Genomic DNA, 144,179 nt, shown 5'->3' on the forward strand with positions numbered 1-144,179 from the left:
ATGCTGATCCAGTCTAGTCTCTGAACTGTTCTTCTACTGCAGTCAGTACACAATGATGTAAAATGTGTTCATATCCTTCCACATTTGTTTTCTTAAGCACAGTAGGGGGAACCACACCAAAACCATGAAAAAATGCCCTCATACTGTAACAGCACCTCTTTAATACTTCTTTCTGTTGGATTATACTTGGCATGTGATGTTCTCCAGGAACTTACCAAGTCCAAAACCTACCATCCGACTGCCACAGGGTACAGCACATTTCGTCACTCCAAATCACTTGTTTCCATTTATCCACTGTCCAAGGTGTCGCTCTTTGTATCACTGAACATGTCGCCTAGCATTGACTTCAGGAAGGTATGGCTTATGAGGATCTATTCAACCATTGTACCATATTCTTTCCAAATCCCCACATGCAGTCACTTTGCTAGCTGCACTACAGGTAGCTCTGTGGAAATAATGAGTTATTCCTTCTTGTGATTTCAAGCTATTTTTTTACAATCACCCTCCACAATTCTTGATGCTCCTTGTCCAGCAGTACATGAGGTCTGCATGGTCTCAGTTTACCTGTGGTTGTTTGTTCACATTTCTCCTTCACAATCACATCACCAACAGCTGATGTGAGCAGCTTCAGAATAATTAAAATGGTACTGATGGATTTGTTACGCAGGTGACACCCAATGACTAGTCACAGTTGAAGTCAATGAATTCTCTCGACAAATAAAGTCTGCTGTTACTGCTTCTCTACTTAAAACACCACACTCCCTGCCTCCTTTTATACTGGTGGGTCCACTTCTCATGACATATAGTGGTCAATTTCATATTACTTAGGGACGTCCAGATATTTTGATCAGTTGGTGTAAACACAGCAGAGCTTGAGGAGGAGTGTGTAATGTTCACAATCCCCCAAAAACACACAGTTATTTGGCCAGTGCACTATTGTTTAACTTTTTATAAGCCTCATTAATAGTATGCAGGCAAACCTGCAAATACTGCTACAATAGTTTACTATTTAACATCTATGCACAGTAAAAACCTAACCACAAAGTTCACAGTTCTTGAAGAACAGAAAGGTACGTATGGAGCAGACATGGTCAGTGTCTTAACACATGGCCTATTGGTGTAACACTTATTTCACTGTTAAGTTGATGCATTGTTGTCATGCTAAGCAACACAGATTCCTCTACTGAAAATCAGCTGTGGACTGACTGTCTCATGACCAAAAATCAGGCTGTTATAAATCATCACAATAACAGGTACTGAAGCTACACATTGTTCAGAGTTAAATTTACAGAAATTACAATTAAAACTTAACTCATTAAATTAATTGAATACATCAAAAAGGCAAGTCATTTTAACAGTTTCTTCTTCTACAAGAGTTAGGTCAAATTATTTGTTTAAGTCATGAAATTAACAAATATAGTTATACAAGCAATACTTTTGACAAAACTGTTAATTACTTTGGAATTAATTAAGGCCTGGTTTTGCTTACATGTTTTCAAATAAAACCAAATGGATCCATTGTCTCCATTTTGCTCTATCACTGGCTGCATCTGGGTGGATGTTCATGCATTTAGGGTCTTTATGAATTGTATGTTCCCAACGTTGCTTAGGTCGTCCTTTGGGTCTGCTGCCAATGACTTCAACTGTGTAACCCACCTTGGCAATAGTCAGCACCGGCCAGTAAAACATGCCCAAGCCATCGAAGATGAATCTTGTCTTGGATCAGTGCAACACCAAACTGTTTCCTAATGCTGCCATTAGAAATATGATATAACTTAGTGAGGCCCACTGTCCCCTTAGCATCTTCATTTCCATTCTTCAGCATTCTGTCTCAACTGTAGTTGGCCAGCACTCACAACCATACAAGGTGACTGGTCAGATGACTGTGCGATAGATTTTTTATTTTAAATTGTCTTTCATCCTGCGGTTGCAAGTGACTCAGGTTGTTGTTCCCCACTTCATCCAGGCTGCCCGAGTTCTGGTGTTGACCTCTTCAGTGAGTCAGCCGTCAACGGTGATCGTGGAACTGAGATACTTAAACTTACTCACACGAGTCAGATCCTCACCATTAATCCTGATGGTTCCCATTTCCTGTCTGTCTGATGCCATGTACTTGGTTTCCATCAAATTAAGGCACAAACAATGTTGCACCAACCAGTCACTCCACTCTTGAGTTAGGGTCTGCAGATCAAGCTTGTCTTCTGCTGCCAGCATCACATTGTCAGCATAAAGTATGGTCCATGGTAATATCCCATGTAGGTCAGCTGTCACGGTGACCATTACAAGAATGAACAGAAGTGGTAATAATGCAGAACCTTGATGGACACCGACTGTGATGGGGGAAGTCCTTGGGTAGTCCTGAGGTTGTGCAGCCATAATTTGTTGGCTGTGCATAAAGTAACTGGATCCAGTCAATAAGCTGCCCTGGCACATTGTGCAGTCAAATTTCTAGCCAGATGAGACCATCAGGTACCTGATAAAAGGCCTTTTCGAGATCGAGGAATGCTAGATGCAGCGGCTTGGCTTTCTCATGATGTTTCTTGACTAAGAGTCTTGCAACATGAATCGCATCAGTTGTGCTGCAGTTCTTCACAAATCCAGCTTGGTTTCTGGAAGTTTGTGTTATCTCATGGATTCTTTGGTCCAGAACACACTCAGATTTTCATGGCGTGGCATAGAAGTTGAAACGGACAGTAGTTTGAGCACTCAGTGGGATTTCCCTTCTTAAAGACAGGCACGGTGATGCTCTGCTGCCAATCAGTTGGTCTTTGTCCCTTGTCAATGATTTTGTTGAAGAGTTCCATTAACCATTCGCCTGCCTCCCAATGATGGAAACACCACAACTCTGCTGGAAGGTCATCTGGGCTGTTGGCTTTACCAGGCTTCATTTTCTTCAAAGTACAGATGTTGACCTCTTCAACTGCAGTTTCTCTTACGGGCCCTTCAATAGCATAGCCGGTGGGTATTGGTGGATGGGAGAACTCTCCGGCTGAGATCTTCTTGAAGTAGCTGCACCATCGTTCTCTGGCCTCCTTCCAGTCAACTACCAGATTACCGGTCTCATCATTGAATCTGTAGAAGTGATGAAAATCTTTAGGAGTTGCGACGTCTTACTTTAGTGAGTCGATATAAGTCCTGCTCTCATTCATGTGTGTCAAGTTTTGCATATACACTCCTGGAAATGGAAAAAAGAACACACTGACACCGGTGTGTCAGACCCACCATACTTGCTCCGGACACTGCAAGAGAGCTGTACAAGCAATGATCACACGCACGGCACAGCGGACACACCAGGAACCGCGGTGTTGGCCGTCGAATGGCGCTAGCTGCGCAGCATTTGTGCACCGCCGCCGTCAGTGTCAGCCAGTTTGCCGTGGCATACGGAGCTCCATCGCAGTCTTTAACACTGGTAGCATGCCGCGACAGCGTGGACGTGAACCGTATGTGCAGTTGACGGACTTTGAGCGAGGGCGTATAGTGGGCATGCGGGAGGCCGGGTGGACGTACCGCCGAATTGCTCAACACGTGGGGCGTGAGGTCTCCACAGTACATCGATGTTGTCGCCAGTGGTCGGCGGAAGGTGCACGTGCCCGTCGACCTGGGACCGGACCGCAGCGACGCACGGATGCACGCCAAGACCGTAGGATCCTACGCAGTGCCGTAGGGGACCGCACCGCCACTTCCCAGCAAATTAGGGACACTGTTGCTCCTGGGGTATCGGCGAGGACCATTCGCAACCGTCTCCATGAAGCTGGGCTACGGTCCTGCACACCGTTAGGCCGTCTTCCGCTCACGCCCCAACATCGTGCAGCCCGCCTCCAGTGGTGTCGCGACAGGAGTGAATGGAGGGACGAATGGAGAAGTGTCGTCTTCAGCGATGAGAGTCGCTTCTGCCTTGGTGCCAATGATGGTCGTATGCGTGTTTGGCGCCGTGCAGGTGAGCGCCACAATCAGGACTGCATACGACCGAGGCACACAGGGCCAACACCCGGCATCATGGTGTGGGGAGCGATCTCCTACACTGGCCGTACACCACTGGTGATCGTCGAGGGGACACTGAATAGTGCACGGTACATCCAAACCGTCATCGAACCCATCGTTCTACCATTCCTAGACCGGCAAGGGAACTTGCTGTTCCAACAGGACAATGCACGTCCGCATGTATCCCGCGCCACCCAACGTGCTCTAGAAGGTGTAAGTCAACTACCCTGGCCAGCAAGATCTCCAGATCTGTCCCCCATTGAGCATGTTTGGGACTGGATGAAGCGTCGTCTCACACGGTCTGCACGTCCAGCACGAACGCTGGTCCAACTGAGGTGCCAGGTGGAAATGGCATGGCAAGCCGTCCCACAGGACTACATCCAGCATCTCTACGATCATCTCCATGGGAGAATAGCAGCCTGCATTGCTGCGAAAGGTGGATATACACTGTACTAGTGCCGACATTGTGCATGCTCTGTTGCCTGTGTCTATGTGCCTGTGGTTCTGTCAGTGTGATCATGTGATGTATCTGACCCCAGGAATGTGTCAATAAAGTTTCCCCTTCCTGGGACAATGAATTCACGGTGTTCTTATTTCAATTTCCAGGAGTGTAGATCGGCATAACGTGAGGATTACATTGCTGCTATAGCCTGTTTTGAATCTCTGTTTTGAATCTCTTCCGGTTGTTCTGTACGCATACCATCAGTCTGGTGTTTTATCAGCAAGAAATTCGTGATAAAATCATTTCTTTGTGTGTACCGCATCTTTGACGGTGTCATTCCAGAGCCATGTATCTCTATCGATCCTCCGTCATCCCGGTTTGGTTGTCCCAAGAATTGCATGTGCGCCTTCGTGAGCAGACTCTTTCAGTTTCTCCCAGCTTTCTTCAACTGTGGTGACTGGTGGCAAAGTAATTTGGACTATGATGTCGGCTTCCTTATTCTTGGATTTCTACCATTTGATTCTTGCAGGTCCAGTGTGATCTACATTCTTGTTTGTTGGCAACTCGATTCATAGCTTACAGATCAATGGACGGTTTTGTTGCAACTGTTTCATAGGTGATGACCTTTGCGTCAAGCGCATCTTTGAGATCACGGCGTCTGATGAGGATGTTGTCAATCTGCTTGGCATTAGTGCCACTGTAATACATGATTAGATGTGAGTCACGCTTTTTGAACCACGTGTTCGCAATTGCCAGGTTGTGAGCTGTTGAGAAATCGAGGATACGCTGACTATCGTCATTCTTTTCTACAAATCCATGCCCACTGTGAGCAGTATGTACTTCCTTTCTGCACCCTACATGCCCATTCAGATCTACAGCAATGATGATGTAATCTCCTGGGGGCACTTCAGCAGTCTTTGCATTAAGCATTCTCCAAAAGGTGTCCGTGATGGAAGTTGCTTGGCCAGTTTGTGAAGCGTAGGCACCGAAAAAGTGGACTTTTCTGCCATCTGTGATGTACACAGTCTTCATCAGGTGATGATCATATCTTTGCACTTCACAGATATTACTGTCAAACTTAGATGATATTATAATGCCAACACCACTAGGTGTTCTGCATGTGCCCTTATACATCAGCTTGTAACTGCATCCAGTGTCATAAGATTTGCTTCTGCTCCACCATGTTTTTTGGACTGCACAGATGTCTATGTGTTGAGTTTAAAGGGATTTTGATAGTTTGTTGTACCATCCAGTCGTGGTGCCAATGTTGAGTGTTGCAAGATGGGATGTGAGGACTAGCTTGTTTAGCCGTCACCGTCCGTGCAACAGTAACCCTTGCATATTTCTCACACATTGACCAGGCCGTGCCAATATACATCACCTATGGGGGACGCCCTAGCCTTCTTCACCATTGGGCCTCCAGACCTTGTCTCCTGTTGAAGCTGTTGACTAACTTCAAGAGAAATGGAAAGAAAAAAGAGCTCCAATAGTCAAAGAATGAGCTATCAGAAGCACAAGGGCAAGGGCCGTGAAAGGCAGAAAGGGGGAAATGAAAGACTCCCTAGGCGTCAGATGTCCTAATACCGTTGGGGTCAGAAGTGAGCAAGAGCTGACAGAGGGTGGTTGATAGCAAAGAAAACAGGAGGGATCTGGCACAAGTAAGTGGAAGCAACGACAGCCCCAGCTTGAGGCCCCGTGCTCACCATGCAAGTCACGCAAGATGCGTGCCCCTGAGTCAGATAGAGCCAAATAAATACTTTAAGATTACTAATATTTCAGCTTCCAAATGTGTATAATTAGTACAGAATTTATATTTGTTTGTATGTCAACAATAGAATTAAGTTATGAAACAATTACTGATTTCACCCTATAACAAAAGATACTAACTGGAAATAGTCAAAATAAATTAGAAAATCAATTACATACATAAAACTATGCACAATATATCTCCAAACAAAGATGATGTGACTTACCAAACGAAAGCGCTTGCACGTCGATAGACACACAAACAAACAAACACAAATATACACACAAAATTCTAGCTTTCGCAACCAACGGTTGCTTCGTCAGGAAAAAGGGAAGGACAGTGAAGGACAAAAGGATTTGGGTTTTAAGGGAGAGGGTGAGGAGTCATTCCAATCCCGGGAGCGGAAAGACTTACCCTAGGGGGGAAGAAAGGACGGGTATACACTTGCGCGTGCTCACACACACACACACACACACACACACACACACACACACACACACACACACACACACACATACCCATCCACACATATACAGACACAAGCAGACATATACAGAGGCAAAGAGTTTGAGCAGAGATGTCAGTCAGTCGAGGCGGAAGTGCAGAGGCAAAGATGTTGTTGAATGACAGGTGAGGTATGAGTGGCGGCAACTTGAAATTAGCGAAGATGGAGGCCTGGTGAATAACGGGAAGAGAGGATATATTGAAGAGCAAGTTCCCATCTCCGGAGTTCAGATAGGTTGGTGTTAGTGGGAAGTACCAGATAACCCGGACGGTGGAACACTGTGCCAAGATGTGCTGCCCGTGCACCAAGGCATGTTTAGCCACAGGGTGATCCTCATTACCAACAAACACTGTCTGCCTGTGTCCATTCATGCGAATGGACAGTTTGTTGCTGGTCATTCCCACATAGAATGCGTCACAGTGTAGGCAGGTCAGTTGGTAAATCACGTGGGTGCTTTCACACGTGGCTCTGCCTTTGATCATGTACACCTTCTGGGTTACAGGACTGGAGTAGGTGGTGGTGGGAGGGTGCATGGGACAGGTATTACACCGGGGGCGGTTACAAGGGTAGGAGCCAGAGGGTAGGGAAGGTGGTTTGGGGATTTCATAGGGATGAACTTGGAGGTTACGAAGGTTAGGTGGACGGCGGGAAGACAATCTTGGTGGAGTGGGGAGGATTTCATGAAGGATGGATCTCATTTCAGGGCAATCCTCAAATCAGCCACTCATACCTCACCTGTCATTCAACAACATCTTTGCCTCTGCACTTCCGCCTTGACTGACATCTCTGCCAAAACTCTTAGCCTCTGTATACGTCTGCTCGTGTCTGTATACGTGTGGATGGATATGTGTGTGTGTGCGCAAGTGTATACCCGTCCTTTTTCCCCCCTAAGGTAAGTCTTTCCGCTCCAGAGATTGGATGACTCCTCACCCTCTCCCTTAAAACCCAAATCCTTTCATCTTTCCCTGTCCTTCCCTTTTTCCTGACGAAGCTAGAATTTTGTGTGTATGTTTGTGTTTGTTTGTGTGTCTATCGACGTGCCAGCGCTTTCATTTGGTAAGTCACATCATCTTTGTTTTTAGATATATTTTTCCTATGTGGAATGTTTCCCTCTATTATAAACTATGCACAATATTAGATCTGGTGTTATATTCTTTAAAACTGAAGGCCAACCTTTCTCTTTTATTGAAATGCAGATTATTCATGTATGTTAATGGTAATTAGTTAAAATTTAAAAGAAAATGCATTTAATTAGGCAGATGGCAAAACAAGAGGGGAAGTAAAGTTATCACAGCTTGCTTTGTCACAGGATCATTGAAGTTTTACAATATAAAGCATTAGGTGTATGGCATTTTGTGAAGGGAAAACAAAAAACAAAAAAAGCATTGATGTTTGACCAATGCTGTCAGATTATATTAAAGCTGGATTATCCTTAAAATGATTATTTTAAAACAGGATATGAGACTGAAGGCAATAAAGTATGATACCATGTTTCTGACAGAGGTAACAGTGATAGTGATATGTGAACAGTTGTACAGGAAGAAATGAACTTTGTCCAGAATAATGGCAACAGCTTTTAAGGAATAGAATGGAAAACCTGCAAAATGATAGTGAATGTGGAAGCAGGGTACAAAAGAAGGTAATAATCACAAAGTAAAAATTGGATCTGAAAAGAAATTGCAAAGATTTCTTCCCAAATTGAAATGGAAGATGGGCTTCAGTTAAGAAAAATTGTTCCATATCATTCCTGAGTATTAATAAATTAGTTCAAAAGCAGCTAAACACAAAAGCGAGACAGACCATAAATTGTTGTAGGTCTTTCAGTTCTTAAAAGTAGACTGACATTCAGTGTGTCAGATCAAAAAGAGAACCCACCTTAAACACAAATGCCTGATAGTAGGATGTGCACACTTAAACATGTTTTAGAACACTTCTTTGGCATACTATAAAAATTAAGAGAGAATTTTTATGCTTACAGAACTGACAAAATATGTCAGCGGCATACAGTCAGTAATGGTGTAATCCTTTAAAAAGTTAATTACTGAGAAAACAACAAAATTAACTACTAGGAGATACCATGAATAGGGTTTGTTCCATCCTAAAAATATTGAAGCTAAATAAGGGGACAAAATTTTACAAACTACACTGCAACATATAAAATTACTCTATTAACTGTCTGCTATGTTTTGTTTTATTTCAGGGGGAGAAGGCGTGGTATATTCCAAGCACCCTGTGTGCCATTGTATCACTCTTTGCTGGCATGTTATCATTATTACTGCCAGAAACAAAGGGCAAGGAATTGATGGACTCATTGGATGAGATGGACCAGCGAACAGCGCAAGGTGATAGAGTGTCTTGTAAAAACTGTCTGTGCTGCAGGTCATCGCAGAACAGCTAGCAGCAACATACTTGTTTGCATATTGTAAATTATATTGTAAATATATTGTACATTATAAATAGTGAAAAATTTCATCCCATTTCATATTTTATACATGACTGCAGAATTCATTCCAATCCATTTTTGGATAAAATATCCTTGCAGTCATGGTTTCATTCTTGTGAATTTTTCATATTTTCATCACCACCACCACCAATTAGTGAAATAAATTTAAAAATATTTTTCCACAGTTATATTACTGTTAAATATTTTACATTACTTCCCTCGATAATTTATCTGTGAACATTACCCAAAATTAGTATTCTAATTTGTGACCTTTTTTGCTGGGTGTGATAAAGTAATAAACTGACAGGAGCTTCTGGTGAAGAAAGAACTTGATTTACAGAAGTGTCCAGCAAGAATTCTGTGGAGCCAAACACCATGCAGAAGTCTTTTCAGGGACCATGGAATTCCTACATGTAGGTGTTAATACATATACTCCCTAATGGTATTTGTGGCTACAAAACAGAACTCTACAGTTCACAACCAAAAAATTAGGAGTAAAAATAATTTGCATATGTACTATGTAGCCCCTCTCTAGGTATCAAAATGGACTATTCTACACTGATGCAAAAATCAGACAGGTTGCCAGTAAACATCAGGCAGGAAATTGAAAATCATCAAATACTCAAAAACAAAGTAAAGCAACACTTCAGTAGCAACTTGTATAATTTATTAGGATGTTGAAGTCGGGAATGAAAATTCCATGTAGCTCAAATATTTGTATTAAATCAAACAACGGAAAATCCAGGATGTAATGTAACAATACCATAGAAGGAAAGTTGCTACTCACCATATAGCGGAGATACTGAGTCACGATAGGCACAACAAAAAGATTATAGCTTTCAGTCATAAAGGTCTTTGTCAGCACTAGAGACACACACGCACACGCACACGCACACGCACACGCGCGCACACACACACACACACACACACACACACACACACACACACACACGCGTGCGCGTCTGCAGTCTCAGAGAGAGAGAGAGAGAGAGAGAGAGAGAGAGAGAGAGAGAGAGAGAGAGTGTGTGTGTGTGTGTGTGTGTGTGTGTGTGTGTGTGTGTGTGTGTGTGTGTGTGTGTGTGTGTACTGCTGACAAAGGCCTATTATCGCGACCCAGAATCTCCACTATATGGTGAGCAGCAACTTCCCTTCTCAAATATTTGTATTAGATAGATCTTGACTCTGTTAGTATATAGGCAGCTGATAGTGGTCTGTGTAAAATTACATAAATGCTTTGTTTGAAGCATTGTATGAAAACAACAGCTAATGAGTATATGAGGAGGAGCAGTGATTGTTTTCAAAGTGGCTGTTTTTCACCTAATATATGTGTATAAGGTAATCGAGAACAAATTACCACATGCATTAAACAATGGAAACTTCAGGTTTGAATATCACCAATGTGAGGAAAAGACAGACTATTACTTACCATAAAGATGACATGTTAAGTTTGAGACAGGCACAGTTAAGGGACACTCAAAAATTAACTTTCGGCCACAGCCAAATTGCCAGTGTCGGCGGTCATGTGAGCCTGAGGTGTGCTTGTTTGTGTGAACAAATGATGTGTTTTTCGCTTTCTTTTGTGCCTGTTTGCAATATAATGGGCCATCTTTATGGTAAGTAGCAATCTATCTTTTCCTTGCATTGCCATACATATCAGTATGAATAGATTAGCATTAGTCATCATTTGTTGCTAATACTGTATTTGCTCATTTATAATATGAGTTTTTTCCCAAATTCATCATCTGATAAATACAGGGTCATCTTAGATTTGCAGATTAAATTTTTGGTGCCGAGGTAAACATTTTTACATTCTTTAGTAGTGTGTGTAGGCGTACCGTATTTACTCGAATCTAAGCCACACTCGAATCTAAGCCGCACCTGAAAAATGAGACTCAAAATAAAGGAAAAAAAATTTCCCGAATCTAAGCCGCACCTGAAATTTGAGACTCGAAATTCAAGGGGGGAGAAAAAGTTTTCGACTGCATCTCCAAATCGAAACAAAGTTGGTCCATTGTAATAGGAGACACAATTTAGGTCGAATGAATGACGATACAGCTACAGTAGTTCGGTTCGAGTCGTAAGCTTAGCAGTAAAGCTTTACCAGGTAGCCCTTGCTATGCGTCAGGTGCTCCGTCCGTTTTTATGCGGGTACCCTCCCTTTTTCATGTGCTTCGTCTCGTTTGAATTGATTGCTTATTTTTCTTTGATCTGATAAGTGCCGTTTTCTTTGTTATAGGTGTTTACATCACTTTAAGCTGAAAATGCATTACTGTACTGCACTACCGCCGCTTAAAATTAAAAGAGAGAGAGAGAGAGGAAGGAATCGTCTCACTAGCAAAACAATGGCAAGAGACAGCTATTTGTTGTTACTTACACTGCTGCTTTCTTTGATAATGTTCAACAAGAACCAAATAATACACTGCGTATTATAGAAGATGTTATGAACGAGAGTTTAGCGAAAATTTTTCTCCGTTTGAAAATATTTGCAGGCGCCTCTTTAGTACATTACATTCTGCACAGAAATTAGTCATCTTAGATTTAAAAATCTAGTCAATTGCTGTGCTTCATTTCTGACTGTATCACTATTAGGCATAGAATAATATGAATATAAACATGACATGATATGTATATTCTTCCGCATTTGCTGTTGTCTCACTCTAGTTTCGTAGTTTATTAGGCAGACAGGATTTAAATGAGATAGCAGCAAACACAAAACAATACATGGCAAAATGTTTATATTCGTATTATTCTTATGGTGAAGAGAATACTGCGTCTGATTTACAATTCATAGAAGTTCGTATTAGCAACCATCTCTTCTCACAGATAGAAAAAAATTCAAAACGTAGAGTTGGCCATATTGACAAACATCCCAAACAGTCTTGCCAGTTGGATTTTCGTAGTACATTGAAATGCTGCTACATTCGAAGATGAACAATACGGAATTTGTATTTACCTCATTGGATAATGTATGAAAATGCAGTGGTCTAAACTCGGGGCAGGGAAAAAAAAGCTCGTCTTCCACCTTCCCCCCCCCCCCCCACCCCCAATACAAAGCATGCCTGTGTAGCACTACATATATTCATATATCCGACGGCAGAAGTTAGCTGTGGCGGCACCCACCAACATGTTTCAGAACTTCCGCTTGCTTTTCAGTCAATTCTAAGCCGCAAGCGGATTTTTGGATAACAAAAACCAGAAAAAAAGTGTGGCTTAGATTTGAGTAAATATGGTAGTCTTACATTTAAAGGGCTTGTTTTACATGTAGAGATGAAGCTGTGGCTATTGAGGTCACATGCAGAGTTATTTTGAAAATTTCAGAAGGGCAGGGCATGGCAAATGATACTCGCACTCCAACAGGCTCAAGATTTCCTGATATGCTGAAGGGTTTGATACAGCATCGAAGTTGCCTGAACAATTATGTGACACTGGCTCGTACACACTAGTGAAAGAGATATGCTATAAGCTATGAACTAGCCACTACATCAGTCTGTTGCTATTATTAAAATTTGACAATTTTGTGAAACACAGGAGGAAATATCATTAAATTCTATTATCTTACAAACTTTTGTTGTATTTTAACATTTTTACTATAAACATTCTCACACATGTAGGGATACCATGGACAACCCTTAATGCTGCTTTTTAAATTAAAGATGATATTCAAAAATGGAAATGTTTTCCTTCAAAAAAGATTAGTTGATTCAGAAGCCAGACCGATACTTTATTTGGTTATGAGAGACTGTAGTGATGTACTAAGTGGATTGAAAAAGAGAAATTCGATCGCTGTTCATGTACTTGAATACTGTGCAAAAATGTAAAATATTACCAGCTTTTAATAAGCTTCAGAATGAAAGTCTAACAAAGGGAAATAAATCACTGCAACTGTCATTATGAGAACAAATTAAAGTGGCAAGACCCATTGTGGAGATAGTATCAACAGATATCACTAGATCATGGGGCCAGCAAAAGTTAAAGACTGAGACAGAATTGTAATTGTGATATTTTATTTATGTATTCACTGAAGTTTCTACAGATGACCTGCACACTATAAGATATTTCAGTTTCTTTTTTCTAAGCTCAACATTATGGAATGGTTGGAGGAGAACAGTGACACTAGCTTGGCTGAAAGCTAGGATGATTGCAGGGAGGGGAGCAGCGAGCAACCAGCAGATTTCATCGTGTTGCCTGCCACGGGAATCTGTACCGTGTACTTTAGCTTTTTATGGACATCTACAACGTTTAAATTGCAGTTTGGCTGAATTCATTTGCAGTCAAAATCAAACTGACTTTAAAACTGGACAAATACTCAATAGTAATATTCCTTTCTGCAGGATACAGTAAGTCTAGGCAAGGGCCAGTAGTGTATTTATGTGTTTCTTGCTGCAGTGTTGTCAATGCTCTCGCTGATGCCTGATGGGAATGAAATGGGGTGTCTCAGCTGCTTCTACACAGCCAATCAGTGGGCACTGGGCAAATGATATGTTTGGAAGTGACAGACATTGTAATTTTCTCATGTCATTATAGAAACAAAATCCAATATGTATTCAGAAAAAAAGGGCTGTGTTCTACTGTAACAACCACCTCATAAATAGCAACATATTCAGAAGAAACAGCCAAATATTTATGACAATGAAGATATAGGCTAAATTTCATGGTTGTGCTATTAGGATGATGATGACTAAAATAGTGATACAGGGATAGTGAACAAGAAACGTAGTGTAGCACCACAGTTTAAGATAGTGAAGTTAGATTTGGTGCAGTATTTCAGAGCGCAAAAGTTACAGACGGGTGCAGGCTGGATTGCAGTAAGTTACACTGACCAGCGGTTGCGAAGTGGAATGGAGGCCACAGGGGCCATCGAACAGCTGAAAAGTGTGAACACAGCGGTTCATATGTCACAAGCTATAGGAAGGAGGGGCCTACTGGCGCAACCGTGGTGTGGGGCGTACATGACTCGGAGCGATGCGTTAGCGAAACAGAGCTGCGACGCCGAGTAAAAATAGGTGTGGTTTTCTAGCGAGATTCATTCAAGTGTGGCAGCTCTCCTGGATGGCGTGGCATGTCACGCTACCGGTGACACACTGCAACAGATAGGGCGACAGCGTCCCAGTCCACGGCGGGTCGTCGGTTCGACCCTCTGAGGCCGACGCGGGGTCCGCAGCCAGCCAGGGTGGGCCACTCTTTGGCTCGCTATCACGGGCAGTTATCTCAGCTTCCGACACACACTGGAGACTTCCTGAGGCGCGGACCGCAAAATTCGGACACCGGAACTGGAGTGGTCATTGCCGCCGCATTCCCAGCTACGTCAGCTGAGGAAGAAGCAGCAGCGCGGCCGGCCTACGGCTCCCAGCAAAGCAGCACGGAGTCGACAGGGACGGTGGCTGCTGAGTCAGCCACTAGTGCAGCCATCCTGACGTAATTGGAACTCTGCAGCTGGCGTACAAGGCCGGCTCGACACAGTGTGTTGCACAGGCTGCTGGAGTACTACCTTAGTAATGTGGGGCCTGTGACACGGACTGAGGTCAACAAAGCTCTGTAGTGGAAAAAATAAATCATTTGAAAAGCTCGGACGAGTTTTAATACGGTGCCTCCTGGCACCCAGCCACTACAGTACAAAATGAAAGGTCTGGAAATTAATACAAACCGTTTCTTTTTGTTTATTTTATTTCTTCTGATAGTATCAAAATGTAGACAATCAATAAATGGCAGAAGTTTAGAATAGGTATAATGCTAACTTTTTGGCAGATACCTTGTCAGTAAAACAGTCTTTAATTTTGATTAGGCAGAATATGTTAAAAATAAATTTTTCTCAAGGTGCCTCTTATACAAAGGGGCATCCTATACTCAGGTAAATAGCATATATTTGTTATCCTTACCATCAGATATATGTGTGGACACAGATGAGGTGGCACGGTTCTTGTAAAAGAGTAGTGTAGAAAGCTGTCACAGTTGGTGTTCACGAAATATGATATGGGAAAAACCACTGACACGCATGTTCACTTAGCAACAGCAATATGCTGGGCCAGTTAATTTTTACATTAAGACTGGCTAACCTGGACCTGGCTTTCGTACTGTACAGTGCTGTCAATTCAGTGTGCTAGCTGTTTGTCATCCCCATTTCATATTTTTTGTTTTTTCTCAATGCTAGTTTCTATATACTGTTTCTATATACTGTTTAGGTACTCTGGTTCCCTATAGATTGACTCTCACATAGTTTTTCCTATTCTGGAACCCAGTTCCCCAGCTTCCCAGTTGAGCACTCACTGTTGGCTAGAGAAGTGACATTTGTGCTGACAGGGCTGTTTTGTGGTGGTGTCGTGCCTGTGCAGATACAAAAGAGGCAATGGAGAATGTTCTTACACGGGTGACGCTTCTTTGCACATGCAACCACCATGGGCCCAACATTTTTGGTATGCTGGTAGGAACATTTGTGCCTCCACAAAAAGCAGCAGCAGCACCAGCAGCATCAGCTGCAGCAGGAGCAGCTGCAGGAGATTCTCAGAATGCAGAGTTGCTCTCCTCTCATGCTGTGCTGGTGGCAGGCTGTGCGCCTGCAGGAAGTCTTCTTGACAGTTCCATTGAGGCTAAGGAAAGGTGGGAGAATTACCTTCAGCATTATTGCTGTATTGCCAGGTAAGACACCAGTGCAGCTTATAAGACCACCTTATTATTCTGCAGTAATGCAGGGCTGTACAAAATCGTGCAAAATTTGAATCCCCCTGCTGAATCAAAGAAACTTCACGATGTGGAACTCTGACAGTTTCTCGTGCAGTATTTTAGACATCAAAACAATGTGGTTGTGGCACAGTTGCAGTTTAACCAGCAACACGAGCATCCTGGGCAGTCAGCCGTGTGCAGCTCGGATCGCTGACCTGCAAGGTCTGTCATGTAATTTCAGTTTGAATATCCCCACTGTGCTATCTTGTATGCAGACTTGCTGATTAGGGACTTGATCCTCTGATTAGCACCTGACCGTAAGGTCCCAACTGAGGCATTGGACTTGTCAGGCCCATCTTTAGATGAAGTTGCTCAGATTTCTGACTCGCATCAAAGTCATGTCAAAGCAAGGGATGTACTTTAACAATTTGCAGTTGGTAAAGTTAGACAGTTTGTGACTGTTGGCAAGACACAGGATGGTCATCAGATGCCCCTGTTTTTCCCCTGGACTCACTGACTGTCTCAGACATCCACAGGCATTGTCCATTTTACTAAGGTGTATGACCATCTGTTTGAGAATACCTTGGGTCAATCAGAGAATTTCAAGACCTCTGCTCCATTCAGCTGTCAGTATTACCTAAATTTTGTCACACCTAGTGAGGTGTGCATTGATACAAACTTGGAATCATTTCTCCTATTTCATCTAGTTTGTGAGCTCCGCTTTGGAGGTTATTCGGAAGACAAGCAGTGACTTAAAACACTAAACACACGATGTGTCGTAGACTCACATTCCATTCCATGTCCAGAACAGATGTTGCAAAATTGTCAAGGGCCAGTATTTTTCTCACATCGACCTGCACAATGCATACCTACAGTTGCCATTGCATGCTGTTCCTCAGTGCTGCTTCAGGCTCAACAGCTTCTTTGGACTTCACCAGTTTAGTCATTTGCCCTTTGGAGTATCAGCTGCCCCAGGAATTTATCAAAGACATTTGGAGCCTTTGTTTGAGAATGTTCCCTATACCATCAACCGCCTTGATAATCTCTGGGTCCAGGGCTCCTCACAAGAGGAGCATGTACCAAATTGGCAGACATTTTCCCAATGCCTTCATTGCAAATTAGAAAAATGCCGTTTTTTTCCCCAAAATTGCATTTTTTGGGACATGTGCTTAACAAAGTTGGCCTCATACCTAAGGACAAATGCACAGAAGCCATTGTCAACCCCTGGCACCCACGAACTTGAAGGAGCTCTTGTCCTTTTTGGGCAGGATTTCTTATTATGCTAAGCTTATTCCTCAGGTCATGCACATCCGCCATCCTCTTAACCAGCTTGACAAAAGGGCATCATATTTGTGAGTTCCGCTGAATGTCGCCGGGCTTTCCAGTCTTTCAAAAGTGTTCGCGCTCCCTGTTTGGCTTCTTTTACATTTGGTAAGACATTAACCCTGGCCTCTGATGTGTCCCATTATGGCATTGGTGTGCTCCTGTTGTGTTGGAACCCAGGTGGCACCAATTAGCCCATTGCTTACACATCAAATGCACTTTCAGCATGCAAAGTAATTATTCGCAAGTGGGAGAGGTGTTGCTAGCTACCACCATTTTCAGCATTAAAAAAATTGTTGCAAAGTTTCCCTCCTCCTAAGGTACTGCACAGGACCATGCCCAGATTGCAGAAGTGAGCATTTTTTTAAAATTATTGCTATTACATACATTCACCGCCCTGCATGCTAATGCAGATGCACTACTGTGGTTGCCATCAGGACCCCATCCAGAGTTTGGTAAACAGGTTGCTCTCACTTTCACATTGCACAATACCTTGCAGCAGACAATGCTGGATTTTCCTTTGATGGTGAGGAGTTCACAGCTGCTGACCCAGTATTGTGGAAAATAATCTCTACAGTCCAGATGGTATGGTTCAAGCACACCCCTTCGGGAGCACATTTGGTACGGCGTACATTTTTCCTACTGCCTGATCAACTTGATGTTGCCTAGGGATCCTCATGACTGCCATGGAGTAGCAAAACTGTCTAGTTGTTGTCCCTCTAGCGTGCATTCTCACATAACCAAGCTGCTGTATGCTTTGTGCTGCGGTATCTATCATGTGAAGGCTTTGGCACAGGGACACACCTACTGGCCAGTGCCTGATCATGACATTGAACTTGCATGGCCTGTGCACAGAACCAGGCTGTGCTGATACATCAATTTTACTCTCGGCTAGACCTAAAGTGCCTTTCTGACAGCAACTATCCATGCATTATCAGTCATCTTCATTATTTTGGGCTCTTCCTAGGCACTTAAGTTGGCAATTTGGCACTGTGGAAGTTTGAGGACTTTTGCGCTCAGTGGTATCCAGCATCTGGCTACTCCCGTGTTTCAAGAAGCTTCTAACTCAGAGGTGGAATGATTCGTGTGTACTTTAAAGACCAAAAGGAAGTACTCAGTGTCTGCCTCATTCTGTAAAAATGTCCTGTCTAGCTTTCTTCTAACGTACCAACTGATGCTAATTATCAGGTGTCCCCTGTTCATCAGTTTAGGGAGTAAAAAATTTAAAAAATATGGTATACTTTTCCTACAATTATTTATAGAGGCAATGACATCCTCTCAATTAAGAGACACTTTACAGGTGAAACATTCTAGTGAGTCTGCTCTTCCGTGATGTTCTTCAATGTCCTGTCTGGAGCTAAATGAAAATCACCTTATTTCTACTTGTGTAGTGGCAGTGTGTGAACATAGGCAAAGACATCAGTTTCACAAATTCACTTTTAACCATCAATTCTAACACTATCTCATCCTAAAGACAAACTAACAATGAAGTAAACACTTACATAATTACCAGTCTATGTCAACGTAACACCTGACAAGTGTCCGGCAATTTTACCTTGAATTCAAACATAGTTTGATAACTAGTCACTCACACTGAGGAAGTGTTTTGCAGAACAACTGCATCATTGGAAGTACTGAGTCCATTGATTGAACTGTTTAAATGTCCAAACCAAGCAATGTGGTGCAGGTGTGAAGACGTAGATGAATGTTTATGAGATCAAGGTTCACAGATTTGTCAATCTTGTGAGAATTTTTGTTTTCCTAAATCATTTCAGATAAATACAGGAATAGTTTCTTTACGCTTTTGCACTCAAACGTGCAGACACGGGGTGTCTGTGCGCTCTTATTTAAATCAGTAGAGCGCACCACAGAAAATTGCGCAAGTCTCTTTGTGTAAACAATATGGCCACTGACCAATGATTAGAGTATACATTGAAACAAAAAGTGCACTTCCATCCAAATATATTTACATAAGCACTGCAGTGCATAATTTTTCACTGTATGATTTTTCTGAAACACACTCTTTAGGATGGAGAGCTGGTTTTCAGGGCGTTTCATAGTAATACAGTTTCATGCCTGCCACCTTTTTCTCTGTCTTAACATGGTGCACAACCCTTATTCTTGTTCCTGGAAAGCTTGTAGATAATGTGCAACATTCCATTTAAGATTTCCTCACCATCAGAAGTTGAACAACGTCTTCATATTTTTCATCTAGTTTCTTCACCAACTAAGTCCTTAAAATACTTTAACAGAATGCTTTGTAAGACAGTACTAGCATGTTGTTTCTTCCCACAGTTTCCAGAAAATTTGCATCAATTGCCTGCAACTAAAGCAGTCTGAAAAGAAGGCACAACTAAAGCAGTGTGAAAAGAAGGCAGATGATTGTAACCATTCTCTTAAAAAAATTGCAAGTTTTGACACTTTTGTAATGCCATATACACCTGCACCTGCATTTCATTTATTCTGTGAAAACATTTCTCCAGTTCCACCACACAGAACATAGTGGCAGTGGTGTCACTTTCTGTACTTTTACTGTAGGATATATCTGTTCATTTCATCAGCTCTTTCTTGAAATAGGTCATCTGTAAAAATTAAGTTTAAGAAATGAACTGGTGATAATGGATCATTACTAGTTTCAGTGATAATATCACACTTTGAAGAGTCAAAAAGGAAAATCTGTAAATTCATAATGATTGTCACTTCACATTCACCATGAATGTTCTGCTGAATAATAAGAAACATTAACATTTTCATTGTTTTCATTATTATTTTCACTTGTATTGTTTACAAATGAACCACTGTCACCATCAAAATCATTGTCACTCATTTTGACTTAGAGATTCCTATAAAAGCTTTATAACCTCTTCCTCAGAAAGGACTGTGTGAAGAACTAGCCATTTTACTACTATTAACTTGAATGTAATAATTAAAATATTTCTCTCAACATGACAGTTTGACACTAAGTTAATACAGGTTTCCTTAGACGGCAGTACTATGCTGCATTGATGCCTAGTACTGTCAACTTTGAGAATGGAACATGTGAGAGCTATGAAAAATCATGTCTAACATGGCTTGACAGCAAAATGGAAAACAAAATTTGCAATGTCGATCACACTTGTCATTGTAGTGGAAAGGGTTAGTAAGAATGCAACTGGTTTCTTCAACAACTGAACTAATGCTCTCTTTTTCTCATGACCTTATTGTTAACAGTATGTTAAACTCTTAAACTTTCACCCTTTATTTCATTCTTCCTTCTTCATTGTACAATATAGAAATGAGAGTTAAGAGAGCTGGAGCACTTACGAGCATTCCATCTAATTCTGCCTCTGTGCTTTGAGGTCAATGACTGGTATGTTTTGTGATGTACAGGGAACTTCAACTTTATCTTATTTAATAATATCTTTGATTTTCAGCACTGATGTTTTATTTGTCTGATTTCGAAATACTGAAAGGCATGATCCTTGTTTTAAAGATCACAGTAGTTCACGGATGTCACATTTGGTGAAAAGTTCATTCAAGAGACATTTCTGAATGCAAACAAGGTATGAAATAATTTCTCATTACCCAGTCAGTAACAGGATTTCATTTCATTTAATTGCCCATACGTACATTATAGATTTTAAAAATGGACTTTCACGTATTGTGCATATCCTTCCAAATACTCATTCAAATTATTTCCTACACATTCGTTTTTTACCACTAAATAATTTGGAATGTGATACTGATGAACAAATTACAAAGAGAGTTCCCTTCACAAGGAGATACTTAAACTATAATTAATAATTGAATAGGTAAAAATTATTTTAAAAAAATGTAAGTTTTGTTTTTAAGCTTGAGGAAAAATAAAACACTTTCAAAACTTTTTATTTAATTACATTGTTTAATATTTTACAATTATTTTTGCATATCATTAGGGTGTAACATTTTTCCCTTCTCAGGGTTAGTGTTCATATTAGATGGAAAAATGGCTCATTGTTCTGTATTGTATGAGAGTGATTTTTTCTTTCTGACTTCTTTTACAGCAAATAAAATACTAAGGCTGGTTCTTGTATTGTTTTAATATCCTTATAATACTAATACCTGCAGATAAAAATTAAAATAAAAACATTCAAACAGATTATCTCTCTTCCCTAACCATGTGAGTATCATTTTTGCAACATGCAAGCTGATTCTATTATCTGAAATTTTATATTATTCCTGAAAATTTTTGGGATATTTATAAGTAATTTACGCTTCCAGTGTGTAAAGGAAATGAATTTATTGACTTTTATGTGCAATATTGGTACAAACTGGGTGTTAAAAGTAAAATAATGGTACAATGGCTGTTTTTAAGATTGGTTCTGGCAGCAACAGGGGTAACAAAGGAAATGTAGAGGCAGTCACAAAAAAATAAAATGTTTTCTTACAACTGACATGATATCATCATTACTTCACTTCCTTTAGGATGTTACTAAGGCAGAAAAACCAGAGAAAATAGGGAACCTGTAGCAGTTATCCTTGATATAAGTATCTGAATTTGGTCAGTTGATTATTACATTATTTGATATATTCTGGTGAAGCAATTTATAACAACTGATGCAACAGTCATTTAAATACTCACAGGAAATGACCATGAACATGAGTTATGTTACCAACACCGATGCCTAAGATAACATCCTAAAATAAATGAAAATCTTCAATGTTATCATCTAGCTTAAGTGCCTTGTCCCCCTACTGCAATACATGTGGCATAGGTGTTATTTTTCAAGTATTCCTCCTTTGTCTTTGAATGCAGGTAAGCACAAAAGCAACTGTTGTACCAGTTTTCAGCATTGCTCCAAAGGAAAAAGTTTCTGCAGATGTCAGTTGGCCTGCAACAAGTAAAATAATTATACACGGATTTGTTATTACCTTTTTTGTTTTAAAATTTACCATTTATTTTTAACAAACTGAAAACAGTTTTTTCTGTCAGGGAAGAAAATTTATTCATAAATTTCCCAAGGAGAGTAAAGAGTTATCTAAAATCAACATATCTGAAAAAGCAGTTAAAACATACCTCTTACATAATATATACTGCAAAATCAAGGAAGTTGGCAAACTATCATCTAACCAAAACATGACCACCTGCTCAATAGTATGTTAGTGTACCTGTGGAACACAACACAGCAATGATTCTGCATGGTGTGGATTCAACAAGCCTTGGTTCATTTCCAGAGGCATGTGGCAACAAATGTTTGCACACAGGTCATGCAGTTCTCACAAAGTATGGTCCACTGTTCAAGAACCTGACACTCGATATCATCCCTGATGAGTTCCATTGGGTTTAGATCAGGTGAATTGGTGGTCAAGATAGAAATGTGAGTTCACTATCATACTCCTCAAATCACTGTAGCATGATTCTAGCCTTGTGACAGAAACAGCCTACGAGAAGATGCCATCACCATCAAGGAAGATGTCAAACATGAAGATATGCAAATGGTGTAAATTAATGTTTGTGTAGTTTGTAGCTATCATGATGTTCTTAATTACTGCCACAGGCTGCATGGAATCGATGATGATGATGATGATGATGATGATGATGATGATGATGATGATGATGATGATGATGATGATGATGATGTATCTGCACTGAGTCGTTGACCTGATGTAAGAAGAAATGTAATTCATTTGACCAGGTGACACATTTGCATTGACCCATTATCTAATCTTGATGATCCCACATCCACTGCAGTTGTAACTGATGATACTGTTGAGTCAGAATGGGAAGATATAGGGGTCACCTGTCTGAGCCTCATGTTCAACACTCTGCATTGAACTGGGTGCTCTGAAACACTTGTGCCTAAACCAGTAAAGTAATCTGTCCTCAGATCTACCACAGACATCTGCTTTAATGGGCCAACTTCTGACCTGCACCTTCTGTGATGGGGCATGGACTACTGACAGCTTGTTGCCTACTCAAGATTTCACTGCCCTTCAACCTCTTTCCACAGATGCTCAAGAAGTAGCACATGGACTTCACTGTTTCCAAGATGCTGGTTTCAAGGCATCAAGACAGAACAATATGCCATTTGGCCTATTTCTGGGTATTTCCACATGTTTGGCCCGTATTGTTTGCTAGAATGATTCCCCATTCACCTCTGCTCCATTCATATACTTTTCTTGTCATGTCATGTCATGTCATGTGCCTGCAATGTCACCCAGCAGCAGTCGGTCTCAGTGCAGGCAGTGGTCATAATGTTCAGACACATCAGTGTATGCAAGTGTTGTTTTTCCCAGTGTTGATATTCTCTCCTTTTTATGATCAGTCTCATGTTCCCTAATCCTATACCTCAATACTTATGCCCCTTCTACAAACATGACCTTGCCATATTCTAGCCTATCATCTAATATACTTTTCCTTCATTCCTGCTTTATATTTGGTACTGCTCCTGAGTACCTCATTTTAAAAGTTCCTGTCTTCAGATTCCTGAAATATCCTTTAAATTCCAGTCTTCAACCTGTATCAACCTTATCCTTGACTTACACGTTGCCTGTGGTAATTACAAATGACAATAACTCCCGTCTCCATTCAGCTTCTCTATCATTCAGACACTGGGTCTGAGAGAACACTAGATATCCTCCTCCTTCAAGCCAGTCATAAACTTGAAGGAGATGCCACATACCATCTGAAAAGCTATCCACCATGATTGTCAAATATGACAAGCTCCTGATTATCCAGATTAATGTGCACCTGAGACAGCACAGGTAACCAAAAAGCATGGATGACACTAAATACACATGTTTGTACCATAAACTGCTATTAATTATATTTACAAAACATGTTACATTTCAAAGCCCACTGCACTGCTTGTGCATTATTCACTCGACACTGACAATTTGTTTACAAAATTACTCGTAAACTATACTGCATTTTGGATTGCTTGCTTTCAGTTTCACGTTTAGTGAATAACTGTCCAAATTTTCTGTTTCTGTTTTTCATTTATTTTTTAATGACTATGGTTCTTGTTATCCAGAAAATCAAAACATTGGCATAGCCAAACAAATTTTTTCATGCGTTCTCTGACATATCAATTTATTTCAAAGCCTTGATGTGTGTTATAATGAGCCCCCCTTGATCTCTTCCTCTAACAATCACACTTTGTCCACTCCATCCAAGTCATTCAGCTGCTCAAATTCTACTTCATAGGCATTGTTGATGTTAACTGGAATACTCTCTTTCAGATTCTAAAGGTGGCAAGGGTAAAATACAGGGAGCGAAAGACTATTTACAATTTGTATAGAAACCAGATGGCAGTTATAAGAGTCGAGGGGCATGAAAGAGAAGCAGTGGTCGGGAAGGGAGTAAGACAGGGTTGTAGCCTCTCCCCGATGCTATTCAATCTGTATATTGAGCAAGCAGTAAAGGAAACAAAAGAAAAATTTGGAGTAGGTATTAAAATCCATGGAGAAGAAATAAAAACGTTGAGGTTCGCCGATGACATTGTAATTCTGTCAGAGACAGCAAAGGACTTGGAAGAGCAGTTGAATGGAATGGATAGTGTCTTGAAGGGAGGATAGAAGATGAACATCAACAAAAGCAAAACGAGGATAATGGAATGTAGTCGAATTAAGTCTGGTGATGTTGAGGGTATTAGATTAGGAAATGAGACACTTAAAGTAGTAAAGGAGTTTTGCTATTTGGGGAGCAAAATAACTGATGATGGTCAAAGTAGAGAGGATATATAATGTAGACTGGCAATGGCAAGGAAAGCATTTCTGAAGAAGAGAAATTTGTTAACATTGAGTATAGATTTAAGTGTCAGGAAGTCGTTTCTGAAAGTATTTGTATGGAGTGTAGCCATGTATGGAAGTGAAACATGGATGATAAATAGTTTGGACAAGAAGAGAATAGAAGCTTTCGAAATGTGGTGCTACAGAAGAATGCTGAAGATTAGATGGGTAGATCACATAACCAATGAGGAAGTATTGAATAGGATTGGGGAGAAGAGAAGTTTGTGGCACAACTTGACCAGAAGAAGGGATCGGTTGGTAGGACATGTTCTGAGGCATCAAGGGATCACCAATTTAGTATTGGAGGGCAGCGTGGAGGGTAAAAATCATAGGGGGAGACCAAGAGATGAATACACTAAGCAGATTCAGAAAGATGTAGGTTGCAGTAGGTACTGGGAGATGAAGAAGCTTGCACAGGATAGAGTAGCATGGAGAGCTGCATCAAACCAGTCTCAGGACTGAAGACCACAACAACAACAGGCATTGTTGCTTAACCAGTTGTGGAAGTTTTTGCCCCACACATCTTCACAACCACAAAGCCACCTTCCACGATTAGTGCACTACTCGGCTCTGTGAAAGATGATTTGGGGCTTAGGAAGCTTGGTATATACAAAATTCCATGCCAAAGCCTTACATCAGCCTTTTAATTTGCACAGTTCATGACAGGTGTGTGGAGCATCGCCATTGTATGAGATTACAACAACTGGAAAAATTGGTGGTGGCAGAACATTGCTTAAACAAGGGATATAGTATGAAATTTGACAAAACTGTGATAGTTGCCAACACTTATGGTTTTTGGAACAGTGTCTATAAGGCGGCAGTTGAAATTATGTTGGCAGATGATTTAAGTACCAGAGACAATGGGTTTCCTCTTAGCAAGACGTGGGATCCTGTACTATCTCACATCAAACCAGAACGTTCTTCGGTGCAGCCAGTCAAAATGTTTGAAAATTATCTTTGAGTGGGATACACTGTTGCAGCCAGTGTTCTACTAAGGGTGGCACCATCTGCACAGTCTTGGAGGGCAGCAACTGTGATGAGCAGTGCATGCACTGTGTACAGTGCAGAAGCCTATACAGGACGTCGATTTGCAGCTTGGCATCAGTTCTGAGCAGGACTCGGCAGCAGAAGCAGCATTATCCTGAAGATGGTGAAAAGTTGGATCACTGAAATATTCAATTGAGTTGATTTTAGAATCTGGCAGCAACCCCAAAGAGACTTTAAAGACATTATGCCGGGAAAGCCTATGAAGTCACTTCAAGTACCCCTAAAAAGTCAAACCACTAAGCTGTTTCACAAGATCAGTCAGACAAGTAGTAGAATCATATTACTCACTACTAAAGCCTTCAAAGTCACTGACAGTTGAGAACATTGCCATTTTCTTTCATGAGCTTGTAGTTGAATAAGCATCAGTTGATCCCTGACAGTTGCAATGTGTTGGGTGCAGCAGCTTCACAGGCCTACCTCAACCAGTAACATAACCTTATTTTGTAAACATATATGTGGCAACGACTTATTGTTGTCACACCTCTGAGGTAGCTACTGTTTCACCTACATTCGTTAGTGCTTTGCAGTTGATAGCTAGCAACAGTGTTATGAGCTGTTGGGCATCTTCTTGCACCATCTCAACTATAGATAACATTATCTTCACATTGTCCCAAGCATTACAGATACCGTGGATTGCATCACAGCTTTCAGAAATTGATGATGTCTGAATCTTCTCAGAAAAGATGTTTCATAAAATTCAACCAAGTTTCACAGCCACAAACATACCTTGGTCCATTGGCTGTAAAAGTGATGCAATACAAGGTGGTAGGTACTTCACAAATACAGTTCGATCATTCAAAGCAAGCAAATCTTCCGTAGGATGGCAAGGTGCATTGTCCAGCAAAAGAACTGCTCTTTCAGGTAAACATTTCCCTTCAAAATATGTGCACACAACAGGAATGAGCATAGAATTCAGTGTCTCCTTTCTGAAGCCTGTAAGAAAGTAGTGCGTTAACTTGTCCTTAGACTAGTTTTTTTCCAATTTTTGTGATTAACAAGTGGTTTCCATTTGAATTCATGTTTTAAATTTGCACAGCAAATAACAGTTCACTTTTCTTTGCTAGGCTTATTTCTGATAGCATACACTTCAGTCCAAGATGCTGTCTGTTCCAAGATACAAGGAGAAAACTGTTCAGTTAGGTGTGACCGCAGAAATCGCAAAAAATCATCAGCTGTTTATTTTCTTGGTGCTAAGTTTCTTACCCTGATCAGCCCTTTCTCAAGTTCTGTAGCAGTGTTTGGAGTGAATCAGTCATTGTGATGATGAAATATTGACAAGAGACATTTCACAGAACTCAAAGAAATTCTGGTCATATGTAAAGGCTGTTAGCAGCACCAAAGTTAGTGTTCAGTCCCTAGTGAATGACTGCATTTTCGAATGTTCCTTTAAAAAGAAAAACCAGGAGAATTGCTCCAATTTAATCCTTGTACCACTGAATATATGAATGGAATAAGTATTAGTGTCAGTGGTGTTGGGAAAAAGCTGAAATCATAAAAACCAAAAAAGCTCCAGGCACCAGTGGAATCCGTCACATTCTAAACTGAATTTGTGGCTGAGTTAGCCCTTCTTCTAACTGTAATCTCTTGCCGATCCCTTGAACAAATACCTGTGCCCAGGCCTTGGAAGAAGGCACAGGTCACACCCATGTACAAGAAGGGTAGTAGAAGTGATCCACAAAACTACCATCCAGTGTCCTTGTCATTGATTTCTTGTAGAACCTTAAAACATATTCTAAGCTCAAACACAATAAGGTATCTTGAGCAGAATGATGTCCTCAGTGCCAACCAGCATGGATTCTGAAGACATGGATAACGTGAAACCCAACTTGTTTTTTTCTCACATGGCATACTGAAATCTTTGGCTCAGGCAAATGGGTAGATGCAGCATTTCTTTAGTTCTGAAAAGCATATAACTCAGTACCACACCTATGCTTATTGTCAATGGTATGGTCATATATGGTATCAAGTGATTTTTTATTGGATTGAGGACTTTTTGGTAGAGAGGATGCAGCATGTTATCTTGGAAGGAGAGTCATTGTCAGATGCAGAAGTAACTTTTGGTGTACCTCAGGAAGGTGTGTTGGGACTCTTGCTGTTCATGTGGTTTGTTAATTACCTTGCAGACAATATTAATAGTAAAATCAGGCTTTTAGCAGATGATGCAGTTATCTATAATGAGTACTATCTGAAAGAAACTGAATAAATATTCAGTTAGATCTTGATAAGATCTCAAAATGGAGCAGAGATTGACAACTCGCTCTAAATGTTCAGAAATGTAAAATTTTCCACTTAGCAAAATAAAAACATGTAGTATCCTATGACTATAATGTCAGTGAGTCACTGTTGGAATTGGCCAACTCGTACAAATACCTGGGTGTAACATTTTGTAGAAACAGCTGTTATTCACACATTCTGTATGTGAATGGAACAGGAAGAAACCCTAATAACTGGTTCACTGTGATGTACCCACACAGTGGGTTGCAGACTATAGATGTAGGAGCATTAAATTTTTCTACAGTCTTCAGAGTTTCATGGGACTCTCCCACTTTCTCCATGAACATTGGACCTGATATAGGAGCAACTCCTGCTCTCTTCTGTTTGGAGCAAAAGTGTAGTGCTTCATTTAGTTCCATGTAAGTTGAAGTTGTCAGGCACTTGTACACTGACTGTCTTGTGTGGCTGTCAGCCTCGGTTGCAGAATTTTAACGCAGTTTCTTTATTTCCGACTCACTGTTTTTATGTGCCTGTTCCACAATCCTGACAAAGTTTGCTGCAGATTTTTCCTTTCTTACATCACCAATAACTTATAATTTCTTTTAGCTCATTAGAAAAAACATTTCTGCATGTATCTATCATCTTCATAGCATTGTACAGGGAGACAGATATTGAACTATATGAAATAAAATTGTCATAACTTCTGAACAGTTTGCATTAGGACATTCAAACTGCACGGTTGGATGTGGAGCACGTTAGGAATTAGGATGGGCATGCACAGTTTGGTTTAGCGACAAAGCCCACTTTCGTTTGGACGGATTTGTTAATAAGCAAAATTGGTGCATTTGGGGGACTGAGAATCCACATTTCACGATCTAGAAGTCCCTTCACCCTCAGTGGGTGACTGTGTGGTGTGCAATGTCCAGTCATGGAATAATCAGTGCAATATTCCTTAACAGCGTGGTGACTACCAAACGGTTTGTGAAGGTTTTTGAAGATGATTTCATCCCCATTATCCAAGGTGATCCTGATTTCAACAAGATGTGGTTCATGAAAGATGGAGATTGGCCCCATTGAGGCAGGAGAGTGTTTGATGTGCTGGAGGAGCAATTTGGGGATCACTTTCTGGCTCTGGGGTACCCAGAGACCACTGGCCTGGGCCTCAATGTCACATGGTTCAGTAACTGTCGTCCTGTAAACTGCTCATAACTCCAGCAACAACAATAAGAAATGTGGTTTAGATTAACACTTTGTCTCTTAAAGGAAGTAAACACAGGAAAAAAAAATCCTGTTAACATGAGGCTTGTATGTCTAGTAAGCAGCACCTGTCAGTTACTTAATAGTTTAACAATATCCATCTAAACACAAATTTAAATCATTAATTGAATATATAGTGGTCTCGTAATGATGCCATTTTTTAAAGATCAGTATATAAATGAGAAACATTATATGTAACCTTAAATTAATGTTGATTTACAGCCTCCAACACACACCATACATATTATCCTCACAAAATATTAAAATCATAATTCCCAAAAGGTCTGTTAGAAATACTATCATTAATTGTGTTACTCGAAGCTTGTAAGGTCTAATTTCAATCAGTTTAGATCAAATTAGTATTCTACATTGGACTCTCTCTCTCTCTCTCTCTCTCTCTCTCTCTCTCTCTCTCTCTCTCTCTCTCTCTCTCACACTCACACACACACACACACACACACACACACACACACACACACACACACACACGTGACCAATGTTTCCAGTTGCCAAGGCTAGACTGTCTTATTCCATGGTGTTTAAATGAAAACGAGTCATTTTATTTGTATAATCATCACTGCACATGTAATCATAAGAAATTGCCTTCCCCAACTGTCTCACAATATCTCGTACCGGTACCTGTTTTCTTTTCATAAATTTACTTAGTTTGTGCTACGGTGCCCCTTTTTTCCACAATAAATATCAATCAGATCCTTGCAGGAATGAGTTAGTAAAATAATTAGAATTATGATCAGGAAACTCACCATCGATGTACTACTAAACTGAGCAGGAATCTGGACTCCAAAAAATATGTACATTAAAATTGAATTCAGCATGTTGTTGCATGGAAATAAGTACTTAGTAGGCAGGAGGAAATACAAAACTCGTCTTTGAAGCTGCTAGTGACTTGATGGATCCAGGAACATATTTCCCTTGACTAGCTAGACTGTTGGCCTGTAGAAGGATAAAAATTTTAGAGTGTAAGACGACTTCAGCAGTGGTACACTACATTGTGTCATATATATATATATATATATATCAGTACACTACTTTACAAAACACAATTTCACAGTAACAACACAGAATTAAATTTCCTTGATATTAAAATAAAGAAACACAGTAATGGTTCTGAAATTTTGGCAATAATAGGTCCACATCAAGTGGCAAGTGACTATTGTTGATCATTCATCTTTGTTCATCACTGATCGTATGTACAATGGAATAGGTTTAATCTCGTATACATCATATCAATATACTTAATTACATACAAAATTAGACATTTAGGCTAACATTTTGAGTTTTAAGATATGTTCACAATTTTCTCATCAAAAAATTATGTTGTTACAAAATAGATTTTCAGCCAGTCAGCTATATATTTTTGCTTAAAATGATTTCCAAGACATGGACCATGCTGGGGTAAAGATTTGCAGGGAGCTGATGCTGTACGAGTGGCTTGCTTTTTTCGGGCTTTATCTCAGAATATAAATTTTGATTCTTCCCCTTCTGTTGTGCTGGTGAATATCTCCTCTTGTATGAAATTCTTTTACATTCAGTTTAATGTAGAATGCTGAAACATATGTATTCAGGTTTACTATTATGAGTGTATTAAGTTTTTTAAACAGAGGTTAATACTGATCTCTTGGCCCAGCCTTGCACATTTCTATTGTGAACTTGTTTGTATCTTTAGTATGTGTCTTATGTTAAGAATGCCTTCACACTAGCAGTCTATAAGAAAAGTGAGACTGGAACAGCCCAAATATGTTGTCAGCCTTAGATATTCATAAGCAACTATGTCTCTTCTGATTTCCACATCAGGTATGTTACTCTTGAAAAGCTTTTGCAAATATGACTTATGTATTCTTCCCAGGTCAACTTGGAGTCAATAAGAAATTGTAATTTAACCACTCTATTTTCTACATTATTAGACAGTAATAACAGGAACTTGTTTCGGTTACAGAAGTTTGTTAGAGTAGGAGGAGAACCATTTCACTGCAGCATCTAGTGATTCCAGTGGCATTTGTTGTACTACTAATGTGTCTTGATGGGTGGTAATTATAGTTGTATCATCAGCACAGCAGATCACAGAATGGGGAACATGACGTAGCAAATCATTGATTGCAATTATGAAAAAGAAAGGCCCAAGAACTGATGCCTGTGAGACCCCTGTCTCAATTTTTATCAGAGAATGGCTGTCTCTCACAGAGACATACTGTCACTTAAGTATAAAGCAATTACTTTCACTGGTATATTATGTAAACCATAAAATTCATACTTCTCAAGCAAATTTTCATAAGGAATACAATCAAAGACATTACGTAAGTCCTATAACACAAGTGATACCTTATTCTTCTTTTCAAAAGCAGTAATTATCTGGTTTCTGATGTCAAGAACTGCTGAACTGGTATTTTTTCCTCATCTGTACTGAAACTGATCCTTTGAAAGGAGGATAGTTCCTTCAAAATAATCACTTAGTTGATTGTATATGAGTTTGAAGTATTTTGGAAATTACGGGCGCAATTGAGACTCAATAATTTTTGGGAATATTTTTCTCTCTATTTTTATAAATTCATTCAGGAAAAATTCCAAATTGAACACATTCATTAAAAATAAAAGCTAAAGTTTCACAGATCAAATGAACGTTCTTGATAATATTGTTGAACAGCCAGTAATTATAAGTTTTAGACTTCAGATATGTTCTATAATCTATATCAGCCTGGTTAAAGTCCATCTAACAGTTACATTATACCTCACAGTAACAATGTTATCACAAAGCGGAGATGTTGACTTAGGCACAACAAAAGACACACTCTCACTACTCCCCCTCCCCCCCCCCCTCTCCCCCTCTCACTCTCTCACTCTCTCTCTCTCTCTCTCTCTCTCTCTCTCTCTCTCTCTCTCTCTCTCTCTCTCTCTCTCTCACACACACACACACACACACACACACACACACACACACACACGACCAATATTTTTGACTCTGACTCAGCATCTCCACATATATGGTGAGTAGTAACTATTCTTAATATTGTTACATTCCAGCCAGGATTGTTGTTTAACTTCACAATTTGTTCCCCGAATGCTTTCCAGTTCTTTAGTATATGAGTTTTGATGTTAGTCTTTCTTAGAGTTGAAAATGTGTACCACACATCAATATTTTTGCTGAAGAATCTATCGGACATAGTTTTAACATTAGTTTGTACAGTCCATGTTTTATACAAAAACAATCCCATTTTATACAACTTAGTCCATCAGCAAACAAGTTCACAAATTTATCTTTCTGACCTCTCACCCACATCACATTCATGGATAGTATTACTGGTGTGACATGACTGTTGTTGTAGAGTGAGAAATGTTATCATTCTGCATTGAACATTCACTATTACAAAGCTTTCTGTCAAATTAAAGCTATAAGCCAGACTAGGACTCAAACTTGAGGCCTTTGCCTTTTACAGGAAAGTGCTCTACCAACTGAGCTATCAAAGCGCAACTCACAGCCCACCATCCCTGTTCTACTTCTGCTGGGTGATGAAGTGTACCCTGATAGCTCAGAAGGTAGATCACTCGCCCACAAAAGGCAAAGCCCACAGAGTCGAGTTCTGATCCAGCACACAGTTTTCATCTGCCACACCATTTCATATCAATGTACTCTCCAGTGCAGAGTGAAAATTAATTAATGATCATCAGCATCATTGTCTCCATAAAAATGAACAAGGAACATAAAAAAGATCACAATTCTTAACTCTTGAATCAGCGTGTTGTTCTCCCTGAAATACAAGACAAAATAGGAGTTTCTCCTTCCACTAAACAAAACAAAATCAACAGGGCAAGAGAGTGAGAATACTGATGCCTGTAGACAAGAAGTGAGAAAAAACTGAGAGAAAACATAAGGTTAAATATATGGAAAACTGATAAAAATTATAGAAGGAAATTACAGTTTAAAATCTCAATGCCAACCAGGTCATTAGACACAGGACACAACCTCAGATTTGGAAGAAACAGGGAAGTATATATGCCATGCCCTTTCAAATAACTTCATATTTCACTTATGTTATTTAGACTTTTGATGCTTAAAAGTAGCAGCAGGTGTATCCAAAACAAAAGGCAGTACAAATGATTCATTTTGGAACACAAACTGTCATCATCCATATGAAGAGAGACTATTCAGAGGCTAAACAGTTATGTGATACACAATCCTAGATCAATGTAAGTGCCACAGGATTGGATAAAGAGAAATCAATGAAATGCTATCAAAATGTATGATTTTAAAACTTGTGATTGCAATTGTCAGAGAAAACAGTACATGAACTGCAGGTAAGGGAAGAAAATAAAAGCACAAGTGAGATGAATGAAGAATCAAATGGTAGAGAAGTAGCAGGGGGGAAAATGAGATGATCAGATGTGATGAAGAAAAATGCAGTAAATAAATGTCATGGTGACAGACGAAGAAATGGATTCCACCACACTTAGAGAGTCCTTTCTTCCAAGTAGTTTTAGTTTGCATATAAATGATTTATGGCAATAGGGACTGTCAGTAATAACTACCTACAATGCTTATATGAAAATGTCATAATTAAAATGAACAATGAGCTGCAAATATTTATAACTAATATGAATGGTTAGTGTCTTCAAAAGAGATTAGAAGATGAACATCAACTAAAGTAAAACAAGGGTAATGGATTTAAATCAGGTGATGTTGAGAGAATTAGATTATGAAATGAGACACAAAAAGTAATAGATGAGTCTTATTATTTGGGCAGTAAAATAACAGATGATGTCCAAAGTTAAGAGAATATAAAATACAGACTGGTTAAAGTACAAAAAGCATTTTACAAAAAGATAAAATTTATTCACATCAAATATAAATTTAAGCATCAGGAAGACTTGTCTGAATGTATTTGTGTGAAGTGTAGCCTTGTACAGAACTGAAACATGGACATAATCAGTTCAGATGAGAAGAGAAGAAAAGCTTTTGAAATTTGGTGCTACAGAAGAATGTTGAAGATTCGATGGGTAGAGTGAGGAAGACCACAACACAAACACATAGAAACATGTAAAATTACTGGCTTACTGAACCAGGAGGTCTTTCCCCTAACAGTTGAGAGGGGAAAGAGTTGGAAAAGAGGTATCCTTAATCCCTGTCATTCCTGTCCTATGGCCTCTTCCTCTCTCCAGGAATCCTGGATCCAAAAGTCAGCCAAGACATTGTATTTAAATAACCAGAATATAAAGAAATAAAATGGTTAATTTCTTGAATTTCCTATAATCTGTAGATATTGAAAACAAAATAGCATTAAGGTGTTTGGTTATCAACTTTGATAATATTCTTACTACTGATTTCCATAAAAATAAGTACTTTTTCTACACTTTGCATTTCCCCAGAAGATTATGATACGGGCAGCATTAAGTGAAAGGGTGCGAAGTACACTATCAATCACACCTGCATGTCAACACAGTGAGAGAAAGTTATAAGTACAAAGTTAACTGAACTGAGCTTTTGGTTAACTTATCCATATTCTGGTGCCATCTGAGGGTTTACCTCAATAATACTAATATATTATTAAACAATATTTCACTAATCTACATTGTCTCACCACTACTTCACCAGGGCTGTGATTTTAAAAGATCATGCCTCAGAATGTAACCTACCATACTTTTACTAGCCGAAACAGTCCACCATCTCTGTACCAACCATGTCAAATTTCATACCTGCATGAAACTAATTGCCTTGCCATGTGGTTCGTATTATTGTGACATTTACTACATTAAAACTAGTCCTATGCACCCCCATTTCTGACATGTCATCATTGTTAAGATTCAGTACAGTAAAAGGATGTATCCTGTGACACATGTCATGTGACAATGAAAGAACACAATCAAATGAAACCAAATAAGGCACTGAAAAATAAGAGAAACAAAGGGATCTTTAATGCTTTTATTGTTGTTCAATTCATTAGATTGTTTGTACTACTTCCTTATCTGCTTTTTATCTGTTTTACCCTTTATCTCATACATGTCTTTATTTTAAGCTTGCCCTTCACATATCTCTGAGATGTAGATTGCTCCCTCAGTAATTTCTAGATTCCTAAATTTTTAAAAATAATTTGTTGCTAGAATTTCATTTTCATATCCTGTGTGCACGATCCTGGATGGCTTTCTTAAATAACATCAGAGCAGTGATGTAGTTTCATTCCGTTGACCTATTTCCTCTCTTATGCTAGTTGGAGGAACCCCATGGTTTGAAGAAGTTTAATAAAACCTGAGTAGTGACGTAGTTTCATTCTCTCCACCCATTTGCCCTTTTATGCAATGTGGAGAACCCATGGTTTGTAGAGGTTTCATTTCCATTACATCTTGTTTGTATGTAGGTACGCTCAGAACTCCACATGACAAGAAATTACTACTGTACCTTCTTCATTTTGTCCGAAGTTTTACACCTTTCCTAACTGCCTTCATCACTTCAATCTCATTTCTTTCCTTAGATGTTGCAATGTGTGTATTTGTCAGTCTCAGTTCAAAGCACCTGTTTCTCCTTCACATAACTCAATGTGTGATCATTAGTGCTCCACTTTGATTCTCCCCATACTGATTTGTAGTCATCATTGTATTACCATTATATTTCCAGCTGAGTTCATTTGAGGAAATAATGTGAGAGTCATATTTTAACAAAGTCTTCCTGGGCTTTGAAGCATATTGAGCCTGAAAATATTTTATTAATCATGTAACTAAAAGAGTACTCATCCCTACATTACATGTAGCCTCGCATCTCACTGAAATTATAAATGAATCTTTTAAGACAGGGGTGTTTCCATCAAAACTCAAAATGTCTACTATAAAGTCACTTTACAAGAATGGTGATAAATATGATGTTAGTAACTTTAGGCCTTTATCAATGTTGTCAGGTTTCTCAAAAATAATAGAAAAGATAATGTATCAGAGACTATACAAATTTCTTATTAAGAATAGAATATTGGTTAATGCGCAAAATGGTTTCCGTAAAAATAAATCAACTGAAACAGCTATCTTCAATTTTTTGCAACTAGTTCTAAATTCCATAAACAGAAAGGAATTAAATTGTGGATTGTTTTTAGACTTATCAAAGGCCTTTGATGTCATCGACCATAAGTTACTGCTTAGGAAGTTATATGCCTATGGGATACGTGGAGTTGCCCACAAATGGTTTGAATCATATCTGTCAGACAGGTATCAGAAGGTGGAGATAAGCCAGGCAGATAGGACATATTCATCAAGATTCGAGAGAGTTTTGTATGGAGTACCCCAGGGATCTGTATTAGGGCCATTACTGTTTTTAATATTTATCAATGACCTACCAAGTCAACTATCTGAAGCAGAGGCAGTACTGTTCGCTGATGATACAAGTTTGTTTGTTAAAGCAAATAGTGAAGCTGACTTACAGGAAAAAGTCACATTAGCAACAGACGAAGCAGACAGATGGTTTAACGAAAACAGACTCATTGTGAATGCCAAAAAAACAACGTGGATCAACTTCAGACATATTACAAATAAAATAAAAACTAACCTTACAGTAGAACTGGGTAAGTGTAAGATTGAACAAGCATCATACACTAAATTCTTGGGAGTATGGTTTGATGAACACTTAAGATGGGAAAAGCATGTAATATCATTGAACAAAAAATGAAGTCAAACATGTTATATACTTAGAATGCTTAAAAGCTCATGTAATATTAAAACAGTGTTATGTGTTTATTTCTCATTCATGCACAGTTTATTAAGATACGGCGTACAGTTTTGGGGGAACATCAGTCTAACAAAACACTCATTTAGACTACAAAAGAAGGCAGTCAGAATAATAAAAGGTATAGGATATAGAGACTCTTGTAGGCAAGCTTTCAAAGAATTAAAAATCATGACACTACCATCTTTATACATATATGAAAGCATATGTTTCTTAAAAGAACACGAGGAATTTTCTACATTAAACAGAGAATTTCACAACTACTAAACAAGGAATAGGAATGATTTCCACAGAGAAATTCATAAAACAGCTATGTATCACAAAAGTGTACTATACCAACCCAAAATCCTCTACAGTGCTCTCCCCAAAGAACTAAAAATAATACCAAAACTGTACATATTTAAAAGAGAATTAAAAAACATGTTATTGAGCAATAGTTTTTACAGTATTGAAGAGTTTATGAATCGTTGACAATAAAAGCGCAGTTAATATTTCCCTGACATAATAAATATGTGTAATTGCTCACATTTAAATACTTGCTGTTTCTATGAAATTGTGAAACGGTGTTAATGTAAGAATGTAAATAATCTTTGATGTGAGAATCACTAGCTTTTTTTTTTTTTTTTTTTTTTTTTTTTTTTTTTTTTTTTTTTTTTTTTTTTTTTTTTTTTACGTTGTTATCCTACTTGTATATTTTTATGTTAATGTTCTAAAAGTTCTCCTAAAATTGTAATGTCTAAGTGACAAGTAAATTCAATTACAAATTTTCATGTATATGTATTTTAAATTGTAATGTTTATTGACAAGTCCTATGTCATTTCGATGATGTACTACAAGGACACTAATAAATTGAATTGAATTGAATTGTTGTGTGTTTATGCTTTCAAAATATGTTCAAAGTATAGTACAGGTAGTATATTAACTGAAGAAAATTATAAAATAATATCCCAGTAAAAAGAAAAGAAAAGAAAAAACCTTGGAGCTATTTATATTTGAAACCAGCTGAATAGGTACCAGCCTTGAAAACTATACTTAAGAAGAGAGACTACATGAATCTATTGAAATCATGTGTCATAAATGACAGACAATACTGAATATCTTAATGGCTTCACATACAACATTTCTATCCATTTGTTTATTAATATACACACTTACCTTTGCTCGCTTCTTGAATTCCTCTTGGGCAGCAGCAACATTCTCAGACTTTCCACTCCATGCACGCATAGCAGAGGTCTGAAAATGCATTTAATGATTAAAATTATCCTACTTTTTGTCCACTAGATTATTTATCTCACTGTGTAATCTTCAAAAAATTATGTTTTATGATGCCATTGGCATTGGAAAGTACTGAAGTCATAATCAAGAATCATATAAGGCAGAAATATCATGATAATAGAAATTCTAGATTCTATGGGGGAGGGGGGAGGGGGGGGGACCAAGGACAAGAAAACACTCACCTGCAGAATAAATATGGATGGCACACTGTTCAGAAGAAATGTGGGTGGTACATAGACTTACATAACACTAGGTCTGTTTTCAACTTTGGAAAATAAAAACGTCCAGAGGGGCCAGGTCTGGAGAGGAAGGAGCATGAGGCAACACAGTGATTTAATTTTTGTTTGACAGTCACGCACCAACAGGGATGAATGTGCAGGTGTGTTTTCATGATGCAAGAGCCATGAATTGTCTTACCACATTTCAGGTCATTTCCTTCTCACATTTTTTCACAGGCATTGTTATACATCTTGATAGTACCATCAATTAACAGTTTGTCCCTGTGGCATGAATTCATGATGGACTAATCCTTCAAAGTCAAAGAAAACAATCAGCATGGCTTTCATATTTGACCTGACCTGACGAGCTTTTTTTTTGGTCTTAGAGAACCCAACCTGACCCGTTGTGAAGAACCTTGGTCTCAACATTGTAACCATAGATCCATGCCTCATCAGCAGTTCTCTTAAGGAATATCTTGTTCTCATTTGTGTAATCCAAAAGCTCGTCACAGTTGCAAGATGAAGGTCTTTCTGGTCTTGACTCATGAGCCACAGGACAAACTTGGCAACAACATGATGCATTCCAAGATGCTGTGTCAGAATTTCATGACACGATCCAACTGAAATGTTACACTCTTCTACAATCTCTTGGACAGTCAGTCTTCCATTGGCAAGCACAATTTCATTGACATTCCTGAGATGAGCGTGTCACCAGTAGACGTCAGAGGGCGTCCTAAATGAGAGTTATATTGAACTTCCATCTGGCCATTTTTAAACTGTGTGAACCATTTATAACACCAAGTATGGCTTAAGAACTCATCACCGTAGGTTTCCTGCATCATTTGGTATGTCTCTGTAGAAGTTTTCTTGAGTTTCACGTAAAATTTAATCCAGAAGCATTGCTGCTCCAGCTCTGCCACCTTGAAATTCGCAGACTGTGTGATACAATTTTCTACTCAATACAGCACTGAACAATAAATAACAGACACACCACAATGAAACTTCTGGAGGTTACAGATCAAATACAGGCATGTGCAGGGATGCCAACCAGTTTTGCACCAACACACCATTGGCACAAAATTATGAATATTCTGGAATTTTTTGAACAGACCTTGTATGATAGTGGGTGAGGCGGTAAGTAGGGAAGCATTGAGAGAGAGAGAGAGAGAGAGAGAGAGAGAGAGAGAGAGAGAGAGAGAGAGATTAGGATTTCAGGATTTCAGACATAAGTACACAGTGACAAGGTAAGAATAAACGTGAGTATGGATGTTCTGAAAAGAAAGAATACTCCTCCAAATTAAAGAGGAGCTTGCACTTGAGGGTACGCCCCAAATGACACAGCAAATATAGCAACAATGTAAATCACTAGTGTCCTTGTAGTAGCACAGGTAACAAATGTATGGTCGAGGTTGCAGTTAGTCCCAGTTTGTCAGTTGCCATTATAACACTTTGGGCTATGTATCAGATATTATAGTACTGAATCGGGGTGTGTTTCAGATACTAGAAGACACTTTGCTGCTTACTTGATTCTTTATTACAAGTTTGCATGCTCACTTGTTCAAGGTATAAACTCAGACAAAGAAATAAATGTCAGGATACTAACTTTGTTATGAGAAGGATACTTGCTACTCACCGTATAGTGGAGATGCCGAGTCACAGAAAGGCGCATCAAAAAGACTGACACAAAGTTAGCTTTCAGCCAACAAGGCCTTTGTCCAAAAAAAAAAAAAAAGGTGGGGAAGGGGTGGGGCGGGGTAGTAGTAGCAGCAACTATCCTTTCCATGATATTTTTACATTTCATCCTGGATTTTCCATTGTTTGAGGATACTGTCTTTGACATTTATACTTACATAATTTTATAATATATTCTCATGAGTTAATAAAGAAAAGAAAAGTTTCTGATGAATTGTAACTACGACCATGTTTGTGTCATGTAAACATCCTAAGATCACATTTTGAGAAGCAATTTAATAGTGCCCACAACTTATTTACTTCAATAATGACCACAGCTTGTATAAGAAATCAAAAAGCCATCCAAACTAGTACAGAAAGCAGATTGATACATGATCTGATAAACTGCTTAGCTTCAGTATTTTCATATTTATAAAGTCATTACTTTTTGATGCTTTATAGCTCATTAGATAGCTTAGAGGAGGGAGTATTCATAATGCACTGTAAATAATGTCAAAACTGTTGTGTTGGGTAACAATCTCGAATCAAAATTCTAAAACAGAGTTAATTCATAAATACTGATACTACCAACATATTCAGATTTTTGTAATATCAAAGCCATATATAAAACATGGAAAGCCATTCTTAGAGAAAAGTACACATTAAACTGTAATTCGGTTTTAATAGTATCAAAACAACTCCTGAGGTCAAGTCCCTTACACTATTAAAACTAGGAATGCTAAACTATATTTTCATAATTACTGATCATTCCAAAGAAGTGGAAATGTTATCTGAAAATTGCCGATATCTCTTTTACACTTGACATAAATCTGACCATTTATTAATGACCCATGTAAAGATATTAAATGCTCCTGTATGGTACCACACAATATTAATACTTATGTTGCAATGTTCATGATTTTGAGGTATATGTGGAACAAGAAGCTTGAAAGAACTGGGAAGATCATTGAAACTGATAGCTGGCTTTATATTTCTGGCAATTGGCTCCAGTATAATAGGTACTGCAAAGCTGAGATTTTGAGTGTGTCTAAACTATGAGATTCAGACACCTACAATACTGTCGAGAACAAATATAAGTAACAAGTGAACAAGTACTCATTTTCCCCCCTAATACTTGAATTGGTAGTGCACTAATGTCAAGCATGACAGAACACACCAATTCTAGTCAAGAACTCGAAGAGTAAAGGTACACCATTCACCCTGTTAGCTTGTCAGTCATTGTAGAATGCTGCTGAGTAGTTACAACATAACTCACAGATGATGTAGCTGCTTTCATATGTAGGCCTATCTTTGACACTATAGAAAATACCCATGACAGGATGACAATAGGATGAGATAGGTGGGGGCATGAAATAAATTTTGTGTATTACTCATCCCCAGGAAAATTCAGTATAGTACGAGCGATTGTAAGTATGACTATCAAATGGATGGACTAAGATGCGAGTATTTGTATTTGGTGAGGAATGTAATAGCATATTACGAGGAGGGGGGGGGGGGGGGGGGGAGTAGATGAGGAAAGGATTAAGCTAGCATTTCACTCACCTCTGACCCCTGCAACAGACAGTGGGAGCCATAGGAAGACTTTTTTGAGGCATGATTGGTAGTGGATCATAAGTGGGAAGGATTGTGCAGTGGCTGGTTTGCAGCGGCTTAAGTTTGTAATAGTAGGTGTTTCCTTTTTTAATCATCATTTTCATCAGCCATTTGACATACACTGCTGAATAAAACACTTTCCTGATCTTTTTCATGCATTGTAGTCACCACTTATACATATACAGGTTGCCCAGTATGTTTTCTAATATCATTTACTAACCTTCAATTAAGTTGCTATCTTGGTCATTTATTATGTCTTTGAATACAGAATGGAATTTTCTACACCCAGCAGTCATCCATTCACTTGGCTACAAGTCCAGCCAATCTCCATTTCATTTTCATTATAGTCATAATTATGTCTTCCATTCCAGTCCGTTCCCTGTTCCATTTACGAGAGCACACCCAGGATCAAAGTACAGGCTGGGGCAAGGTGGGGTAACTCATCTGAATTTCATGGGAATGGGGAGGGAGATGTGAAGAAAACAAAGCACAATTTCTTAAAAAATAAAACTCAAAAATATTAAAAAGACATTTTATTAGTAACCAAACATATGGTAAATGTAACCACCACTCAAGGATTAGACCTCAGGAACATTCCGACTTGCTGCCTACAAGGCAGAACATGGAGCAATCTATGATTGTGGGACATGCAGTCAGCTTGTCATGAATCTCTCCATCCATTAGCGCCAGTAGATGAATGCTGATGATGCTGTCGCTTCTTTATTCAAACTGCTGCTCACCTGGCTTCATGAGGCTAAGTAGATCCTGTTACAGACCTCCCTACCTTTGAAAAATCTTAGTAGGTAATGGGAATTTAATGTGGGTGCTTCCATGTCAAAGACAAAGACAGAGACAGAGACACTAACCATTTGGCTGTGGAGGCAGTTACCAAAAATACTGACGATACCAATTCAAAACGGGTACCTACTAACTACAGTGTACTTATGAGGGAATATAGTTTGTATGAGATTTGAAATACTGTCTTACTGTCAGACAAGTAACATTCAGAAACACGTGAATACTTTATATGTTAAAAGTTTTGATGAAAGGGTACTGAAACGAAATTACGAGAAAAGGTGTATGGCACAACTTGACTAAAAGAAGGGATCAGCTGATAGGACACCTCCTGAGACATAAAGGAATAGTCAATTTGGCTGTAGAGGAATAGTAGGGTGGAGTAAAAATTATATAGGGAGTTTAAGGCTTGGCTGCAATTAGGAGGTTTATTTGATTGTAGGTTGCAGTAGTTCTGCAGAAATGAAAAGGCTTGCACTGGATACATGAGCACATAGGGCAGAATCAAATCATTCCTCCAATTGAAGACCTTAACAACAACAATTATCACTTCTTCAGTTATATTCTAAGGTTTCTCAACAACACAGCCATAGTTTCAACATTGTATTCTATGTTTCAAAATTTCTAACAACTTACAAACACATATCACTTCAGACTTACTCCATCAAGAAGTGAGCAGACAAGCTGATTCTTACCTGCAGGGCTCTGCCATAGCTGAATGTCAGTGGCCAAGGCTTCTTCCCTGGGAACTTATTGATTGCATTGAGGTTCACAGATGACTCTTCCTCCGACTGTCCACCAGACAGGAATGCAATACCTGCAAAACACCATCAATGTACAACTTTCTTTACAGAGAAACATTTGTCACAGCATGCAGGCTCTCTCTCAAACATCCATTAATTAGTTTATTAGCAAAGGAAGGCAGCTGTCAAAAGCAAACTCAACAGAAGAAAGTACAAAAGTGATAAATACATTTCAAAATAAAGGAAACCATTACTTATCATAAGTCTCACTATAAAACATAAAAAATATTTAGTTTTTAGAGAAAATGTTTTTACTAAGAGAAACATATTTATTGAATAAAGTACACATGCAGACACAACACACTCATTGCACTTTTTATTTTTATTTTCAATAGGGATTTTTCTGCTGGTCATTCTTATCTTTGCATTAATTATTTTCAAGCAAACAAATGACTACTCAAGCAAGGCATTTAAAGGAAGAGTTGAAGTGACTGTAGTGAGTGATGTGCGACTGAAGTGACAGATGATTCATGATGCACAAATCAACAAATATACCTCTGTGTGTTTGGACAATAAATGTAAATGATATCTGAATATAAATGCAGTATAAATATTGTTGTAATATGCTTACATGTTTGTGTACAGCTTTATGTGTCTAATACCAATTTGTAAAATTTATTCACTGATAAATAAATACCACTATTATTACCACTGCCAGAAACATTCTGTTTCTTGCATTAGTAATTAACTATCGGCAACTGACTATCTCATGTGTTAGTAACATAGAGCAAGCACCAAAGGAAACTCAGGAAAAATTTGGAAATCGAATTAAAGTTCGTGGAGAAGAGTAAAAACTTTGAAGTTTAGTGACGACATTATAATTCTGTCACAGATGGCCAAAGAACTGGAAGAACAGTTGAATGGAATGCACAGTGTCCTGAAAAGTGGTTATACTATGCACAGTATCATAGTATAGTGCAACAGTGTATCATATTCTGGGGAGACTCTCCATTAGCTCAGACAGTTCCCTTACTTAGAAGAGAGCCATCAGGGTAATGCACAGTACTAAGCCAGCAGACAACTATAGACCTTTCTTATCAAAATCAGTTATTCTGGACTCTTTAAAAATCAGAAATGTGTAAATAAAAAGAAAGAAAGAGAGAGAGAGCACAAAACATCAAGGAATAGTTTGTATTACAGATCATTAAGATAATGTTTGGAAATGTGTGAGGCAAAATTTGTAAAGGAAGCATATGACTAATGCCTGCAGTCCAACTACTACTCATACAGCCATGTACCATAAGTGGCTGCCTTCCGTGCCCACTCGCTATGTGGGCTCTGGAGATCAGAGGTAAAAAATTTGTTGTACACATAAACATGTAATATTGCTTTCCTTCCACTCTTCACAAGTCACTATGGTTGCTGGTGGTGTGAGCCTCACCACTGGAGGTACTGCCACTGGCACTGCACTGCTGCTGCCAGTCATGTACCTCCAAGTGCTGGTCCCTGTATTCATACACAGCCTGGCTACACATCTCATTCTGTGGCAGTCAACATTGGGAATCACTCTGTGGCCAAGTGCTGATCATCCCTGCTCCCTCAATATGGAGGGAGGATTTTTCCAGCTGCATGTCAAACTGCTTATTCCCACTTCACAGTGGGGCCTGTTGATGCTGGCTCTCTCTCCTGTTATCCCACTGCTCTTCCCTCCAGGATGGCACCATACCTTACATTGTCTTTTTCTTGTTTGACAAGCTACACCTTTTGGCATACAGTGCACCTGCTGCAGGTTTCCATATTGCACTGCCCTGGCCTATTTTCACTCTCGGCCACTTCCGTCGTGGCTGCCACATGAGACCTCCTGCGCCTTCCACCCGGCAAAGTTTGGATGCTTTTCTACACCTGAATGCTCCGATGGGCTACTGGCTGGTTTTACCTGTGTGTTCAGTGCTGCCCTAGTGGAAGTTTCATTGCAAATTTGGGCCACAACTCTGGTGCCACATTCAGCAGCACGGCTGTTCTTCCGTGGCAATGACCGAATGCATCTCTGACTCCACCACAGCTGCTTCTGCGTGGTCTTTCTCCGTCCCTAAGTCAGTAGAACTGGGCCTCTTCCATCTCAGATACACCACTCCTGGGGGCCTCTTCCCTTGCAGGGCCACCCCATCTCTGAGATTGCATTGTCATCTCTCCCTCCACAGAGGAGGGATATTGTATCATATGGCTAGTGCCTGCAATCAAACTACCACTCATACAGCCATGTACCATGAGTGGCTGCTCTCCTTGCCAGCTCACTACACAATATCTAGTGCTTACATGAAAATAATCTGCTGTACACATTGACAAGTGGGATTATTATCCTTCCAGTCTTCAGCAGTTGCTACAGTTCCTGGTGGTGTGAAATTTGCCACAGGTGTTGCTGCCGACACTGGTGCTACACTGCTGCTGGCAGTCACTTGTGTCCAAGTACTGGACCCGTCAGGTCAGCTTATAGGTCACCACTCAGCTGTTTATGGCAGCTGACACTGGCTAAGTGCTGACCATTCACTACCCTTCAATGTGGAGCTCCCTTCATCAAGCACACTAGTCAGTCCAGGATCAATGCCAGCCTCACCCCTCGCTCCCTCAAGTGATAGTCCATTGCCAAAGATGGAGGAGAACTTTGCTGGCCACTTGTCAAACAGCTGGACATTCTCCAAGTGCCTCCTCTGCACCGGTCCTCGGGACTCGACCTTTGACATTGTCTCTGAGCCGTGACCTGACACGACACCACCTGCTACTGGCTTTGCTTCCAGCCAAAGGCCGAGAAGTGCATTGCAACCCTGCATGAAAATGCCAAGCCAGTACCAAGTGCCTCCTCCAAATATTGCTTCATGTGACAGTGACTCTGTCATTGTCACTGAGCTTTGTGCGTTGTGGGGCTTCTTTCTACCAGTGATTGCAACCACCTATAACCATTAATAGGACAGGCCAGTGCACAGAGATGGACTATAAGCCTGCTCCAAGTTACACACTGAAAGACTTTTGTTTGTGTTGTTCATTGACTTAATAAAGTTCTATTGTTCTTACTACCTGAGGTCATTATCTAGTAGCATGTCGTTTCCACTCGGTCACAAACACAGGAGAGTCAAGGCTTGAGTATGGTAAGCAGGTTCTTATAGATATAGGCTGTACTAGTTACAATGAGATAAATAGACTTGTATATGGTAAATTAGCATAGAGGGTTGCATCAAACCTTCCCAGACTGAAGACAGTGTCAACAATGAATTGCTGTGTGCTGTTTGTGTTTATAAAGCTAAGATTAGCATACAAGAATTAGCAGAGAGGCTGCTTAGAGAAAAGCTGCAGGTCCACCATCATGTTAAATAGCTATTGTTAATTTACTACTGCTTGCTTAAAATTTACACCAGGAAACTGGTAACTACCAATCCTTGTGACTAAACACTCAGATAATCTTTGTAAAAGGAGTGGCTATCAATATTTGTTTCTGATTTTCTTGTGAATTAATAGGTATTCCCATTTTCTTGCTTTATGGCTTGTTAAAGACCTTTGTACTTATTGAGCACAAAGAGATTAAGAGTTATTTCTGAGTGTTGTACTGGGTTGTGTAAGTCACACTTTATCTGAAACTAATTTTATTATTAGTGATTAGCACACTGTCAAAGACCCACTATTTGACTGAAAAGATTTAGGAAAACTATGATAAACTCAAAATTAGGATGTCTGGACAGAATATCAAGCATCTCATTCCATCATATTGCTACTGTTTCCCAGCACAATTCCTTTGTGACAATCAATTTGCCATTTTATCTGGTTTTAAGGAGGAAACATCATGTACAGATTACAAATGGAAAACCATCAGTGTAGTGCAACAACAGACAATTTAGAAATGTATTTTAGCAAATATGGCAGTTGACTTCGGAAGACTAGACAAAAGTGTTTGAAAATCAGATATATAAATCAAGAAACAAAGGAGAGGCTTAAAGAAGTAATATTAATTGCAAAATGGGAAGAGTAAACAGCATGTGCATTTGAGATCATATAAAATGATTGGTTATGTAAGAATGAGGTGAGATAAAGAGATTGGCGGGGGGGGGGGGGGGGGGTGGGGGGGGGGGGAGGCTTAAGAGGGAACACCAGTTGGGTATGATTATGTGAATGGAAACTGAAAAAGAAGAATGGAATATGGAAGGTGAAGAATGACTGTTCATACGTAATAAACTTGCATGGTTTAACATGCCTGAAAAAATTATTTTACATACAATAGTAAGTTGTTGTATGTAAGGTTTTTAATGGCAGAAATTAACCCCAAAAGAAGTATGAGTGCAACCACATACAAGGAAATAAATATTAATTGAAGCAAGTAACAACTATAGCTAAACTGTAAGACAACAAAATAAAAATAATAATTACTGACACAATTTCAATACTTTCAAAAAATATTGTGTACTTAATTTTGGTTATTTCATCAGTTTTGTGTTTGCAATTTATAATACAATGTCGACAGTGATTGTAGCAGTTTCACCTTGAACACTCTAATTTGTCAGCTCCATTCATCTATTCATTCATCCGTCCTTCCACACATTATGTTTCATTGATAGGAATACAAAAAGAAAGGACACTGTCAGAGGCCATTAGGTCTGGGTTATTCTATTTCCATCACTTCATGTTGCTTCTTGTGGAACATCAGTGATGGACAATGCCTGTGTTGTTGGAAATGAATCTATCACACTGCTACACCACTGGAAAGAATAGCAGGAGAAAAGAAAGATAAAGAAGGCAAGATAAAGTAATCTGGAAATATCAGTGTTAACTGGTTGTAGCATGATAAGAATTGTAGCATTCAAAGTTTTCAGAACTAATGAAAGGGAAGAAACAGAAACAAATGTTAGAGCCAAGTGCCATTACTTGTATCATTCATTCTTTTTAAAACTATCTCACTTAGTGGACTTAGAAATGTAGGAAACAGTACCCCTTGCAATGTATAGTCTACTGAGGTTGTCAGGCGAATGTTACAAGAAGTTAAAATCCCTGCAGTGTTGATCAAAACAGCTTTAGAAGCTTTGTGCATTATGATAGTGATGATATAGAACAACTAGAGTTGTTAATGTTCAGCTTTCAATTATTTTCCACAATACAGTTCCTGGTAGTGCAACAACCACTGAGAATTTGTTTTTAGACTCAGCAATATTTAGATATGAAAGTGGTAGCAAATGGGTTATCAGACCACAATACTGCAAATGTCAATCTAATTTGAGACATAAGCTGCTGGGCACAACTTTTTATTTCCAAATACTTGTTTAGGATCCCATGCATTAAAGTGGTTTTAACTTATTTCCTTATTCACCACTGTTTTCCATATCAAATATCTTGGTTGATTAATAATACAAATACTTGTAATGTTTGCAATTTAAGAACTAGTTGCTAAAGCCAAATGACAGACATCACAAGAACAGACCTGCTACTTTGTTTTCCATATCAAATATCTTGGTTGATTAATAATACAAATACTTGTAATGTTTGCAATTTAAGAACTAGTTGCTAAAGCCAAATGACAGACATCACAAGAACAGACCTGCTACAGCAGCAGGCACTGTACGATTCAGGGCTGTCACAGTGGCCCGTGCAATCTCCTCTGGTGAAGACTTCTTTGAAGATGATTCGCCTGGTGTTACCATGTTAGCTTTCAGAACAGTGCCCTCCAGAAACACATGGTGGTCATTGAGTGCTTTGTACACGGCTGCCAGAACAGTTTCAGTTGCCTTCTGACATGTTTCCAAGTCATGATCACCATATGGCTCCACCTAAAGGGTTAAAGATAGTTATGGAATAAAAAGCACAAGTATAGATTGTATTCATATGTTAAACCATGGCTTTCTGAAAATCATCTTCCTGCATGTTAAAGTTAAATTATCTTTAACAAGATGATATCATACTTTACTAATTGTTAAGTCACATGACATAGCAGCTAATTAATGTTCCTTTTATACAGCAATCATAATTCTTAATAAAATAACTTAATGCACTGCAACACTTGGAAATAATTCTGATCCTTTTTTTCTTTTTTGAGTCCTGAGGAGGCATAATTATTCAGGTAGAATATTTTGTGTCTACACACGATGAAATAAAATTTAAAAATTTTCTTACCATAGTCCAACACAATTCAGACAGTGGAATTTAATGCCAGAAGATATTTAAATATTTTAACATATACGTAGGCATGAAATCTTCTACCTATGATCCACATTTTAACTGAAGTGATTGAAATTAAACTGACAAAGGTAGGAATGTTGTCATCCAAAAAGTTCTACTTGACTATGAACTCTGCTATCAATGACTTCTGTGGCAGAATATTGCCAAGTGATATTTCAGAAAACCCAAAGAAGCTCTGGTTGTATATAAAAGCTCTCAGTGGCACCAAAGGCAGTGTCCAGTCACTAGCGAATGAGACAGGAACTGAAACTGAGGGTAGCAAAGCAAAAGCTGAAATGCTTAACTCAGTTTTCAAAAGTTCCTTTGCAGAGGAAAACCCAGGAGAACTGTCCAGTTAAGCCCCCATACCTCTGAAAAGATGAATGAAATAAGTATTAGTGTCAATGGCATTGACAAACAGATGAAATCCTTAAAACTGAACAAACCTCCAGGGATCATTGGAATCCTTATCAGACTGTATACTGAATTTGCACCTGAGCTAGCCCCTCTTCTAACTATAATTTATCATAGATTCTGCAAATAAAAAACTGGACCCAGTTATTGGAAAAAATCACAGGTCACATTCATTGACAAGAAGAGTAGTTTTGTAGAAGTGATCCACAAAACTACCATCCAGTATCCTTGACATAGATTTGTTGTATAATCTTAGAACATATTCTAAGCTGAAACATAATGAGGTATCTCAAACAGAACCAGTGTGCCAACCAACATGGATTCCGAAAACATCAATCATGTGAAACCAAACTCGCTCTCTTTTCATGAGATACTGGAACCTTTCAGTCAAGGCAGTCAGGTAGATGCAGTATTTCTTGATGTCCAAAAAGCATTTTACTCAGTGCTAAACCTACACTTATTGTAAAAGCACAATCATATGGCGTTTTAAATGAAATTTGTGGCTGGATTAAAGACTTTTTGTTAGGGAATATGCAGCGTGTTATCTGGGATGGAGAGTCATCGTCTGATGTAGAAGTAACAATGGGTGGGCCCCAGGGAAGGTTGTTGGGATCCGCACTGTTCATGTTGTATATTAATGAGCTTGAATACAATAATAATAGTAACCTCAGACGTTTTGGAGGTGATTTAGTTATCTGTAATGAAGTACTGTCTGAAAGAACCTGCACAAATATGCAGTCAGATCTTGATAAGATCCACATGCGTACTAAAAGAAATCTTATAAATGTTGGGTTTACTTTAAATCACACAAATCTAAGGGCTGCCAATTCAACTAAATACCTAGGAATTACAATTACAAGCAACTTAAATTGGAAAGACCACATAGATAATATTGTGGGGAAAGTGAAACAAAGACTGTGCTTTGTTGGCAGAACACTTAGAAGATGCGACAAACCCACTAAAGAGGCAGCCTTCATCAATCTTGTCCGTCCTCTGCTGGAATATTGCTGCGTGGTGTGGGATCCTTACAAGGTAGGATTGACAGAGGACATCAAAAAAGTGCAAAGAAGGGCAGCTCGTTTCATGTTATTGTGCAATAGGGGTGAGAGTGTCACTGATATGATACACAAGTTGGGGTGGCAGTCACTGAAACAAAGGCAGTTTTCTTTGCGGTGAGATCTAGTTATGAAATTTCAATCACCAACTTTCTCTTCCAAATGTGAAAATATTTTGTTGACACCCACCTACGTAGGGAGAAATGATCATCATAATAAAATAAGAGAAATCAGAGCACAAACGGAAAGATTTAGGTGTTCCTCTTTCCCACTCGCCATTTGAGAGTGGAATGGTAGAGTAGTAGTATGAAAATGATCTGATGAATCCTCAGCCAGGCACTTAAGTGTGAATTGCAGAGTAACCTTGTAGACATAGATGTAGATGTTGATTTCAAAGTGCTGCAAGGATTGGTAACATGATTTAAATGTTCAAAAATGTAAAACTGTGCACTTCAAAAAACAAAAGTTGGTTTATTGGTAGAATACTGGGAAAGTGCACTCCGTCTACAAAGGAGATTGTTTACAAATCACTTGTGGAACCAGTTATAAAATATTGCTCAAATGTGTGGAAACCAAACCAATTATGACTAACAGGGAATATGGAACATATACACAGAAGGGCAGCACAAATGATCACAGGTTTGTTTGGTCTGTGGAAGAGTGTCACAGAGATACTGAAGAAATTGAACTGGCAAACTCTTGAAGATAGACATAAAGTATCCTGAGAAAATCTGCTAATAAAATTTCAAGAACTGGCTTTTAAACGATAACTCTAAGAATATACTACAACACCTTACATATCACTATTGTAGGGATCAGGATAATAACATCAGAATAATTACAGCATACACAGGCGCACTCATACAATCATTCTACCCATGCAACATATGTGAATGGAATGGGGAGAAACTCTAATAACTGGTACAATGGGACATACCTTCTGCCACGCACTTTAGTGGTGTGTATAATACATCTGATTTTGTAAATGTTAAATGCCAGAAACTCCTTGCTGTAACATGTGTAAAACTGATTTGTACACATCTTTAATTTATTGTCACTAAGATGAAAATAATACTTAATTACTTAAATTTTGTTTCTTGGGAAATAGTGGGATGAAAGGACCTTCTTCACGAATATTACACTCCTTTACTGCACTGGCACATGACAACAGCAAAAATGTTTCATAAGTTTCTTTCAGAAACCTCAAGTGTGTGTTTGGTGATTTTTTTCCTTCTTCTTCTTCTTTAATAAAGTAAGGAATTTTCATACATCTACTAAGTACGATTAGAAGAATAAGTCTTAATGACTGAGCAATAGTGCACTCAGCAAAGGTATGGAAATAGCTACAGTCGCATAGTAAAGCATTAGCCAGTAGTGTTGTAGAGAAATCACAGGAAAACTATTTTAAATGACCAAACAGGACTTCAAACCTCACTCCTTCCAGATACAAGTCCAATATCTTAGTCAGCAGTATTTCACTGATTTAAAAATATTGCATGTTTGGTAATGCATTATATAACTGCTCATAGAAAATTATTTTGTTCAAGGAGGGAAAATTAAAATAGATTAAAATGCTCCAAACCCAATGTCATTTGTTCTCCTTTCATTTCATATACTGTCCTTAAGAGTAACACGAGGACTTACCTCAGGTTCCACAATTGGTACAATGCCATTAGCTTGGCAGATGGAGGCATAGCGGGCCAGTACATTTGCATTTTCTTTGACAGCTAGTGAAGAAGGTGTACCACGGCCAATTCTTAGAGCACAGCGCCACTTGGCAAAATGGCAACCATCCTTTTTATATTGTTCACACCTCTTTGCCAGATCATCCAGTCCTGAGGTAAGTAACAATATACATCAAGCATATTAACAAAATACCTCATTGACATTGTAGAAAAAGGACTGTAAAGAATTATCACATATTTAGTATTAATCTTACCCTGTGTAGTGCACTCATTTTCTGTACCAAACAGCTGAACATGTCCTTTATCAAGATTGATGCCTGGAATTATGTTACGTCTTCTGAGCAGTTCAACAAAAGGAGTTCCATCATCAGCTTTCTGGTACAGTGTTTCATGAGTCAGAATAACTCCTGCAACGTAATCACCTATCGACAGATCTGTTGTGAACAGCAGCTGGAGACACAAAAAGAACAGCATGTTACAGACAAAGGAATCTGGCATTGCTCATTCATTAAGTTAAGTTAGAAAATATCTTCATTATCAAAGAGTTCCCACAAAGATCAAATAGAGTGACAGAAAATCTATGATGGATCTCTCTCCATGCATTAAGGCAATTATCTTTCTGTGTGCCTATGTTTCAGCCATGACTCTATTTCTGTAATTATGTATTTAACATGTTTTCCTCGTGTACTTTATTGTACACAGAATAGTTGTGTAAAACACTTAGAACATAAACATGGTTTGGAGAAAGAGCTCCCACAACTACAACTCAAAACTGATCTTATAGTCATCTCATAAGGAATGGTACAGTGATAAGAACTATAAAAGAAAAAGAAAAAGTGAATGAAGAATGAAGAATGAAGCTTTGAGGAGACATAAAATGTGGGATGAAACCGAGGACCCACCAAATGGCTTAAGTTTCATTCCAGAAACTAATCACAGAAAAGAGTAAGTGTTTATAAGTCCTAATCTATCAACTAGTGTTGGTAATTCAGCAGCAATGGGAGCAAGTCCATGTCACATTAGGAACTACTGAAAAAATGCACCAGCAGGTACAGCTATCAGACTGAGAGAGTGCTAAGGGGCAGATCATTACTACTGGATGGCAAAGCTGTGTCTAAATTCCTTATGTAGGGGACATTTGAAATGGTCAGATATTAGTGCAGAAGGCCACACAGTAGTCATGAAAAAAATCACAATAGGAAGGATCTTGGTGTATTATTCATGCCCTAGATAAGTAGCACAGGAGCAAAAATGTCTTCTCCGTCAGGAGAAAACCATGATACTAGACAAAAGAACGATAGATAAAAATTAAGAGACAATTATTTAATATATTGCCTATATTCTTGATGAGAACAGAATAGCAGTCTTTTCTAACAACAAACTATCTTTAGACTTAGGAAATTACCTGCTAACAATGAATTCTAAGGATTGTTTAATGGAGTTAATTAACATAAGAGCAATGGCAAAGTAACATCTTCACCAAAAATGTTGCACACAAAATCATGCAGATGGTCTGTGCAGTGTCACAGTTGATAGACATGAATGAATGGATGCAGATTAATGGGACTTAACTATGACATTATTAGTCTCTCTGTTACCAGAACGTAGTAGAGGTAACCGTGATTCAAGAGGTGACATGTCAGTATGAGAAGGAGATGCCAAGGGATCCCAAGGCAGAAACTTACAGCAGGGTACACACCACCCGTATCCCCTCCACAATGACAGCATGGAAGAATCATTGTACTGGTAAAACTAACAACCAATAAAGACAATAGTTTATAGCTTAGTTGTACCATAAACTAAGCAGTAACCACTGAGCTGCATTCTACGTGACAAACAACAAGCTGTCTGTCAGTGTGAGTGGCTACTGACAATCTGTGGCCAAGAGACAGCTGGACCATCCAGTTTCTGAGATGCTGCCCAACACACCATTCTTCACTTCAATGACTACTTCACAACCTGCACCATCTGAATCCTTCCTATCAACACCAGCTCTTCTGAACTGCACAGGTAGGAACTCTCCCTTAGTATATATCCTACATTCCCATAACGTCCTGGCCTCAATCGTTGTTAGTCCCTGTCCTTCACACACCTGTCCTCTTTCCTGCCCCCATTCCAGCACAAACAGCCTTCTATTTCAACAATGCACCCACTAATCTTCTCTCCCCCCACATCCTCTACTTCTCTCCGTTTCCACTCCCCTGCCCTCTCACTCTGTGTAACCTCCCAACTGCATCTAACTGTCCTGCCCTGTCCCTAATATGTCCCTGCATGCTCCCACAAGCAAATCTTTATACTATCCCCATCCCACCATGCTATCCCCTCTCCCCATCCCAGCCTCCTCCTCACCCCCACCACCCAGACTGCTTCTCGGGTAGGGCCTCCACGAGCATGCACAAGTGCCGCAAGAAGATGTGACACAGACTTGACTAATGTCTGAAGTAGTGCTGGAGGGAACTGACACCATGAATCCTACAGGGCCATTCATAAATCCGTAAGAGTACGAGGGGGTGGAGATATCTTCTGAACAGCATGTTGCAAGTCATTCCAGACATGACCAATACTGTTCATGTCTGCGGAGTTTGGTGGCCAGTGCAAGTATTCAAACTCAGAAGAGTGTACCTGGAGACACTCTGTAGGCACTGTCCTGCTGGAATTGCCCAAGTCAGATCAGACAGGATGCTTACATGCTTGTCACCTGTCAGAATCGTATCTAGACATATCAGGGGTCCCATATCACTCAAGCTGCACATGCCCCACATCATTACAGAGCCTCCACCAGCTTGAACCTTACCCAGCTGATATGCACGGTCCATGGATTCATAAGGATGTCTCCATACTTGCACACATCCATCTGCTCAATACAATCTGAAGCAAGACTTGTCTCACCAGGCAACATGTTTCCAGACATTAACAGTCCAATGTCGGTGTTGACAGGCCCAGAAGAGACATAAAGCCTTGTGTTGTGCAGTCATCAAGGGTACACAAGTTGACCTTTAGCTCCGAAAGCCCATATTGATGATGTTTCATTGAATGGTTCACATGCTGACACTTGTTGATGGCCCAGCATTCAAATCTGCAGCAATATGTGGAAGGATTGCATTTCTGTCATGCTGAACAATTCTATTCAGTCGTTGTTGGCCTCATTCTTGCAGGATCTGTTTCCAGCCACAGCGATATCAGAGTTTTGATGTTTTACCAGATTCCTGATATTCATGGTACACTTCACCGCTACCTCAAAGATGCTGTGTCCCATCACTCATTTACCAACGTCACTCATTTACCAACTATAACACTACATTCAGACTCACTTAAATCTTGATAACCTACCATTGTAGCAGCAGTAACCAATCTAACCACTGCGCCAGACACTTGTGTTATATAGGTGTTGCTGACTGTGGTATCGTATTCTGCCTGTTTACATATCTCTGTATCTGAATACGCATGCCTATACCAGTTTCTTTGGCACTTCAGTGTAGAATTTTATCACTATTTAATCCTAATAATTTGCTGTCTACTCATGCACTCCACCCCCTCATACACTTATGGATTTATGGACAGCTTTGAAGGATTCATGGTGTCAATTCCATGCAGCACAACTTCAGATATTAGTCGAGTCCATGCCACGTCATGTTGTGGCACTTCTGCGTACTCGTGGTGGCCCTACACAATATTAGGCAGGTGTACCAGTATATTTGGCTCTTCAGTGTATATTAAGCTATGGAGTCAGGCATAAGAGAGTGACAAAAGCACAACCAAAAATGGTTAAACAATTTCTATGTAAACCTGACGTTTCCATCTATGATTCAGAGCAGAATCCAGCATTCTCTTGAAGTATCTATAACAAGCTGCTGATAGATTTAAAACATTCAATAGAAATATTTTAAAAATGTGTCTCATTAGTCCTATCTACAAACTATTTGGGTGATTAGTTTCAAGAATTGAAAAATACTGTTGTCCACCAGACCAGTGAAAACATTTACTGTAAATAAAACTACATTTCTGTAGAATTTATAAATAACTACTGTAGTCTGACAATTTTCAATGGAATAAATGATTTGTTGTGTTCCATTGAGCCTATCATGAAGTAATACATAATAGATCACAATATACATTAACAAAGTTAAGTAGCTGCTAATATAAGTGATGGAACCAAAGATTTTTTACTTAGTTGCTTTGCTGTTAGTTTTATCACATTCATTTTGTCCTCTATTTACAGAATTAGCGTTCTTTTGACAGAAATGAAATTAATTCTACTATTCACAAGACTGACCTGCCTGTAACGCCGTCTATTGTCCTCTGTGTTCTCGAAGCCAGTGGTGGCGTTAGCAAAGCGTGCTGCCAGGGTTGGAGGTCCCTCGTCAGCAGCGAGGATGCCCTTTCCGGGTGCCACAAGAGCATCGGCAATCTGCTGCAGCTCCTTCCGCAGTTCGGGTGGTGGATAGTTGAAGTTAGTAGGCATTCTGAAATGGAATCACACATTTTCAGTCAGATTAGTAAGGCAGATTCTGAAGCTGGAATATAACAATAAAATCTATCTGTCGATCAACTGCAAATGTCCACACGAACAAAAGCTCACAGAAAAGGTGGCTTGCAAAATGAGAGGCTCCTTCTTCTGATAAAATTGAGAAAAGATGCATGTGAAATGGAACTAATCATGAATTAGATGGGGCAGCCACACAGGAGATGAGATACAACTGGGTGAAGGGGATATCTTCACGGAAACGCCAACAATGAATGAAGTAGGATATGAAAGGTATTAAAAGAGATAGAAACAGATAGCAGAGAAGTCAGAGACAAGGGGAGGTGTGGCTGAGAATACACACATAGACTGTTGGCAACAATGGACAGTAATGAAATAAATGCAGGGGAGTCTTTTTTACTTACATTTATTTTTGCATTTAGTTATCAAACTGCAGTGTAACAACTGTTTCTCAACGTGACTAAATAAAATCGTGACGCTGCCACAATTAAGGCAAGAGGCTGTGAAAGCAGACTAGACTGAAGCCAACCAGATGCAGTTACATCAGAGGCTACCTGCTGAAATTACAATTATTGCATATCTCCAAGGCATCAAGATGGTTACCACATGCTACACCAGCCAAGCAAAGGTGCCAAAGGCATAACAGCATTGATGCAACATAACAGCAAAACCACTGCAGCATGGTTGATCTAATTGCTTCAGGTCTGAGCCTCGGTTGTGTCATAGCTCGCATTACAGAAACCGATGCTTCAGCAAAATGAATATTTACCAAATCTGTTTAAATACCCCTGATTTCTAGTCAAAGGTATAGCAGTCTGGCAGCCACCAGTCCCAATGGAGGCCTATGACAGTCTAAGAGTGTACATGGATCGACAAGTCACCACCTCCAGACACTGCCACTGCTAGATGTGAACCTGCTGTTTGCACCGAGACAGTGCTGTGGACTGGGCCAACTGTGGGCCTACCTCAGTTGCTGCCAACCTGCTACCCTTACCCTGGAACTCACTCGTGTGTTTAGGCACCTCGCTGCCTGCCACTGCTTGTGCGGGCAGATACTGCCGCTGACACGAGTCATTTATTCCACATTGAGTCCACAGTGTGATTCTGCACGTGTCAGCACACCTCATTCTGTTCCGTAGTGCTGGCTTCAGCCTGTATTGTGGGCTGCCACAAACTGCTGTAGTCAGTGCCTTTGTGGAGTACCTGGCGTCATCAGTTCATCATCCATGCAATGCTGCACACTGCCAGGATGCCTCCTGATGGTCCAGCCTCTTTGCAGGCACCTACCTCTTATATCCAGGGGACATTAGCTTCTCTGAGTGTCGTCGCAATTACTGTAGTATGTCGAATAATAAGCTCCACAGTAGACTACCCTTACGTGTTCGTACGTTGACTCGTATGACATCGTGAGTTAGTACCGCAGTGGCCACGGGACCATCAGTATTCGACCCTCGATCAATGGAAATATGCCGACTCTCCAGGTGAGTCACATTTTTGCTAGACTAGGTCAATTGTAGTCTCCACAAATGCCTTCACCGAGGTGAATAGCAGCTCCAAACGTGCAGCACGCCACGGAAGCAGGCTTGTGGGATCAGTATTGTGCTATGGGAAACATTCTCCTCCACTTACTTGGGACCTGTGGTACTAATCAAAGACATGCTGAAAGCTGCAAACCAACTGCATCTGTTCATGCTTGATGTCTTTCCTGACAGCAATGTCACCTTTTGGCAGTATAATTGCCTGTGTCTCAGAAACAGAACCATACTACAATGGTTTGAGGATCATTATAGTGAACTCATGTTGATGTATCGGTGACAAATTTGCCTGATGTAAATCCTATAGAAACCATCTCGGTCGCTATCGGGCACTGTAATCGCCTAGCCAAATCGACAGCCTATTATTTATGTGAATTATGTGACCTGTGCATAGACACCTAATGCCGTGTGCCTCCACAAACCTACCAACGAACTGTTGGATCCCTGATATATAAAATCACAGATGTATTTCATTCCAAAGATGGACAAATGAGCCGTTAGGCAAGTTGTCATAATATTTTGGCTTGTCAGTGTATAAGGACCCTGATCTGTTACTTTTACTTTTGTTCTTATTTCGAGATAAAAGTACTTGTTTCTTGTATTGTAGTTATGTATTTCATAACATTTTTGTGTTTAAAAGTGATAAGCCTGCGTATATGCAAGGAGTACACTGTTAGTTATTTGCTATGGGTAAGAACATATCGAGAGGACTCAGTATACCCCAGACCACGTATCAGCCTAATAGCTCAGCGTCCTGTTAAGATGTATATGAGCAGCACAGCCCCACAGTTCTATCGAATTATTTACAAATGGGAAAAGTGCCCTAGCTACTCGAGGGCACCCACATGATACTTTGTGGGAAAGGCCAAGACCTGGGCGTGTGGACTATTGATAATGTTTTGGGAGATGAATGGAGACTTGTAAGTATCCATAAAAAAGTACCAGTTCTAACCCTTTTAAAAGCCTGTGTAATATAATGACAAGCATATCTAGCGGAGCTAATTGGCTGCCTAGAATTGCTACAAGGTAAGGTGAATTTGATCCACAACTGAACGCTAGCAGCCCCAGGGCTCAGGGAGCATCACAGCCAGCCTGGGTAGTAGAATGTTTCCGTCCAGCCAGACACAGATACAACAAGCGTGTCGCCGGAAGAAGGTAAATCCCAGTAGTGGGAATTTGTACAGCTGGTGCTTGTATTGCCTTCGTGCAGAATATGCACCAGGACACTGGGATGTCAGACATTCTTAAAGATGCCCGAGTAACAGCTCTTTGAGATTTGACAATAACTCACATCAAACATTAATGCAAATCTGAATACATTTGCAGTCTCAGAAAAATGACGGACATGCAATGACACAATAATATTTCAGTATCTTCAAAACAACAAAACTGGTCACGCAAACTGACAACACCTGAGAGAACAGTGTGCTGACCACATGTCCCTCCATACATGCATCTGTTGATGCCTAAGAGCTGAGGATGACATGGCGGCCAGTCGATACCGTTGGGCCTTCAAGGCCTGCTTGGACAGTGTTTGTTTTGTTTGTTTTCTAATACAACAAAGTTAGTAACTTACAGGAACTAAATATTTTCAGTATGGACCTCTGAATCAATAACTTTTATTAATTGCTTCATGCGATTCTCTGATGATAGGATTGCACCACAGCTATCATCCCTTACACCTATGTATCTGTATCTATCTATCGTATTTATCGATTTGCGACGTATTTTATATCTTTTTCATTATGCAGATGTTTCTCAGAACATCATGCTGTTGTTGTTGTGGTCTTCAGTCCTGAGACTGGTTTGGTGCAGCTCTCCATGCTACTCTATCCTGTGCAAGCTTCTTCATCTCCCAGTACCTACTGCAACCTACATCCTTCTGAATCTGCTTAGTGTATTCATCTCTTGGTCTCCCCCTATGATTTTTACCCTCCACGCTGCCCTCCAATACTAAATTGGTGATCCCTTGATGCCTCAGAACATGTCCTACCAACCGGTCCCTTCTTCTGGTCAAGTTGTGCCACAAACTTCTCTTTTCCCCAATCCTATTCAATACTTCCTCATTAGTTATGTGATCTACCCATCTAATCTTCAGCATTCTTCTGTAGCACCACATTTCGAAAGCTTCTATTCTCTTCTTGTCCAAACTATTTACCGTCCATGTTTCACTTCCATACATGGCTACACTCCATACAAATACTTTCAGAAATGACTTCCTGACACTTAAATCTATACTCGATGTTAACAAATTTCTCTTCTTCAGAAACTCTTTCCTTGCCATTGCCAGTCTACATTTTATATCCTCTCTACTTCGACCATCATCAGTTATTTTGCTCCCCAAATAGCAAAACTCCTTTACTACTTTAAGTGTCTCATTTCCTAATCTAATTCCCTCAGCATCACCTGACTTAATTCGACTACATTCCATTATCCTTGTTTTGCTTTTGTTGATGTTCATCTTATATCCTCCTTTCAAGACACTGTCCATTCCGTTCAACTGCTCTTCCAGGTCCTTTGCTGTCTCTGACAGAATTACAATGTAATCGGCAAACCTGAAGGTTTTTATTTCTTCTCCATGGATTTTAATACCTACTCCGAATTTTTCTTTTGTTTCCTTTACTGCTTGCTCAATATACAGATTGAATAACATCGGGGAGAGGCTACAACCCTGTCTTACTCCCTTCCCAACCACTGCTTCCCTTTCATGTCCCTCGACTCTTATAACTGCCATCTGGTTTCTGTACAAATTGTAAATAGCCTTTCGCTCCCTGTATTTTACCCCTGCCACCTTTAGAATTTGAAAGAGAGTATTCCAGTCAACATTGTCAAAAGCTTTCTCTAAGTCTACAAATGCTAGAAACGTAGGTTTGCCTTTTCTTAATCTTTCTTCTAAGATAAGTCGTAAGGTCAGTATTGCCTCACGTGTTCCAGTATTTCTATGGAATCCAAACTGATCTTCCCCGAGGTCGGCATCTACTAGTTTTTCCATTCATCTGTAAAGAATTCATGTTAGTATTTTGCAGCTGTGGCTTATTAATCTGATTGTTCGGTAATTTTCACATCTTTCAACACCTGCTTTCTTTGGGATTGGAATTATTATATTCTTCTTGAAGTCTGAGGGTATTTCGCCCGTTTCATACATCTTGCTCACCAGATGGTAGAGTTTTGTCAGGACTGGCTCTCCCAAGGCCGTCATTAGTTCTACTGGAATGTTGTCTACTCCGGGGGCCTTGTTTCGACTCAGGTCTTTCAGTTCTCTGTCAAACTCTTCACGCAGTATCGTATCTCCCATTTCATCTTCATCTACATCCTCTTCCATTTCCATAATATTGTCCTCAAGTACATCACCCTTGTATAGACCCTCTATATATTCCTTCCACCTTTCTGCTTTCCCTTCTTTGCTTAGAACTGGGTTTCCAACTGAGCTCTTGATGTTCATACAAGTGGTTCTCTTATATCCAAAGGTCTCTTTAATTTTCCTGTAGGCAGTATCTATCTTACCCCTAGTACATCCTTACATTTGTCCTCTAGCCATCCCTGCTTAGCCATTTTGCACTTCCTGTCGATCTCATTTTTGAGACGTTTGTATTCCTTTTTGCCTGCTTCATTAAGTGCATTTTTATATTTTCTCCTTTCATCAATTAAATTCAATATTTCTTCTGTTACCCAAGGATTTCTAGGAGCCCTGGTCTTTTTACCTACTTGATCCTCTGCTGCCTTCACTACTTCATCCCTCAAAGCTACCCATTCTTCTTCTACTGTATTTCGTTCCCCCATTCCTGTCAATTGTTCCCTTATGCTCTCCCTAAAACTCTGTACAACCTCTGGTTTAGTCAGTTTATCCAGGTCCCATCTCCTTAAATTCCCACCTTTTTGCAGTTTCTTCAGTTTTAATCTACAGGTCATAACCAATAGATTGTGGTCAGAGTCCACATCTGCCCCTGGAAATGTCTTACAATTTAAAACCTGGTTCCTAAATCTCTGTCTTACAATTATATAATCTATCTGATACCTTTTAGTATCTCCAGGGTTCTTCCATGTATACAACCTTCTATCATGATTCTTAAACCAAGTGTTAGCTATGATTAAGTTGTGCTCTGTGCAAAATTCTACCAGGCGGCTTCCTCTTTCATTTCTTAGCACCAATCCATATTCACCTACTACGTTTCCTTCTCTCCCTTTTCCTACACTCAAATTCCAGTCACCCATGACTATTAAATTTTCGTCTCCCTTCACTATCTGAATAATTTCTTTTATATCATCATACATTTCTTCAATTTCTTCGTCATCTGCAGAGCTAGTTGGCATATAAACTTGTACTACTGTAGTAGGCATGGGCTTTGTGTCTATCTTGGCCACAATAATGCGTTCACTATGCTGTTTGTAGTAGCTAACCCGCACTCCTATTTTTTTATTCATTATTAAACCTACTCCTGCATTACCCCTATTTGACTTTGTGTTTATAACCCTGTAGTCACCTGACCAGAAGTCTTGTTCCTCCTGCCACCGAACTTCATTAATTCCCACTATATCTAACTTTAACCTATCCATTTCCCTTTTTAAATTTTCTAACCTACCTGCCCGATTAAGGGATCTGACATTCCACGCTCCGATCAGTAGGACGCCAGTTTTCTTTCTCCTGATAACGACATCCTCTTGAGTAGTCCCCGCCCGGAGATCCGAATGGCGGACTATTTTACCTCCGGAATATTTTACCCAAGAGGACGCCATCATCATTTAATCATACACTAAAGCTGCATGCCCTCGGGAAAAATTACGGCCGTAGTTTCCCCTTGCTTTCAGCCGTTCGCAGTACCAGCACAGCAATGCCGTTTTGGTTATTGTTACAAGGTCAGATCAGTCAATCATCCAGACTGTTGCCCTTGCAACTACTGAAAAGGCTGCTGCCCCTCTTCAGGAACCACATGTTTGTCTGGCCTCTCAACAGATACCCCTTCGTTGTGGTTGTACCTACGGTACGGCCATCTGTATCGCTGAGGCACGCAAGCCTCCCCACCAATGGCAAGGTCCATGGTTCATGGTTCATATTCTCCACATTTACAAACACTTGTGTTTTTATTTAATGAATAGTTTACTATTGTGCCAATAAATTTGTTTAAATGTTGGTTGCAGGTCCTATTAAAAAACTGTGCTAATTTGAAAGTGGTCAGTCGCATGTGTTAGCGGACACAACAATTGAAAAGAGAAAGGACGCCTCTGTCGAGAAGGCATAAATAATTATTTAAATAATATTTAGCGATATTCTGTGTAATTTAGCTTTAGCGCACTTGCGCAAAAATGTTGATGTCTTTATGTATGAACAAACTATTACTTATATTTGTAAATGATCTGACTGTACCGAATGCTCATAAACATTTATTTTATTTAAAAATTGTTGTAATAGTTTACTGCGGGAAAGTGGTCATGTTGAATCAAATTATGCCTGTAGAGCTTGAAAACGATGTATTTTTGATGGGGATGGCCTTCAACCAGTGAGAGTTGGACAGTGGCAGAACACTTCTGGAGTTAAGTGAAGACTGGGACTTTTCAAGCGAAGAGCTCAAAGAAGCGATTCTGGACACTTTGTGCCTTGTGGCGACTTCTGGTAGGCGTCTGAACTGTCTAAGAGTAACGCGTGAAGTTCAGACGTATAGGTGCTCGTTTCTGGGGGGTGAACGGCTATTACAATACTCTTAACTTTCCAAGGAACCTTGTAATTCGAGAGGTCTGAATGTGCTGCAGTATAGGACTCTTAACTTTTTCCAATTGTAATACGCAACAACGCATGGACAGACTATGAGTTATTATTCTATGTATCGCGTGTGTTAATTTTTGAATCATTATGTTTTACTCCGAACTATTTTGAGCTGGTGAATAATCTTTCATGGATTGTGAGCACAAAATGGGCTAAGTTTTCGCAAGCCTTCCATGACTATTTAGTTTGGGAATTTGGCTACCATTCTCGTATCACTCTCGACGTAACTTTACTGCACTTTATAACAGTATTTTCTGCCTGAATTTTAAAGAAATATCGGAGGACTACTTCCCGTTTGTTTCAAATGTCCCTTCTTGAAGAAACAGTATTCAACATAATTCTCTGTCGTCTACATCAATTACAGACATCGGAATGGAATCCTTGCTGTTACTCAGTTATTCTTTTAACTTTCGTTTTGTGATTTTGTGTATTTTATTATCTCACAATAATAGCCAAAGCAAAGACTATTTGACTGCAGGATCACAGTTACAGGTTACTGCATGCAGCGAATTGTCTGCAGGGCACGAAAGCAGACGTGCGCGGCTCGCCCCTATGACTACATTGAGCTATTCGTTTTACACAAAGCCGTGCATAGCCCAAGTGCCGAAGTTACGAGCAATATCACGCCAAGTTGCAACGGGTTTCATGGGATGCTGTCTGGAAGAACAATTACACCAGCAGTAACCGTTTGGTAATGTCTCAGGATTGACAACTTTTGGCACCTGTGTAATAGCTCTCTGGAACAGGGCATTTTCCCAGATAGACTGAAATATGCTATTGTTATACCTTTGCATAAAAAAGGGGATAGATCTGATGTCAACAATTACTGTCCAATCTCCCTTCTAACAGCTTTATCCAAAATTTTTGAGAAAGTAATGTATTCAAGAGTAGCTTCACATATCTGTAAAAATGAAGTACTAACAAAATGTCACTTTGGTTTCCAGAAAGGTTTTTCAACAGAAAATGCCATATATGCTTTCACCAATCAAATTTTGAATGATCTGAATAACCGAACACCACCCATTGGGATTTTTTGTGATCTCTCAAAGGCTTTTGATTGTGTAAATCATGAAATTCTGCTAGACAAGCTCAAGTATTGTGGCATGAGTGGGACAGTGCACAAATGGTTTAATTCGTACCTAACTGGAAGAGTGCAGAAGGTTGAAATAAGTAGTTCTCATAATATCCAAAGATCAGCCCATTCCTCAAACTGGGGAACTATCAAGAATGGGATTCCACAACGGTCAGTCTTGGGTCCTTTGTTGTTCTTAATATATATTAATGACTTGCCATTCTATATTCATGAAGAGGCAAAGTTAGTTCTCTTTGCTGAGTGATACAAGTATAGTAATCACACCTGACAAACAAGAATTAACTGATGAAATTGTCAATAATGTCTTTCAGAAAATTACTAAGTGGTTCCTTGTAAACGGACTCTCACTGAATTTTGATAAGACACAGTACATACAGTTCCGTACAGTAAATGGTATGACGCCATTAATAAATATAGACCTTAATCAGAAGCATATAGCTAAGGTAGAATATTCAAAATTTTTAGGTGTGTCCATTGATGAGAGAAACATATTGATGATCTGCTGAAACGTTTCTGCTACTTATGCAATAAGGGTCATTGCAAATTTTGGTGATAAACATCTTAGTAAATTAGCTTACTATGCCTGTTTTCACTCATTGCTTGCGTATGGCATCATATTTTGGGGTAATTCATCACTGAAGAATAAAGTATTTATTGCACAAAAGCGTGTAATCAGAATAATAGCTGGAGTCCACCCAAGATCATCCTGCAGACATTTATTTAAGGATCTAGGGATATTCACAGTAGCTTCTCAGTATATATACTCTCTTAGGAAATTTGTTATTAACAACCAAACCCAATTCAAAAGTAATAGCAGTGTGCATAACTACAATACTAGGAGAAAGGATGATCTTCACTATTCAAGATTAAATCTAACTTTGGCACAGAAAGGGGTGAATTATACTGCCACTAAAGTCTTTGGTCGCTTACCAAATAGTATCAAAAGTCTGACAGATAACCAACAAGTATTTAAGAAGAAATTAAAAGAATTTATGAATGACAACTCCTTCTACTCCATAGAGGAATTTTTAGATGTAAATTAAGAAAAAAAGAAAAAAAACAAAAAAATATAATTTTTTTTTTAAAAAAAGCTGTTATATTAACTTAATTATGTTGTTAAATTAACTTAATTATGTCATGTATTGGAAAATTTGACTCGTTCCACATCATTACGAAATATCGTATTCGTGATCCACGAAACTAGTATTAATCTAATGTAATCTAATCTAATCTAAATCACTTTCTTGAAAGAAAAATCAAACAATGGGAATTCCAAATAGGAATATCAAAAATAATAGAAAAATGATAGATTGCTGCTCACCGAAAAGATGACCAGTTGAGTTTCAAACAGCCACAACGAAAAGACTTTCGGCCAAAGCCTTGTTTAGCACAGAAAAAGAAACACATTCACACACGCAAGCACGCCTCGTTGACACATGATCGCTACCTCCAGCGGCTTCAACCGGAATCTCTCTCGAAAGGGAAACACCTTACTTACACTAAGGGAGGACCACGGTGCCCCCTTTTGCCCTCGGGTATGGGCGTCCTTGTGCTTACTTTTTGCAAGGTTATATTAGATACTCTTTTGGACCATTAGAAAAGCAAGTATAACGTGCTGCTTAATTTCCTACACATAAAATTTACATTGTTTTCCCGCTGAAGATTTTCTTCCAAGGACAAACCAAGAAATTTACAACCTTCACTGTGTTTGCACAAAATTCTACAGGTATCATTTAGATGTCTGCAGGACGAGATGCCTGCTTAGAACTCCAGCAACTAAAATTTTATGGTATTCAATTTAAGACCCTGGTTACTAAACTTTTGTCACTTCTGATGGTCCTTGCTTTGAAAAATGTGCTAGTTTCTTCTTATCATCACCATAAGACAGCAGAGAAGCAAGACCTGGATATGTAATTATAATAGAGATGTTACTTATACAGGAGGGAGAAAAATTGTGTCACGAAATTTTAACCCTAGATAGCTGATACCAGTACGAACCAAAATGATTGATGTTGTGTAGATCGACAATGCACAGTTTTTTAACTACGGAAACATGGCGCCATACGCTCCGATTGGAACCGACAACCATAGCATTGCCCGTCAACCGGACGAACGGCAACTGGGCAATCCCACGGCCTATCGGAGCATGCGGCGCCAAAAATGGTGCCTTGTTGACCTACACAACATTAGCAATTTTAGTTTCTACTGGCATCAGCTACCCAGGGTTAAAATTTCGTGCAATTTTTCTCCACCCTGATACAACAGGAGAAGGCCCCTGTACTGGTACACACTGCGTTGTTGTTTCAGTGAAAGACTTTGTGATGAATTTTCTCACAGTGTTTTGATAATTGATATGTCCACATCTTTTATGATTTATTAGATAGATACATAGGTAAAGAACGAAGATTGGGTTTAACATCTCGTCTAACTCATTTGAAAAGAATAGGGAAGGATGGATACAGAAATTGGCCATAATCTTTCAAAGGAACCTTGTCAACATTCAACTCAAATGATTTAGGGAAATAAGGATGATCTGACAGGAATTTCAACTGCCTTCCACCCAAAAAAGAGTGCAGTGTGCTACCACTCTGCCACTTTGCTCAGTTACGTAGACAAGGGTTCAAGAAACATTTTGTTGACGTTGCATGTGCTCTGTTTTTGTAAGAGCTTTGCTGATTGGCGAAACTGAATACTTCTGAAAGCTCTAAAAATGTGCACACGGTATTCATTCCTACAGCAAGATAGCTGCAGACGTTTTGCTAGACAGGATGTAGGATGTTGTCTTGGACGAAAAGTACAAGCAATTCTAGGCTGCCTAGGGTAGTGTACTGTGACCCTTCATGTTGTATATTAATGACCTAGCAGATGATATTAATGGTAACCATAGACTTTTTCCCATTGTTGGAGTTTCCTTCAACTAAATTCTATGTGAAAAAGATGCACAAACATTCACTCAGATTGTAACAAGATTTCAAAGTGTTGCAAAGACTGACAGCTACCTTCAAATATTCGGAAAGACAAAACTGTGCACTTCACAAAACAAAAAACCACAGTGGACCCCAGATTATGGATGTAGATGTATAAGTGCAATCTTTGACAGCTATTTTTCTTGCACCAATCCTTGCTGCGCTCACACAATCATGTGTTTCTACATTTCGGTTCCGGAGAGGGGGTGGGGAGGTGAGGGTATCACAGTTTATTACTACACCCTCCCCCCTCCCTTTCCCATCCAAATATAACGGGCGCTAAACTACACTTTTAGCAACACAGAGATGCGTAAGATTTTAAAAACATCAACAGTATATAGTCATTATTGGATTGAAACATGTTATGTAATTTGTTTGTCAGTGTATAGTAGATGGCTTCAACATAACTTCGAAGAAATTTCAATTCAGATAAAATACATAATCTGAAACGCACTTGTCCGAAGCTTTAAGAGGCACCTATGTTATATAATTGTTTTAACAGCTGCAATAGCAAGGCTGGGGGCATCTGGTGTGTTCGTGGAATCATACACAGATATGAATGCTCTGGACGAAACGTTAGGAGCTGAAGAGTTTCATGGACCACGACCTTACATCCCTGAAGGTTTACCAGAACATACACAGATAGTGCCTTGATGTTTGCTGATGTTTCTGAATCAATGTGAGTCTCAGATGGGGCAAAGGCCAGCTTAAGTCTGTTTATGGATATTGAGACTGAATAGACATTCAACACGGCATCTTTTGGATGGCAAGCTGGTACTGTGCATGCGCCATCACACAGTGATTGAAGAAATTCTTGAATATCATCACGTAAGATAACGAATTGTTTGCAGGAATACAAGTAGAAAACGAATGCTGTATTAGGAATTAGAACTAATCTATTTCAGGAACCTAGAGTTCCGGGCACCTTAATGTCCTTTCAGCATAAGTTCCTCTCGTTTTTTCAGGAATATCAGGGCCTACTGTCATTTAAGGTGACTTCTCTAAGACCACTGCTAGGATGGGATATGATTTTACATCGCGTGCTGGTCAGGAACAACAGTTGTTGTCAGTAATGTGGAGTGTTTTTACGGTTGCCTCCCTTCTATAATAGTCGTGAGCGCGGCAATAACAGGTGAGTTTCCGATATTATCAGATGACTGCACTGTCACAAGATTTTCCCGAGAACCTTGACGTGACGTTATGTGACGGTTCGTTCACGGCCTGTGTGAATGCTACCGCAATTTGCAATACGTTGTGGAATGTTTTGGAGTAACGACACGTGGCGACCAGTGTAAATTGGGCTTTAGAATGCTACTTGGATGGAATGACGCTGTAGAAATGACGTAATGACAACAACATGCGATTGCAATGGCAGAGCGAGGAAAATACTTCTTCTCATAGGAAGAAAAACGCGAGTGATAGGGGAACTCGTGGACCAGTGACAAAACATTGTTCCCTTCTTGTTTTTTCCCTGTCAGATTTTGCGCCCCCTTGTGACTTGCGCCTTTGGCAGGTCCTACATCTCTACACCTGCAGAACAGCCCTGTCAGTCTTAGATCGGGGAATGCTATATCTTTCTGTCGTTTTCAGTGACGTTCGCGAAAGAAGGTATTTCTGTTATTTTTTGTTTCGTACAGCATGCCTCTTGTTTTGCCTTCCCTCAACTTACTGCTCTGTTTGTCCACGATGAAAGTGACAGCCCGCGCGGTGGCTGTTGAGAACGGCAGGAGATGGCTCTTGCACTCGCATTAAGACTCCCGAAGGGAGAGCAGCGATGAGGGATGGGAAGAGCTGCCGCAGTTCTGACGCTGTCACCCGTAGCGATATGCACAGAAACACTTCACGTAGTGCTTAACTTCTAAAATTGTAGGTGCCGACCGCAACTCTTCAAACCAACCCCGTCTCCCCTCCCCAGTCATAAAAATCAAATGTTTCGATTTTTGAAAACCTATGATAAAACTAACAATGAGAAACCATTTTTTACAAAACTTCTGAAGTTCAGGTTTGCACAACATACGAAAGTTGGAACTTAAGTAGTGGCAACTATTTATTCACAACCGATACAAAAGAGTTAAATATTTTCACCTGTTACTCTCCTTCAAAGTAGTCACCAGCGTTGTACGGAACCCGTTGCCAGCGATGTGGAATGCGTAGTATACCGTTAGCAGAGCCTGTTCTGCTGATGGTGCGAATGGAGCGGTCTACTGCCTGTCGAATCTCTGGAACAGTTCTGAATCGAATGCCGCGAAGTGGTTCCTTCATCTTCGGAATCAAATCAAAGTCACAAGGATTTACGTCCGGGGAGTGTGGTGGATGGTACAGTACTTCCCAGTCACATCGGCCGAACAGAGCAGCCACAGCTTGCGCTGTATGCGCCCGCTCATTGTCGTGCAAAATGATGGGTGGGTTGCGCAGAAAGTGTCGCCGCTTCTTTCGCAAAGCTGGTCGCAGGTGATGCTCCAAATACCAACAGTAGCACTGCCGTGGAGGAACGTAATGCGTTAGGGTAACACCATCACAGTCGTACACGAGAATCACCGTAACTTTAGACCGCTCCATTCGCACCATCAACAGAACAGGCTCTGCTAACGGTATACTACGCCTTCCACATCGCTGGCAACGGGTTCTACACGACGCTGGTGACCACTGTGAAGGACAGTAACAGGTGCAAACATGTAACCCTTTTGTATCGGTTGTGAATAAATAGTTGCCACTATTTAAGTTCCAACCCTGGTAATTTCTTACAATCACAAAAATAAAACTACAAGATTTAATAGAAACAACAGGTGCTACCGTCTGTCTCGGTACCAATGTCACTTTGCTCAATATTCCAAACTCGTACGAAGGATTTCAACAATGTACAGCGTACAGTTCATTGTTGACAGCCATCTGCATTTGTCAGTGTGTCGACTGCGACTGAAAATGAAAAAAAAAAAAAAAAAAAAAAAACGACTTTCGTGCTGTTATTAAACATTTTCATTTGAAGGGTTGGACTGCTACACAAATCAAAACAGGATTGGATGAAATTCGCGCGGACTCTGCACCGTCACTGAAGACCATCTACTTTTGGATTAATGACCTTAATCGCGATCGGACAAGCCCCGAAGACTGAGGCTGCTCCGCCCGTCCAGTTAAGGTTTCCACAAAGGAAACCATCGACAAAATCCGTAATATGGTAATGCAAGACCGCCGAATAAAAAGTTCATGAGATTCTGAGACTGAAGGCATCTCAACTGAGCGAGTGCACGAATATCCATCCACCATGGAGAACTGGCTATGAGGAAGCTGTGTGCGAGCTGAGTGCCGCGATTGCTCTCAGTTGACCAAAAGCGCGCCCGCCACAACGTTTCAGCAGAAGTCTGGTGGTGTTTAATAGCAATCCGCAAGACTTTTTGCGCCGGGTTATGACTATTGATGAAACGTTTACCTATCATTACACAGCTGAGTGAAAACGGCAGTCTAAATAATGGACGAAGGTTGGTGAAAGTGCACCCATGAAGGCAGACACCGTTTTTCAACTGGTAAGATGATGGTCACTGTCATTTGGGATTCCCATGGATTAATCCTTATTTGGAAAAAGGCAGAACCATGACTGGATCATACTATGCTTCATTTTTGGATCGTTTGAAACTTGAATTGGCCGAGAAAACGACTAATGTTGGCACGCAAAAAGTGTCCTTTCACCAGAATATTGCACTATCCCACACATCAGAGATGACAGGCCGGAAGTTCATGAATTAGTCTTTGAATTGGTTCCTCATCCACGCTACTGACCAGGCTTAGCCCCAAGTAACTTCTTCCTGCTTCCTAACTTGAAACTTTAGCTTGCCGGGAAGTAATTTTCAGCAAATGAAGTGACGGTTGCAGTCAACGAATCTGACAGAACTTATTTTTTCGATAGGATGAATCAGCTGCAGGGTCGCTGGAGCAAGTGTATATCCCTCAAAGGAGACTATGCGAGAAGTAAGGTGAGTCGGGTGCGAAACAAACATTTTTCTTGTTTTTACCAGAGTTACCACACCATCCTCGTACACGTGTACTATTTTAAATCTCCGGTGCCGAATTGTTCCAATGAGTTAAAAAAAAATTCCCTGCTAGGTACCGCAACGCCACTGCGGTGCGTCCCAGCTGAAATTAAACATTCCTGACTTCGCGTCGAGGGCAGCTTGACACTGACAACGGTTGGAGATAAATGAATATCTTTCGGCTACAGTCGTTTTTCATCGTTGCTGGCAGCACCAATAAACTCGTCATGTTATCGTGGACAAACAGTAGTTCGTAAGTTCCACATAAGGACTCCTCAACTGTGTCGAATTTGTTGTCAGCAGCATGTATGGTATTATGGTTAACAGATTAAATTGACAAAATTACCGAACGTTACCTGGTGAAAGGATTTGCTGATCTGAAGGCTGAGGGTAAATACAATAAAACACTTAGTAACCACGAAAAATATTACCAGTTACAGCTGTCAACAAATTTCTTTCACTTTCAATTTTTTGGTAAAAATTCAAATGCACAATTCTGATTTTACTATATCGGCATTCGGTTTATGGGCTTAAAATGTTCCAAAGTTTATATTTGGCATACACATCAAATGATATTGACTTGATTTTGCAAATCAATGAATAAATTAGTGATATGATGGCATTCTAAAAAAATGCCGAGCAACTCATTCTTCGATACCTAACACCACACACGAGGCTGAAATACTGAACAGTTCGGTAAAAATCCGAAAACCGTGGCAATCCAGATGGTCATTCTGTAAACGGCGTCTTTTCCATACTGGAATGTTTTCTACGGCCAGTCAGCCCGCAAACCAATCTACATGGACTAACCCTCAGGAACACAGCTTAAAAGTATGCTGTGTTAAACGAAACTTGCAATTTTTTTTTTTTTTAGAATTTCTTACCGTTTTTGTGACTCTTAGTTTTCGCGATACTGTATTCTCCAAAAATTTGCCGAAGATATCTGGAAATTAATACATTTAAAAATATAAACTCATTTAGTAAAATATTGTTTTGGGGGGAATGTGGTCACCCTCACGACCGCCCCCACCCTCTGGGCTGGTGACTGCGCTCACAGAGCTTCATCCTGCTTCTACATTCACCTTAAAGCGTCGGAAATTATGAAAATTCGTTCTACTGTCTCTCACTGATAGAATTTTGATCTGTCGTCAGAATCACGTTGATTAGAACTATAACCACACAGTCTTATCTAAATAGTTTAGAACAGTTTCAATGGCAATCTTTGGATCTTTACAGAACGTCCTGACGATACTCAACTTATGATGGTGTTGAGACAGCAACCAGCCACAAATTTATTCAAAAGCCGCCGTTACCGGTTTCGAATCGTTACGATTCATCCTCAGACGGCTTTCATGCTTTCATTACAACATGTACTGCGTTTTTTGCTGATTAGTTGTCCTAAAATACAAATAATACATAATTATAAGCACGTCACAAAGATGGTTGGGTTACAGATTTGCATTGGGATGTGACTCACGTGAAATGTCGGTTTGGAGTACCTGTTTTCATAGTTTTCGTCCAGCAGGCAACGTTTGTAGTTTTCGCCGCATTCACATCATTGCACGCATAAAGTTGCATAATTGAGCGCTTCAGATTTGTCACTGAATGCATTGAAATGTAACATTTGTCTTCAAATAACAGCCACGGTTTCCAACCATGTCATCATAAGACAAAATCGCATTAAGATACTCAACTGTTCTTGAGATATCATCTAGTCTTTCAGAGTTTTGTTGGTTACACTGAAGTGCATCTTTTACGTCAAATTTTCCACAGAAAAAACACTTGAATCGGTTTTGTGGCTCATCTACTAACATCGCATCATGTTCAAACATTTTGCAGCTAATTTTGCAGATTGAACAGTACCCACCGTATATTGTAAACAAATTTCAAAATATGTGGATTTTTTCTGTTTCACTCGATCCAAGCTGCATAACCTTGTCTTGGTCACACTATACTTCACCAATACCAACTCGAAATAACTATTTCCAGAATTGTGCGATCATAAAGCCATCTACTTCAGAATAACAACAAACATCTTTACAGCCCTTTATGTTTTTTTCTCTTAAAATGCAACAACGTTTATTTTCAGGAGATGGCATCCAACAGTGTCCGAAACACACCGTAATAATTAGAATTATTACTTCTCTCCTAGACCTTATTCTGCGCCATCATCTTCAAAACAGTCTGCCTGGGAGCAGAATGCACCGATCACAACGTTTCTAATACTCTTAAAATGCGTCCTGACACTCTCTGCTACAACATTTAATACCTCGCAAAACATTGGCTAGCTCCGACGCCACATACAACAAGCTGTGAACGCTGCAACTCCAGACATACTCGCAAAAGTATGGATCAAGTTTGATTACAGCTGCAGGTTTGTCATGTGTTCAGTCGAGGATACAGTGAATGTTTGTGGAAGATAAATGAAAACTTCGATCCTAAACGTAATCGTAAAACCTACATCAAGGTTGTATGTCCATACGTGTAAAATATATACCGTTGTAACACCGGACGGTTATTTTGAAAATAAAATCTTTCTAGTCTTATACGCATATTACAACTCGTCCCAGGTTTCTACTTTCAGTCATGCAGAAGATACTGTGTTCTAGTACCGAAGAATCTTTTTCAATCACTTTGCACTTTGCATATCGCAATGAATCACTGATACGTTTCGTTTCTGCCTAACTTTCCGCGCCGCAAAAGTTTAATTTAGTATTTTATTCACGAGAAGCAGCTGTATTCACAACCGTAAAGTCGTTGCTTTGGTTCATGCTCAACAAAAATCCTGATTCACAGGAAGACGGCGCTGTGTCGCAAGAGATAGGAGTGATCTTGTTTTATAGTTGAGGCGTTCACATGGGAAGAGAGTAAGTTACGAAAAGCAAATTTGGCAGAAGAAGCAAAAAACAGTTTTGACACAACGAGGTACGAAGTTGTATTTACAAAATGAATACAGAATCTCCAAATTAAATTTTCGGATTCATTTACAGCAAGCTGTCACATTTGTATAAGAAATATAATTATGGTGTACAAATTTTGCGGTAAAATGTATGATTCTGATGTCAATGTAGTCCAGCATCGCCAGGAGGTTTTTTCTTTAGCATCACTAATGATGAGCCTTCGTCCAACTGGTGGTAGAGAACGAACTACAGAGATGTTCTTGACAGATTTACTCTTTTTCAAAATGGTGGCTCATCCCTCACAGTTCGAATCCAAGAAGCAGAAGTGGTCTTCAATAATGCTGTATGCAGCAATGCATCGCATACTGAAGTGAAACCGAAGAAAGCTTCCTCCGACACCTTTGCAACACGGAAGGTTGTACATTCTTTGCTTCTCTAATCATATCAGCTATTTCGTCGTGAGTCACTGGTTGTGAAACTTCTTTCTCTTCTCTATTATGCCGAAAACTCAGTACTCAGTACGAATGACCCGAAATTAGAAATTTCAAATCGACGTTATGAACCACACCGCTTACCACTGCGTAGATTAAAGCCATTAAAATCATCCGATTTTTATTTTGCCCGTCAGGGTCAGACATTTGTCTTCTGCTCAAAGCAGGTTCGTCAATATTAGGCATTTTTCATTGTGCACCTGCACTTATATTTACATTTACAAGTAGCCTGGGCTGAAGGAAATATAAAGATCGATTAGGTCATAATAAGAAACAAGACTAGGTGCTAACACTGAATGTAATCAATTAACTTTCATAGCAGACGTAAAATATGGCTTACCAGTTTGTAAGGAACAAGTTTTGAAGCATTTTGTCGCATTAACAACTCCTATTAAAGTTACCACCAAATCATTAACACAGTAGTGAACGGTTGGCCACAGAGTAAAAGCTGGTAACTCGGTGGCTTGTCAACTTACCCCCGTCTCCATGTTACTACATATTACTACAAGTACCATCTTAAGTAGTTAGTAAGAACACAACCGCTCTCAACTTTGACTTTCTGCTACTTCTATGCCACTGACGACTTGTCTTACTACCTTGTCAATAAAATATCGGAAAAATGGTTTTTTCTGACTTGGTACCTTTTCTATTTCAATGCCTCACTTGTATGAACAACCACCGTCCAGTTCAGTTTTTTTTTTATTGCTATCACCACTGTCGGTCGACCTAAGCCATTCACCAGCATTACGACGTAGATGGTACCAGAGAACCAGTGGGAATTTGCTGCATGTTATTGTTATGCATCAGTGTCCCACTAGTAAAGGGAAGCGTGCTAATGGTTTGCACAATTCCTACAATTAGAGATCCCGCTTGCAGGCAGCGCTGTCTTCAAATTTCATTGTTAGTTCTCAGCTCCGTGTTACCACGTCGAATTAGTTCGCGCCTGCTGGTAGGTAACCCGGTGAACAGGTTTTCAAGGCGGGTTGCTGTGGCACCTTCCCGGACAATTCGTGTCATCCAGCAGCGGAAAAATGCGCCTACCGGAGCGTGCTCCTGTTTAAAAGATTATGGCTGAAGCGTGAGATACCAGCTGCCTCATTCTGCCTTCTTCAGCACCTATAAACAAAAATTTCCAAAATTTTTGTCATGCGAACATATTCGCGCTCTAGCCAACATGCAGCTCACCTATCACTCCCACAAGGGCCCCTAACTTAACCTCGCTCACACCCACCAGTCCACAGCCGTGAGTCGCTCGTACCCATCCACTCTCACTTGCCCCTTCTCACTCACTCGTTCAGCCCAACCCTTTGTCATTATCTCTAACTGTCACTGTGTCTCGTGCCTCACAGTCACAGTCTCCTCCGTTCTGCCCCACTACTACAGTCTGCTCTCACTGCCATTGACTCCTTCTTGCTCTCTCTTACTCCTATTATATCATTCGTGCCTTCCCACTGCTGCTGTCACTATCACTCTTTCTCTCGCTCTCACTATCATAGACTCCGTCTGTCACTGTCACTGGCTCTCACCCAATTCCAGTTTCTCCGTCTCTCGATTCCTCTCCCACTGGCACCATCTTCTTCATTCTGTTCCCAGCACTGTTCTGTCACTGTCAACTAAGTTTCACTGTCTCTGTGTCCCTCTATTCCTCTCACACTGCCATTTTTTCCTTCGCTCTTTCTGTATCACAACCACTGTCTACTATCTGCCAGTATTTATTACTTTTCCGTTTCTTTCCCACTGCCAATGTGTCCTTCTCTCTCAGCGTAAAAAAGCGCAAATATGTTCGCATGCCAAATTTTTGGGAAAAATTTTAAAGGTGCTCAAGAAGATAAAATGGGACAGCTTGTATCCCGCTTTTCAGTCAGAGTCTTTTAAACAGTGGCGTGCTCGCCTTTTTTTGTTCGGATAAGAGCATATTTCAGTTGCTTCTCTTCTTTTCCCTGCCACAGCGTCACATGTCACTTATATGAAAAGAACTTTATGGCCCAGTATAGCTTACTTATGTGAAATTGAAATAACACGAAACTAATTTTACAACTTAGACCGGATTTTATGTACACAAAAATTTTGCTGGTGCTACAATACTAAAAACATGGGGTCCCCACAACCCTTCGGATGATAATGGGGACACTTTACATTATATTTCTACGTGCTACGTCACTTCATAAATTACGTTTTTGTCTCACACCGGACTTTATATGCGTATTGTATGCGTACAGGCAGGGTAACTTTGAACCTTTGTGTCTCACAAACGGTTAAAGATATCAATAAAAATTTCAAGACTGTTCGAGATCGGTGTCTTAGGAACATATCGTAAAAATTTCAGCCACTTGCTGTGCATGGTCGTCTAGGAAACCGTGGCTCGGTTTTGATACGAAAAGATGCAGTAAACGCATTTTTGGGATTTTCTAAGGAACCGACCGTGAACTAATGGTGCCTCCATAAGCAACTTATGGCCTATTGTAGACCACAACAAACGCAAAAAGAATCAAACGGTTTTCTCCATTTGCCTAAGCAGGAGGAAGGGTGCAATGTTCATACTTTGGCCATGTATTGTAGGATAGTTACAGTAAGGCGATCCTTCTGTTGGCTATACAAATGGTTCCTAACCTATGCGGAGCACTTCACTCTACCTTTCTGTCGCCAGCAGAACACATGGTATGAGCCCCGGAAGAATTCTGTTTTTATGTGAAGAGTTTCGGAACAAGACGGGCAGTGCATGCTGTCGCAAGTATTGACATCAAACGGTGCCCATATTTAGCACCTGTAAGTCAGTTACAAACTTGGAGCCGTATCCAATCTATTGATGTGTTTATGTTTTCTAGATGTCTCTCAGTTTTTGCAGAGTCGTCTTCTGAAACTCCGAAGACACTTATGAATAACCTAGTATGTCCAGACCCTCCGCACACCAGAAAACGAAAGTGTGACCCGAAAAAAATTGGCTACTTTCACCCTCACTTCTAAAGTACATGAATGGACCTTAGCTACCACCGACGTCAGCTAGCGTCCGTCGTTACAACATTCTAAGTGAAAATGTATTTCGGCCGAAACCGTTAATTACAATTTTTTAAAATGTGATGTGCAAGTCTTTTGTTCGATAAATTCTGATGCAGTTATGCACATCACATTTGGACTTACGTGAAAAGTTTGAAGTGAACTGAACATTTTGGCAATCGCATTCCCTCGCTTTCCTTGTGGCGTGGAAGCTGGCCATATATCAAGAAAGTAATTTAGACTGCTTCGCGTCACGAACGTAGCGTGCAAAATCAGCGACTGAAGGTGAACTGACATTAGGAAACGTAACCCCGGCTATCTATTAAGAACGGATCTACGAGAAATTGCCTCCGGCTGTGAAGTTTTTGCTAGGAATGTGTATTCGACGAAAAATATTCCGCGGGAATAAATATTTTTCCTCCACGAACATCGCTTGCTGCAGGGGAGAGGGCAGACCACGATGAAAGTAAAATGTTCTAGTGTTCCCTAGTTAGAAATTTATGCTAAAAATCTGAGTATGATCACCAAAATTAATTTTTCTCCGTATAACATGAGAAGCTTCCAACCTTTAACCAAGAAAACGTTCGAAGACGGAGAGTATAGGAAATATTGACAACATTATATAAACACAAATGAGTTATATTCTATAACTGCCTAAGACTTCCACGGCAGTTTTACTTTGATTAAAATCCAGTTGGGCATTAGGCCGCATCATTATATAACAACTAGTATTCCATCACGACGCTGACTGGTTCCCTAAAGGAATTTATACAAGTTATATTTCGTTAAAACAACACTTTTCTGTGAGTTTACAAATTTCTATCAGTATTGATAGAGAGCAACCCTGGAAAGTCCGAATGAAATTTGATTATGTTATGGAATGAGATGGCTTGCTACAGAAAATTATTAACAGAGTCGTTACATTGTTTTTAGTCGCCATTCCGTTGATACGGATTCGTAAATTCAGTGGGCCTCGTGTCCCTCAGTATAACTACTTGTTCGATGATTTTCATTTAGCAGTCCCATTTGAAGGGCGACGACGTACTGAAAAGTAATATCTTCGAATTTTTTATTCTGTTCTCAATATCGATAGAGATATTACTCGGTCGACTTTTCTCCTTCGCTGATGCAACTTTTAATCCTCTGCCGCTAGAGGGCTCCAAATTGTAAGCGTTTAACACGGCCGTGTGCAGCGTAGCAATGTCCGTATGTGTGAAACAGCGTGCTGCAATCGAGTTTCAAGCGTAGAAGAGTTCGTCCACACGTGGACCACCCTGTCCTTCAGCATGACAATGCCGGACCACTCGCCAACCTTGCGCCACCTGCAGCAGTGCGACGCCTTGGGTTGGCTGTCATCCATCATCCCCCGTACAGTCCCGACTTGGCTCCATCCGATTTTCGCCTTTTACAAAAAATTAAAGAACACCTTCGAGGATTTCACTTTGATAGTGATGAAGTGCTGCAAGCAAAGGTGAGTTTGCGACTCCGCCAACAAAGTCAGACATTCTACAGTGACGGTATCAAGCAACTGGTCTCTCGCTGGGAGAAATGTGTTCTTCGCCAGGATGACCAAATGAGAAATAAATATGTAGGCATGAAGAATAAAGAGGTAGAATATTAATAAAGTTTGTTTTATTCAAAAAGCTTTAAGCGTTTTCACATAAAAAAATCGGAGGCATTACTTTTTACCAAGCCCTCATAATAGCCTATTTTCCTGTGTCAAAAATATGGTTCGGGTTGTTGTCATTCTGAATGATTTTAACTTCTAGATAGGATTTTCTGTCAATATTCTAACAAAATATCTGACACTGCTATGTAATTAAAGTTTAAATATCATAAAATTTTAAGATTTGGTCACGTGGTCGAAAACGTTCTATTATTGTGTGAAACTCTGGTGACGTCATAAGCTAGGAGTATTACCTGTGTTATAGAAGTGTTAGCCAAAGTTGCTTCGAACTTTTCTGCAAACAACTGAGTTGTTTAGCGATGGAAAATATATTTACAACTTCTAAGTAAAGGAATTTTGACAACTGATAGTCGAAATCTTTCAAAAGTCAAATACCGTTTGGTCATTTATACCAAGTAGGGAGTGTTCCGGTAAGACATGCGGCAGAAATTTATCTAATAACGGATTTTCAGAGTGACTTTTCACTTTAGCGAAATAAACTGTTTGCCAGGGAAAATGAAAGAACATCAAGTAAGAATCAAACAAGCACGACATGAGTTCAACGTATGACTATCGGTAATGTAAATAATGGATTAAAAAGGTATGAGTGAAACAAAAAGACGAGGACTGGACGTCCTGTAGACGACGTGGTCACAGAGGTGGAAGGAAGGCTCGACACGCATGGTATAGACATTTTTGCTTTACGTGCTTCAGGAAATCTTGTAAAGCTTAAACGAGGTTGTATGGCCGGGAGGGAGGATTTGAGCCCTAATCGTTCCGAAGACCAGTAGTTGCTTTAATCACTGTATCTTATCGTTTAGTTCCAAATTAAAAGCACCTTGTTAATGAGATAAAACGACCATTCAGTGACGACTGAGTGACCTTAGGGAAAGTCGCTAACGCACACCTGTTGGGTGGTGGTAGACTTCGAGGTAGCATGTTCGAATCCGGGTGGTGTACGAAATTTTTATTGCGCTTACTTGACTGGCAAGTGGAAGAGATGTGTTGGTCTACAGTTTCTGGTCATTAAACTACACTCCTGGAAATTGAAATAAGAACTCCGTGAATTCATTGTCCCAGGAAGGGGAAACTTTATTGACACATTCCTGGGGTCAGATACATCACATGATCACACTGACAGAACCACAGGCACATAGACACAGGCAACAGAGCATGCACAATGTCGGCACTAGTACAGTGTATATCCACCTTTCGCAGCAATGCAGGCTGCTATTCTCCCATGGAGACGATCGTAGAGATGCTGGATGTAGTCCTGTGGAACGGCTTGCCATGCCATTTCCACCTGGCGCCTCAGTTGGACCAGCGTTCGTGCTGGACGTGAAGACCGCGTGAGACGACGCTTCATCCAGTCCCAAACATGCTCAATGGGGGACAGATCCGGAGATCTTGCTGGCCAGGGTAGTTGACTTACACCTTCTAGAGCACGTTGGGTGGCACGGGATACATGAGGACGTGCATTGTCCTGTTGGAACAGCAAGTTCCCTTGCCGGTCTAGGAATGGTAGAACGATGGGTTCGATGACGGTTTGGATGTACCGTGCACTATTCAGTGTCCCCTCGACGATCACCAGTGGTGTACGGCCAGTGTAGGAGATCGCTCCCCACACCATGATGCCGGGTGTTGGCCCTGTGTGCCTCGGTCGTATGCAGTCCTGATTGTGGCGCTCACCTGCACGGCGCCAAACACGCATACGACCATCATTGGCACCGAGGCAGAAGCGACTCTCATCGCTGAAGACGACACGTCTCCATTCGTCCCTCCATTCACGCCTGTCGCGACACCACTGGAGGCGGGCTGCACGATGTTGGGGCGTGAGCGGAAGACGGCCTAACAGTGTGCGGGACCGTAGCCCAGGTTCATGGAGACGGTTGCGAATGGTCCTCGCCGATACCCCAGGAGCAACAGTGTCCCTAATTTGCTGGGAAGTGGCGGTGCGGTCCCCTACGGCACTGCGTAGGATCCTACGGTCTTGGCGTGCATCCGTGCGTCGCTGCGGTCCGGTCCCAGGTCGACGGGCACGTGCACCTTCCGCCGACCACTGGCGACAACATCGATGTACTGTGGAGACCTCACGCCCCACGTGTTGAGCAATTCGGCGGTACGTCCACCCGGCCTCCCGCATGCCCACTATACGCCCTCGCTCAAAGTCCGTCAACTGCACATACGGTTCACGTCCACGCTGTCGCGGCATGCTACCAGTGTTAAAGACTGCGATGGAGCTCCGTATGCCACGGCAAACTGGCTGACACTGACGGCGGCGGTGCACAAATGCTGCGCAGCTAGCGCCATTCGACGGCCAACACCGCGGTTCCTGGTGTGTCCGCTGTGCCGTGCGTGTGATCATTGCTTGTACAGCCCTCTCGCAGTGTCCGGAGCAAGTATGGTGGGTCTGACACACCGGTGTCAATGTGTTCTTTTTTCCATTTCCAGGAGTGCATAAGCCACACACAGTCTTGGATTAAATTCCGAAAATCTGCGCAGTGACTCGTGGAGAGTGGGGGGGGGGGGGGGGGGGGGGGGGGGGTCACGTGACGCTTTTGATGGCCCCCTGTGCGCAAACCGGAACGAGTAGTCCAGTATGCCGGCACTGGGGCCACACCTCCCCTGTTTCTGTCGTCGTCGGCATCAATATACACATTAGATTTGTACTGATCTCGGTCATACACATACGACAGGTATATGACACTCACAAACCGCGCATTGTCCGCCGCTCGTGGTCTCGCGGTAGCGTTCTCGCTTCCCGAGCACGGGGTCCCGGGTTCGATTCCCGGCGGGGTCAGGGATTTTCACCTGCCTCGATATGACTGGGTGTTTGTGTTGTCCTCATCATTTCATCATCATCCAGGAAAGTGGCGAAATTGGACTGAGCAAAGGTTGGGAAATTGTACGGGCGCTGATAACCACGCAGTTGAGCGCCCCACAAACCGAACATCATCATCATCATCATCACAAACCGCGGAGAAATGGCGCCATTGAGTGAAAGGAAAGAAAGTAGACCTCCCAATGAGAATGCTCCAGCTACCACTCAGGGTCGCACAGTCAACAACACCGAATGAGTTAATTTCAAAACCAGACGCTTCACGTCACAGTTGTTTCGTAACAGTCACTTTTAAATCAGAGACAGGAGTGTTTTAGAGCCGCCACACCAGGCTTACATCGTCACACACGTATCTTGTGCTGACACTTCAAAAATTGTCCTTGCACTTTACTACTGCCCTGAAGCTGCTTTCGAGGCAAACGTCACGCACTTGGTCTGTTACGCAACGCAACGATTTATACTGCCGCCGCAGCGTTTATCGTGGGGCGCTGTTCCAGTAAACAGCAGAACAATCCGAGCAGACTCTCCCTAAACGCCGCGGCAGGACTACTTTAACAGCGGCACGCAACATTCTGCTCACGTGAGGGTGCCCTCTAACGCAGATCGTTCCCTCCCAACAACCAAGGAGTTCACCTGGGTGATAACGTGGGGACAACGTCAGGCGTGGATCCAGGGTCTGTTTCTGGGGGGAGGGGGGATGGTGGCGCACTTTGTTACACGCCGCTACTCCTATCGCACCCCAAACACACTATCTAATCGAAAATATCCAGACATCTCAATGTAATGTGGACTTGACCTCTAGACGTCACCCGAGGCAGACCTGTCAGTATAAAAGGAGGTGGGGACTATTGTGTTGTCAGTAGCGAACCAGGGGACTGCAGAATGGATGGGTTGAGAGAGCCCAGCGACTTCGAACGTGGACCAGTCAGTGGATGCTACATGAGCGATAGGCCCATCAGGGACATTTCAACGCTTGTAAAGCTGCCGAAATCGACTGTTGGTGATGTGACTGTGAAGTGGAAACACGAGGGAACAACCAGAGATAAACCAACCAGGACCCGGCAGGTCTCATGTAATGACTGACAGAATGCGTCAAACACTGCGGAATGTTGTAACATTATGTGATTGCCTTATCATTTTAAATCATTCACTAATGGAGCAGTCGCTCGGCAACAGCTACAGTTAGCAAATAATGTTGCGAGAATGTAAAAGGTGAACGACCTGTGACGTAACTTGTTTATTGTCGAAGCGCCGTCAGAGATGCAGTGAGTTATTGACTTTGAAAACCGCGGCGCGAAAAACGGACAGAAGAAGAACACTTTTACACTTTTTTTTTTTTTTTTTTTTTTTTTTTTTTTTTTTTTTTTTTTGAGGTATGAGATATTCTCGATGAACAGTTACTCATTCTTCTCTTGTCTCCTGTAACTTGTGTCGGACGCGCATGTCTTGCCGCCGTATTATTATTGTTAAAAATAATATTGTTCTAGTGTAAAGTAAATGTGTAATACTAAAAGTGCCTAGCAGTAGATTTATTGTGCGACGTGTATGTGAAAACGTCAAGGGAATTGTTTTCATTAAGAGAAGTGCCAGTCAAAACAGCATCCATGTTAAATCCTTCATTGCAGTGTAAGTTCGTCTATTAATTGCCATAAATTCAGAGTTAAATGGAACTGGTGTATGGACTATTCATTTACTATAGAATCTATGTCTCACTTCTTCATGAAATTATTTAATTTTCTATATGTTTCTGCCAAATAGAGAGTTCACAGTCACGAATTCTTTCGTCGAGTTCGGACGGAAGTTGCATGCGGCGAAATATTTTCTCCGCGCCATATTCTACTGGTAAATGCATGATAAACTACGGTCCCTTAGGAAATTCATGTTGAGCTATCCAGAATAATTATATTTTGAATAGGCATTTACTCTCCTCTGCAATGCAACTTCCGACTGATCAGACGATCAAAGAAGAATCAGCCGCACACAGTCGGCGTTCGCAAATATGTTTCCACCGCTGATTATAGCTATATGTTACAGCACAAAAGTAACATATTGTTATAATTAGCGACTACGAACGGGGACATTTATAACTGTAAAGAAATCAGCGGAAGGCTTAGCTCGCGAATTCCAAACTGCTACCTGCTCTCCAACTAACAAAACTGCAGTGAGTGGAGTTAAAAAGAATGCGGTACAGTGATGGAGCAGCTCCTCGTAAGCCACACATCTCAGCAGTCGGTGTTAAACGACGCCTGACATGGTGTGCAGAGCGAGGCCGTTGGATGCTACACGACTGCAAATGAGTGACTTTTAGTGGTGAATCACGCTATGCTGTGTGACATCCGATGGAAGTGTTTGGGTTTGGCCAATTGCTGGAGAACGTTACTTACCCTCGTGTGTAGTGCCAGTAGGGAAGTACTAAGGAGACAGTGTTACGGTAGGGGGGGTGTTTTTTGCGGTTAGGGTACAGTCCCCGTACTGCGTTTCAGAAAATGCTAAACGCAGTACACTGTGTGATGAAAAGTATCCGGACACCCTGTAATGTCCCCACAGAAAATATCCTCTACCACGCACCAGTTAATCATTGTCAATCAAACCATCCACATTTATTTACTTTGGAAAAGTATCTGATCTGATTTTCTAGTAACAGATGCGGCGACAGCTGGTCGACGCCAAAGTATTTTCTAGTGCGTTTATTCTTTGGAATAACAGAAATACATGTATGTATTCTCCAAGATTGGGAGACTGGTAACGAGGTCAGCTTCGAAGTATCTGTTGAAGGATTGAGGTGTTTTCCGAGAGATAAATATTTGCTTTTCTTCTCACTAAAGCGAGCTATTAACATTTGTGCCACTAGCGGGTTATTTGAAGAGAGAGAAAGACTGTAAACGGAAAATAATTAAGACTTGGAATCAACAGAGATCTGGACATGTAATAGAGATGGATTGAATATACAATTTCCTTCATAAATAAGGTTTTTGATCCCTTTTATTCTGGAGTGAATGAACGAATGAGTTCTTTGTCTGAATCATTGATGATCGCGTTGGCCCTGTAATTAGTGGGGAAGTTTCAGCTGTGTCGAAGAGAGCCTGCAATCACCGAGTCTTTGTTAAATCGTCCAAAAAGGCTTCGTACACATCTGGAATTCGAAATCTTTCGTAAAAGGAACGAATTGTTCAAACGATTGATTTTCCCAACTGAATGCAGCGCTTAACAATAATAATAAATGTAAAGATCTCTTACAGCAAGCCAGCCGCTGAATATTAAGACGAAGGGCTCCACCAGAGATTCTATTTGGCTGATTTCACGTAATGAAATATTATATCAAAAACTGTACATAGATAAAGGAGAGAGAGAGAGAGAGAGCGAATGAAAATTAGAGAAAATACTAATAATTCTCCATTAGTCTAATTTTTCGCCTGTCTTATCACGGATCAGCCTAAAGATAAAACGGGATGCCCTTACTTTACTGTATAGATTTATGTGTGAAAGTGAAGGGATCTTAAAGGCAAAAGATACACGTCTATACAGATAAGACATTACACAAAGTTAGCGGCAAGCTGCATGCATTCATCATACATCATCTAAATCTTACATGAGAGACATTATAACCCCCAAAATCGTACGTTTTTATTTCATATTAGGTGCATTGTGCTGTCACATACTGCCTGGTACTCCATATCAGCGACCCCAGTAGTCATTAGGCATCGAGAGAGAGAGCAGAATGGGGTGCTCCGCGCAACTCACGGACTGCGAACGTGGTCAGGTGATTGGGTGTCAGGAAGGCAGTATTTGTCTGGAACTGTGATGACTGACTTGTTCTGTGACGCCTAGATTTAGCTGGGCAGCCATAAATACCTCCCCATAAACTATTCGACAAGACGGCCATGAAATCGTCGTCCGCCAAAATTCCTTCCCAATTTCGTCAAGTTTCTGGGTGAGGACACCCTGCTACATCCCTTGCTCCGTTTTCATTGTGAGCGGATGACAACAAACTGGGTGCTGCAAGGTGCAATCAAGGCCCACTCCGATATAAGGGATCCTCAGTGCAGACACGTTCACGGTATGAGAAGATGTGTGTCGTCAGGGAACCGGTGAGAAACAGCTAGGATGGTGTTTTGGACGTCCTGGTGAAATCTAACGAGGGTAAGAGTAGGAGAGAGATGTCGATAATTTGGTATGAACTAGAAAATTTTAACGAAGGGTGACAGCTGTACCTGTATTACTAAACCACTATCCCGGAAGCTGGAACCACGACCAGTTGCAAGTTGCCTATCTGGCGGTGCCAGGGATTACAAAAATTGAATGTTCATTACCTCGCGTAATTGTTGATCGAATATAAAAATTTTAAACGTTTTCATCATCTACTCATTGGGAGGTACTATCTTACGTTCTAAGTTTAACACAATGAGACAATTATTACACTGTGCGTTTGTCTTGAGGCAATTTACCCGACAGCACGGACATTCCCGGACTTCATTCACCCGGTATTTGAGAAAGACAGCCGTTAGTGACTTGTAGCAAACTTAACACATAATTTCAAACTTTCACGGAACTTTTTCTCACTGACCCCCCTCCCCCCCCCCCCACCCCCTGCCGAAAAATGATGAAATTGAAAAAAAAAATTATCGCTTACTACACGTTTCTTGTTCATGTAGTCAAATTCAGCAACGGGCATGACGATTTAATTTATTACCTTTTCACTACCGACTCTATTCGCAACACATTTTGCCGACAGTAACCTTATATACACGGAATACACCTGCAAAACTATACCATTGTACGACACATAGTTCAGGAGACAATTATGACGCCATAAACATTGAGATGCGTGAAAAAATAGCTTCAGCTTAAAATGGAGCGAAAATTACCCAAACTATATTCATCCGATGTTTCATAATGAGGCCGCTGAGCGACTTCCAAGAAACTTCGAGCACAACGTCATCATGACACAATGTTTCGGCTGTCCACCTGGCCGCCATCTTCAGGTGAGTAAGCCGCCGCACCAACTCGCCGGAACTGAAATCAAACCGCCCAGCCGAAATATTGTGTCAAGATGACGTTTTGTTCCGTCTGATAATCCGATATCAATATCATCAATTACTACGCCGAGAAAGTTTACGGAACCATAAACTTCGTGCACAATTTCAGACCTTTCCTACACGCCCCCTTCCACGGTTAAAGTCAAATATTTAACACATTTACTCATTTGTAAAGTAATCAGACCTCTGAAGGTGTTTTACACGTGGGAGTTCGATTCTTAAATGAATCGGGAGTTTATGGATCTTTTACTAATACCTCAAAAGGGAGGAAAACTGAGCATTTATGGTTTGCCTTCAGTAGTCTGGTTTCCAGAAGCGATTCTTTCAATGTTTTTTGCTTGCTTAATCCACTATTATGGCGTGAAGTACCGTTTCCTGACCGTGTATTTTCTGATAAATAGCATGTATGACATGGGAAGTTGTCAGAATGTTTTCCCACCGTGAAGATGATCAATGATCGAAATCCGCTGTGAATAAATATACTGTAAGACAGCACGTTCTGTACCATGCAGTTCTACAAGTATATCGATGCTGTAGGCAGCGGCCTGAAAAAAATTTTGTTCCAGAACCCCCACTACATAGTTTGGCTCTTGGCGTCGGCAACACAAAAGTAACAACTGAAAAATGTAGTGTTAAATGAGAGTTGAAAGTTGGCTAGAAAATAAAAGAAGTGTTTGAAATGTAATATTTCAGAAGAAGGCCGAAGATTAATTGGGTAGATCGGATGACCATTGAAGAAGTACCGAAGGAAACCGGACAGAATTTGATTATAAGAAGGAGTAAGTTGATAGCACACGTCCTGAGGAGTCAGCGGAAAGCTGGTTTGGTAACGGAGTGAAGTGTGAGGGTAAAAATGGTAGAGGTAGACCTACGATTGAAAATAGTCTGCAGGTTCAACTGGATGCAGCTAGCAGTAGATATGCAGGATTGTGTAACGTGGAAAGCTGCGTCACATCAGTATTTAGACTGAAGACTATAGCATCAACATCAATATAATCGAGAGCCACTCCGGTTGCCAGTCATCTAGTTTTTAACGGGGGGAAAATCAACACATTTCAGTTTTTTTAAAAGAAACAAGTCATCTGATGGTGAGCCGTAATTAAAAAGGTTCTCCTTGAAGTGTGTCCAAAGGGTCAGTACTTCCTGATCACGTGACCGATAACAAGCAATGTTCGACAACGTACCTGGGCTGTGTTCCCCTGCTGATGTGCCTAAGTCAGACGCCTGCCTCAAACTGCGTCATTCGGATCTCGTACGACGCTCTAATACAGACGTTCTGTTACATCACAGCCCCTGGTGTTTCGTAAGGTCAGCCCCTTCTGCTCCAAACCAGACGACTCCGTTGTTTTTCTGGCGCCACCGACTTATCTCGCGAAGCGGCAGCGAACCTAAGACGACCGTACGAGCTTCAAGTCTTCTGTTCGTCTCTCAGTAAACACCGTCCTTCACTGCAAGCGGACAGTTGTACACACGGTGAGGCCGTGCTGTCTCAAGAACTCTATTTATATAATCAGTGCAAGTTAAGACTGCTGCAATCCGCTATTTCGCACAGCGACATCACTTTTGGGCTTTCCTTCCACCTGGTTTACATTCAGTTTATTTCTCTCGGTCTTTGGCAATTATCCATTCTAGTCATTTGCATAGTCGAAAGTGATGCTTCGACTAGAACAAGTAATCACATAACATTCCTACTTTTACCTCTTCGTCTCTGCTCCACAATTCACCACGCGTTCGCGCCCTTTAAAAGGTGCCCAGTGAAATTTGCGCCGAGAGAAGGTAGAGGGAAGGTCCATAAATGTCCACATCCGAACTCCAAAACTTACGCGCAGGTAGGAGAGAAGAAAACTCACACGTAGTTCATTTATTTATTTACACGTCAAGTTCCGTAGGACCAAATTGAGGAGCAAATCTCCAAGGTCATCGAACGTGTCAGTACATGAAATTAGAACATAAAAGTAATTACAGATAAAAATAAAATGTTTGTGAACCCAAAAAAAGTCAAGCTGTAACTTTAAGTAAAAGCAATTAACGATATAACATAAGAGTCAGCTTAATTTTTCAAGGAACTCCTCAACAGAATAGAAGGAGTCACCCATTTCGAAGCTCTTCAGTTTCGATTTGAAAGCGCGTGAATTACTGCTAAGATTTTTGAATTCGTGTGGAAGCTTATTGAAAATGGATGCAGCAGTATACTGCACACTTTTCTGCACAAGAGTTAGGGAAGTTCGATCTAAATGCAGATTGGATGTCTGCCGAGTATTAACAGAGTGAAAGCCGCTTACTCTAGCGAATAAGCTGATACTGTTAACAAGAAATGATAGTACATACGTATGTTGGAACTTAAATAGTGGCAACACTGCTGTGGAGAGACTATGCAATGGAATCTGCTATCGTCGCTGTCAGCACACGTTGTTGACATACCTGCCTTACCTCCGAGCAAATGGACTCGCCCGTCCCATGTCACCAGCGTGCGCACAATCGAGGGAAACACAATCACTTGTGAGCAAGCGGTATAACGACTTTGATGGTACCGACTGGCGACTCCATGGAGTGTTCTGTGTACCACGACCAAATAGTGGATAGAATTGGAAGGAGAAGATAATAAAACAACAAAAAATACGACTGTGATGGTGTTATCCTAACGCATTACGTTCCTCCACGGCAGACCGTCAGTGCACAGTATTACTGTTCGTTTTTGGAGCATCACCTGCGACCAGCTTTGCGAAAGAAGCCGCGACACTTTTGCGCAATACACCCATCATTTAGCACGACAATGCGCGGGCGCATACAGCGCAAGCTGTGGCTGCTCTGTTCGGTCGATGGGACTGGGAAGTACTGTACCATCCACCATACTCCCCGGACGCGAGTCCTAGTGACTTTGATTTGATTCCGAAGATGAAGGAACCACTTCGTGGCATTCGATTCAGAACTGTTCCAGAGATTCGACGGGCAGTAGACCGTTCCATTCGCACCATATAACTTTTTTGTATCGGTTGTGAATGAACAGTTGCGACTATTTAAGTTCCGGCCCTCATATATTAGACGTCAATGTCAAAATACCCAGTCTAGTGCACAGGGGTTGACAAGAGGTTCGCGAACTTACACTACTTATTGCCCGAACCACCCGCTTCTGAGCCACAAATATCCTTTTAGAATGGGAAGAGTTACGCCAAAATATAATACCATACGACGTAATCGAATGAAAATAAGCAAAGTAAACTAATTTTCTTGTCGAACGATCAGATACCGTTCAAATAGTAAAAATGGCAGCATTAAGTCTTTGAACAAGATCCGGAACGTGGCCTTTCAACGACAGTTTACTATCTACCTGAAAACCTAGAAATTTGAACTGTTCAGTTTCACTAATCATATGCTCATTCTGTGAAATTAAAAGTCAGGTTTTTTTGAATTGTGTGTTAGGAACTGTAAAAACTGAGTCTTACTGTGATTTAGCGTTAGTTTATTTTCTACAAGCAATGAACATAGGTCATAAACTGCACTGTTTGAAACTGAGCCAATGTTGCACACAACATTCTTTATTACCAAACTAGTATCATCAGCAAACAGAAATTAGAGTTACCCATAGTACTAGAGGGCATATCATTTGTATAAATAAGGAACAGGAGCGGCCCCAACACTGATCCCTGTGGCACCCACCACATGACTGTACCACACTCAGACCCCACGTCACAGACATTCTCAATACTGTTAATAATGACCTTCTGCTGTCTGTTGCTAACGTAAGAGGTCAACCAATTGTGATCTACTCCCTGTATTCCGTAATGGTCCAACTTCTGGAGCAATATTTTGTGATCAACACGATCAAACGCCTTAGTTAAATAAAAAAAAGCCTAGCGTTCGAAACCTTTTGTTTAACTCGTCCAGTACCTCACAGAGGAAACAGAATATTGCATTTTCAGTTATTAAACAACTTCTAAAGCCGAACTGTACATTTGATAACAAATTAGGTGATATAAAATGATCAATTATCCTTACATACACAGCCTTTTCAATAACTTTAGCAAACACTGATGGCATAGAAAAAGTCCTAAAATTGTCTACATTATTCCTTTCTCCTTTTTTTATAAATCGGCTTTACTACTGAGTACTTTAATCGTTCAGGGAACTGACCATTCCTACAGGAAAAAGTACAAATATGGCTAAATATAGGGCTAACATGTGCAGCGCAGTACTTTAATATTCTGCTAGGCACTCCATCATATCCGTGAGAGTCCTCAGTCTTCAGTGATTTAATTATTGACAATCTCCCCCTTGTCTGTATCACAGAGGAGTATTTCAGACATCAATCTCGGAAAGGCATTTGCCAAGAAAGTTATATGATTTCCTCTAGAAATTAAATTTTCATTTCACCAGCAATGCTCAGAAAAAGATTGTTATATACTGTACATTATATCTGATTATCAGGAACAGAAATATTTTTATTACGAATTGACTTTATATCGTCGACGCTGTGCTGCCGACCAGATACTTTCTTCGCAACTGCCGATATGGTTTTCATTTTATCCTGTGAATTAGCTATTCTGCTTGCGTACCACATACTCTTTGCCTTCCTAATAACATTTTTAAGCATCTTACAGAACTTCTCGTAATGGGCTACTGTAGCTTGACTGTGACTACTTCTAACATTTTGATATAATTCCCGCTTTCCTCTACATGATATCGTTATCCCACTAGTCAGCCACTCAGGCTGCCTTTTACTGCTAGTACCCCATTTAGGACGTTCTAATGGTAAGCAACTCTCAAAAACCACCAGAAATGTGTTAAGGAAAGCATTATATTTATCATCTATGTTATCGTCACCATAAACATCCTGCCACCCTTTTTCCTTGACGAGGTTTAAAAAACTCTCTACTCTATTGTGGTTGGATTAACTTTCCTACATAATTTGTAATTATATGTGACATTTGTTTGATTACAAAAGCCTTTTCGTGTCAAAATTTGTGCATCATGGCCTGAAAGGCATTTCACCCTTTTACTAGCAGAATGCCCATCTAGTAATGAAGAATGAATAAAAATATTGTGTACGACTGTGCCACTGTTCCCCTGCACAGTAGTTGGAAAAAAACTCAGTCTACATCAGATCATTTGAATGTATTCTTTTTCTTGCACAATCATATTCAAAATTAATATTGAAGTCACCACATGTAACTAATTTCTGATACTTCGTATAAAGTGAATCAAGAACCCTGTCTAGCCTGAGCAGAAATGCTCTGAAGTCAGTTAGGGGACCTATAAAACAACAAACATTAGAAGTTTAGTTTCAGTAAATTCAACTGCCCCAGCACAACATTCAAATATCTGTTTAGTGCAGTGCCGTGATACATCTATGGACTCAAATTAAATACTGTTTTTCACGTACGTCGCCACTCCCCCCACGCCGCAAGGAACACCTTTTGCTTCATAGCAACAACTGGTGAAGAGGACTGCAATTGCTCGAGAAAGAGCTGTATTGCCAATTTTTCTTACAGTCGGATGTAACCAAAATTTATTTTATTTGCTTTTTGTCGCAGTCATAAAATTTTGGTTTATGACCGGATCTTCAGAAACTGCAATGTGAAAACGTACAAACCCAATTACAGACACGGATTTTTGAAAAGAGTATATACTCTACCTCAGAAAGTTTGCTTTAAAATAAACGTAAAATAAAATAGGGTCCGTAGCCCTGGATCAGCGCATGGTACATGTAATGGACAAGGGGGTGGCCAAACATAACAGATTACGGAGTAGGAAACCCACTGCCATTCAAAACAGCTTCCAGCCGTCTGGCAATGGGTAAATGCAGCTGCTGTGTGGTTTTCCTGTGCCGTTCTTCCTGCAAAATAATGGCAAGTTGAGGTAACTATGATGAAGGTGGACAGCAATCGCTCACTCTACTTTCCAAAGTACTGTAATACACACATCAAAAGAAGTTTTGCATCACCTCGATTCCGAGAGTTCAGGAACCTGTACAGAAAATTGGAATAGATGTAAACATAAACGTCATTTCCGCCCTTTTTATTGCTCATGAAAACCACACACTGCATGTTGTACCACCATACAGGTGGACCTTCAGAGGTGGTGGTCCAGACTGCTGTACACACCGGTACCTGTAATACCCAGTAGCACGTCCTCTTGCATTAATGCATGCCTATATTCCTCGTGGCATACTATCCACAAGTTAATTAAGGCACTGTTGGTCCAGATTGTCCCACTCCTCAACGGCGATTCGGCGTAGATCGCTCAGAGTGGTTGGTGGGTCACGTCGTCCATAAACAGCCCTTTTCAATCTATCCTAGATATGTTCTATAGGGTTCATGTCTGGAGAACATGCTGGTCCCTCTAGTCGTGCGACGTCGTTACCCTGAAGGAAGTCATTCACAAGATGTGCACGATCGTGTCGCGAATTGTCGCCCATGAAGGCGAATGCCTCGCCAATATGCTGCCGATATGGTTGCAATATCGGTCGGAGGATGGCATTCACATATCGTACAGCCGTTGCGGCGCCTTCCATGACCACCGGCGGCGTACGTCGGCCCCACATAATGGCACCCCAAAACATCAGGAAAGTTCCACCTTGCTGCACTCGCTGGACAGTGTGTCTAAGGCGTTCAGCCTGACCGGGTTGCCTCCAAACGATTGTCTGGTTGAAGGCATATGCGACACTCATCGGTGAAGAGAACGTGATGCCAATCCTGAGCGGTCATTTCGGCATGTTGTAGGGCCCATCTGTACCACCACGCTGCATGGTGTCGTGGTCGCAAAGATGGACCTCGTCATGGACGTCGGGAGTGCAGTTGCGCATCCTGCAGCCTATTGCGCACAGTTTGAGTCGTAACACGACGTCCTGTGGCTGCACGAAAAGCACATTATTCAACATGGTGGCGTTGCTGTTAGGGTTCCTACGACCCATAATCCTTAGGTATCAGTCATCCACTGCAGTAGTAGCCCTTGGGCGGCCTGAGCTAGGCATGGCATCGACAGCTCCTGTCTCTCTCCACGTCTCCTTTGGTTCACTCCGAGAAGCCTGGACACTTCCCTTGTTCAGAGCCCTTCCTGGCACAATGTAACAATGCGGACGTGATCGAACCGCGGTATTGACCGTCTAGACATGATTGAACTACAGGCAACACGAGCCGTGTACCTCCTTCCTTGTGGAATGACTGGAAATGATCGGCTGTCGGGCTCCCTCAGTTTAGTAGGCGCTGCTCATGCATGGCTGTGTTACATCTTTGGGTGGATTTAGTGACATCTCAGAGCAGTCCAAGGGACTGTGTCTGTAATACAGTATCCACAGTCAGCATCTACACTCCTGGAAATTGAAATAAGAACACCGTGAATTCATTGTCCCAGGAAGGGGAAACTTTATTGACACATTCCTGGGGTCAGATACATCACATGATCACACTGACAGAACCACAGGCACATAGACACAGGCAACAGAGCACGCACAATGTCGGCACTAGTACAGTGTATATCCACCTTTCGCAGCAATGCAGGCTGCTATTCTCCCATGGAGACGATCGTAGAGATGCTGGATGTAGTCCTGTGGAACGGCTTGCCATGCCATTTCCACCTGGCGCCTCAGTTGGACCAGCGTTCGTGCTGGACGTGCAGACCGCGTGAGACGACGCTTCATCCAGTCCCAAACATGCTCAATGGGGGACAGATCCGGAGATCTTGCTGGCCAGGGTAGTTGACTTACACCTTCTAGAGCACGTTGGGTGGTACGGGATACATGCGGACGTGCATTGTCCTGTTGGAACAGCAAGTTCCCTTGCCGGTCTAGGAATGGTAGAACGATGGGTTCGATGACGGTTTGGATGTACCGTGCACTATTCAGTGTCCCCTCGACGATCACCAGTGGTGTACGGCCAGTGTAGGAGATCGCTCCCCACACCATGATGCCGGGTGTTGGCCCTGTGTGCCTCGGTCGTATGCAGTCCTGATTGTGGCGCTCACCTGCACGGCGCCAAACACGCATACGACCATCATTGGCACCAAGGCAGAAGCGACTCTCATCGCTGAAGACGACACGACTCCATTCGTCCCTCCATTCACGCCTGTCGCGACACCACTGGAGGCGGGCTGCACGATGTTGGGGCGTGAGCGGAAGACGGCCTAACGGTGTGCGGGACCGTAGCCCAGCTTCATGGAGACGGTTGCGAATGGTCCTCGCCGATACCCCAGGAGCAACAGTGTCCCTAATTTGCTGGGAAGTGGCGGTGCGGTCCCCTACGGCACTGCGTAGGATCCTACGGTCTTGGCGTGCATCCGTGCGTCGCTGCGGTTCGGTCCCAGGTCGACGGGCACGTGCACCTTCCGCCGACCACTGGCGACAACATCGATGTACTGTGGAGACCTCACGCCCCACGTGTTGAGCAATTCGGCGGTACGTCCACCCGGCCTCCCGCATGCCCACTATACGCCCTCGCTCAAAGTCCGTCAACTGCACATACGGTTCACGTCCACGCTGTCGCGGCATGCTACCAGTGTTAAAGACTGCGATGGAGCTCCGTATGCCACGGCAAACTGGCTGACACTGACGGCGGCGGTGCACAAATGCTGTGCAGCTAGCGCCATTCGACGGCCAACACCGCGGTTCCTGGTGTGTCCGCTGTGCCGTGCGTGTGATCATTGCTTGTACAGCCCTCTCGCAGTGTCCGGAGCAAGTATGGTGGGTCTGACACACCGGTGTCAATGTGTTCTTTTTTCCATTTCCAGGAGTGTATCTTCAGGAGTTCTGTGAACCGGGGAGATGCAAAACTTTTTTTGATGTGCGTGTTAAGATCTGGTGACTGTAGTGGCCAGGGGAGACGCGACAGTTGATCCTCGCGCTCACAAAACCGATGCTGGACGATGCGAGTTGTGTGAACAGGGACCTCTCGCCTTGGAACACAGCAGCACCATTGGGGAAAAAAAATATTGTACAAGGAGGGGCCTGCAGTTCCCAATTAAATGCGTGGTAGAGGACTCACCGAACCATCTTCAAGCTGTTCCTCTACCATTACACGATCGAAAGCCGGGGTCCGCCTCCGGTAGCTGAGTGGTCAGCGTGACAGACTGTCAATCCAAAGGGTCCGGGTTCGATTCCCGGCTGGATCGGAGATTTTCTCCGCTCAGAGACTGGGTGTTGTGTTGTCCTAATCATCACCATTCCATCCCCATCGACGCGCAGGTCGCCGAAGTGGCGTCAAATCGAAAGAAGGCGAACGGTCTACCCGACGGGAGGCCCTAGCCACACGACATTTCATTTCATTTCATCGAAAGCCGGTGCGGGAAAAACAAGCACTTAAATCTTTCTATGCGAGTTCTGATTTCTCCAATTTTATGATGATGATCATTTCGCCCTATGTAGGTGGGCGCCAACAGGATATTTTCGCAATCGGAGGAGAAAGCGGGTGATGGAAATTTCACTAGAAGATCCTGCCGCTACGAAAAACCCTTTGTTTTAATGATTGCCACCCCAACTCACTTATCATGTCAGTCGGACTCTCTCCCTTACTGCGCGACAATACAAAACGAGCTGCCCTTCTCTCAACTTTTTCGACGCACTCTGTCAGTCCCATCTGATGCGGATCCGACATCGCACAGCAATACTACAGAAGAGGGCGGGCAAGCGTGGTGCAAGCAGACCCTCCAACAGACCTTTTGCTCTTTCTAAAGCTTTCTGCCTATACATTGCAGTCTTTGGTTTGCTTTACCCACAACATTGTCTATGTAATCCTTCTAATCTACTTGAATGTACATCCTTTACATTTTGTACGTTTCATACAATTCCATTTAGTCCTCATGTAGATGCTTTCACACTTTTCTTTATTTAGAGTCAACTGCCACTTTTCTCACCATACAAACACCTTGCCTAAATAGTTTTGCAATTGGTTTTGTTTATCTGATGACTTTACCAGACGGCAAATGCCTGCATCATCTTCAAATAATCTAAGAGAGCTGCTCAGATTGTATCCTATGTCATTTACATGGATCAGGAACACTACAGAGTCTGTAACACTTCCAGATATTACTTCCGTTTACTCGATGACTTTCCGTCGATTACTATAAATTCGAGACAGTTTCGTTGTGGAAATTATTAAAAGCATCTCACATTGAAGCTTGCACCAAATTTCGAGCTTCTCTGGAATTTCACGTACCTTGGGGATTTTGCATTCTTTCAAATTTTGCATGCTTTTTTCGTTGCATCTGCAACAGTGTTCTGACCCACTTGTGTACCATGGGGGAACAGTACCATCGCTTATTAATTTATGCGTTCTGTATCTATCAGTTGCTGTCGATATTATTTCTTTGAGTTCCAGAGGAAACCACTCAGCCTGCAAGATGAGGGCAATAGCAGAGGGTGGGATTATTGGTAGTTGGGAGCTCCAACTTTAGGCGCGTTATGGGGCCTCTTAGGGACTTGGCTGACAAGAAAACCAATGTGCACTCCGTGTGCATACCGGGTGGAGTCATTCCAGATGTGGAAAGGGTCCTCCCGGATGCCATGAAGAGCACAGGGTGCAGCCAACTGCTGGTGGTTGCTCACGTCGGTACCAATGATGTGTGTCACTTTGGATCAGAAGAGATTCTCTCTGGTTTCGAGCGGCTAACAGAAGTGGTAAAGACTGGCAGTCTTGCTTGCAAGATGAAAGCAGAGCTGACCATTTGCAGCATAGTCGACAGGACCGATTGCCGACCTCTGGTACAGAGCCGAGTGGAGGGTCTGAATCAGAGGCTCAGACGGTTCTGCGACTGTGTAGGCTGCAGATTCCTCGACTTGCGCCAAAGGGTGGTTGGGTTTCGGGTCCCGCTGAATAGGTCAGGTGTCCACTATACGCAGGAGGCGGCTACACGGGTAGCAGGGGCTGTGTGGCGTCGACTGGGCGGTTTTTTAGGTTAGAGGGTCTCGGGAAAACACAAGAAGGGCTTCAGTCACAAAGGGTGCAGGCTGAACACAGGAAGAACATAGATACAGGAACCATTGGTATAACAGTTGTAAATTGTCGTAGCTGTGTTGGGAAAGTACCACAGCTCCAAGCGCTAATAGAAAGCAATGATACTCAAATCGTTATAGGCACTGAAAGCTGGCTAAAGCCGGATATAAGTTCAGCCGAAATTTTTGCGAAGAACCTAACCGTGTTCCGAAAGGATAGGCTAAACACGGTCGGCGGTGGCGTGTTTGTTGCTGTCAGAAGTAGTTTATCTTGTCGCGAATTTGAAGTAGATAATTCCTGTGAGTTAGTAGGGGCAGAGGTCATTGTTGGCAACCGGAATAAAATAATAATTAGATCCTTTTACCGACCTCCCAGTTCAGATGATACATTTGCTGAAAGGTTCAAAGAAAACTTGAGTTTGATTTCTAACTCGTACCCGACTCATACGATAATAGTTGGTGGTGACTTTAATTTACCCTCGATATGTTGGCAAAAATACATGTTTAATTCCAGACGTACGCATAAAATATCATCCGAAATTGTGCTAAACGCATTCTCTGAAAATTATTTCGAGCAGCTAGTTCATGAACCCACGCGAATAGTAAACGGTTGTGAAAACACACTAGACCTTTTAGCAACAAATAATACTGAGTTAATAACGAGCATCAAAACCGATATAGGGATTAGTGAACACAGGGTTGTCGTAGCGAGATTGAATATTGTAATCCCCAAATCCTCGAAAAATAAGCGAAAAATATACCTATTCAAAAAAGCAGATAAAAATTCACTTGACGCCTTCCTGAGAGACAATCTCCACTCATTCCAAATTAATAATATAGGTGTAGACCAGATGTGGCTTAAATTCAAAGAAATAATATCGGCAGCAATCGAGAGATTTATACCAAATAAATTAACCAACGACGGAGCTGATCCTCCTTGGTACACAAAACGGGTTAGAACACTGTTGCAGAAACAACGAAATAAACATGCCAAATTTAAGCAGGCGCAAAATCCCCTTTACAGAAACTCGAAATTTAGCGCCGACTTCAATGCGAGATGCCTGTAAAAGTTTCCACAGCGAAACTTTGTCTCGAAACCCGGCAGAAAATCCAAGGAGTTTCTGGTCGTATGTGAAGTATGTTGGCGGCAAGAAACAATCAATGCCTTCTCTGCATGACGATAGCAATGGAGATACTATCGAAGACAGTGCTGCGAAAGCAGAGATACTAAACACAGCCTTCCGAAATGCCGTCACAAAAAAAGACGGAGTAAATATTTCAGAATTCGAATGGAGAACAGCTGCCAACATGAGTAACGTAGAAGTAAATATACTCAGAGTAGTGAAGCAACTCAAATCACTTAATAAAACCAAGTCGTTTGGTCCAGACTGTATACCAATTAAGTTCCTTTCCGAGTATGCTGATGCATTAGCTCCATACTTAACAATCATACACAACCGTTCGCTCGACGAAAGTTCTGGACCCAAAGACTGGAAAGTTGCACACGTCACACCAAAATTCAAGAAAGGTGGTAGGAGTAATTCTCTAAATTACAGGCCCATATCGTTAACGTCGATATGCAGCAGGATTTTAGAACTTATATTGTGTTCGAACATTAGGAATTACCTCAAAGGAAACGGTCTACTGACACACAGTCAACATGGGTTTAGAAAGCATCGTTCCTGTGAAACACAGCTAGCTCTTTTTTGTTCACATGAAGTGCTGAGTGCTATTGACAAGGGATTTCACATCGATTCCTTATTTCTGGATTTCCGGGAGGCTTTTGACACTGTACGACACAAGCGGGTCGTAGTGAAATTGCGTGCTTATGGAATATCGTCTCAGTTATGTGACTGGATTTGCTATTTCCTGTCAGAGAGGTCACAGTTCGTAGCAATTGACGGAAAGTCATCGAGTAAAAAAGAAGTGATTTCAGGCGTTCCCCAAGGTAGTGTTATAGGCCCTTTCTGTTCCTTAACTATATAAACGATTTTGGAGATAATCTGAGCAGTCGTCTTCGGTTGTTTGCAGATGACGCCGTCGTTTATCGACTAATAAAGTCATCAGAAGATCAAAACAAATTGCAAAAGATTTAGAAAAGATATCTGAATGGTGCGAAAAGTGGCAGTTGACCCTAAATAACGAAAAGTGTGAGGTCATCCACATGAGTGCTAAAAGGAACTCGTTAAACTTCGGTTACACGATAAATCAGTCTAATCTAAAAGCAGCAAATTCAACTAAATGCCTAGGTATTAGAATTACGAAAAACTTAAATTGGAAAGAACACACAGAAATTGCTGTGGGTAAGGCTAACCAATGGCTGCGTTTTATTGGCAGGACACTTAGAAAATGTAACAGACCTACTAAGGAGACTGCCTACACTACGCTTGTCTGTCCTCTTTTAGAATACTGCTGCGCGGTGTGGGATCCTCACCAGGTAAGACTGATTGAGTACACCGAAAAAGTTCAAAGAAAGGCAGCACGTTTTGTATTATCGCGAAATATGGGAGAGAGTGTCACAGAAATGGTACAGGATTCGGGCTGGAAATCATTTAAAGAAAGGCGTTTTTCGTTGCGACGGAATCTTCTCACGAAATTCGAATCACCAACTTTCTCCTCGGAATGTGAAGATATTTTGTTGACACCGACCTACATAGGGCGGAATGATCACCACGATAAAATAAGGGAAATCAGGGCTTGTACGGAAAGATATAGATGTTCATTCTTTCCGCGCGCTATACGAGATTGGAATGATAGAGAATTGTGAAGGTGGTTCCATGAACCCTCTGCCAGGCACTTAAATGTGATTTGGAGAGTATCCATGTGGATGTACATAGATGTAGATGTACAGCTGTGTACTTATGTAGTCTAATTTGAAGGCGTCAAGTGAATTTTGACCTGCATTTCTAAACAGGTGCATTTACCTTCATTTTTAGTGGGTTTGGATGTTACGGTATTCAGTCTCGTTACGACAGCCTTGTGGCCGATAATCCTTGTATCCGTCATTATGCTCTCTATTTGCTCAATATTATTTGTTGCTAAGAGGTGAAAATGTTTCCGCAAACATTTACACTTCGAGTTGGCTGCTGCACTAATCACTCAAAATAATTTTCTCAAAAAGCATTCAGCACAATTTCGGACGAAGTTTTATGGCTACGCTTTAAACGTTTATTTTTGCGAACACGTCGAGGGTAGATTGAAACAACTATAATTGTATAATTGTATGAGTGGGGTTCCTATTTGAAATAAGATTCAAATTTTCTTTAAAAGGCTCAGTAACTGTATCATCTGTGTCTGGGTATCGGTAAAACGAACCAGTTATTATTAATTTATTCCGGTTGTCAAATATAACCTTTACCCATACTAACTCAAAGGAACTAACGACTTAAATTTCACTACAAGGTAAACTGCTTCTGATAGCAATAAACAGTCCACCACCAATAATTAATGTATTGTTTCTGAACACGGTTAGGTCCTTTGTAAAAATTTCGGCCGAATTTATTTCCATCAGCCAAAATAGTGACATAATCCTTGGCAATGCAACCATAGGGTCCCTGGAATACGGTTGTCAAGTCATCACCGAACTCCGGCGATGTCTCACCCTTGAGGAGTTGGAAACAGCGTGAAACAAGACACATCCGTCCAAATCATTTCCTTCGATTTTTCCACAGTTTATGGCTTCGGCGCCACGTTTTCCTGTTGCATCAGTGTTTATTGGTTTTGGAACTCGAGCTCGCCCTGAAACTTCCTGCTTGTGGTGCTCCATTCGTGTTGGTTTAGTGCCGAAAGGATTCGCTAGCGCGACATTCAGTTTTTCAGTGACTTTCGCACCTGTCGTCCGCCCTCTTGTTCTTCCTCACAATCCTCTTCAATGACGTTCGTCACGAGAACTTTCGTCCGCGTTGTGACTTGGCGAATGATGTTTTTACACTTTCCCTCTCTGCTGTATAAATCTTCGGTATGGGGCCTGTTGAAACTGCAAACGCTTCGGCCACTTTGGTTACATAAACACCCACCATACGGGCACCAGTGATTTACCCACGTTCGACTTCACTCAGCTCCGACATACTGCGCCCACAATCACCCGTCCGTGGTCGAATACAGCAGCGCAACGTGGGGTCTCGGCTAGCATCCGCATTTCTGCTCAAGTATACATTTCAGGCGGCGTTTCCACTTTGTTGACTGGTCCCTGTATAAAAGCTGCGTTGTTGGTTGGTTGGTCGGTTAATTTAGTCGAGGGGACCAAACGGCGTAGTCACCGGTCCCATCGGATAAGGCAAGGATGTGGAAGGAAGTCGGCCGGGCCCTTTCAAAGGAACCATCCCGGCATTTGCCCGAAGCTATTTAGGGAAATAACGGAAAATCTAAACTAGGATGACCAAACGCAGCAGGTTTGAATCGTCGTCCTCCCTAATGCGAGTCCAGTGTGCTAACCACTGCGCCACCTCGCTCGGTAAGTTGCGTTGAAATAGTAACTAAAAAGCCTGCAGTATGAGCTTGTACAGGCGATGTAAGCTGTACATAGCCTTTCCTCCCAGTCCTGGTGCTATATGCCCAGGTCGTCTACATCTGACTTCAAAACAATGTAGTGTCCCTTTTGCAATATTCACCATTATCGAGGTGAAAAATAAATAAAAATGACTGTATGTGACTCAAAATGAATTGAAAACATTGATTTATCATTGATTTAACTGTAAAAATATACAATATATATCGATAAATGCAGAAAAGACATTATTTTTAGTGTATGAGATTATAATGTGTAAGTAATTAAAAGAAGTATTATCATCTCTGTAAGAGTATAAAACACAGTGCAATGTTCATTCTTCGGTCTAGTCTGTTTTGTTCTGTTCGTTCTGGTGTTAGCTGGATTAATGTACGCAAGCTATTGTGCTGCGCTAGCATTTGTTTCTGTCGTAGCGTAATTGCAAATATTTAATGGTGTAAACTGTGTCCCAGTAAGAATATATTAGTATAAAGTGATCTCCGTGTGTTATTTCAAGAACCTACGCCACATTTATCTTATGAAAAGAATATTTAATGAAAATTATTTAGCATGTTTCCAGCTGCTGCGGAGCGAGTAACAGTAATCTCTGACTGTTAACAATTAGCCGCCATTACGCGGTACATTTAAAAATATTTTTTCACAGCACTATGTCTAATAGCCGGAGCGGAAGAAATTAAGTAAAAATATTCTGTGAGATTAATTGAAGTAATCCAGTGAAATAATTTTATTAAAACTTGTCTATTTTCTGTGATAGTAATAATTTCAGAGCTGAGTACTACTACGCTATTGCATTTACAGTAATTTGTAGGGAGCCTGGCGCTCGATAAAACCAGATATAATACGTAATTGGCAACCTACGAAATTCATTATTTTGCTTATTATATCTCTTTTGTATTTTTTTTTTTTTTTTTGAAAGCTAAAAGTAAAAACTAACTCCACTAAAAATCACTAACAGATCACGATAAATCAAAGGACAAACGAATTTAGTAGAAGAGTGTTTCCTCAAAATAAATAGTTACATTACTTTTTTTAAGAGATATAATAACACGAACACATTTTTCTTTATACACATAGTCCTGCGTATCATTCACTGTCAGCATTTCCGAGTGGAAGATATGTTAGAATCCGTACAAAACCGTATATTAAGTAAGACAAACTTTAAAAGGCCAGAGTATGCACCATAAAATAATTTACGTAACGTCAAACAACAACAACAACAAACTGAAATGGTGATGCACAACGTAATTTTTTAGATTGGGAACGGAGTATGCATCATAAAAGAAGGAAAAACAAGATTTAAACATTAAATCAACTGGAACCAGTGCAACATAAGCGTGTAAGAAGGCGTACCGCAGGAGTTTACGTCGCGCACTTCTTCCGTCCGCAGGATGTTTCCATTTTGTCATTTGCTTGGCGACGTCGGCGGCTCTCGGATAGGGCGGCTCCAGCAGAAATAAGCCGCAGCGCCCGGATCAGCCGAACAGATGGTCATAAATGTTAAAGGGCGCATTACTAGTAAATTCATTTTGCCCATTAAGCAGTCTGCTACTTCCTTTTTGCAGCGTAGATCTTCAGTTCTAAAAGGATTTGTACTTCGTGAGGTGTTCGTACAACAACCAATATGCAGAATGTGATGAAAACAACAATCTTGCTTAGAGAATTGATTTTATTGCGTTATTTATCCATGACGCGCGTTTCGCCTACTACAAGGCATCTTCAGAATGGCCAGTACAGTGTTGGTAATTTGGTTTTGGGTGCCACGATTAGGGCATCGGCAAGAATAGACTGCCCTCGTCATATACACTCCTGGAAATGGAAAAAAGAACACATTGACACCGGTGTGTCAGACCCACCATACTTGCTCCGGACACTGCGAGAGGGCTGTACAAGCAATGATCACACGCACGGCACAGCGGACACACCAGGAACCGCGGTGTTGGCCGTCGAATGGCGCTAGCTGCGCAGCATTTGTGCACCGCCGCCGTCAGTGTCAGCCAGTTTGCCGTGGCATACGGAGCTCCATCGCAACCTTTAACACTGGTAGCATGCCGCGACAGCGTGGACGTGAGCCGTATGTGCAGTTGACGGACTTTGAGCGAGGGCGTATGGTGGGCATGCGGGAGGCCGGGTGGACGTACCGCCGAATTGCTCAACACGTGGGGCGTGAGGTCTCCACAGTACATCGATGTTGTCGCCAGTGGTCGGCGGAAGGTGCACGTGCCCGTCGACCTGGGACCAGACCGCAGCGAAGCACGGATGCACGCCAAGACCGTAGGATCCTACGCAGTGCCGTAGGGGACCGCACCGCCACTTCCCAGCAAATTAGGGACACTGTTGCTCCTGGGGTATCGGCGAGAACCATTCGCAACCGTCTCCATGAAGCTGGGCTACGGTCCCGCACACCGTTAGGCCGTCTTCCGCTCACGCCCCAACATCGTGCAGCCCGCCTCCAGTGGTGTCGCGACAGGCGTGAATGGAGGGACGAATGGAGACGTGTCGTCTTCAGCGATGAGAGTCGCTTCTGCCTTCGTGCCAATGATGGTCGTATGCGTGTTTGGCGCCGTGCAGGTGAGCGCCACAATCAGGACTGCATACGACCGAGGCACACAGGGCCAACACCCGGCATCATGGTGTGGGGAGCGATCTCCTACACTGGCCGTACACCACTGGTGATCGTCGAGGGGACACTGAATAGTGCACGGTACATCCAAACCGTCATCGAACCCATCGTTCTACCATTCCTAGACCGGCAAGGGAACTTGCTGTTCCAACAGGACAATGCACGTCCGCATGTATCACGTGCCACCCAACGTGCTCTAGAAGGTGTAAGTCAACTACCCTGGCCAGCAAGATCTCCGGATCTGTCCCCCATTGAGCATGTTTGGGACTGGATGAAGCGTCGTCTCACGCGGTCTGCACGTCCAGCACGAACGCTGGTCCAACTGAGGCGCCAGGTGGAAATGGCATGGCAAGCCGTTCCACAGGACTACATCCAGCATCTCTACGATCGTCTCCATGGGAGAATAGCAGCCTGCATTGCTGCGAAAGGTAGATATACACTGTACTAGTGCCGACATTGTGCATGCTCTGTTGCCTGTGTCTATGTGCCTGTGGTTCTGTCAGTGTGATCATGTGATGTATCTGACCCCAGGAATGTGTCAATAAAGTTTCCCCTTCCTGGGACAATGAATTCACGGTGTTCTTATTTCAATTTCCAGGAGTGTATATTAAAGTAAATCGAAGCAAGTGTGTGCCCACGTCATATGTCAGAATCGTAACACCCGATAACGTTGCAGGTCTGAGTAGCGTAGACCGGTGGATACAGGGCGAGATCAGGACCGTACACAGTCCGTCACGTGGTAAACACGCTGGAGGCACCGATCTTCGTTCTCCGGTCTGAGGCAATATACTGAGCCTATAGTAAGCCCGGTCCTGATTGTATCGACTGCTCTATGCTACACAGACATGCCAAGTTATCGGGAGTTACATTTTTAAGATATTATGTGAGCACATACTTGTCTCGATTTATTTTGCTGTAAAAGACCAGGGCTCTATTTTTGCCGACGCCCCAATCGTGGCACCCAAAACCCATTTGTATAGTTTTGTATGTTAATCGGGGACCTAGAAACGACGGGGAGGCTCCGTCCCCGCCGTAGCCGCAGTGGTCCACAACCCAACGACGACTACCGCAGTCCACTTCAACCCTACCCTGCCCCACATCGAACCCAGGGTTATTGTACGGTTCGGCCCCCGGTGGACCCCCCAGGGAACGTCTCACACCAGACGAGTGTAACCCCTATGCCTGCGTGGTAGAGTGATGGTGGTGTACGCGTATGTGGAGAACTTGTTTGCGCAGCAATCGCCGACATAGTGTAGCTGAGGCGGAATAAGGGGAACCAGCCCGCATTCGCCGAGGCAGATGGAAAACCGCCTAAAAACCATCCACAGACTGGCCGGTTCACCGGACCTCGACACAAATCCGCCGGGCGGATTCGTGCCGGGGACCAGGCGCTCCTTCCCGCCCGGAAAGCCGTGCGTTACACCGCACCGCCAACCGGGCGGACAAAAACACATTTACCAACACTATACTGTAATCTGAAGATGCCTCGTATTACCCGAAACCAGCATCATGAATGAATAAAGTAATAAAATCAGTTCCGCAACCAAGACTGTTGTTTTCAGCACAATCTCTACTTCTAAAACGTCGAGTCGCGAGCCTTTTCTTTTTTCTGCGTCATTTCTGTTTGCTCTCTAATGTTGACTATGCTAAGCTGGTTCTTAACAAAATTTCAGCCTACGTTAGCGTCGTACAAAAGGTGATTGTCGAAGCGGTCATCCACAGGTGTGGACGTCGTCGGCTTTGGGAGCGCAGACAGGCCGTGAAACATACGGAGCGTTTCCGTAGACAAGGCACAACTCTCGGAGTCCGAGACTCAGTGAGCAGGTAGTTTCCAGTAATGCGGGCGCAGATTTCACAGATTTTTGTACGGGTGCAAATTTCACTGGGCGCAGATGCGTTATATCGAGACGCGGTGTGTGTCTGAGGGAACGTAGCCACTATCATCTTGCGCCCTTTCTATTCCAATTGCGGGTAGTATGTAGGAAGGATGATTGTTAGTACTCCTCTATATAGTCACGAATTTCTCCATTTCAACTTTGAGGTCATTGCCTGGGTTGTTTGTTGGCGGCAGCAGTGTGTTTCTTGACTCTGTCTGGAACGTGGTTTCTCAGAATTTTGTGAGCAAGGTTCTCCGCGATGCACAGCCCCTCCCTTGTAGCGCCTCCCTCTGCTGTTTCCTACGGGATCTCTCTGACGTTTCACGCTAACTAAAGGAACCCGTGACGAACTCTAATTTATCGATTTCCGCTGTATTAATGTGTGAGGGAGCCCGTGCTCCGGTGTTTTGTTATTGTCCTTGGCGTTGTTTTCGCCGTCATACCACTTAAGCGCATTACGAGAGTCGGGGGGGGGGGGGGGGCATCGCGGGAGTTAACAGGGCGGCGGCTGTCTGGCGGGTCGAAGGCCGCCACTGCCCAGCGCCGCGCCCGTCTCATAAAGACTGCCTGCAGTCGTACGCAAAATCGACCACTGATGCGGCATGTGCCATATGTACTTTCTCATATTTAGCTGTTTTGTAGTGCAACTTGCAGCATGCCGTTTCAAGACGACGGCGAATTAGAAATGCATCACAAGTATGTCACTCTTATCATTAAATGTTACTTACTCCGCGATACGAGCTTTCAAGAGATACTACGGCAAAAGAGACAGGAGACAGAAATCACTTCACTAAGCACTAATGTAATGCATTATGTCGTGGTTTACAAGTCGCAAGGTGGAGGTTTGCGCCTCACTACATGCTAATTTCTCTTTTCATCTTAGCGTTGTTACACATTCCTTAAGAATGTAAGACAAGTAGGCCTATGTCCTGCAATATTCGACGTTATTTAACATTTCCGTCTGATTAGAGAACGAATAACGAAATAAATATTTGACTGTTTATTTTCGAATACCTTGCAATTTCCGAATACGTGTTTGCACAGCAACCTCAGAGGAGATGTTAACTGGTGCGACTGAAACGAGCAGATATAAAATTCATATCCTTTCATCAGTGAACCGGTGAGTAATAACAAATATTTCCCGGGTATCACTAATCTCACAAGACTTCCTTAAAACCAATGGCATTTCTGGTTGATAGACACTGAAGAGCCAAAGTAACTAGTACACCTTCCTAATATCCTGTTGGACTCCACGGGCACGCAGAAGTGCCGCAACACGACGTGGCATGGACTCGACTAATGTCTGGAGTAGTGGCGGAGGGAACTGACACCATGAATCCTGCAGGGCTGTCCATAAATCCGTAAGAGCTCGAGAAGATGGAAATCTCTTCCGAATAGGACGTTGCAAGGCATCCCAGACTTGCTCAATGATGTTTAGGTCTGGGTAGTTTGGTGGGCAGTGGAAGTGTTTCAACTCAGAAGAGTATTCCTCGAGCCACTGTGTGGCAATTCTGGACCTGTAGGGTGTCGTATTGTCCTGCTGGAATTGCCCAAGTATTGTCCTGCTGGAATTGCCCAACTCCGTCGGAATGCACAATGAACATGAATGGTTGCAGCTGATCAGACAGGATGCTTAGGTACGCGTCACCTGTCAGAGTCGTACCTAGACATATCAGGGGTCACCTATCACTCCAACTGCATACGCCCCACACCATTACAGAGCCTCCACCAGCTTGAACAGTCCCCTGCTGACACGCAGGGTACATGGATTCATGAGGTTGTCTCCATATCCGAACACATCCATCAGCTTGATATAATTTGAAACAAGACTCGTCCGACAAGGTAAGATGTTTCCAGTCATCAACAGTCCTATGTCTGTTTTGACGGGCCCAGGCGAGGCGTAAAGTTTTGTGACGTGCAGTCATCAAGGGTACAAGAGTGGGCCTGTGGCTCCGAAAGCCCATATCGGTCATGTTTCGTCCAATGGTTCACACGCTGACACTTGTTGGTGGCCTAGCATTGAAATCTGCAGCAATTTGTGGAAGGGTTGCACTTCTGTCACGTTGAACGATTCTGTTCAGTCGTCGTTGGTCTCGTTCTTGCAGGATCTTTTTCCGGACGCAACAATGTCGATGATTTGATGTTTCACCGGATTCATGATATTCACGGTAAACTCGTCAAATGGTCGTACGGTAAAATCCCCACTTTATCGCTACTTTGGAGATTTTATGTCCCATCGCTCGTGCACCGACTGTAACACCACGTTCAAACTCACTTAAATCCTGATAACCTGCCGTTGTAGCAGCGGTAACCGATCTAACAAATGCGCCAGACACTTGTTGTCTTAGATAGGCGTTGCCGACAGCTGCGCCGTATTATGCCTGTTAAAATATCTCTGTATTTGAATACGCATGTCGGTACCAGTTTCTTTGGTGCTTCAGTGTATTCCTGCCGCTAACGACATGTGCGACAGAGGCCACATCGAACGCTAACGAAAGTCGATAGCAGTTCCTGCGGTTGTCGCTATTATGTATGACGTCAAAAAGTCGTTACGTTTGCAGGCAGTTGTGTAAATTGTTACTCGTCTTTGTTTTTTTTACAGGACATACACAAAAGTTGCACGTAGAGTATAAATATTTACGGAGTGAGCATTCGGATGCGCAGATAGAGAATTCTGCCCCTCAGCAAATCCTGCAGCTCAAGTCACGTGATTATGTGACGGCGCATTTTAGTCCGTATAGCGCTTGGCGTATTTCGAGTGCTACAGACAGTTCATCTTCAGAAGTACAGGGAAACTTTGTATACACGTTTTAGAGACATCTTAACAATTTCATACCAGGATTTAATATAATCCATTATGGAGTCGAGGTAGCATTTGTCGTTATACTGGTTATCACCGATAGCATTCAACCGCGATTCTTATACATGTGTTTTAACAACGCGTTTCAAGAGACAATGCTCCCATCATCAGGTTGTAAAATCTATGTCATGAAATTAAACGGACTAAAAAGACAAAATACTATCACAAATAGTTGGGAAGTCCATACAGTAAAACAGAATTAAAGGTATATTGGACTGTGGGTCCTCGTCTTACATTGAAGTTGTTGACACAAGTCGATAGCCGTCCCATAGCTACCAATAATGTGAGGTCCTAGCTATCACGCACGTCTCACTAAATTTTATTTCGTGATCACCGTCTTTGAAAACGTGTTCCGCTACAGCTGATTTGCCAATCTGTCCCAATCTACAGTTCCTTTTGTGTTCCGTTATGCGGGTATTAACACTCCTTTTAGTTGTTCCAATAGAAACCATGCCACAGCTACACGGAATTTTGCACACACCTGGGGTAGCTAAGTGGTGTCATGCGTCTTTCACCGATCTTAAACTTTCACTAATTATCTTGGTAGGTCGAAAGATTGTCTCCACTTGAAACTTGGAAAAAAGTTTACCAATACGGCCCGTGATGTTATGAATAAATGGAAGAAAAACTTTTCCAGCCGACAGTTGTTGTTGTCGTGTATTTTCGGACACTTTTCTTCTAAGGTGGAGTGCTCGATCTATTTCCTTGTCAGTGTAAAAAGGAGTGTTAATAACCGCCTAACGGAACACAAAAGGAACTGTAGATTGGGACAGATTGACAAATCAGCTGTAGCGGAACACGTTTTCAAAGACGGTGATCACGAAATAAAATTTAGTGAGACAAACGTGATAGCTAGGACCTCACATTATTATACCCGCATGTATAGAGAAGCTATAGAGATCTACAAGCACGGAAATAATTTTAATAGAAAAGAAGAAAGATTAAAAGTAGACAAGATATGGCGGTCGACTTTGTACCACCGAAGTGACAATCGATTACCTATAATCGAGAGAGATGGCACTAGCCAGAGACAGTTTTAAAGTCGGAAGCACGTGACGAGTGGTGGCGCCATCTAAGTGTTCTATATAAGCAGGACCTCCAGCGCCTAGCAGCCAGTCGCCGACTCACCTCAGAAGATGTTGCCCGCAGCGGCAACGAAACGTCAGGAACGAGAAGAAGTTTTATATATCGACCACGGCAACTCAGCCCGGAAGTTTTAATTAATAAAGGCGCCGGCCGTGAAAGCTTACATGTTATGATTGATGTAGATGGTTTGGTATGTATCTCAAAACACTAGACAGCATTTGAGAAATCATACCTACCCAACTGGTCAAAAGAGATAATTACCATTTCAAAGGCGCAAAGAATGTATCCTAGAAATTATATGTTGAGGGATAGTAAAGGCGAAGAAACTGCAGGCTGCTTCTACACGGAGGAGTTGCAGAAAAGCTCAGAACTGGATGTGTTTCTCGTGGAGAGAGTCATAGGACGTCGGGTAAATAGAGCACAAGCCAAATGGCTTGGTTTTTCTGGAGTACAAAACAGTTGGATTGATGTTAACGATTTGGTTTATAAGGGGGCACACAGTCCACAGCAAACTCAGTAACATAACGTGCGTGCTAGGAGACGCATTAGAGGAGGTGGTGGTATTCTAGACAAACTGCCAGTGGAATTACACATTCCGGGATTTAACTACTGTGGACCTGGAACAAAGCTTCAGAAACACCTGGCACGAGGTGATAAGGAGGTTAATCTGCTCGATGAAACTTGTATGGAACATGACATTGCACACACTGCAAATAAAGATCTCTCAAGTCGTCACACTGCAGACAGGATTTTAGCTGATAAGGCTAAAGCGATACAGAGAAGAAAGGATACTGGTATAGGTGAACGCATCGCAGCATTTGCAGCTGGTAAAAACATGCGTAGAAAAATTAAGTAGGCTTTAGGAAAGATGAATTTCAAGCGAATTATGATTGCTGCATATTGTGCACGGAACAAGACGAAGGAGAAGGGCGAGAAGCAGAGCTGTTTGAAGAAGAGTATCCTGACAGCGATGTATGCAGCTAAAAACGCACTGAAGCAGAAAGGTGTGGGAAGAAGAAGAAGAGGATCGGTTATAGCACCTCGAGTTCCACCAATAGCCAAGATGTCTGGTGGTTTTCTTCCATTCCTCGTGCCAGCCCTCCCCGCGCTCTCAGCGGTGTGGTCCCTCGCTGGTGGTGCTGCAGCTATTGCTCGAGCGGTCAAGAAAGCGCAAAACTCCCGAGTGCAGTTAGAAGAGGCAAGAAGACATAATCGCATGAGGGAAGCCGCGGCAACCAGAAAACGACTATATTTGAAACCGTACAGGAAAGGGCTTGGCGTATTCATAAATTTAAAAAAAAAACATTAGTGATCCTACTAGATCGGCTACTCACAAATACTGATCTTCTTAAGTTTGTTAGAAAGAAGTTCAACATTCCAAGAACCGTGGAGTGTTTATGTGGCACACATTATCGAAGACTATGTGGAAACTGCTGAATGTGGTATTGTGAATTTAACAGTGGCTGGAGGTCCCGGCACCCACTGGGTGTCATATGTTATGAAAAATGCGGATACCGTCTAATATTTCGACTCATTTGGTGACTTGCGACAGCCACAAGTATTACAACGATACTTCACTCACAGAAGACGTGTTGGTCTACAATTTTCGGTGCTATCCTGACATCTATACATCATGTTTCTCTTGACGTTTACAAAGAAGAAGCAGCTGACTATACAGGGTGTTACAAAAAGGTAGCCGGCCGGGGTGGCCGAGCGGTTTTAGGCGCTATAGTCTGGAACCGCGCGTCCGCTACGGTCGCAGCTTCGATTCCTGCCTCGGGCATGGATGTGTGTGATGTCCTTAGGTTAGTTAGGTTTAACTAGTTCTAAGTTCTAGGGGACTAATGACCACAGCAGTTAAGTCCCATAGTGCTCAGAGCCATTTTGAACAAAAAGGTACGGCCAAACTTTCGGGAAACATTCCTCACACACAAATAAAGAAAAGATGTTATGTGGACATGTGTCCGGAAACGCTTAATTTCCATGTTAGAGCTCATTTTAGTTTCGTCAGTATGTACTGTACTTCCTCGATTCACCGCCAGTTGGCCCACTTGAAGGATGGGAATGTTGACTTCGGTGCTTGTGTTGACATGCGACTCATTGCTCTGCAGTACTAGCATCAAGCACATCAGTACGTAGCATCAACAGGTTAGTGTTCATCACGAACGTGGTTTTGCAGTCAGTGCAATGTTTACAAATGCGGAGTTGGCAGATGCCCATTTGATGTATGGATTAGCACGGGGCAATAGCCGTGGCGCGGTACGTTTGTATCGAGACAGATTTCCAGAACGAAGGTGTCCCGACAGGAAGGCGTTCGAAGCAGCTGATCGGCGTCTTAGGGAGCACGGAACATTTCAGCCTATGACTCGCGACTGGGGAAGACCTAGAACGACGGGGACACCTGCAATGGACGAGGCAATTCTTCGTGCAGTTGACGATAAACCTAATGTCAGCGTCAGAGACGTTGCTGCTGTACAAGGTAACGTTGACCACGTCACTGTATGGAGAATGCTACGGGAGAACCAGTTCGTTCCGTACCATGTACAGCGTGTGCAGGCACTATCAGCAGTTGATTGGCCTCCACGGGTACACTTCTGCGAAATGGTTCATCCAACAATGTGTCAATCCTCATTTCAGTGCATATGTTCTCTTTACGGACGAGGCTTCATTCCAACATGATCAAATTGTAAATTTTCACAATCAACATGTGTGGGCTGACGAGAATCCGCACGCAATTGTCCACTCACGTCATCGACACAGATTTTCTGTGAACGTTTGGGTAGGCATTGTTGGTGATGTCTCAATTGGGCCCCATGTTCTTCCACCTACACTCAATGGAGCACGTTATCATGATTTCATACGAGATACTCTACCTGTGCTGCTAGAACATGTGCCTTTACAAGTACGACACAACATGTGGTTCATGCACGATGGAGCTCCTGCACATTTCAGTCGAAGTGTTCGTACGCTTCTCAACAACAGATTCAGTGACCGATGGATTGGTAGAGGCGGACTAATTCCATGGCCTCCACGCTCTCCTGACCTCAACCCTCTTGACTTTCATTGATGGGGGCATTGGAAATCTCTTCTCTACGCAACCCCGGTACCAAATGTAGAGACTCTTCGTGCTCGTATTGTGGACGGCTGTGATACAATACGCCATTCTCCAGGGCTGCATCAGCGCATCAGGGATTCCGTGCGACGGAGGGTGGATGCATGTATCCTCGCTAACGGAGGACATTTTGAACATTTCCTGTAACAAAGTGTTTGAAGTCACGCAGGTACGTTCTGTTGCTGTGTGTTTCCATTCCATGATTAATGTGATTTGAAGAGAAGTAATAAAATAAGCTCTAACATGGAAATTAAGCGTTTCCGGACACATGTCCACATATTTTCTTTCTTTGTGTGTGAGGAATGTTTCCTGAAAGTTTGGCCGTACCTTTTCGTAACACCCTGTATAAGGAGGAACTTTAAACATTTCTTCATCAGTTGAGGTTCAGATGCAGTGTCGTACACTTTGACATTAAAAGAACGTGCAAATTACTTCCCGCCAATTGATTTGAGCACTGGTGAATGGAGTATTGCATCGATTGGACTGGAGACGTACAACAGTATCCCAAATATCACCGAGACTACCAAAAAACTGCATCTGGATATTAATGGTGAAAAAGACATTGCGGAAATAGAACCGGGTACATACGATATCGACCATTTAAACGAAATCTTAATACAGTCTGGAAAAAGTATTGAGCTATGTGCAAACATGAATACACTTAAATCTGAAATAAGGACTGTAAATGCAACAACTGACTTTAACCAGGAAGGTCCAATAGGACGCCTACTGGGTTTCACAAAAGGGCAGGTTTTGAAGAAGGGGATGATCCTGGCATACCCTATAAAGCTATGGTGACATAAATGAATTTTTTCCTCACAACCTCTGTGTTCTTTTTTTCAACCCTGTTCCCTCTTTGACAGTATATAGTTCTATCCACATGCTTTGTCTCTGGTTTTCTTCAAGCAAAGGAGATATAATTTTCGACATGTCTGCTATGTATCTTTGGAAGCAGACATGGTCCCGTGCCTCCTGCTCCCATAACCCAATTCGTGCTGCATGGTTTTGTTATCTTCCATCTTAAACTTCACCTCCTCCATAGCTCTCATCTTCAGCAAAACTAATGTCATTTCTGACCTGCACATTTATATACATTTACATACATAATACAACAGAGGATAGGTTTTTTGTAAATAGCAACAACAACAAAGACGTATGGTGACGAGTTTTTTTCCTTCGTTTATTCAGTTCACACAAATACAATATAGTTCTTAAGGTACAATATAATTCTTGAGGTAAATGTAGTTTTTGAGGTACAATATAGAATTCTTGAGGTATAAATTGACACTGCTCCTCCAATGCAGAAATACGTTTAACCTACACACTACAACAGTAACATTGCTCGGAAACATTCTTATAAACCTATGCTAAAAACTAATATGGAGATACTTTCTTTACTACAACTAAATTCCACAGCTCCAGTAGCATAGATTTTACAATAATTCTGATGGACTGTGCAGGCTTAGAATCTAATTTCAACAGCCCCAATAACAAAGGTTTTTACAGTAATAATTCTGATGACTGTGAGCTATATAGAAATATGTTGTTGTTGTTGCGGTCTTCAGTCCTGAGACTGGTTTGATGCAGCTCTCCATGCTACTCTATCCTGCGCAAGCTTCTTCATCTCCCAGTACCTAGTGCAACCTACATCCTTCTGAATCTTCTTGGTATACTCATCTCTTGGTCTCCCTCTACGATTTGTACCCTCCACGCTGCCCTCCAATACTAAATTGGTGATCCCTTGGTGCCTCAGAACATGTCCTACCAACCGATCCCTCCTTCTAGTCAAGTTGTGCCACAAACTTCTCCTCTCCTCAATCCTATTCAACACCTCCTCATTGGTTATGTGATCTACCCATCTAATCTTCAGCATTCTTCTGTAGCACCACATTTCGAAAGCTTCTATTCTCTTCTTGTCTAAACTATTTATCGTCCATATTTCACTTCCATACATGGCTACACTCCATACAAATACTTCCAGAAACGACTTCCTGACACTTAAATCTAGACTCGATGTTAACAAATTTCTCTTCTTCGGAAACATTTTCCTTGCCATTGCCAGTCTACATTTTATATCCTCTCTACTTCGACCATCTTCAGTTATTTTGCTCCCCAAATAGCAAAACTCCTTCACTACTTTAAGTGTCTCATTTCCTAATCTAATACCCTTAACATCACCCGACTTAATTCGACTACATTCCATTATCCTCGTGTTCATCTTATATCCTCCCTTCAAGACACTATCCATTCCGTTCAACTGCTCTTCCAAGTCCTTTGCTGTCTCTGACAGAATTACAACCTCATCGGCGAACCTCAAAGTTTTTATTTCTTCTCCATGGATTTTAATACCTACTCCGAATTTTTCTTTTGTTTCCTTCACTGCTTGCTCAATATACAGATTGAATAACATCGGGAATAGGCTACAACCCTGTCTCACTCCCTTCCTAACCACTGCTTCCCTTTCATGCCCCTCGATTCTTATAACAGCCATTTGGTTTTTATATAAATTGTAAATAGCCTTTTGCTCCCTGTATTTTACCCCTGCCACCTTCAGAATTTGAAAGGGAGTATTCCAGTCAACATTGTCAAAAGCTTTCTCTAAGTCTACAAATACTAGAAAAGTAGGTTTGCCTTTCCTTAATCTAGCTTCTAAGATAAGCCGTAGGGTCAGTATTGCCTCACGTGTTCCAGTATTTCTACGCAATCCAAACTGATCTTCCCCAAGGTCGGCTTCTACTAGATTTTCCATTCGTCTGTAAAGCATTCGCGTTAGTATTTTGCAGCTGTGACTTATTAAACTGATAGTTCGGTAATTTTCACATCTGTCAACACATGCTTTCTTTGGGATTGGAATTATTATATTCTTCTTGAAGTCTAAGGGTATTTCGCCTGTCTCATACATCTTGCTCACCAGATGGTAGAGTTTTGTCAGGACTGGCTCTCCCAAGGCCGTCAGTAGTTCTAATGGAATGTTGTCTACTCCCGGGGCCTTGTTTCGACTCAGGTCTTTTAGTGCTCTGTCAAACTCTTCACGCAGTATCATATCTCCCATTTCATCTTCATCTACATCCTCTTCCATTTCCATAATATTGTCCTCAAGTACATCGCCCTTGTATGGACCCTCTATATACCCCTTCCACCTTTCTCCTTTCCCTTCTTTGCTTAGAACTGGGTTTCCATCTGAGCTCTTGATATTCATACAAGTGGTTCTTCTTTCTCCAAAGGTCTCTTTAATTTTCCTGTAGGCAGTATCTATCTTACCCCCAGTGAGATAAGCCTCTACATCCTTACATTTATCCTCTAGCCATCCCTGCTTAGCCATTTTGCACTTCCTGTCGATCTGATTTTTGAGACGTTTGTATTCCTTTTTGCTGCTTCATTTACTGATTTTTTATATTTTCTCCTTTCATCAATTAAATTCAATATTTCTTCTGTTACCCAAGGATTTCTACTAGCCCTCGTCTTTTTACCTACTTGATCCTCTGCTGCCTTCACTACTTCATTTCTCAAAGCTACCCATTCTTCTTCTACTGTATTTCTTTCCCCCATTCCTGCCATTTATTCCCTTACGCTCTCCCTGAAACTCTGTAGAACCTCTGGTTTAGTCAGTTTATCCAGGTCCCATCTCCTTAACTTCCCACATTTTTGCAGTTTCTTCAGTTTTAATCTACAGCTCGTAACCAATAGATTGTGGTGAGAGTCCACATCTGCCCCTGGAAATGTCTTACAATTTAAAACCTGGTTCCTAAATCTCTGTCTTACCATTATATAATCTATCTGATACCTTCTAGTATTTCCAGGGTTCTTCCATGTATACAACCTTCTTTCATGATTCTTGAACCAAGAGATAGCTATGATTAAGTTGTGCTCCGTGCAGAATTCTACCAGGCGGCTTCCTCTTTCATTTCTTAGCCCCAATCCATATTCACCTACTACGTTTCCTTCTCTCCCTTTTCCTACTACCAAATTCCAGTCACCCATGACTATTAAATTTTCGTCTCCCTTCACTATCTGAATAATTTCTTTTATTTCATCATACATTTCTTCAATTTCTTCGTCATCTGCAGAGCTAGTTGGCATATAAGCTTGTACTACTGTAGTAGGCGTGGGCTTCGTGTCTATCTTGGCCACAACAATGCGTTCACTATGCTGTTTGTAGTAGCTTACCTGCATTCCTAATTTTTATTCATTATTAAACGTACTCCTGCATTACCCCTATTTGACTTTGTATTTATAACCCTGTATTCGCCTGACCAAAAGTCTTGTTCCTCCTATATAGAAATATATATACACTTAAAAAGTATTCTGTCTTGGATGGTTATTGGCACGTGAAAAACTCAAAAACTATTCTATTTACAAGATGCACATGGTGCGTAGATATATACACTCCTGGAAATTGAAATAAGAACACCGTGAATTCATTGTCCCAGGAAGGGGAAACTTTATTGACACATTCCTGGGGTCAGATACATCACATGATCACACTGACAGAACCACAGGCACATAGACACAGGCAACAGAGCATGCACAATGTCGGCACTAGTACAGTGTATATCCACCTTTCGCAGCAATGCAGGCTGCTATTCTCCCATGGAGACGATCGTAGAGATGCTGGATGTAGTCCTGTGGAACGGCTTGCCATGCCATTTCCACCTGGCGCCTCAGTTGGACCAGCGTTCGTGCTGGACGTGCAGACCGCGTGAGACGACGCTTCATCCAGTCCCAAACATGCTCAATGGGGGACAGATCCGGAGATCTTGCTGGCCAGGGTAGTTGACTTACACCTTCTAGAGCACGTTGGGTGGCACGGGATACATGCGGATGTGCATTGTCCTGTTGGAACAGCAAGTTCCCTTGCCGGTCTAGGAATGGTAGAACGATGGGTTCGATGACGGTTTGGATGTACCGTGCACTATTCAGTGTCCCCTCGACGATCACCAGTGGTGTACGGCCAGTGTAGGAGATCGCTCCCCACACCATGATGCCAGGTGTTGTCCCTGTGTGCCTCGGTCGTATGCAGTCCTAATTGTGGCGCTCACCTGCACGGCGCCAAACACGCATACGACCATCATTGGCACCGAGGCAGAAGCGACTCTCATCGCTGAAGACGACACGTCTCCATTCGTCCCTCCATTCACGCCTGTCGCGACACCACTGGAGGCGGGCTGCACGATGTTGGGGCGTGAGCGGAAGACGGCCTAACGGTGTGCGGGACCGTAGCCCAGCTTCATGGAGACGGTTGCGAATGGTCCTCGCCGATACCCCAGGAGCAACAGTGTCCCTAATTTGCTGGGAAGTGGCGGTGCGGTCCCCTACGGCACTGCGTAGGATCCTACGGTCTTGGCGTGCATCCGTGCGTCGCTGCGGTCCGGTGCCAGGTCGACGGGCACGTGCACCTTCCGCCGACCACTGGCGACAACATCGATGTACTGTGGAGACCTCACGCCCCACGTGTTGAGCAATTCGGCGGTACGTCCACCCGGCCTCCCGCATGCCCACTATACGCCCTCGCTCAAAGTCCGTCAACTGCACATACGGTTCACGTCCACGCTGTCGCGGCATGCTACCAGTGTTAAAGACTGCGATGGAGCTCCGTATGCCACGGCAAACTGGCTGACACTGACGGCGGCGGTGCACAAATGCTGCGCAGCTAGCGCCATTCGACGGCCAACACCGCGGTTCCTGGTGTGTCCGCTGTGCCGTGCGTGTGATCATTGCTTGTCCGGAGCAGTGTCCGGAGCAAGTATGGTGGGTCTGACACACCGGTGTCAATGTGTTCTTTTTTCCATTTCCAGGAGTGTACGAGTGTATTTAATGGCTACACATACGTTGCATATGAACAAATAAGTAAATGTACAAATATTTTTTCTGTTTATGCTTTTTAATATTTTTTATGCTTTTTAATTTTTTTGTTTCTTTCACACACATGGTGTGCATATATATACAGTTTTGCTTTTTCTTTTTTTATATTCTTTTCCTACACACATACTCAATGTGTTCTGTATAAACATGTACATAGTACATCACACACACACACAAACACACACACACACACACACACACACACACACACACACATACAAAATTACTTACACGATAAGAAAAGGGTAATACTACTACCATGCACACTATCCCCCCCCCTCTCTCTCTCTGTCTCTCATTCTCTCTCTCCCTCACTCTCACTCAATCAGAGCCCCCACCCCTTCTCTCACTACAGGTGGGTAGTGTGAGTATGGGAGAGTTTCAATCCTGTCATCACAAATGACCCTTTTATCGAAATGAGTCGACAGGCCGATTTTAGACTCCAGCACAACGTACACCTTGTGTCCTCTCAATCGAATACTTGTCTGCCGTACCACATGCGGCAGCTGTGGTGCAGCACCGCTGTACAGGCAGCGCAAATAGTCGCCGATAGACAGGGCTCTCGATGCCATACAATGCACACCCTTAGTCCGCCTCTGGGTGGCACCTTCCAATGTGCGGCACGCATAAATTTTTGATCGCAGACCTACTGTACAAACTCCACAATCGGCAATCCATTCATAAGCCCGATAACCTTCTTGTGCTGTGGAATAATACCATAAGGATTATCGGCGGTGTATGAGGACTTGTCGAATTCATTACTTCATATGGATCACAGTTCTTCACCCAATAGATGAAGCTATTTGTATCCATATAAACTAATTTAGGATCTGCGAAATGACTTTTCGCAAAGTCATAATGAAAGCGTTACTTGTGGAGTTTGGATAGGTCTAGTATGCACATCTCCACATAAATAGGTTTCGTGAACTCTACTGCAGTCTTCGCCATCTCCCAAGCAACAAAGTTCTTATTGAATATGGTGACCCACTTAAAATTTGGTCTGGCAGTGCCATAACGCACATCCCATTTGGTTCTAATCAAAATTTCACGTCGTCCCTCAAATTCTCCATTGTTTTACCGAAAATTGAGCTATTCATTAATTTGTAAATATCTTTCTCAAATTCACACCTCGCGGAAGCTCTCTGTCTCGTATTCAAATCAATATACTCCAACCAGGAGGACTGCTTGAAGGAGATAGCCAGGGTGATTCTAAGCAGCTCCATACCCAAGCTGAGGCACTGCTGGAGATTGACGATAATGAATAATGTATCTTCACTTATTCGCCAGCGTAGTCATCAGTTTTGGCGTGGAACCTCCTCGTAGTACTTGTTACTCTGGGCACAGTGGCAAATCGGTGTGCGCATCATGCAAACTAATAAGGTATGTGAGTTCTGCCTCCACCACATACGTCGGCCGCGGTGGTCTAGTGGTTCTAGGCGCGCAGTCCGGAACCGCGGGACTGCTACGGTCGCAGGTTCGAATCCTGCCTCGGGCATGGATGTGTGTGATGTCCTTAGGTTAGTTAGGTTTAATTAGTTCTAAGTTCTAGGCAACTGATGACCTCAGAAGTTAAGTCGCATAGTGCTCAGAGCCAATCCACCACATACCCTACATCAGCTGCCATACCCCCCATGATTTTTCCTCCTAATCCCTTGCATTCGTTTTCGGGCACCCATCGAAACTCACCAACCGGCAGTGATTGCTGTGTGGTGTGCCCGAATAAACTATTTACATCCAGGCACATTATGTAACTCGAATCAAGGGAGGTGTTGAACCTGTCACCCATCCACGGGTTATTTGCCTAGGCATGCCTATGGACACATTGGCAAAATCCCCTACAGATCCCTCGCTCAAAGAAAAGAAGCATGTCAGCATCGGTTAATAATTCAATGTTACACTTCGTTTACTTGAGCACTGCGTCGCAAGACAACCCAGATGCCATGTAATAAAAGGCGGGATCCAGAAAATATGTGGCCATGCATAGACTCCGGAACGTCTCGAAAACATCCACAAGCAAGCGCACGTCTGTGTCCATGTAAAGCCATGCGTACTCTCCTAAAGTGAAGATGTTGAATTCCCGCCAGACGTTCACGGCATGCTCATACTCTGCATCCATTATGGCATCACCTTAAGGTTGCTGGAGAATGCAGTTATGTCGAGGTGCCAGGTTTCTTTGAGTTTCGCCGTACTATTCACATACTCATATTCGAAAACCCCTTTCCTAGTCACAAGTGGAAACTTATCCTCGTCGGGAAATGCAGCTCGAGCAATATGCATATCCTCTCAAGGTAGAGTAGTGCTTTAGCTGACCCTCTGACCTCCATCTCAGAAAACGGGGCCACTATACCACTCAAGGTGGATTTACGAAATCACTCGGTGATTGACGGCCTCCGCATTGTCACGCCATCCAGTGCTTTAGCTGACCCTCTGACCTCCATCTCAGAAAACGGGGCCACTATACCACTCAAGGTGGATTTACAAAATCACTCGGTGATTGACGGCCTCCGCATTGTCACGCCATCCAGTGCTTTAGCTGACCCTCTGACCTCCATCTCAGAAAATGGGGCCACTATACCACTCAAGGTGGATTTACGAAATCACTCGGTGATTGACGGCCTCCGCATTGTCACGCCATCCAGTGCTTTAGCTGACCCTCTGACCTCCATCTCAGAAAACGGGGCCACTATACCACTCAAGGTGGATTTACGAAATCACTCGGTGATTGACGGCCTCCGCATTGTCACGCCATCCAGTGCTTTAGCTGACCCTCTGACCTCCATCTCAGAAAACGGGGCCACTATACCACTCAAGGTGGATTTACGAAATCACTCGGTGATTGACGGCCTCCGCATTGTCACGCCATCCCCCCCCCCCAAAATAATGAAGAGTTGTCTCTTCAATACCAGAATCAACTTGGTGGGGAGGGGGGGGGGGGTACGATAGTTCAGTGCAGAGTACCACACTGCACTTAATGGCGGGATACCGCGGATCACTGACTACTTTGAGAAGCTCCATTTCAACGACATTAAGGCATGCCCTTAGAAAACCAACAGAGTCACAGTACCCACTTGCCGGGTTCTCGATCGTCTTGAACGACATTCGCTCCTCAAAGGCGTCTGCTATCACCGACTATTCTAACTGCGGTATGGTATCACTGACCTGATGTCCTTCGCTAAAAGAATGGGAGAGAGAACTGCAACACGCCACAACAAAAAAAGTATTGCATCACCACAGCCCCAGAACTCCTGAATATAGACGTTGACTGTGGATATTGTATCACAGACACAGTCCCAGTCACTAAACCTGCCCAAAGATGTAAACAACCATGCATGAGCAGCGCCTATTAGACAGAGGGGTCTGACAGCCGATCACTTCCAGTCATTCCACCAGGAAGGAGGTACACGGCTCGTGTTGTCTGTAGTTCGTCCATGCCTAAATGGTCAATACTGCAGTTCGATGGTGTCCGCATTGTTACTTTGGGAAGTGTCCAGGCGTCTCGGAGTGAACCAAAGGAATGTTGTTTGGACATGGAGGAGATACAGAGAGACAGGAACTGTAGATGACAAGCCTCGCTCAGGCAGCCCAAAGACTACTACTGCAGTGGATCACCGCTACCTATGGATTATGGCTAAAGGAACCCTGACAGCAACGCCACCATGTTGAATAATGCTTTTTGTGCAGCCACAGGACGTCGTCTTACGACTCAAACTGTGCGCAATAGGCTGCACGATGCACAACCTCACTCCAGATGTCCACGGCGAGGTCTATCTTTGCAACCAGTGTGGTGCAGTGTGGTGCAGATGGGCCGAACAACATGCCGAATGGGCCTCTCAGGATTGGCATCACATTCTTTTCACAGATGAGTGTCACATATGCCTTCAACCAGACAATCGTCAGAGATGTGTGTGGAAGCAACCAGGTCAGGCTGAACCCCTTAGATGCACTGTGCAGCGAGTGCAGCAAGGCGGAGGTTCCCTGCTGTTTTGGGGTGGCATTATGTGGGGCCGACGTACGCCCCTGGTGGTCATGGAAGGCGCCGCAACGACAGTACGATATGTGAATGCCATCCTCTGACCGATATTGCAACCATATTGGCAGCATATTGGCGAGGCATTGGTCTTCATGGACGACAATTTGCACCCCCATCATGCACATCTTGTGAATTGCTTCCTTCAGGATAACGATGTTGCATGGAATAGAGTGGCTAGCATGTTTTCCAGACATGAACCCTATCGAACATGCCTGAGATAGATTGAAAAGGGCTGTTTATGGACGACGTGACCCACTAACCACTCTGAGGGATCTGCGCTGAATCGCCGTTGAGGAGTGGGATAATCTGGACCAACAATGCCTTGATGAACTCGTGGATAGTATGCCACAATGAATACAGGCATGCATCAATGCAAGAGGACGTGCTACTGGGTATTAGAAGTACCGGTGTGTACAGCAATCTGGGCCACCATCTCTGAAGTTCTCGCAGTATGATGGTACAACGTGCAATGTGTGGTTTTCATGAGCAATAAAAAGTGCGCAAATGATGTTTATGACGGTCTCTATTCCAGTTTTCTGTATAGGTTTCAGAACTCCCGCCGATCCTGATATGGTGATGATGATGACGGCAAAGAAGGATGTTGCGATGCGACGGGAATAGCCAGGCTGCGGTGATGGTTCCCAATGCTATTGTTGCTGCTGCTGCAGACCCGACACGGTAATCTGAGACGTGGTGGTTCGTTGCTCGGCCCACGGACGGCAGAGCGGCCGCGTTGAAGTGACGGCGGCGGCGGCGGTGGCGGCGCCCTTATATGCGATTCGTGCCTTACTGGGCGCCGCTTTGGGGAGGAAAAAGGTTTAGCCACCAGTAAGCATAGTACACTGTGTTGTGGATGCGGAGAGGCGACTGATGTAGAAGAAGAGAGAACAAAATAATAGTTAAGTACATTGCTCAGCACTGTCGCAGTGAAAGAAAGAATAGCCGCGTGGAGTAGCCGTGCGGTTTGAGGTACCCTGTCACGGATGCACGGCCCCTCCCGCTGGAGGTTCGAGTCCTCCTTTGGGCATGGTCGCATGTGTGTTGTTCTTACCATAAGTTGGTTTAAGTAGTGTTTAAGTCTAGAGACCAATGACCTCAGCAGTTTGGCCCCATAGGAATTCACACACATTTAAACATTCTTGTAAGAAAGAATAGTGACGATCACAAGGATATAAGCAGTGTGAGTAATTACTTTTTTTGCCCTTGCTCCAAGGCATTAACCATAGGATGCCCAAGCCTTTTTTTCTAACTTGGATGCCTAAGGGGAAGGGGGGGGGGGGGTTCGGCGAGCCCACAGGTATTAAATAAGTTTACTGACGAAAAATTACAACTTTCAAAATGGTTTATTTATTTTAGCTGAGGCATATGTTTATAAATGTTGTTAATTGTTATAATTATTGGATTGAGTGAATAAAAAATTAACATATTACAATACAAAATACAGATGTGTTCATATACAATAGACTACTCTGAGTCCTCAACTTTAAGGCAAGAGACACACTTCACAATTTTTTCTGAATGTGTGTTACACACATGTTTATAACACTGTCCACAATACTGTTTTAGTTTCTATTGATTGGACAATTTGGTTAGATAACCCTATTGCATTGGCACTTCTTTCTTCTACCTGCAATTTCACTAGTTCCATCCCAGCTTGCAGAAGATAAAGTTTCCGTTTGTTGTGTTTCTTTTCATTCCATCTTGGATGTTGCTGGGTGAATATGGTGGTTGCATTGATAGCACAAATGTCGATGAGAGAGTAAAATACAGATAGAGGCCATCTCTTTGTTCCCCTCTTGTAGGTGTACATACGCGCCATTTGATCAATGGTATCAATTCCAGCTTTAGTGGAATTATAATATGCATTTATCTCGGTTTTATTCTTCTCTCCTCCAACAGTGCCTTTATCTTGGTGCATTGTTGACAATATCAGTAAGTTTTTACTTGGTTTCGTTTTTACTATGTAGGACACCAAAGTTACTGGAGGCCTACCTGTTGATTGGTCTGTGAACAAGAACATTGATGAATATAGCTCTCGATTTGACGTGCTCTTCATTATGTCTGGAATTTGCTTCCTGTTTGACTGGAGAGTTCCTACTGTAGTAACTTTGTAGTCTTGGTATAACTCTTCCGCTAAATCCACCGATGTGTAGTATCAGTCTGTAGTAATATTTCGACCAGTATTTTTCACAGGTGCTACCAGACGTTTGACGACAGCTGCTGAACCCCGTTCTTCTGTCGACAAATTCTGAACATTACCTGCATAGGGTTCCATATTCAAAACGTATCTGTCAACTGCATCGGACATCATGCGTATAAGAATGCCATACTTGCCCGGTTTATCCTTCATACATACTTTGAAGGGGCAGCGCCCTCTAAACAAGCTGAACATATCATCAGTGGTGAGGTGGACCCCTGGTTTATACAGTACTGGAAACCTATCATTCACATTGTTGAAAATATCATGGATTGCTGTGACCTTGTCTGCTTCCCTTCTTAGCTGGCGGGTACTTTTGTCATCAAACCTTATGATTGCAATAAGTTCCTTGAAAAGTTCTCTTGCCATAATACCCTTGTAAACTGGCCGACCCATTAGGTCTGACCAAAGATCGTGTACACTGACAGAATTGTCCTTATTTGCCCCCATAAATATCAGGATTCCTATAAAGGCATACAATTCTTTCTCATTAGTCAAAGTAACATTTCACCCAACTGTCTCTTCATTTGAATGTTTTACTATAACATCCATGATGTCAGGCATAAGAAGTAACTTCAAGGCTTCTCCAGGTGAGTGGCAAACACCAGCTGGAGTTACTCCTGCCTGCTCTCTTACTACACTCCTGGAAATGGAAAAAGGAACACATTGACACCGGTGTGTCAGACCCACCATACTTGCTCCGGACACTGCGAGAGGGCTGTACAAGCAATGATCACACGCACGGCACAGCGGACACACCAGGAACCGCGGTGTTGGCCGTCGAATGGCGCTAGCTGCGCAGCATTTGTGCACCGCCGCCGTCAGTGTCAGCCAGTTTGCCGTGGAATACGGAGCTCCATCGCAGTCTTTAACACTGGTAGCATGCCGCGACAGCGTGGACGTGAACCGTATGTGCAGTTGACGGACTTTGAGCGAGGGCGTATAGTGGGCATGCGGGAAGCCGGGTGGACGTACCGCCGAATTGCTCAACACGTGGGGCGTGAGGTCTCCACAGTACATCGATGTTGTCGCCAGTGGTCGGCGGAAGGTGCACGTGCCCGTCGACCTGGGACCGGACCGCAGCGACGCACGGATGCACGCCAAGACCGTAGGATCCTACGCAGTGCCGTAGGGGACCGCACCGCCACTTCCCAGCAAATTAGGGACACTGTTGCTCCTGGGGTATCGGCGAGGACCATTCGCAACCGTCTCCATGAAGCTGGGCTACGATCCCGCACACCGTTAGGCCGTCCTCCGCTTACGCCCCAACATCGTGCAGCCCGCCTCCCGTGGTGTCGCGACAGGCGTGAATGGAGGGACGAATGGAGACGTGTCGTCTTCAGCGATGAGAGTCGCTTCTGCCTTGGTGCCAATGATGGTCGTATGCGTGTTTGGCGCCGTACAGGTGAGCGCCACAATCAGGACTGCATACGACCGAGGCACACAGGGCCAACACCCGGCATCATGGTGTGGGCAGCGATCTCCTACACTGGCCGTACACCACTGGTGATCGTCGAGGGGGCACTGAATAGTGCACGGTACATCCAAACCGTCATCGAACCCATCGTTCTACCATTCCTAGACCGGCAAGGGAACTTGCTGTTCCAACAGGACAATGCACGTCCGCATGTATCCCGTGCCACCCAACGTGCTCTAGAAGGTGTAAGTCAACTACCCTGGCCAGCAAGATCTCCGGATCTGTCCCCCATTGAGCATGTTTGGGACTGGATGAAGCGTCGTCTCACGCGGTCTGCACGTCCAGCACGAACGCTGGTCCAACTGAGGCGCCAGGTGGAAATGGCATGGCAAGCCGTTCCACAGGACTACATCCAGCATCTCTACGATCGTCTCCATGGGAGAATAGCAGCCTGCATTGCTGCGAAAGGTGGATATACACTGTACTAGTGCCGACATTGTGCATGCTCTGTTGCCTGTGTCTATGTGCCTGTGGTTCTGTCAGTGTGATCATGTGATGTATCTGACCCCAGGAATGTGTCAATAAAGTTTCCCCTTCCTGGGACAATGAATTCACGGTGTTCTTATTTCAATTTCCAGGAGTGTATATTAGCAACAGTCCTCCAAGGAATTCTGGGCTGTGTGGTTACGTACCTTCTTTCAGACTTGGGCACAATAACATCCTGATGGTCACTGCCTGAAGCTCCACTATTTTCATCTTCTGTAACATCCACATCACTTTCCCGATCTGAATCATACTCCATAACACCATCCTCATATTCACTTTCACTCCCCAAGTCAGAATCTTCATCTAAAATTTCATTCAGAACTCTTTCTAAAGACGAGTCACGTATTCTTTTAGTCATTTCTAGGTCTGGGTGTGAACAGTAGGGAACTGCACTAACTCACTGCAAGTTTACAAGATAAATAACAGCTGACTGAAATCAACAATCACTTCCTCTGAAAGTAAACCGATTGTTGTGAATATCAAGAATACCAACCAACAAGAAATTAACTTGCATTGTTATAGAGATGAGAAATACGAAATCCTACTTAGGGAAATTTTCTATAGCATGGAAGCCTAGGGGGGGGGGGGGTTGATGGACCCATAACCAGTCTATTTATTTTTTCTTTCAAAGCAGGAATTTTCTATAAAATATATTGACACTAACGTTTCAGAAAATAGCCAGCATACAATAACTCAAGGGGAATATGTAGTATGAAAGTTACTTGGGCAAAAGCAGGGGACATAAAAAAATTGTGGGTTCAACGAACCCCCCCCCCCCCTTAGGCGTCCTAGGGGCGACTCTACCACACCTTCAAAGAATGCATCATCATTATCATCATCTAATAGGGCCAGATCACAGCGCCCTTCCTCCTCCTCTAGTTCAGTGGCCCTTTGTCTGACCCATTCAGGCATGTCATAGTCCCAGACAGAATCGACAACTGGCAATTGGCCTGTCTCACCTACAACAACAACAACAATAACAAACAAGATATACAAACCAAAAGAAAACAAGTATGAAATAAGACAATTTTGAATCACTACTACACAAGAACAAATTACAATGAAAATTGTACTCACAAGGGTATCCTGGCTGTGAACCCACCACAGGAGACTGGACTTCGAAAAGTCTGCCATGGCCCAGCCCCTCCTGTCTCTCCTCACGTAAAATCCTGGAGTTGTACTATAACAAGGAGACGGAATTTTAAGGCGAATTTAACATACACACGAAAATTTACACTCAAAATACAAATCATTTACTCACTCGGTAATCCTGTCTCTACGCCTCTTGCCACTACACTCTGAACTTTAGCTGCTGCTACCTCTCTTCATCTTGGGGAGAAAAAACACACGCACACACACACAGATGAAGGTACGCACAACAAGGCAGACGGCAATTCAGTGAAAAACTGTTTAATTTCCAGAGTGAATTTATGTGAAAGCTCGTCCATTTATTTTCGGTAGTTTTGCGTAGTGGACAGTTTTTAATTCTACGTGGGAATTCGAGGCAAACATATATCCTTTTTTTTACATTTTTTGTTGTTTTATGAGAGGTGCCGGAAAAAGTAAAATATTTTTTAAATGTAGTCACATGATAAAACTCTGGCGCCAGTTATGATTTTTATACTGATAACTTAAAATCTCCAGGAGATCTTTATTTTAAGCCCCTTATAGCGGTGGTTCACTCGAGCAAAATTATAAAACGAACATACGCTTAGGCGGAAAAGTTACGCAGACGATTGGAGGCACTAAGATACTTTTAAATAAAGTCAAGTCTCATTTTTAAGAATGAGAGTAACCACAACGTTTACAGTCAGATGTTAATTTTTAGACCATGTCCTGTAATGTTTCAAATTAATTTTTCCTGTTAGTTACATGTTTGCTTGGATTCATTAACCTCTGCAGCCACAGAAGCTGAGTAAACAACAACATTGAGTCTTCGTGTGCAATTATGCTCTTCATTTATTTAAAAATAAGAGATCACGGATTAGCTCCGTCTTCTTATGTCTGCCAGGTACAAGCTTTCTCACAGAAAGCGAGTGCGACTGCTCTGCTATTATTCCGCATAATTAACTCTTACAGCGGTACCTAGTAACAATTCGACTTGTTCAACGCCTTCACTGGTGTTGCGGCTATTGAATTAACTCCATGAAGAAATATTTTCATTCAGTTATACAGCGTGTCTCACATAAAAGCGGTACACCTCACGCCCGAAATTCAAGTAACAATTAACTAAATAAGAAAGAATAGTTAGTAGTAACATTAAAAAACATTTAGTTACCTGTTTGTAAGAGACGCTGGAAACAGTGGCCATGAGCAACTAGGCATCGATGAGTTCATGTTACGAGGTTACCAGCAACACGTTGTAATTCTGCAGACACTTTGCTTTTTAATGTGCCCCATGAACAAAAATCGCTCGATAACTCCGGGGACTTCGGGAGCCACAGGTCTGTACTGAAAAGTTTGTCTTCAGGGAACACGCCGGCGATGTGGGCCATATTTAGGTTGGATGCGTGAGAGGTTGCTAAATCTTGTTGGAATTCTGCATACAGCTTCTCTGCATCTGTTAACTGTGCATAGAAAGAGTCCAAGATCTTTAGACATCTGGCACTATTTAAGGCGTAATTGAGAAATGTGGGGCCAATAATGCACATGCCGGACAACGCACACCGAACACCTACCTTCTCTGAGTGGAGAGATCATGCAGATCATGTGGGTTATCCTGCGACCAATACCTGCAGTTCTGTGAGTTCAGATAACCTGACAAATGAAACCAGGCCTCACCTCACATGAAGTAAAGCGAGGGGTCCAACTAACCGTTAGCGACTGATGTTAACAGCCAGTTACAATAATGAACTCTTTTTTTCCTCATCCTCACATTTTAACTTTTGCCCCACACTCAGACGACACACACGATGTACGAGATACACCAGCCTTCTGCAGTAGCGTCCTTACCGACTTGCGAGGAGTTCTCGTAATGCCCATGCGAATTCTGTCTGTAGAGTCTGTACGTCACCTATTCCTCTGCACATTCTGAACGGATCCTACGGCACTCCCATTTCTTGTACAGATCTCGAATAGTGCTGGTCTTGGGGATTTTCCCTCGGGCTTTTTCGCTTGAAACATTCTTCACAGTCCTTGATGGTACCTTTATGTAACATTCAATTTTGTATTAGCGTTCCGTTTATCAATAACGACGAAGCGAGAGTGCTATAAGGTAAATATTTCTTTCCGTCGCGACAGAACAATCAACGAAAGAGAGCCTACAAACGATCACAATTGTTATTAAGTTACTCTGGACTGAAATAACTGAGATACGCAAGATACCTGACTGTGTGAAATTCATTACATTTATTATATTTAGTTTGTCTAAAATCTACAATGGACACCACACTGCCGACTCGTTTAAGCCGGCGTGAATGAGGTGAGAAATTGTTACAGCAGCTATGAGGTGGGTATGAGATACCCAAAGCTCTGATGACGAATTTTTGATTCTATAATCGTGTATTAAGTATTTTGTTACTTGGGATATTAATAATGGTGTCTATTAAACTAGATGAGTAAGTATGTTTAAGATATAAAACCTTTTTTGGGTGAAATAATGATGTGTCTATAGTTTTTCAGAGAAAGTACAAGTTTCAGAAGTCAAACATTTTTTCATACAAAATTCGAACAAAATTACAGTTTCTTTGATTAATTAACATAATGATATAATCTTCTAATTAAAAACAGCAAAATAAAATAAAAGGCCTTATGAGATCAATTAGCTCAGCACCAGCATTACACCTACAAATCAGCACATTCTCCGCACATGAAAATCGCCTGCTCCTTGCATATTGGCTTATCACACTTCGAACAACAATGTTTTGTTTTCTTATCTTTTATTTCAGTACAGCCACTACCTGACATATTTAGCAGTCATATTTTTTGGAACTGGAGATGAAGTTTCTCCCAGTCGATCAGCAATCCTCTTTCAAATTTCCCTTGTAATACGTAGGTTTTCTTGTCTAATGCGAAGACTGTCATTTATCAGATTCAAACCTAAATTACGAACAAAATCTCGTCGCTTCGTGCGCGTTTTGTCACTTTTGTTTTTTTTTCTCTATAGACTGTGATGGCAGTTATGGGAGCCATACTGAGTATACCATAATAAATTGTCATGGATCAGCGTTTGCTGTTGCGGGCAAAATCATAAGTGGCACCCAGTTCATCTGCGACGTCGACATCGGCTTTAATTGCATTGCAATAAGTAATCATTTCCGGTTTTCCCTTATCACCTGTAGATTGGTCTATGTTTTTATCATGGTGTAAAGTTAACATAACCAGCAAAAGTTTACTTTTTTACGTACGTAGGACACCGATGTAACGCCATTCTGGAACCCAAATCGAGTACTATGTACTTCTGTTCCTTTTTTGATAATCTTAGGTACACTTGTCTTGTTTTTAGGGCCTGTACCGACATAAGTCATTGATTGCTCTTTCAAGAGATGGATCATAAGAGGGTAACTAGTAAACCAATTACCGAACGTCTAATTCCTGTTTGTTTTCGTTATTGAATCCACTAAACGGTTTAGAATACCGTATGCTTTATCGCTAAGCTGGTAAGGTCCTTGTGGAATACTTCCAATTTGAGGATATGGAATGTCTTCGCATGTATAAGAGCATACATTTTCATGCCGTATTTGGCTGGTTTGTTTGGGATGTTTACACGGAAAGGACATCTCCCTAGCAAAGATAACAGCATCTCATCAATAGTAAGGTTCTCAGACGGCATATAGTGTTGTTGAATATTTTCAACAAAATTATCAAGAATATCTCTTATAGTAGCCAGACTGTCAGCCTTTTCTTTTCGTGCCGGATGTTCTTATCATCGAATCTCAATTTTGGAGAAAGCAAAACCTCTGCAGTGACATTGTAGTCCGAAAGATTGCAACTCCAGTACCATCCGTACGCCACAAATCGTTCAAGTTTCGTCTATCTGAGCGGTTTAGGCCCGCTGTGTACAAAACTCCCATAAATGCCTTCAAATCCTCCAAAGTTTCATCGTTCTTGTGGTACTGCTCTTTATTTTCTGGACATTTTCCCCTAATATTCCTTATTTGATTATTTGTATGTGCAAGTGTAGTATTCGACATACTGTTTGTTATAAAAAGACTCCAACATTCAGTCTCTGTTTCGTCATGTTTTGCAGCAACTTTTACGCCTGGAGAATTGGTAATAATATTCTCTGAACGAATACGAACACATTGCGTAGGACAATCCTTCATCTATTTTGTACCATCTTTGGACGTATAAAAAATCCCACGTACCTCAGGTGACTGACTAAGAAACCGCTAACGCAGATTTTGGCTCTTCCGAATCATACAACATACCCTCTTGCTCCGAATCACTTTCTTTACTTCTTTGAGAAACTTTGTCAATGTCTTCTTCGCTCTTGGAGTCACAGGAACTAGCATTTGAACAGCTTTCCAAAACTTCTTCTAGTAGTTGTTGTAGCCGACATTCATTTCTTCGTAAGACATCTTGAGAAATTTAAAATCTAAAAATAAATCAAAGAATGCTATAAATAACTATTCATCTCGTAAACTTGCGGACATCTCAAAAATGTAACACCGACTACGAGGTCGGGTGTGACGTACGCTAGCCGCCTTCGCACACGTGTATCTCTCTCTGACGCTGGCGCAAAAATAAACTCAACTCTGCTTCTTGGTCCCCTCTCCTTTATCTCCAGCTACTGTGACAGCAAGATTTGTGTGGCAACAGCGACACTCAATAATCAGGGCTTCAAAGCAGCTCGGGTATGACAAGCGGACCACACTCACGCCTGTCTGGCGACTCATTTAAGGACTTTCATTGTTGTACGTTAAAACATGTACACTGAGGTAACGAAAAGTTACGGGATAGCGATATGCACACATACAGATGGTGGTAGTACCGCGTACGTCAGGTAGAAAAGGGCAGTGCGTTGGTAGAGCTGTCATTAACGGTCAGGTGATTCACGTGGAAAAGTTTCGACGTGGTTATGGCACCACAATGGAAATTAACAGACTTTGAACTTGGAATAGTAGTCACATGGGGCATTCCATTTCGGAAATCGTTAGGGAATTCAATATTCCAAGATCCACAGCGTCAAAACTGTACTGAGAATACCAAATTTCAGGCATTAACTCCCACCACGGACAACGCAGTGGCTGGCGGGTTTCACTTAACGACCCAGAGCAATGGCCCTTGCGTAGAGCTGTCAGTGCTCACATACAAACACAAGTGCATAACATAACCGCAGAAATCAACGTGTAACGCCGGAAATGCATATCCTCCTATTTCCATCTATTGCGCTGCAATTTTTTTTCCTTGTTTTGTTACCTTGAGATATGACATTTCTGTGTCTTTATATATTGTAATTGTTTCACTATTTGTATATATATAATATATGCATTTATGTCGATGTATAATTGGTTTGTTTTGTGAATATTATTTGTATTTATACGCTGGGTCTAGCCTAGGGAAAACTATACTATCAAACGAATACATCGATAGGTCGTGTGGAAAACGAAAGTGTTTAGGATCTTTGGTAGTGTTAACTCTGCCGCGTGGAGCGCGGGCTGAGCAGAGAGAGAGTCTGGCTGGAGTAGCGAGTGGAGCAGGTGTGTTGGGTGAAGCTCCCGCGAGTTGCCGCGCTTTCGGGGTTTGGCAGCATGTAATTGCGCTCGACTTGCGATGATAGTTTCTGACACGGTGTCGCGGACGGGAAACATTAACTAGCGCACATCAAGAGCCCGTTTCGTCTGGTGACCGTGTCGAGAAGAAGGCGCGCCAACATCCAGCTTCTGCAACAGCGACGGCCGACAATGAGTGACTGTCGCCACCTCCTCGATCGACGACTTCAAACCTTCAATCAACTGACAAGGAAGACTGGAAGCACGTAAAGTTTTAGATCTGTATGGCAGACCTCAGCTTTTCAAACTTTTAAAATGGTTGCATCACAAAATTACAGCAACTTAGCAACGTTTGTTGCTCATTGTCCCAATTGCATTACCAAGCAGGGTCCCTTCCTTTTCCGGAATGAACCCGAGTGTCGTTGAAATTCAAACGCCAGCATCATTGTATTTCACTGCTTCAATTTCAAAGTTCAGTTAAAGTATTCATAGCTGGCTACAATATTTAGATTACACAAGCAGAAATCAAGAGTGCGAATTTTGTTAGCATATTTTAGCTTACCTGTGACTGCAGCTCAGCTTGGTACGTACTAAATTTTACTATTGTTAATTGTTCAGAGTCCTTTAATTCAAGTTCAAAGTTAAATCTCTTATTTCTAAATTGCGTAGATTCAAGTAGCTTTTGAAATGGTTGTTGAGGTAGTCCAAGACTAACCGTATTTTACTGAATTTCGATGTGCTTCAGAAAGAAAGCTTCAGTCACTAAATTAACTTTCGATTTTCCGGTTTTATTAATTCTTTTGCTAAATTAAGTCAGAGTGTAGCGAAATTTATTACTTCTGACAAACTTTCAGTTTTCACACTACACGTGTCACCCTTCAGTTGCCACGCTTCTAGTGCTAATTATATGTTTAATAACCTTTCTTTTCCAGTTACTATAGTAATTGTCCTTAGGACTGGCGACCGTAATTTCCCCCAAATCTCAAATATCTAATTACTGCTAGTTAATTGTTAACGTAACGGCCGCACATTTACTTTCTTTATTAACTTTACCCCTTTTCAAAATTAATTTCCACCTGTTTCATTAGCATTTTTCCTTTCATTTAGATGTAACCCTTTCCTCCCTCCTTACCGACTGATTAACTTCGGTGACGATTGCTTTTCCCAAATTTCCATTAGGTACACGCGGTTTAATTTTTCACTGTCATTAAGGTCGATAAGTGAGGGGGAGGTTACGAACGATGGACATAAGACGAACGTATCCGTTAGGACAATGGGATGAAATGTGGCGTTAATGGGCTGTGGCAGCAGACGAGCCTTTGCTAACAGCACGACATCGCCTGGACTCGTGACCGTATCAGTTGGACCCCAGGCGACTGGAAAACTGTGGCCAGATCAGAGGAGTTCTGATTTCAGTTGCTAAGAGCTAATGGCAGGGTTCGAGTGTGGCGCAGACACCACGTAGTCGTGGACCCAAGTTGTCAACAAGACACTGTGCCAGCTGGTGGTGCCGGCTATAGTGGCCGAGCGGTTCTAGGCGCTTCAGTCTGGAACCGCGCGACCGCTAGGGTCGCAGATTCGAATCCTGCCTCGGGCAACGATGTGTGTGGGTTTACTTAGTTCTAAGTTCTAGGGGACTGATGACCTCAGAAATTGAGTCCCATAGTGCTCAGAGCCATTTGAACCATTTTTCTGAACCAGCTGGTGGTGGGTCCATGAAAGTGTGCGCCTTATTTACGTGGAATGGACTGCGTCCTCTGGTCCATCTGAACGGATAATTGACTGGAAATGGTTAGGTTTGATTACTTGGAGGCCATCTGCAGTCATTCATGGGCTTCACGTTCCCAGACAACGATTATATTTTTTGTGGATGACAATCCACCATGTTGTTGGACCAAAACTGTTCGCGATTGCTTTGAAGAACATTCTGGACAATTCGGGCGAATGATATGGCCACACAACGAACTTTTATTGGACATACACTGGTAAGCCAAAACATTATGACAACTGTCCACCGTGACGTTGGATGCCGCCTGGGGGTGTTGCGGGCACGTGACGCGGTAACAAGAGCATGTAAGCGGAGCAGATACGGACCGGGGATGACCCTAGCGAAGATATGCGCTACAAATGGACAAATCCATTGAGATGCGCTACTCTGGCAAAGGGCAGACTATTATTACGCGGAGCCTGTGAACCAGTACCACGAAAACGGCGAAGCTAGTCGAATGTTCACGTGCTACTGCCGTGAGCATCTACGGAGAGAGGCAGAAGGACAGTGAAACTACCACTAAACTCTGAATGGTTGGCCGTCCACAACTCTTCACAGAATGTGGGGTTCACAGGCACGTCTGCAGTGTAAAGTTGGACAGACGGTCATCTGTGGCGTCTCTGTCGAAAGAGCACAATGCTCGCGCACGCAAAAACATTTCGGAGCACGCCGTTCATTGCAGACTGTAGAACATGGAGCTCCGCAGCAGACCACCCCTACGTGGTCACATGTTGACCCAACGATATCGTCATCACGATTGCAGTGGGCACGGGACCATCAGGATTCGATCGTGGATCAATGGAAACGTGTCGGCTCTTCGGGTGAATCCGTCTTTGCTACACTATGTCGATGGTCGTCGCCACAAACGCCGTCATCGGTGTGATGAACGGCACCTCGAAACGTGCAGCGCGCCACGGACGCAGGCTGGTGGGATGGGAGACATTTTCCTGCGCTTGCATGAGACTTGTGGTAGTACGAGGTGCATTCAAGTTCTAAGGCCTGCGATTTTTTTTCTAATTAACTACTCACCCGAAATCGATGAAACTGGCGTTACTTCTCGACGTAATCGCCCTGCAGACGTACACATTTTTCACAACGCTGACGCCATGATTCCATGGCAGCGGCGAAGGCTTCTTTAGGAGTCTGTTTTGACCACTGGAAAATCGCTGAGGCAACAGCAGCACGGCTGGTGAATGTGCGGCCACGGAGAGTGTCTTTCATTGTTGGAAAAAGCCAAAAGTCATTAGGAGCCAGGTCAGGTGAGTAGGGAGCATGAGGAATCACTTCAAAGTTGTTATCACGAAGAAACTGTTGCGTAACGTTAGCTCGATGTGCGGGTGCGTTGTCTCGGTGAAACAGCACACGCGCAGCCCTTCCCGGACGTTTTTGTTGCAGTGCAGGAAGTAATTTGTTCTTCAAAACATTTTCGTAGGATGCACCTGTTACTGTAGTGCCCTTTGGAACGCAATGGGTAAGGATTACGCCCTCGTTGTCCCAGAACATGGACACCATCATTTTTTCAGCACTGGCGGTTACCCTAAATTTTTTTGGTGGCGGTGAATCTGTGTGCTTCCATTGAGCTGACTGGCGCTTTCTTTCTGGATTGAAAAATGTCATCCACGTCTCATCCATTGTCACAACCGACGAAAAGAAAGTCCCATTCGTGCTGTCGCTGCGCGTCAACATTGCTCGGCAACATGCCACACGGGCAGCCGTGTGGTCGTCCGTCAGCATTCGTGGCACCCACCTGGATGACACTTTTCGCATTTTCAGGTCATCATGCAGGATTGTGTGCACAGAACCCACAGAAATGCCAACTCTGGAGGCGATCTGTTCAATAGTCATTCGGCGATCCCCAAAACAATTCTCTCCACTTTCTCGATCATGTCGTCAGACCGGCTTGTGCGAGCCCGAGGTTGTTTCAGTTTGTTGTCACACGATGTTCTGCCTTCATTAAACTGTCGCACCCACGAACGCACTTTCGACACATCCATAACTCCATCACCACATGTCTCCTTCAACTGTCGATGAATTTCAATTGGTTTCACACCACGCAAATTCAGAAAACGAATGATTACACGCTGTTCAAGTAAGGAAAACGTCGCCATTTTAAGTATTTAAAACAGTTCTCATTCTCGCCGCTGGCGGTAAAATTCCATGTGCTGTACGCTGCTGCCATCTCTGGGACGTACTGACAATGAATGCGGCCTCTTTTTAAAACAATGCGCATGTTTCTATCTCTTTCCAGTCTGGAGAAAAAAAATCGGAGGCCTTAGAACTTGAATGCACCTCGTAATGGGAGACATGCTGACAGCTGCGAATCACCCGCATCCATTCGCGCCTGATGTCTTCCCCGACGGCGATGTCATCTTTCAGCAGTATATCTGTCAATGTCTCGGAGCAAGAACCGAGCTACAGTGGTTTCAGGAGCATAGTAGTGAGCTCACACTGATGTCTCGGAAACCAAATTCGCCTGATGTAAATCCTATGGAATCCATTTGGTTCGCTAGAGAGCGCCATCACTCCGTAGGCAAATCAGTGGCCCACGATTACTCGATTACACAACGTGTACGTAGACATCTAACGTCACATATCCCCATAAACCTACCAACAAGCTGTCGGATCCCTGATACGCAAAATTAGTGATGTATTTCGTTCCAAAGACGGACAAACAAGTTATAAGCAGGTGGCCATAATGTTTCGGCTCATCTGTGTAAATGAGAGGTTAGTTCGTGTTCAAAATCCTGCACTGGCAACATTTTCGAGATTATGGACGTCTATAGTAGCAGCAGTGCTCAATATTCCTGCAGGGGACTTCCAACGACTTGCTGATGGTTCAAATGGCTCTCAGCACTATGGGACTTAACCTCTGAGTTCATCAGTCCCCTAGAACTTACAACTACTTAAACCTAACTAACCTCAAGACATCACACACATCCATGCCCGAGGCAGGATTCGAACCTGCGACCGTAGCAGTCACGCGGCTCCAGACTGTAGCGCCTTGAACCGCTCGGCCCGACTTGTTGAGCCCATGCCAAGTCGAGCTGCTGAGCAAATGAAGGTCCGACGCGAGATTTGGAGGTATCCCAGGACTTTCAACGCCTCAGAGTTTATTCCGCGCTCAGGGCAATTGGATATTGTAATCAGGAGCGACACTGGAACATACTCCAATCCAAAACCCAAACCAGAAAATTTCACAGTTGTACAGACGGTGATGCCTTGTTCCATCGCTGGAGTGGTCAAGTCAGAATTTTCCTTTGTATTACAAGCTAAAAACCTGCGGCACTTGTCAACTTTCCAAAACTCATCATACCGTCGTTAACGCTATATACTGACTTAAGTCGTAGCATCACGCCTGATATGAAATTATTTTTGCGCCATTCCAGCAGTCGTTATGTGGTATCTGTACAGTGAGCGCTTTAATTCTGATTTATTTGTTTTTGTAGACATTGTATTGCTTTTTAGTGCAGTTCTTTGTGTTTGTGTAATACTGATTAGACTAATAACTATACTGAAGTCGAACTTGGAGATGAAGGAACTCCTCTAGCAACTTTGCCCAGTAGATGAAACGTTAAAGAAATTGCAAGCTTTGATTTTGGCCGTGCAGACTATGCTAACCACACAGAGGCAAACCGAAACAGAACTATTAACATAAATCGACAGTCGTTCGAGGAGGCTAAATCAAAACTTTTGTCACAAATAGACAAGATTTCTCATGCCCAAAACGAGATTTCTCGTGCGCAGGAAGTATCCGCCCGTGCACGAGGGCAAGCTCAGTCAGGCTTTGTCGAGCAAGCAATACATACAGCGTCAAACCAGGACAAAATAAGTAAGTTTCATACCAGCGCACACTGCGCTGCAGAGCGAAAATCTCATTCTGGAAAAAATAATTTCCTAGCAGTTTTATAGCCATCACACACCTACGGATCATGAAATGACTGCGTGGTTCACTGACATAGATTCTCAGATCACCGACGTCATTGACGAGAAGCTAACTACATGGCAGAACGAACAGCAAGCTAAGGGAGGTAGCTCAGTGAGCTTTTAAGTCACAAACGGATAAATACATTGGCGAGGTAGCAACCAAGAAGGCTAACTCGTTAAAGAAAGAACTCGACAACTGCATAAAGTACATTGATAAGGAGATTAAAAAATGTGAAAAATTCCGTCAGTTCCAAAATGAAAGAGTGACACGAATCGGTAGTGAAAGATATCGCTACTGTAAAATAAGACCTGAGTTGGATTAGCCAAATAACTGAAAGAGAGACTTCATCCAATATTTCAGGCATGTGGTTGACTTTCGCTAACGGCAGATTTGTGACGCAAGCCAGACATAGCCCTCAAATCCAAGACAATGCCATTACGAACCAAGACACAATCCATGGGTTGGGCACAATTCCAATGGTCGCTAATACAGTGGGGGAGGGAAATGTAATCCATCACCGTCAATTTAATCCTTTCATCATGGATAAAAAGAGTGCCCATCCTATGGTATTTACCTATTCGTTTCATGGAATTTTACCTTGTTCATGGAACGAAGCACAAAAAATGAAGTTTGTAAGTGGATTTAAGCAGAGGGAAGCAGCTCGTTGGGCAACCGAAGCTACAGATACCTCCGCTGCTTACCAAGAATTCGAAAAAGCATTCTTAGCTAAGTACTAGTCCAATGGTTTGCAGGAGAACCGTCGAAAAAATGTTTTCAATCCTGAATGATATCGTGAGCGTCAAGGCAGCGTCAGGCAGTATTTTGAAAATAAAATAAATAAATAAAACCAAGTATGGGACGAAGGAATAACGACTCGCAATGTGTTACACATCTGCAAAGTGAAACTGCTCTCCAAATCAGAGAAACGTTAATTGATGAACCGGACAATATTGACTTGATACACGAAGACGCAAGAGCTGCCCAAAGCGTGCAATCTTTGACTCAACCCTAACGAGTGTCGCGGGACTGAACCATAGGAATGCAGAACACTGTGAGAATCAACACCGGCTTAGCGAGCAGCACAGTTCAATCGTTTGTGCCCACATAGTCACAGCTCCCCACACAAGAAGCATGACGATCAATTTAACAGCCACTCACGATTACAGACCTGATCACATTCTGAAACAGAGTGATATGAACCGTTAATGGAATAATCAATCAACAACACGATTGACACGAGCGCCATCCTCAGAATCATGAAAAGGGTATATCATTGAGGTACACTCTTGTGTCCAAAATAACAAGAAGTCAAAGTAATCGGGACGGGAAGAAGCGAAGAAGGCCTACTGGTTTGGTCTTAGAGAACCCTGTAGGCCGGCAATATGATATCTCATCAGGAATAATGATGGAGTATATTTACGAGATGGAATGAGTGAAGAACTTAATGAACATGACCAACACATGGAAAACAGTGTGCTATCCGCAAAGCAGGCTACGGCTAACAGATTACTTGTAACGTTAATTCTAGACAAGAGAGCACAGTTTGGTGGGGTGTCTGCAGGTCTCTACAACACACGAGGACACGGGATGTCTGTGACATGGTGTTGTGCCGTCAGAGTTCCCTCCATCACTGTCAGCCGTGACCTGACATCAAACCGATGCCCCCCCCCCCCCCCCACATCATGACAGCAGGAGTAACACTGCTGTGCCTCCCCAAAACATTGGAATAACAGGACCTCTGCCCAGGCGCCACCACAACAGCCGACGATGGTCATCCGTGGTAATGCAGAACTCCGACTCATCGGAGAATACAATGGGATGCCATTCATCAGCAGTCCATGTTTCTCAGTCGCAGCGCCACTCCAAATCCAGAAGTTTGCAGCCTATGCATGGGTTGTATCCCCGAGTCCAGCTGCTGCGAGCCTCGGACCAGTGGTGCAACACGACACATAATTTGCAGGAAGTCCATTACTTCTTCTCAGCTGTTACTTGGGGCTACAATGTGCTTGGTGAATAAGACAACGATCCTCCCTTGTGGTGGTCAGATGTGGCCAACTGGAAGCTTGCCGACATGTATGCCTGCCCGTTCCTAGGTACTCCAGCATTGGATCATTGTCATGTCAGAACGTCCCACTAATCTGGACAGTGTACAGTTCGACCAGCCGACTAAATGGATACCACAATGAAACACGTAATCCTCTGTCATGTGCCTATAACGTAGTCTCACACGGGTACACAACATCGTGTCCTTCATCGTGATCACTCAATATC

General features: G+C 42.1%; 2 protein-coding genes across 3 annotated transcripts in view; one reads left to right on the forward strand and one right to left on the reverse strand.

The window, feature by feature from the left end:
- Window positions 1-9,284, forward strand: part of LOC126101011 (organic cation transporter protein) — a 587,316-nt gene extending 578,032 nt beyond the window's left edge. For both annotated transcript variants that reach the window (XM_049911676.1, XM_049911677.1), the window contains exon 11: window positions 8,876-9,284. In XM_049911676.1, the coding sequence (XP_049767633.1) occupies window positions 8,876-9,073 (198 nt within the window). In that variant the 3' untranslated portion in view covers window positions 9,074-9,284. The remainder of the gene's footprint in view (window positions 1-8,875) is intronic.
- Window positions 9,285-21,339: 12,055 nt separating this feature from the next.
- LOC126101136 (fructose-bisphosphate aldolase-like) lies at window positions 21,340-89,863 on the reverse strand. The gene is made up of 9 exons (XM_049911818.1): window positions 89,712-89,863; window positions 57,015-57,204; window positions 52,996-53,191; window positions 52,701-52,891; window positions 48,971-49,199; window positions 43,348-43,469; window positions 38,235-38,312; window positions 30,130-30,319; window positions 21,340-21,948 (listed from the first exon to the last, which is right to left on the reverse strand). The coding sequence occupies exons 2-8, from the start codon at window positions 57,201-57,203 to the stop codon at window positions 30,224-30,226; spliced, it is 1,101 nt and encodes a 366-aa protein (XP_049767775.1). The 5' UTR covers window position 57,204; window positions 89,712-89,863; the 3' UTR covers window positions 21,340-21,948; window positions 30,130-30,223.
- Window positions 89,864-144,179: the final 54,316 nt, after the last annotated feature.

This window comes from Schistocerca cancellata, chromosome 9 (assembly GCF_023864275.1).
Source record: "Schistocerca cancellata isolate TAMUIC-IGC-003103 chromosome 9, iqSchCanc2.1, whole genome shotgun sequence".
Taxonomy (NCBI): Eukaryota; Metazoa; Arthropoda; class Insecta; order Orthoptera; family Acrididae; genus Schistocerca; species Schistocerca cancellata.

What these genes read in the sequence shown, in the direction of transcription:
- LOC126101136 (XM_049911818.1), bottom strand. Translation starts at nt 57,203, where the DNA reads ATGCCTACTAACTTCAACTATCCACCACCCGAACTGCGGAAGGAGCTG. An exon ending in TACCAATTGTGGAACCTGAG is followed by an intron (nt 49,200 to 52,700) that starts GTAAGTCCTCGT and finishes TTAACCCTTTAG; the next exon opens with GTGGAGCCATATGGTGATCA. An exon ending in AGTGCCTGCTGCTGTAGCAG is followed by an intron (nt 43,470 to 48,970) that starts GTCTGTTCTTGT and finishes GGTGTTTTGCAG; the next exon opens with GTATTGCATTCCTGTCTGGT.